General features: G+C 43.5%; 3 protein-coding genes across 3 annotated transcripts in view; 2 read left to right on the top strand and 1 right to left on the bottom strand.

Annotated features, from left to right (window-relative positions):
• Positions 1–21,017: 21,017 nt before the first annotated feature.
• Positions 21,018–31,907, top strand: ccdc97 (coiled-coil domain containing 97). The gene is made up of 7 exons (XM_084329806.1): positions 21,018–21,643; positions 22,648–22,812; positions 23,352–23,511; positions 23,645–23,733; positions 26,555–26,723; positions 27,481–27,604; positions 31,268–31,907. The coding sequence occupies exons 1-7, from the start codon at positions 21,440–21,442 to the stop codon at positions 31,710–31,712; spliced, it is 1,356 nt and encodes a 451-aa protein (XP_084185932.1). The 5' UTR covers positions 21,018–21,439; the 3' UTR covers positions 31,713–31,907.
• Positions 31,908–36,487: 4,580 nt separating this feature from the next.
• On the top strand, positions 36,488–100,740 carry znf598 (zinc finger protein 598). Its single transcript, XM_084329642.1, has 15 exons — positions 36,488–36,814; positions 39,435–39,547; positions 40,879–41,011; positions 43,208–43,419; positions 55,790–56,004; positions 60,096–60,198; positions 60,887–61,215; positions 64,037–64,121; positions 67,795–68,744; positions 68,930–69,100; positions 72,210–72,392; positions 73,088–73,258; positions 74,376–74,547; positions 96,183–96,321; positions 97,195–100,740. Exons 1-15 carry the CDS (start codon positions 36,560–36,562, stop codon positions 97,567–97,569), a joined length of 3,606 nt encoding a protein of 1,201 aa, XP_084185768.1. The 5' UTR covers positions 36,488–36,559; the 3' UTR covers positions 97,570–100,740.
• A 17,450-nt stretch (positions 100,741–118,190) lies between these two features.
• The window catches only part of syngr3a (synaptogyrin 3a), a gene marked incomplete at its 3' end in the record, with an annotated part of 21,818 nt that continues 14,640 nt past the window's right edge, over positions 118,191–125,368 (bottom strand). Inside the window, exons 3-4 of the mRNA XM_084328975.1 lie at positions 120,578–120,723; positions 118,191–118,409 (exon numbers count right to left, since the gene is read on the bottom strand). Coding sequence (XP_084185101.1) covers positions 118,191–118,409; positions 120,578–120,723 — 365 coding nt within the window. The remainder of the gene's footprint in view (positions 118,410–120,577; positions 120,724–125,368) is intronic.

The following is a 125,368-nucleotide window of genomic DNA, read 5'->3' as shown; positions in this document are numbered from 1 at the left end:
GACTGCAATTCAAAACTGGCCCCTACAAATGTCCTAACCCAGTTGTACAATAAAGACCAAGCATGGCTTTGTCAGTATTCCAATGTACAGCCCCACCCAACCCCACCCCACCTACCCAACCTCCTACAATGTACAGTTTCCATGTCAAATGTATGTCAGTATTCCAATGTACAGTGTCCCCCCCCCTACCCAACCCCCCCCCCCCCCCCCCCCCCACCTCCAATGTACAGCCCCACCCCACCTACCCAACCTCCCCCAATGCACAGTTTCTATGTCAAATGTATATACTCTTCTTCTGGATTTTTTTAGTATCACAAACAGTACTGTATTTGAAAATCTGGTATGTCATAAATGTATAGATGTAGCAGTACTGTCTATCTGTATGTCATGTGTGTCATATGATGAATTGAAAATGGGGGACCCTGATGGAAACAAGACGAAAGTCTTTCTCAGGTCTGCATCCTCTTAACAATTGTATGTATTGAGCTGTACTGTACTGTACCCATTCTGCAATCTGTTAATAAACTTTTCAATCAATCAATCAAATTAAACTATCTTCCATTAGTGGCCTCTGCAAGGTTGTGTGCAGCCATTTGTTTTTGTAACATCTGCTACATCTGTCCCACGTGTTCTTTGCAGCTCAGTTGTTAGTTCTGCCCTTCTTGACTGTGACAAAAAGGTTTTGAACAAACTTAATGTCATAGCTTGTATTTGATGATATTCTTCTTTGTTATTTACTTGAATGGTTTGATCATTGATTGATGGAGTAATATGGGGTTCTGATAAACTAAAATTATTTGTTAAAATAACATAAGCTAACATATATTTCTACATCTATGCAAATGCATATGCAATATGTATAACTTGAATAAGTAATAAATACAGAAACAACATGTTTAACAATATGTAAATGAGTAGCTACATTTATTTTACATTACATTAACATTAATACGGTCTTTGGCCCTTTGAGGGCAACCATAATGCTGATGTGGCCCTCTGTGAAAATGAGTTTGACACCCCTGTAGAGAGGAACTGAGGAGGGTAGAAAGAAAGAGAAGTCACCGCTGCTCTGTGAAAATGAGTTTGACACCCCTGTAGAGAGGAACTGAGGAGGGCAGAAAGAAAGAGAAGTCACCGCTGTAGACAACAACTGACTCAATTTTGGATCTAGAATTCTTATTTCTTGTGATAATATAAATTAGATTGGGAGAGTAGCTTAATATAAGCCTAATCTACTGGGGGAAACCTTGTTTTAACCTTTGAATAGACTGCTACCTAATAAGGTATTACACTCTTATCTTATGAGCTTGTATAGCATTAGCACATCTGCAGACATATTGATCTAGTGTGTAGACTATTCTCTTATAGCCAACTTTTGTCATCACGACTTTATTGTTTTACAGGATAATATACTGTACCAATACTGTAGATCTGTCTCTGGGTACTTCTTCTCTTCTCTCATTTCTGGACTCCTTTTGTATCACAAACAGTACTGTATTTGCAAATCTGGTATGTCATAAATGTATCTGTACTGTCTATCTGTATGTCGTGTGTGTCATATATGTTATGATGAATTGAAAATGGGGGACCCTGAAGTAAACAAGTCGAAAGTCTTTCTCTGGTCTGCATTCCCTTAACAATTGTGTGTATTGAGCTGTACTGTACTGTACCCATTCTGCAATCTGTTCATTAAAGTTAATTAAACTATCTTCCATTAGTGGCCTCTGCAAGGTTGTGTGCAGCCATTTGTTTTGGTAACATCTGCTACATCTGTCCCACGTGTTCTTTGCAGCTCAGTTGTTAGTTCTGCCCTTCTTGACTGTGACAAAAAGGTTTTGAACAAACTTAATGTCATAGCTTGTATTTGATGATATTCTTCTTTGTTATTTACTTGAATGGTTTGATCATTGATTGATGGAGTAATATGGGGTTCTGATAAACTAAAATTATTTGTTAAAATAACATAAGCTAACATATATTTTTACATCTATGCAAATGCATATGCAATATGTATAACTTGAATAAGTAATAAATACAGAAACAACATGTTTAACAATATGTAAATGAGTAGCTACATTTATTTTACATTACATTAACATTAATACAGTCTTTGGCCCTTTGAGGGCAACCATAATGCTGATGTGGCCCTCTGTGAAAATGAGTTTGACACCCCTGTAGAGAGGAACTGAGGAGGGTAGAAAGAAAGAGAAGTCACCGCTGCTCTGTGAAAATGAGTTTGACACCCCTGTAGAGAGGAACTGAGGAGGGCAGAAAGAAAGAGAAGTCACCGCTGTAGACAACAACTGACTCAATTTTGGATCTAGAATTCTTATTTCTTGTGATAATATAAATTAGATTGGGAGAGTAGCTTAATATAAGCCTAATCTACTGGGGGAAACCTTGTTTTAACCTTTGAATAGACTGCTACCTAATAAGGTATTACACTCTTATCTTATGAGCTTGTATAGCACATCTGCAGACATATTGATCTAGTGTGTAGACTATTCTCTTATAGCCAACTTTTGTCATCACGACTTTATTGTTTTACAGGATAATATACTGTACCAATACTGTAGATCTGTCTCTGGGTACTTCTTCTCTTCTCTCATTTCTGGACTCCTTTTGTATCACAAACAGTACTGTATTTGCAAATCTGGTATGTCATAAATGTATCTGTACTGTCTATCTGTATGTCGTGTGTGTCATATATGTTATGATGAATTGAAAATGGGGGACCCTGAAGTAAACAAGTCGAAAGTCTTTCTCTGGTCTGCATTCCCTTAACAATTGTGTGTATTGAGCTGTACTGTACTGTACCCATTCTGCAATCTGTTCATTAAAGTTAATTAAACTATCTTCCATTAGTGGCCTCTGCAAGGTTGTGTGCAGCCATTTGTTTTGGTAACATCTGCTACATCTGTCCCACGTGTTCTTTGCAGCTCAGTTGTTAGTTCTGCCCTTCTTGACTGTGACAAAAAGGTTTTGAACAAACTTAATGTCATAGCTTGTATTTGATGATATTCTTCTTTGTTATTTACTTGAATGGTTTGATCATTGATTGATGGAGTAATATGGGGTTCTGATAAACTAAAATTATTTGTTAAAATAACATAAGCTAACATATATTTTTACATCTATGCAAATGCATATGCAATATGTATAACTTGAATAAGTAATAAATACAGAAACAACATGTTTAACAATATGTAAATGAGTAGCTACATTTATTTTACATTACATTAACATTAATACAGTCTTTGGCCCTTTGAGGGCAACCATAATGCTGATGTGGCCCTCTGTGAAAATGAGTTTGACACCCCTGGTCTAATGATTAGAATGTTGTGTGATGTCATTATTACTTAGTATTAGACTAATCCTAATGAGATATTCCTCTAAATATGACTTCGAAAACAGCCACAATTCAAGGAAAAAAAATTGTAAAAAAAGATTCAGGGGGCCCCCATAGCTCTCAGGTGATAATTCGAACCCTGGGGGAGAGTATTATGGAGCTTATGCCGCGAAGCAGTAACACAACAGTAACATAGTTAAGTACGACTGACAGATGCATTGCAACTATGTGTTCACTGTTGTGTTGTACTGCTTTTTCGGCATAAGCCCCATAATAAGACCGTCTCTGGCTTCGTCCAGCGGACACCATGGCGAGCTCAGCGATGCCGCTCGCGGCAGCATACTCTCCCCGCTGGCGAAAGCCTTATTGCAGCACGGAGGGTCGTGGACCCGCAACGCAGCCGCGAAGGCGGCGATGAAGCCTGAGTCGCGCGATTTTTTATTGGTTTGTCATGACAAACCAATTACATAATCCAAAGAAACAACATATTCCAGTTAACGGTATATTTTTTTAATGATTGCTTACGGTATAAATTAGGTTAACTGGAGCTTAGTATTGCTGCCTGGCTGAGGGCCGCGTCGCGGCTCATGCGCATGCGCGCGCTCGGCCAATCAAAGCGCAAAACGGCAACGCGGAACTGGAACAGCGTTGTAGAAGGCATACACACGTCCGAGACGCGTTATTTTTTTCCGTAGCCGCATTTCTGGCAAGACGCTCTCTGATTGGCCGACGCCTGTTTCTACACTGGTTAAGCTTAGGCACTCTTTCGAAGTTGGTTAAGGTTAGAGTTTGTCTTAGAGCGTGACGGCAAGTTCTTTCGACGGTTAAGCTTAGGCACTCTTTCGAAGTTGGTTAAGGTTAGAGTTTGTCTTAGAGCATGGCGATAGAACGCCAGGTAGTTTGCAGGCTGTTCGACGCGGAAATGGGCAAAGACACAGCTCGTCACGCGATTGGGCAAACATGTCAGTGGCCAATCAGAGAGTGTCAGTCAGTGGCCAATCAGAGAGCGTCTGCCAGAAATGCGGCTACGGAAAAAAATTACGCGGAAATGGGCAAAGACACAGCTCGGAGTCGTCACACGATTGGGCAAACATGTCAGTGGCCAATCAGAGAGCGTCAGTCAGTGGCCAATCAGTGAGCGTCTGCCAGAAATGCGGTTACGGAAAAAAATAACGTGTCAGAGACATTAGGAGACTTTTTTTGTACTTTATTAACAACATTATTACAATAGAATACAAATAACAGTATATGGAATAATTGGATACAAAATTAAATAAAAACACAAGCAGAAATCAAATTGTACAGTGTAAAAATACAATCAAAAGAAATGAACAAGCTAAATTGCAAACATCTGGCAATGCTGTCACTATGTTTCTCAAGAGATGAGATGTCTATAAAGTTTTATTTTGTTTTTAGATATGTTACACTGTGTAGACTAGTGTACATGCAGTGAAGTTCAACATAAAAACATTGTTGTTAGGATGAAACTGAATAAATCGGAATATGATGTTTGCCCAAAAGACAGCAATGTAATCAAGGTTTATTTTCCTTGGAACGTTGGAAGTCGTCATGTGAAATGGGTCCAGTGGAACAAGAAACGCACGTTGCTGGCTTGAGCTCCAGCTGGAGGTGGAGCGTGCCGGCGGGAACGATAGAGAGAGGTCGAACTGGTTGCTGCGAAATCAATTGAGATTTGTTTGGAGAGGAAAATTGAGTATGGTCGTTGATGGAGACTCGTAGCAAGATGCCTAAGAAGAAGAAGAAGTCTTTAGTGGAGATAGAGGCAGAGTCATTTAGAAAATTGATTGATGGCTCGAAGGGGAGTGAGCAGTGGTGGGAGGCGTACAGGTCAGTTTTTGAGACGTGTAGTTTTCGTGGTTGGCCCCGGCCCATGGAAGAGAATCCGGGGTTTTGGGTGGACGAGGATTTGAACAAGTTCAGTGAGGACTTGATACACAAATGGAGTTGCAAGGAGTGGGAATTGCTCATGGATAGATATCTCGAGGAGGAGAGGAACGCCAGCGATGGGGGTGAGAATAGCCAGGGCAAGGGTAAGGGGTCGGGTGGTGACGGTATGGAGTGTAGTGGGGAGGAGAGTGGGGGAGAAGAGTGGACAAGGGTGGAGAAGAAGAGTGAGGGGAAGGGGTGTAAGAGGAAGAAAGAGAGGGGAGATAGCTCTAGTGAGTCAGAGGATGAGGGTAGAGGAAAGGGTTTTGTAGGGTTGAATGTAGTGGTGCGATTTGAGGGAAAAAACGGAGTTGGGGATATAGAGCAGAGACAGCTGTCGAAACTCATTAAAGCGCAGTTAGGAGAAGTAAGGTACGGAAAGTTGTTGGGGGATGGGAACTTGTTTATAGGGTGTGTAAGTGTAGTGCAGGTAGAGAGGGCAAGGGAAATGAAGAGCATTGGCAAAGTGGTTATCTGTAGAGTAGCGATAGTAGGGGAGAAAATGGATGGTGGTTGCAAGGGGGTGATTAGTGGAATTCCAATTAAGGTTAGTATGGATCAGCTGTTAGGAGATTTGAGGAGTGATGAACGTAATGGGAAAGTTAAGAGTGTAGAAAGGATGAAGAGAGGGGCAGAGAAGGAGGAGACAGGGACGATAGTCATTCAGTTTGAGGGTGAGGTTCAGGGTTCGAATTATCATCTGAGAGCTATGGGGGCCCCCTGAATTTTTTTTTTTACTATTATTTTCCTGAAATTGTGGCTGTTTTCGAAGTCATATTTAGAGGAATATCTCATTAGAATTTGTCTAATACTAAGTAATAATGACATCACACAACAGTCTAATCATTAGACTATTGTGTGATGTCATTATTCAGTCTCATTCTTAACCATCAATATTTGTTCATTTTCTTACTCACCTCTGATATATAATGCCATATTTACTTATTTGCATTTTGCATCTGATAAAATACAACAATTTAATTTGAAAAAATGAGACAAAATGTATGAACTTGAATTAACATTTATTTGTCTCTGCACTTATAAATCAAAAACTAACAAAATAATCGAATGGGAAAAAACAGCAGCATTCATCAGGATACAGTAAGTAACATTATCATCTGATAATAAAATGAACATAAAAGCTGCCCTCTAGTGGCCGGCGATAAACTCTTCATACTTGTATAAATCAAAATAAATAATGTTATAAAAAATGTGCACAGGTAATCAAGCAACTCTGCATCTGTGCCCTTATCAAGTTCAACAAGGTCAAGAAAAACATTGTCCACATCTCCATCCCCAGTGACATCACATCTGACAAAAATTATCATGTAAGCTTTTCCATGAATTGTGCTTTCATCCAGTGTTATACTGATACGTGAATCCTGCGATTTGACATGAGAAACAATTTCTTTTTCATCTCTGTGGCAATGTGCTCTATGATCTGTGCACAAGAATGATCGGATTGGTGAGCTGGCCCGACTGTCGCACCGTTCAACTCATTAAGTGTCATAAGGGGGTTCAATTTGGTATAAGGCAACCTTTCTTTAGCGACAGTATATGCTGCCCTGAATGAACTGGCTGTCTCCTTGAGCAAAGCAGATGTGATTTCGCTCACTTTTCTTGGAAGCACTTCCTTCTGGGTTTGACATTCTATAGCTTGCTTATGAGCAACGCTATCACTGTGCAAGTATATTTTCTTCCTCAACTTCTTGCTCTGAGAGCTAGTCACAGTCCCATTCATCCACTGCTCTGCCAAATGGGCTCCAAATGATTTATTTAACATGGAAGGCAGCCAATGCATCCCTCCTTGGCAAATAACCAGCTATATTTATTTTTCCAAAAGTTCCACTGACTCGGACGCCAGCATTGTGGTGGTTGAGTAGCAGCGCAGTCCAGGTCTAGTGGTGGAGACTCGGGTCTGGCAGTGACAAACGGCGCGGTAACAATAACGGGTGCACTGCGCACAGGAGCAGCAGAGCTAACACTAATACTAGCACTAGCAGTGTCAACTTCAGTGACAGTAGCGCTGCTAGCTGCTGCACTAACAGCGTCAGACTTTGGCCTTTTTATAAAACCAAAGCTGTCCAGCTTTGTACAGCCTTGCGGCGGGTTGAGCCTTTTTTTTGGCGGCATGTGGCGTACTGTTTAGTGTTTATGTTTTCAGTTGCAGCCTGCAGGACACAGACGGACCGGCAGCCTTCTGTTTACATCAGCTGCTTCTTCTTCACTAGGTTGGAGTAGCGTTAAACTTATGGGGCGACGCTCATGGGCGACACATAGCGGCTTGGAGGTGAAATGCAGCCTATTCCACAACATTAATTACTCTGTTCTTTTAAAAACTGAAAAGAAAAATATGATCTATTAACAATTTATTTAGGTAGCATAAATAATACTAATTCGTACATAAAAAAAAAAAAAAAAAAAAAAAAGATTATATAATTTTTTTGAGACCCCCACAGGGGGTCTTGACTATGGGGGCTCAGACTATAGCTATGGGGGCTGAGCCCCCATTGGTCCCCTCATAATTCTAACACTGGTGAGGTTAGTCCGAAAGTGGTATTTTTAGGGTTTATGGCATATGGGGTTAGGGAGTTTGTGCCGAATCCGTTGAGGTGTTATAGGTGCCAGGAGTTTGGACATATAGCTAAGTTGTGTAGGAAGGGACAGAGATGTGGTAGATGTAGTGGGGAGCATAAGTATGGGGAGTGTGAACAGGGAGTGGAGCCGAAGTGTTGTAGTTGTGGTGGGAAGCATAGTGTAGGGCAGGGGTGTCAAACTCATTTTCACAGAGGGCCACATCAGCATTATGGTTGCCCTCAAAGGGCCAAAGACCGTATAAATGTTAATGTAATGTAAAATAAATGTAGCTACACATTTACATATTGTTAAACATGGTGTTTCTGTATTTATTACTTATTCAAGTTATACATATTGCATATTCATTTGCATAAATGTAAAAATATATGTTAGCTTATGTTATTTTAACAAATAATTTTAGTTGATCAGAACCCCATATTACTCCACCAATCAATGATCAAACCATTCAAGTAAATAACAAAGAAGAATATCATCAAATACAAGCTATGACATTAAGTTTGTTCAAAACCTTTTTGTCACAGTCAAGAGGGGCAGAACTAACAACTGTGAGCTGCAAAGAACACGTGGGACAGATGTAGCAGATGTTACAAAAACAAATGGCTGCACACAACCTTGCAGAGGCCATACATCCAACTAATGGAAGATAGTTTAATTAACTTTAATTAACAGATTGCAGAATGGGTACAGTACAGTACAGCTCAATACACACAATTGTTAAGGGGATGCAGACCAGAGAAAGACTTTCGACTTGTTTACATCAGGGTCCCCCATTTTCAATTCGTAATGAAATTGCTATTATGTGTCTGCATGAACACACAACTGTAACTGTACTCAAAAATAACAAAATAAGGGTTGTCTCAGTTCACAACTATATTGGTCAAGTTTTGGGTGGGACTTGTTTGCGTCCCTACAGCTTCTTATTCAATTGAGCGAGATGCTCGGTTATGTCACACAGCCAGTTTGCATCTGACAGTTCAGACAATATTTCTTCAACCCTTTGTTACCTATTCCGCCTGGATCTTTTTTGTATTTTGGGCTTTAAAATTGTCAAAGAATGTCTGAGGAGTAAGTGCTTTTGGCTTTTTTCCTTTGTTACCTCAGATGTTCAACATACATGTATGTGTAAGAATGTGTAATAACTAAGTCTGTCAAAGTTAAAGCTTTATTAACGCATTAACCCACAATTATTTTAACACTGCTATTTTTTAACCCAATATTAATGTAAAAAAAAAAAAAAAATGTACCTGAGCTCTTGGGGGGCCACATCAAATGACGTGGCGGGCCGGATTTGGCCCGCGGGCCGTGAGTTTGACACCTATGGTGTAGGGTATTGGGGTTGTGAGGCGGTGAAACGAGAGGTAGTGGTCCAGCAGGTGAGAAGGGAAGGTAGGATTTCTTATGCAGAGGCAGCTAGGAAGGTAGGACAGGGACAGCAAGGCAAGGGTCAGGGGTTTAGAGAAGGGGAGTTGGCAGTGAGGATAGTGCAGGAGGATCAGGGAAAGCAAGATGGGGATCAGGGTTTTAGAAGAGGGCATCTGACAGTAGAGGAAGTTCAGGAGGAGAAAAGGAGGGTGTGGGGGGAGAAGTTGGATTTAGTGGCCTTTGTGGCAGGAGTAGTGATTACAACAGCGAGTATTAGTAGTAGGACAGTTAGGACCAAGTTCAAGCAGCAGTGGGACACTTGGGTATGAAGGGGTTGACAGTGGAGGACGTTATAAGGGAGTTAAATAGGGTGAGTGATCAAGTAGAGTTGGAGAAGGGGGTGGTGAGTGTTCAAGGAGGCCAGAGTCAGCCCACAGGAGGCAAGGAGGGACTCATAGATTAGGTTTGGATAGTGTTACCTTTTTCTGTGTTAACTCGAACCTTAGTAAGAGTACAGGAGTGTTATCTTCACTCTAGGGCCGAAGTGGTCATGTACAGTCACGTAATTATTAACGTACTGTCCGGACTCCGGGGTAATTCCCTCTTGATGTGTGGTGGTGACAATAAACCACTGGAAACCGTTATCTTCAGGACTGTGCATTTATTTCCATTATATTCTTCATATCATGCTGTTGACTAACGTTACATATCTCACAACAAGCTACCTGCTTCTGTTGTTCTTCCTGTGTACACACTGTCTCATCACATATTCGCTCCTTGCGTAGCTGACCTGTATGCGTGGGTGCCTCCCTCTTAAAGGAACAGACCATAATCTTATAACACTACCCCCACTCTGGATGGCAATTAACAATTAAATATAATAACATTCCAGCACCCCTATGACTACACACAAAATATCCTAAACAGATTACATAGACTTTTTTTCTTTTTGAACACCCCTTGAGTCTCTGGAGTCCTTTAGGGTCACAATGCCCAAGAACATCTCCCCTTGATGGAGTAACAGTCCATAAGAAACAGTCCATAGGAAACAGTCCATTATAATCCTTAGGATAGTTGTTTCCCTTGAGAACAGGGTGAAATTGTGGAAGGTAGTGCAGTGTTAGGAATTTAAACAGTCCACCTCCTTTCAGTGCTTCTGAGGTTCCAACACACTCTGAAAAAGAAGCATGAAACACACCTACAACGCAACGAATACAGCCCCAATATAACCACAGCTCTAACTCAATATTAAAGGCAACCTCCCAGTATCCTCTCTAGCTTCTAACTGAGTAAAACACCTGCTTCACCTGTTCACCCCAAAATAATTGTATGGTCTCACTTTTCTCACCGTAAACAAGATCACCACCAAAGTAAACTTACTCATGATGCCACAGTGCCTCAAGTGTTTTTCTTTAACCAAAACAATACAAAGTCTTTCAAACAACAAACTCCTTTCAACTATTTTTTTCTTTAAACAGGAGTAATATAACCCTTTTTTTTTTTAGTAAGTCACCCACTCTCCATATTTATCTGGAGGTCTCCTGGTCCTGCTAGACCTGCCCCTGGATGTTTGGCACTGAGTGGAGTCCATAACCGTTGCTTTTTGAGTACGTTGCACTGCACTACCCCCACTAGCATGAACCTCCTCTGTACTCGAGGAGACTTGGGCTGTGTGTGGCGAAGAGGGGAAAGCAACAGGGCTCAAGGGAATGTCTGTAGATGACTCTGCTTCCTGTCCACTATCACTCCCCGCCGCCGTATCCGGAAACAGATTAGCCAGGAACAGATCAGAGTCGATGAGGCTGGTATCTGGAATGGGTGGTAGAACCTCAGCAGGGTTCCAGACTTGTGCTTGTTCGATGACCCAGACATTATCCAACAGGGTACGGGAGTGGTATGGTTTGAGTTTGTCATGGTGCACTACTTTGACTTTTGCCTTAGGCCCCTTTTTGATGCGGTACACCAAGTCGTCCAGTTGGCCTAGGACAAAGTATGGCCCCTCGTATGATGGCAAGAATTTCCTCACCTTATCTCTTACTCTCTTGGTGCCTTTTACTAGGTGCCAGACAGCATCACCTGTGTGGTACAGAGTGCGGCAAACGTTCTTGTCATATTGCTTTTTGGCCCGTTCCACAGACTGACCTAGGGCATCTCTGGCGATCTGGTGAGCAAGCTCCAGCCTTTCACGGAGCTGAATGACATACTGTGGAGGAGTCTGGGCACTTTCATGGCCGGGTGGCAGACCAGCCACCAGGTCAATTGGCTCAGTCACTTCCCGCCCAAACAACATCATGTTGGGGGTAAACCCAGTGGAGCTGTGCTTTGTTGCCCTATAGGCCATTACAGCATAGGGAATCATGATATCCCAATCCCAGTGGCAGCGTTCAGCTGTTGTGGCTAAGATATTTTGCAGAGTGGCATTGAAACGTTCAACCTGCCCATCAGACTGTGGCCTGAAAGAAGTGGTGCGCGTCTTCTCTATTCCAAGTAGTTCACACATTTTCTGAAACACTTGTGATTCAAAATTGGTGCCCTTGTCACTGTGCAAAGTCTGAGGTGCTCCAAAACGACATACCCATTCAGAGGTGAATACTTCAGCGACAGTTACAGCCTGCTCATCTGGTAGGGGATAGGCTTCCACCCATTTGCTGAAGTAGTCTTGAACTACTAACACATAGCGACTATGACGATCAGTCTCGTTGAGGGGGCCCATTATATCCAGAGCCACTCGCTCCATAGGTGCTCCAACGCGGACAGTGCCCATGGGGGCCTGGGGTGTCTTAGAGGGCCTGGCTCTGGCAGCACAGCTAGCGCATGTGCGGCACCACAGCGTGACATCTTCTCTCATACGATACCAGTAGTATCTTGTCTGCAGACGGGTGAGAGTCCGATCCACTCCAAAGTGACCCCCCACAGGACCATCATGCATTTGTCTCAGGACATCTGACTGGTACATACGAGGTAGTATTATCTGAGGGTAGAATATGGTTTCCTCTGCACAATAGAAGCGTCGCACCAGAATACCTTCTTTGAAATACAGTCTTTTCCACTGACTCCAATATGTTTTGGTGGCCGGGCTATGAGGTGAGATCTCCGCCCATGAGGGACGTTCTGTTCCCTGTTCCAGCGCTTTCCTGATGGGAGTGATATCAGGGTCAGCTATCTGAGCCTCCCTCAGCTGCTCAACGGTCCAACCGTGGAATAATTGCGCCTCTGTAGTCTCTGTGAGAAGAATCCTTTCTTCAGTTTGTGAATTTCCATCAGACCTTAAGTCCTCCACACCTGTGCTTCCCATTCCAGGGGATGGGGAGTCCACTACCCCCACTAAGCTCAACTCTATGGGATGAGCTTCAGTAGTTCCTGCTGTCACACTACCGCCCAGGTCACACTGCACAGCCTGATGTCTTGACTTTTCCATGTTCAACAACGGGTCTGGCACTTTGCAAGGGCAGAACTGACGACAAGGCCTTCTAGACAGAACATCGGCATTGCAGTGCTGCCGTCCTGGGCGATGGATCACCTTGAAGTTGTATTCACCAAGCTTCTCAAGCCATCTGGCTAACTGTCCCTCAGGCTCCTTCATCCGTATTAGCCAGCGGAGGCTACTATGATCCGTGCGGACGGTGAAAGATCTTCCCAGCAGGTACTGGCGGAAGTGTGATGTGAATTCCACCACGGCTAGCAACTCCCTCTGTGTGGTACAGTAGTTTTGTTCAGTCTGGGAGAGTCTTCTACTGCCATATGCCAGCACACGCTCCTCACCGTCCTGCATCTGAGAAAGGACAGCTCCGATTCCAGTGTCACAAGCATCTGTGTCTAGAATGAGGTCCCCGGTATCAAGGGGGTAGCCAAGGACAGGTGCAGTGGTAAGTAGTTGCTTTAGTTTATCAAATGCCTCCTGGCATTCCTGTGTCCAGTGGAAACGGGCATACTTTTTGGTCAGGGCATGTAGAGGTTGAGCGACAGCAGCAAAGTCTTTTACAAAACGTCTGTAGTATGACGCGAGGCCTACAAACTGGCGGACCTCACTGACGTCGGATGGTGTAGGCCACTCTCTGACTTTCTGGACTTTCTGTGAGTCGGTAGCGACCCCCTGCTCGGAGACGATGTGCCCGAGGTAGGCTACTTGCCGTTGGAACAGGCAACACTTTGCTGGTTTCAATTTCAACTTGGCTTGGCGCAGTCGGTCAAACACCTGGGATAGCCGCTGCAGCATTTCTGGTACATCTTTTCCCAGTGTAATGATGTCATCTAAGTATACTAAGCAGGTCTCCCATTGCATGCCAGCAAGGACGCGGTCCATTAGACGTTGAAACGTTGCTGGGGCGTTACATAGCCCAAACGGCATGACATTCCACTCAAAGAGCCCCTTCCTGCTGCAGAATGCTGAGGCCTTGCGTGCTCTGGGGGTTAGTTCCACCTGCCAATAGCCAGATGCAAGGTCCAGAGTGCTGAACCATTTGGCGCTGGATAAGGTGTCCAGAGTATCTTGAATACGAGGTAATGGGTACGCATCTTTAATGGTACAGTCATTCAAAGCCCTGTAGTCCACACAGAGACGATAAGTATCGTCCTTTTTGCGTACCATGACAATGGGCGCGGCCCAACTGCTGTGGCTGTTACGGGCGAGTCCAGTCTCGAGGCTCTGCTGTATCTGCTGGTCAGCATTCAGTTGTTTTTCCTGGGCCATGCGGCGGGGGTGTTGTTTCACTGGGACACCTGGCAGGGTTTGAATGTCATGTTGCACTAGGTTAGTACGGCCTAGGTCAGTGGGTCCTGTAGAGAAGATGTCGCCGTAGTCTTGCAGGAGCTTCGCTAGACTGCACTTTTCCCCGGTAGTTAGCTCAATGGAACTCTGGGCGTACAGAGTGGTGAGATGTTTTGGCACGGTGGGGAAGGCACGGTCGGACTGTTGGGATTCAGTGATGATGGTAGGGGGCTCCATTATCTCAACAGACTGGAGAAACCCTGCTACAGCTCCTTTCTTGATGGTAACATCAGTGGTTCCTGGGTTAAATACTCTGATTGGTATACTCTTACTGGGCTGGGCTCCTACTAAGACCCGGGCCACCAGCAATCGGTGCTTCTCAACAAAGCCTTTTGTAGGGCATAGCATCACCTCTCCTTTCACAGGGGTCCGGAAATGAGCATTTCCCGGTATAATGTACTCACGTCCTGGTGCTAGAACTGTGGTGCGAGCTACTCTTACTGCATGTGCTCTCGGCCTGTTGTCCGGATGGAAGTATTGTATTTGTTCACCGAACAACACAATCTTTCGGTTGCCAAAGTCCAGATGTGCTCTTGACTGCTCTAAGAATGGATGGCCCAGGATGGCCTCAGCACTGCCTGGCAGGTCGGCAAGTATGAAATCTACACCCACAGTCTGGCTGCCAATCTGAACAGGTAAGTGAACTTCACCCAAAGCAGGGACATTCCCAGGACCAATGCCATGCAGGGACTGTACAGTTGATGGCTGGATAGGTGGTCTGACCTCCGGGTGGATAGAATTATAGTATCGCAAAGGCAGCACATTTCTCCCTGCCCCAGAGTCTAAGATGGCACAAATCTCCATGTCATACATCAGCAGGTGGATACACATTTCTGGGCTCTCACCTTTACCACTGGACCCTCTGCGTGCATTTTGGTTTTTGGAGACATTCAAAACTGTGTCCGCCTGCAGCTTAGTTGGGTTTGTTAGAGAGTGGCAATTACGCCACATGTGTCCAATACCCGAGCAGTTGTGACAGCGGATGCTATCCCAATTTGTATCTTTTTGTCTCCTTTGTTTGTATTGCGCGGGGTGGTTCTGGTTGCCTGTACGTTAATGCCAAGCAAGCAGTGCAAAAATGCTTCCGCATTCGTCACCGCACGCTAGTGCGGTAAAGCGCCCTTCTTTTCAGACAAATGCTACCGTGCGTGCACCGGCGGCGGCGTGCTCGCTCAGGTGCGTGCGTGCGCCGGCGTGCTCGCGCGAGGTGCCCGCGCATGCGCATGAGATCCGACACGAGCGGAGCTCAATATATATAAGTCACCGCCCCAAATTTCGGTATCTAGCAATAGCTCAATTGGCAAGGACACATGGCTGTGGATCCTATGGCTTGTTTGCTGGCGAGTTCGAATCCCATCGAAAATATTTTTTAACGTGATTTTTTTTTAACGTGTATTCTTTCGGTTAAGGTTAAGGTTAAGGTTAGGCATTGTTTCGGAGTTGGTTAAGGTTAGAACGGTTAAGTTTAGGCGCTGTTAAGGAGCTGGTTAAGGTTAGAGTTTGTCAAAGAGAATGGCAATATTAAGGTTAAGGGCATTGTTTCGGAGTTGGTTAAGGTTAGAACGGTTAAGTTTAGGCGTTGTTAAGGAGCTGGTTAAGGTTAGAGTTTGTCAAAGAGAATGGCAATAGACAGCCTATTTCCGCGCGACCTGGGCGCTGGGCGGCGGAAAATGAAAGGCGCATTACTGCATGCCACTATGGTAAATTTTTGCACTGCTTGCTTGGCATAAAGCTACACGCGTTCTGGTTCTGCTTTGTGGGTGCTGGTGCTGCACCATTATTTCCCTCAGCTTCATCAGAGTGGGCATAATCGCGCACCATAGCCATTCTGGTTCTCCGCTCAGCTACATTCCGTGCTCCAGTCTGCATGAGCTGTGCAACGCTGGTAGCTGCTCTCCTGGTAGTTTCATAACGACGAGCAATGTCGTAAGCTTGGGCTAATGTGCGAGGTCGGTCTTCTAGGAGCTTCTGAATAATGTTGGCGTCCCCCATAGCATTAGTGAACACCTCAACACTGATTGCATCCTGCTCCTTTTCAGAACGGTCAGCGTATGCAATAGACACTTTCTCATATATGTCGTCCCTCAAGATGTGTAGTGCCTCACCTGGCAGGCGGATTCGTTGCCTTAACTCGATGGCAACAGCCACTGCATACTCTGATGATGGGCCATAAGCAACCTCCACCTCCTCAACAATGTCTCTGTAGTCCCAGCGTGCTGACCTTGGGTTGCGGTGGACCACTGCTCCTGCTGCACCTATGAGACAGAACCTCAACTGGACAGCCATAGTGTTCTCTGACCAGCGATTAGCCTCAGCACAGCTCTCAAAGCGCTGCAAGAAGTCCTTCCATGGTGTGGTGCCATCATACTGACCCGGTTGTAGTGTAGGAATCCTCTCTCGCTGAACACTGTCGTCCTCGCTGTCTGAAGACGGGTTGTACTGCACACGCCGGGGCAGCCGGCCACTTGGATGGAAGCCTGCTCGCCTGCGATGGGACTGATCATAGCCATAAGTCACAGCTTCATTACCTCCATGGACCGGTGTACTCTGCCTGTGGTGTACAGCGCCCTCTGGCTGCACCTGACGGGAACACACACCCGGTGTCACAGGGGTGGAAAGCAGGGTTGCAGGTTCAATATGTGGGGAATAGACTGTCACATTGTTCATAGGTGTGCTCTCCATAAAGGCTGCTGGTTTAGCAGCAATGCAGGGGTTAATGTTATGGGTAGCTGCATCTCCTATGGTCATTGAATGCATTTGTCCATACAACATATTCATATGGGGAGGCTCAGTTCCATAATGACTTTGCTGCATTTCAATGCCACTGTCTCTCATACTTTGATCATTCATATGAGCAAAGGGGTTTGTGCTTGACAACGACAGATGAGCATGTGGGTAATTGTCACTGGCCATTATCAATGGCTTATTACGTGCAGTAAATGGGTTTGACATTGCACCAGTAGGGGGCAGCTGATCCTCTGTTATGAACGGGTTGAGGCTTTGTCCATGTTGGTACTTCATTTCACGTCTCAGGTTAGCGACATCAGACTGAGAGTACATGGTTGTAGTTGTGGGGGTTAACATGAATGGGTTAGAGTAGTTGATCACTTGCTCTTCATAGTTGGTCATTTCCCCGTCAACGTTACTTCCATGGGCCGTCATCTTCTCAACTCAGTTCATTGACTGACGAAATTGCCTCGTGCGTCTATTAGCATGAGCTAACTATACGTGTCCATAGTTTACAACTCATTGATGAAATCAGGATTTTTCATATCCCGGACTCGAGCCCCCAATGTTACCTTTTTCTGTGTTAACTCGAACCTTAGTAAGAGTACAGGAGAGTGTTATCTTCACTCTAGGGCCGAAGTGGTCATGTACAGTCACGTAATTATTAACGTACTGTCCGGACTCCGGGGTAATTCCCTCTTGATGTGTGGTGGTGACAATAAACCACTAGAAACCGTTATCTTCAGGACTGTGCATTTATTTCCATTATATTCTTCATATCATGCTGTTGACTAACGTTACATATCTCACAACAAGCTACCTGCTTCTGTTGTTCTTCCTGTGTACACACTGTCTCATCACATATTCGCTCCTTGCGTAGCTGACCTGTATGCGTGGGTGCCTCCCTCTTAAAGGAACAGACCATAATCTTATAACAATAGGGTGGTGATGTTAGGAGTAGGGGGTATCTGCAGAGCCGCAGAGCCAGGCTGGACGGGTTGGAGGCGGGGCTTCGTGGTCTGGATAAGTATTAGTGGTCTGGACAAGTATTGCGGATGAGGGGGGGGGGGGCTCTCTCGCTATGTGTTGGCGTGCGCAATGTGTATGCGCATGCGTGTGGACTGGAGCACGTGAGAGTATAAAGAGTCAATTTTTTGAAACCCGTCCAATCTTTCGCCGTCGACTAAAGACTCACTACTTCAACCATTATCTAAATAAAAAAAATCTAACCCTAACTAACCTTACTGTCATGCACTTGTCCTAATAAACTAACCTACACTGTAGCACTCAACACTTTATGAACATTGTTACTCAGCTGATAGAGTTGTGCCCTTCCTGATGGCTTGTCGTACAGAACTTGTAAGTCGCTTTGGATAAAAGCGTCGGCTAATCATAAATGTCTAGATGTAACATTACTGTCTATGTACCTATGTAAACGAGATGAAAGTTAAGTTTACTCTATTATTTCGCCGTCGACTAAAGACTCACTTCTTCAACCATTATCTGAATAAAAAAAATCTAACTCTAACTAACCTTACTGTCATGCACTTGTCCTAATAAACTAACCTACACTGTAGCACTCAACACTTTATGAACATTGTTACTGAGACGAAAGTTAAGTTTACTCTATTATTACTAGATCTGGTATGTCATAAATGTCTAGATGTAGCAGTACTGTCTATGTACAAGTTTACTCTATTATTACTAGATCTGGTATGTCATAAATGTCTAGATGTAACATTACTGTCTATGTACCTATGTAAACGAGACGAAAGTTAAGTTGAAAATGGGGGAAGGTAAGTTGAAAATGGGGGATCTATGTAAACTAGCATGGCTTTGTCATTATTCCAATGTACCCAACCCCCCCCCCCCCCACCTCCAATGTACAGCCCCACCCAACCCCACCCCACCTACCCAACATCCTCCAATGTACAGTTTCTATGTCAAATGTATGTCAGTATTCCAATGTACAGTGTGTGTCCCCCCTACCCAACCCCCCCCCCCCACCTCCAATGTACAGCCCCACCCCACCTACCCAACCTCCTCCAATGCACAGTTTCTATGTCAACTGTATATACACTCTTTTTCTGGATTTTTTTAGTATCACAAACAGTACTGTATATTTGAAAATCTGGTATGTCATAAATGTATAGATGTAGCAGTACTGTCTATCTGTATGTCGTGTGTGTCATATGATGAATTGAAAATGGGGGACCCTGATGGAAACAAGACGAAAGTCTTTCTCAGGTCTGCATCCTCTTAAAGGGGAACTCCAACATTTTGGGAAATTAGCTTATTTAACATCTTCCCTGGAGTTAGACAAGAAGATACATAAATTTTTTGTCTCTGTGCGTGCATTTAGCTTTGGGAATAGACGCTCCGTTAGCATAGCTTAGCTTCATCACTGGAAGTGAGGCAGATCCGTAGCCTTACAGTGCCTTACAGTGTATTGCAAGGTCTGACATTGACCAAACTTGATATGCATGACCTTGGTGGGCTCTAGGTCAACTCCTGAAAAGGGGGTCAATGTCAGACCTTGCAATCAAAAGTTAGGGGGCGCACTGAAATTATGGCAAGGGTTATTAGCCCCCTAACTTTTGATTGCAAAGTCTGACATTGACCCCCTTTTCAGGAGTTGACCTAGAGCCCACCAAGGTCATGCATATCAAGTTTGGTCAATGTCAGACCTTGCAATACACTGTAAGGCACTGTAAGGCTACGGATCTGCCTCACTTCCAGTGATGAAGCTAAGCTATGCTAACGGAGCGTCTATTCCCAAAGCTAAATGCACGCACAGAGACAAAAAAGGTATGTATCTTCTTGTCTAACTCCAGGGAAGATGTTAAATAAGCTAATTTCCCAAAATGTTGGAGTTCCCCTTTAACAAGCTGTAAAGGAATGTGAATCCCTGCCCACATTCAAAACCGCTCTTAAAGAGCACCTACGGGAGGCTGCAATTCTAAACTGGCCACCGTAAATGCCCAAAACCCCCACCACCTCCTAATAGACAGTCTCCTCCCCACCGCATGTATATATTCCCTCCCCGCCATATGTATATTTCCCTCCCACCCACCCACCCCCTCCTAATGTACAGTCCCCCCTCCCCATCATATGTATATACTCTGTCAGGATCTAGGGGTAACAGTACTGTATATTTGAATACCGCTTATGTCACAAATGTATCAGTACTAAATACCTATATGTCCCTATGCCATAAATGTCATGTATGTTGTGTATGTCATAAATGTCTATATGAATTGAAAATGGGGGACCCTGATGGAAACAAGACAAACGTCTTTCTCAGGTCTGCATCCCCTTAACAATTGTATGTATTGAGCCGTACTGTATTGTACCCATTCTGCAATCTGTTAAATAAAGTTTTCATTCATTCATTCATTCAACAATTGTATGTATTGAGCTGTACTGTACTGTACCCATTCTGCAATCTGTTAATAAACTTTTCAATCAATCAATCAATCAACGAGACGAAAGTGAAGTTGAAAATGGTGCGCAGTAGTGCAAATACTTGTCCAGACCACTAATACTTGTCCAGACCACGAAGCCCCGCCTCCAACCCGTCCAGCCTGGCTCTGCGGCTCTGCAGATACCCCCTATTGGAGTTTAGGGATGGGTTTGTTGTTTTGTGTGTTATGGGGTTGAATGGATTGTACAGTAGGTGGCGGTATGCAGCTTTTGTGGTCGCAATCTGCCACTATAACCAGTGAAGAAGAAGGTTATTGTGGAATGGTGTGTGCAGTAGGTGGCGGTGTGCGGCTTTTGTAGTCGCGACCCGCCATAATTTTTTTTCTACAGTGATCTCATCTGTGGAGGGCGGCAATACCATAGATATATATAGAACACTAGATAGCTTAAGGCGGAGTCACCAGCGTCACTGAGCCGCCGCCATCTTGCGGAGGTCAGCCTTGAGGGAGAGTGAGTGAGCTGCACAGACAAAAATACTCATAACTCGCTGAAATATTGACGGATTTACAAACGGGTTGGTTTGCTATAAACATCAAAGATGTAGTTATGATACTGCATACTTATAAAAAAATATTTTTTTTTAAGATGCTTTTTTTTTTTTACAAACCGCTTGAATCATAGCCACGTTAATAATGCTTGTAATAAACCAAACCGTTTGTAAATCCGTCAATATTTCAGCGAGTTATGAGTATTTTTGTCTGTGCAGCTCACTCACTCAAGGCTGACCTCCGCAAGATGGCGGCGGCTCAGTGACGTCGCTCTCCATTGGCCGGCAGCGCATGGGCAGCGCGGGCCAGCTATCTAGTGTTTTATATATATATCTATGGGCAATACGCCTAGATGCGTAGTCCGCCGGAAATGTACACGAAGAAGAAGAAGAAGTCGTCATGTCGACGGAACGTTTTGTCTTCACCACGGCCAGAACTAATGTCTCCGGAGAACAAACAAGGGGACCAATAACAAGGACGGACCAATATGGCCTCCCGGTTTAGAGCTGCATCGTTTTGAAAATTGGTTGATGTATGACACATTTTAAATGCAACCTATTTTTCGATAGCCACAATAATAATCTTAGGTAGCCAAATGCAGCATAATGTGTCCAATTCACTAATGTTACAGGTGTGACCTCTAGTTAATTTAGCTAGTTACGATTCTAAAGCACCTATCGTCACATATATTTACGTTCTTTGGCCAGTTAGCGAGTCATGTGGGGTGAGTTCGAGACCCCTGCTAAAACACAACTAGTGTTGTGTGGTGACAGCTCCAAAACCCCAGTGGAGTCGGAGGAGGAGACACGGTCACCACCAGGATGCGAGCAGAACAGCTATACAAACCTAACGCTAGCTCTGTTAGATTTGAGCGCCAACAGAGCTAATAATACAACGAACAAAGATCAACAACAAGACCAGGTAAGATGGGAAATCTCCCCTCTCTCTCCCTCTCCATGTATCTTATCTGATCTCAGTGGGTTCTCTAGACTAAACATGAATGTGCATTACTAGACCACGGTCCCCTGTTCCATTCGATTTTTGTCCCAGGGAGCGGAGCCTCATCTGAGAAGATATTTGTTGTTAGATATTATTTAGTCCAGAATTCCATAATTTGTCTATACTATACTGTAGGTGGGGAGATAACAGTGGATAGAGTGAAACGAAACCTGACCAGAATAGTCATTATTTCTGTTGTGGAATATTTCAAATGAGCCAGACAGTGAACTGTAGAAATTCAGATGAGTCAAATTGTATAAAAATAGAACATAGTTTATTTCTGTTTCTGTGGCCACAGAAAAAGTATCCTCAGTTTACAATCGGAGACAAGTGTACTGTACACACGAGCGTCTGACTAGAAAGTGAGAAAGAGCTTTGGTCAGACTTACAATTAAGTACCAGCTTGGAATGACAAATGAAAATAAAAATGAGAAAATGAAAACAAAGATGGGTTTAGGGGGTTTGTCGTGTCTCACACAAGACTGATATGAAGACAACAACAAAAAATAACAAGATGTGATTTACATGGACATGTCATATCTAAATGAAGCTGTCCTGGGCCTTGGTCGTTGTTTTAAGAACACTGTTAAGACTGTCGCCCTAGTGTCTGAGCTGTATACTAGTTAACTATTAACTAGTCAAAGCTGTACAGAGAATGTATTTAAACAGAAATTATAATATTTTTGACCACATTGCTTATACAGTACATTCTGTTATTATGCTAACATATAACACATGGAATTATAGTGATAGTAAACCATTCCTCTTTTTGTTGGGGACCTCCTCGAACCACCCCCAAGAACCTCTGGGGGTCCCCAGAACAGAACAGAGGCTCAGGGACGCTAACTTGACTCACTACTCCACTTCTATGTCTCCTTTCACCCTGTTGTTACCTATGTTTTTTGTATCACCCATGCCATCCCTAGCCTGTGTCCAGCTATGTGAGTGCCATGGTGGAGGCGGTGGCCCAGAGCGGTAGCCTGGTAAAGAGCCAGCAGATGGGAGAGGCTGAGTTGACCCTGGAGCAACGCAGAGGAGAGCTGCTACTGCAGTACAGGAGCAAGCCACTGGTCTTCCTAGAGAGATACCAGGTACAGGAGCATGCCACTGGTCTTCCTAATGAGATACCAGGTACAGGAACAAGCCACTGGTCTTCGTAGAAAGATACCAGGTATAGGAGAAAGCCACTGGTCTTCCTAGTGAGATGCAAGGTACAGGAGCAAGCCAATGGTCTTCTTAGAGAGATACCAGGTATAGGAGCAAGCCACTGGTCTTCCTAGTGAGATACCAGGTACAGGAGTAAGCCACTGGTACCAGATACCACTACCAGGTATAGGGCTGAGTTGGTTACAGGCTACTATTTAGTATTTTATTTGTGTAATGTAAATTAGGATGGATAGAGACAGAGCCGCAACCCAGAATCGTAGTATTCCGGGAAAAACATTAACATTCCAAAAGATTTACACCTGAAAGGGTTAAACACCAAGCCATATCATTCAGCATGAACTACATAAAAAAAACACTACAGAATAAAAAGTAAACTATTGGATTAGATTAGACTATAATTAGTAATAGTTAATTATTTATCTATGAACGAACACAACAGTCTTACCCCTCCCCCCATCCCCAGGCCCACCTGAAGCCTCAGCACCTGGCGTCATTCTCCCACCTGCGCTCCGACCCGCGGAGCCAGCACTACTGCAGAGTGATACAGAAACGGGCTACCGGCCACGCAGACAGAACCCGGGTCCGCAACCAGCGCTATGCTGCCCTCAGGGCCCTGCAGAAGGGTACTGTTCTACTGTTAATTTTTATGGGTCAACAATAATCCACAATAACAATAATATATAACGATTGGAAGTGCTTTGACCCCTAAAGTATCTCTCTCTCTCTTTCTTTCTCTCCCCCCCCCCCCCCCCCCAGACGGTCAGTACTTCAGTGAAGAGCAGATGCGTGTGAGGGAGCCCCTGCTGTATGAGCAGTACGTCGGCCAGTACTTGAGCGACGAGGAGGTGGGATTAAACGAGATGAGACGTTGTAGGGCCAGGAAAAGATATTTGAAAAATCTGTATCCAATCGTTCCATTTGAATTTAATGGATTCCTCAAATCCCAAGACCAGGGTTGCATTGGTGATTTCAAAGCTGGTTGCACTACGTTTTATTGACATCACGTGCACGCGCACGCATGTGCGCATGCGCATAAATGTTCCCTCGCGTGCGCACAAGATGTAGCCTTCAATATATAAAGAAATTATATTGTCAACAGATATGGTGGGAAAACAAACAATGTTTTAAATGTAATTGTAGTTACATTGTTAATTTAGTTTGTATTTACTTTTCTAGTTTAAGTTGTCACGTATGTTGTTGGATCCTAGAACCTTCGAGGTGGCCCATTTATTTTAATGAACATCAAAGATGCTACCAGTGAAACCATTAACCAACCGTGAGCGGGTTGGGGCGATCATTTGATTCATGGTGCTGAATCCCCTTTCACATTCTGCAGTGCTGCATGGAATGACTTTTGTGCATAAGTATTTTACGGTGTAGTGTAGTGGATGGTTGGATACGATAGAATAGACACAGAGCTCCCTCCCCCCTCCCCTCGGGTTTGGTGTGAACGATGGTCTGACTCAGGCAGTGCACCGTTCACACCAAACCTGTGAATGTGATTGCCATGAAATGGGTTGCATTCCATGCGCTATTGTTATGCTTATGGGGGTAGCCAGGTACACGCGACGAGTCGAGTGCAGCTCGTTCTTGCGTGCACGCGCTTCTGCTCACAAAAGCTGGTTGCGCGGCGTGCAACCCCGTCCCATGAGCAACGCACCACTGCCCAAGACCCATCTTTTAATCTGTGCCTTTTCTCAGTGGATTTGTGACTGTTTTATCTAAACGTTATTTGCAGGTGCCTAGCCCTAAGATGTAGTACTAGATATTTTACTGTCAATTTACACAAGGAAATTGAAAAGTCTTTCCTCATACACTTCCTACAGTAGTTACACATACACACTGTCCCTCCCAGTTGAGTGAGGGTAGGGGATGGGTTTCTATTACCAAGAGTGGTCTAATTTACTAAACCCCAAACAGACCAAAAACAAAAAAGTAAACAAAGTGTAGTATCAAGTGGGTCTCTTTTGCCTAGAGGTCGCTGTTTGACAGCATTACAGAGTGTACATTTTAAAAGATAAATATGTAGCACATTTGAACTCATTCCCCGCCAACAACGAGTTTACTCGTTATTGGGCGCCAATCGTTTTATTAGATATTTTTATTCATTATTCATCCAGGCACCTTGGTGTTAACACATAGGGAATAAGTCTGAGGTCGCCAAAGTGCAATACCGGCCGCATCCATCTAGACGGCGGTATCGAGCACCCTTTGTAACCTTGTATCTTGGCCTGTGGAATGGCCAAATGTCTCCGGTTTAACTTTTCCTTGTCGGGCGAGGCGAGCGGTTCTCCCGGTTCCATTGAAGCGCGTCAAATATCCCCGACCCATATGTTGTGGTGGATTATGCCGTGGACCAAATGGACATTGGATGTACCAGATGGCGATCAAACAACTGGAATATTATTTTTTGAATACTCCCGATCACAGGTAAGGACGATCTGATGTCAATTTTAGCTTGATCCTGCAATGCTTTTATACCGATTGGGCTGATAAGCTTTTTTAGTGTTCAATACGAATGCCGTTACTGACAATCAAATAATCAGAAACAACCCCCCCCCCCCCCCCCCCTTTCATGCATTCATGATGGAACATAATACCTATGATATAGATTTGATTTCGGAATAATAGCGTGTACAGGCAAGAAACTGCAACGTCTATAGTGGAATTGACGTATACGGCTATAACTCAGCATTTCGGGAATTACCCTAGACCGCTCTAAAACCATACTTATATTCACCACAGTATAACACAGTATGGATGGAAAAATTCATTATTTTTCACATATTGAACGATAGATAGGTGATGTCAAATGGGCCATAGTATTGTATCCAAACTATCCATAGCTATAATATAGAATATAGTTATAGCTCTACAAACAAGGTGATGGACTCCTATCTTTTAAAGTGTGGCAGTGCTAGAGTAATAATTCCGGCAGTCAATGAGTTAAGGAGTCTTCTGACCACCCAAAGCACTTGACAACATATGCCTCACATTCACCCATTCACTCGCACATACACACACTGATGGCAAAGGCAGCCATGCAAGAAGGCGCCTACCAGCTAGTCTGGAGCAGCTGGGGGTTGAGTGTCTGGCTCAAGGACACTTGGACATGAAGTTGGTCGGAGCCGGAATCAAACAGGGAACTTTGAGATTTCCAGTTTCTAACATCTGAGCCACTGCTGTCCCAGTTATTAACTTAAACAACCCTTTTAAGTTATTTACAAATGTATACCATAAGATGGAACTTAACTGGGAAAACTTGAATTGTTGTCTAAAGCACCACGCAGCAATAACTAGGACAGAAATGTAGAAGAAGTTCAAGTTTGTTTTTATTTGTCAGAACAAAATACAGAATACTTTATAATGAAATGCTTGTTTCTTATGAGCCCCTGAGAGTGTGCTGCATACAGTAAAGAGAAAGTAAGTAAAGAAATAAATAAAATAAAAAGTGAAGTAAAAAGTAGGTAAAGTCAATATATATACAATACAGAGTAAAATGAATAACAGTGAGGTAGAATGCAGAGGTACAAAACTTGGGGTAGGGTGCAAATGAGGTAAACAAGATAATAATAATAATAATAATAATAATAATAATAATAATAATAATAATAATAATAATAATAATAATAATAATAATAATAATAATAATAATCATAATCATAGGTACTGGAGCGTTCCCAGGCGGCCATGCAGGGAGGTGCAGAAGAATGCACAGGAGCAGGAGGGCTGGCCCACCTCCTCCTCGACTCCTACCAGGAGCGGCTGATACAGAACCGACTGCAAGATGAGCATGAGAGAGAGGAGTGTGCGCAGGAGGAGGATGAGGATGAAGGTAAGAAAATAGCCAGTTTTAGAGAAGTGGAGTCCCCATGGAGAAGTTCTGCAAATCCAGGATTAAAACAACAGGATTCAGAAAACACATTACATACATGTGCAGTAGATAATGATTGAGGGTGTTTTGTATTTTATTTGTGGACCCAGATAAGGGAGGCAGATAACTTCCTCACCTCACAATTTCTCTCTCATCATCTCATATCTCTCATCTCATTTTCCTTTTATCATCTCATTTCTCTCATCTAATTTCTCTCTCATCTCATATCTCATCATCTCATATCTCATCTCATATCTCTCATCTCATTTATCTCCCATCATCTCATAACTCATCTCGCATCATCTCATTTCTCTCCCATCTCATATCTCATCTCAGTGTTTCATCTCTCATGTCATATCTCACATCTCATCTCTCATCTTATATCTCATCTCTCATCTTATCTCATTTTATATCTCATCTTTCATCGTCCCATCTCATCTCATCGTCTCATCTCTCTCATCATGTCATATCTCTTCTTAACATATATCTATCTCTGTCATAATCTCACATCTCTCTCATCCTCCAACCCTCTCACAATTCATAACACAGCATTTTTTTTTATAAATCTTTTTGTACAGATGGTGGGATCAGGGAGTCAGTACGGGAGCCCAACCCAGGAAAAAACTTACCATCTCTCTCTCTCTCCCTCTCCCCCTCCCCACCACCCTCTATCGCCGTATCTGTAACAATGGGCATGTGTCTCTCTCTGTATTCCCAGATAGTGGTGTTAAGGACGATGAGTGGCAACCAACCCCACAGGACAAGGCTCAGCTCAGGGAGGAGTTCAACAGTCAGATGCACCAGCGCTTCCTGGAGGGCAAAGACAAGGACTTCAACTACAGGTCAGCCACACGACCACTGGCCATCATCTCACACTATCTACACACTACACACTATCTACACACGACAGTGACACACTATCTACACACTATGTATCTACACACTCTACACACGACACACTATCTACACACGACACACTATCTACACACTACACACTATCTACACACGACACACTATCTACACACTACACACTATACATCTATCTATTCATCAACCGTACTGACCTTAACCATGACAAAATTGAAACTGTTTGGATTGAAATCGTATTCGAAAGGGCGAAATCAGTACTAGTAGGCACAATCTATAGACCGCCAGAACAGAGTGGCTTCTATGACACACTTGATGGGTGTTTAGCTGGGGTGGAGGGTGTAGAAAAGATTCTTATTGGGGACTGGAACACGGATATGCTACGTAAAGCAGCACCCGTCTTCAAGGCCTTCAGTAGGTTTTGTGATTTGCACGGTTTCAGCCAGCTAATCACCCAAACCACAAGGGTATGTGATTCAACACAAACCACCATTGACCTCATTTTGACCTCTGACAAGTCCATGATCTCTAATAAAGGGGTGATAGCATGCAGGTTAAGTGATCATTATATGATTTTCTGTACCCGCAAAAAGCTAAAACAAAAGGCCGGCTGTCACAAAACAGTCACATCTAGGGACCTCAAAACCTACTCTAGAGAGGCCTTTAACCAAGAACTGGAGAGCATGGACTGGTCAGATGAACTCAGTGGTACACAGGTTGAAGAAACATGGCTTGGATTCAAAACCAAATTCACAACAATACTTAACACCCCTAATACCCCTAAGAACCACCAGGGTTAAAAATCACGCTGAGCCATGGATGCACACTGAAATACTGACCGCTATGAAAACCAGAGACAAAAAATGCTCTGAACTTCATAAAAGTCAGACAAAAGCTTTCCAAAAGCTCAAACAGTGAACTCCAAGCCCACATGGTTGAACAGAAAATTCAAAGAAACAGACTAAGAAATGACGTAAACACCATGATCAAAACCGCAAAAAAACAAACTACGTGAACTTTGGAAATTACTCAATAATCAACTAGGCTGCAGTAAAAAACTTAAAACCAGATTCTCAAACATAAACATAAAGACGGACAACACGCTCATCACAGACCAGCTGGATGTAGCCAATTACTTAAACATTTTCTTCACAAACATAGCCACAACACTGGTAAACAAACTACCCTCCTACTCAGGGCATTATGGGGTAGAACACATAGTAGCATACTACAAAAACCTAGGGGTCCGCAAAGACGACTTCAAACTGGAAATGGTAACAACAGATGAGGTTCTCAAAAAACTGAGCGCCCTTCAACCTAACAAGGCCACTGGCCATGACAACATCCCCTCCAAATTCCTCAGAGACTCAGCAGCCGCCATCACCCCAGTCATCACACACATAATAAACCTCTCCATAAAACAGGGACACGTCCCCAAGGACTTCAAAATTGTGAGAGTGACCCCTCTGCACAAAAAGGGCAGCAAATTAGACCCAGGCAACTACCGCCCTGTTTCTATTCTTACCTCCATCTCGAAAGTCATGGAGAAAATAGTCTATGAACAGGTCGAAAAGTACCTTGCGGAAAAAAATCTAATCTACGAATTCCAATCTGGCTTCAGAACATACCACTCCACTGACACATGCCTTCTCTATTTGAACGACCACATCAAACAAGAGGTGGACGCGGGCAAATACTGTGGCATGGTCATGCTGGACCTACAAAAGGCCTTCGACACTGTCATCACTCCATTCTGATCGCTAAAAACAATTGGTTTCCAATAGTTTACTTTTTATTCTGTAGTGTTTTTTTTATGTAGTTCATGCTGAATGATATGGCTTGGTGTTTAACCCTTTCAGGTGTAAATCTTTTGGAACTTGTTCTTGTTCGCGGACGACTCAGCCCTGCTGGTCTCTGACAAGAACAAGTTACAGGTTGAAAAAACCCTCAGCTCAAAACTCGGCAGAATCTGCACCTGGCTCGCTGATAACAAACTATCGTTACACCTGGGTAAAACAGAGTCCATTCTCTTCGGATCAAATAACAAATTCAGCAAGACCGACGGCTTCTCAGTTACAGTGGGTGACAATATTGTCACAAGGAAAGATGAAATTACATACCTAGGTTCCATCCTAGAGGCAAATCTTTCCTGTGACAAAATGGCATCCAAAGTAATAAAAAAAGTCAACCAACGAACTAGATTCTTGTACCGGATCTCCTCTCTGGTAAACAAGAATACCCTGAAGACCGTGGCAGGAGCACTCATTCAAGGGTACTACGACTATGCTTGCACCTCATGATACCAAAGCACCTCAAAGGCGCTAAAAACAAGATTACAAACATCACAAAACAAACTTGTCAGACTACTACTTGACCTTACCCCTAGAACCCACCTCACCCCTGCCCACTTTGACTACCTAGGATGGCTTAGAGTAGATGACAAGAGTACAGCAACTTGCAATGGGCCTGGTCTACAAGATACACTATACGACTATGGTACCCATGTACATATCAAAATACTTCCCAAAGGTCAGTGAATACCACGACCACAACACCAGAGGGAGCTCAACAAATCATGTCAAACCCAGATTCGGCTCAAACAAGGGACTGAACACGTTTCGCAATTATGCCACATCAATGTGGAACGCCCTACCCAAAGCTGTAAAGGAATGTGAATCCCTACCCACATTCGAAACCGCTCTTAAAGAGCACCTACGGGAGGCTGCAATTCGAAACTGGCCACCGGAAATGTCTAAACCCCCCCCACCCCCTCCTAATAGACAGTCTCCTCCCCACTGTATGTATATATTCTCTCCCCACCGTATGTATATTTCTCTCCCACCCACCCACCCCCTCCTAATGTACAGTCCCCTCCCCATCATATGTATCTACTCTCTGTCAGGATCTATGGGTAACAGTACTGTATATTTGCATATCGTATATGTCACAAATGTAACAGTACTATATACCTGTATGTCATGTATGTCCCTATGCCATAAATGTCATGATGTCATATATGTTGTGTATGTCATAAATTTCACTATGAATTGAAAATGGGGCACCCTGATGTAAACAAGACAAACGTCTTTCTCTGGTCTGCATCCCCTTAACAATTGTGTGTATTGAGCCGTACTGTATTGTACCCATTCTGCAATCTGTTAAATAAAGTTTTCATTCATTCACACACAATTATACATCTGGACGATATTGGCCTCTTGTTAAATATCAGATATCAGTCTCTCATAAACTGAACACCGTCCTGTCTGTTGTCTATCCGAAAGGGCACGCCAATCTCAAACTCCACCCTCTTATTCTTGATCCTCCAATCACAACTGTTACTTTCAATAACAGTCGTGATTTGGAGGACCAAGAGAAGAAGGCAGGGGGGTGCTCATCTTTCTTTACACATATCCCCCCAGATTGAAATTCTTAGACCAACCTGAACCTACTATTCAAGCAAATGATCACCCCCTCCCTAATGTATATATTTGCATATTTAATTTGTATTTCATTTATTTTTTACAATTGGTCCTGCTGGGTGTATCGTTTTCTCTGTCAATACCTTTTACTGCCTACATACAAGTCTTAATTTGTCATTTGTGTGTGCGTTGATTTCTCTGTTTGTGTATATGTTGCAGTGAGGTGGACGAAAACCCAGATTATGATAATTTGGACATAGTGAACAGAGACGCTGAGGAAAAGTACTTTGATGATGACAACGATGAGGAGGAGGAAGAGGAGGAGGAGCAGGAGGAGGAGGAGGATGTGCACGAGCAGGAGGATACAAGCCAGATGGAGGAGGAGAAGGAGGAGCAGGAGAAGCAGAAGGAGGATGTGCACGAGCAGGAGGATACAAGCCAGATGGAGGAGAAGCAGAAGGAGGAGAAGGAGGATGTGCACGAGCAGGAGGATACAAGCCAGATGGAGGAGGAGAAGGAGGAGCAGGAGAAGCAGGAGGATGTGCACGAGCAGGAGGATACAAGCCAGATGGAGGAGGAGAAGCAGAAGCAGGAGAAGGAGAAGGAGGATGTGCACGAGCAGGAGGATACAAGCCAGATGGAGGAGGATACGATGATGGAATAGAGTAGAGTCGACCATGTTGTGTAGTGTGTACACACTTGTTGTTGAACTGTAAATACAAAGGAATGTATAGACAAAGTAAGGACATGCTTTCTTTCCCACCTTGTAGCCTAAACATGGGCGTGGCTGTTAATAAGACTGTTTGCCTTTGTAATTTGTATTGAGTATTAATCTTCTGTGGTAAAAATGTTTACTCAACTACTCGACTTGCATTACCCTCGTGTGTTTGACGGGAAGCAATTACTTGCAATTTATATTTTTTGGTCCACAGTTAATCACACTATTCCACAAAGCATGACATTGTTACTCAAGATTATCCGATTTTTGGAGCTGTCTTCCTTCGGTCCCTTGCATTCTCCCTGGTTATGTTATAACTAAGATCCCTTATGTTCCCTCAAGCGTACTGATTTATATTGATCCCAGCAGTTGTCCCAACTAACATGAAACTGTGCACCTTTGCTGCCCCCTAGTGACCGCCAAAGAGTTCTATGGGGTCTGGCAGACGAGAAGCATGGAGCTGCAGAGCCGCAGAGCCGGCGGCGCTCTGACGGCCGCTCAGCAGCGCCACCCACCCAATGGCTGAATTGGAGTATTGCACTGTGCGGCCAGAGGATGTACATACTGTATGAGCAGTGTTGCGTTCATTAGCGTTGCATGCACGCTAATGACGCCACGTGCACGCGCGCTCCCACACATGCGCATAAATGTTCCCTCGCTTAACACTTTCAATGCCGGCCGTGTTTTCCTTTTTACCCCCTTGAATGCCGCCACCCACTTCAATGTTAGCGTTAAAAACGCATAATCTATGTTTTAAATTATGGCTATGTGTCTAATCTGCCCGTCGCTTATCAATGACTTGTTTGCAGTCAACATTGTCGAAACGGATTGTTTTTTAATCGGTTCATATCCTTTTTATAGCATTTCGGAAAGCTATCGTTCTCTCGAAAATTTCCGGAAAATAGAAAGATTCCCTCATAAACGGCATTTATTGGAATATTCTCGAATACACTAGACACGTTTTCATTTGTCTGCCTATTTATGAATCGTTTTCAAATAAACGCTAGATTATCGATAGTATATGTGTACTTATCAGGCCACGTGAGCGGATCGGCGCGGCCGAGAAATCCGCTCTTCGCTCTTTAAAGCTTGGTCCGCTCCGCTAATCGCTCATGTTGACCCCGCCCCCAAGTCGCTCTCCGCTCCCTCACCGCTCACCTTGAATCGAGTGCTCCCCGCGCCAGATCGCTCGGCTTTTTTTTATTTTTTTTTTGGAGCATGGTGTAAATTAGCTCAAACTACAACAGTCTACACCCCCTGGGCCCCTTAACAATTGTTTGTATTGAGCAGCATTGTAATTGTACCCATTCTGCAATGTTAAATAACGTTGTTTATCCATTCACTAGCTCTATTAAGCGATGATAGTTAGCCAAGCCACAATGCTATGGTCGCTGCCATTAACGTTAGCATGTAAGCTAACGACAACAACAATGGCGTCGATACTTTTCTAACAGGAGTGAGTGAAGGAGGAGGAGTGAAGCCTGAACAGGATATCACAGGTTCACCCTTCTCAATTCTCATTGGTTGAAAATGGCCTTCATGTTTGTACATCGCCATCTGTTGCTTTGGCATTGTACTACATGTATATTATTACATCAGTGTTAAACCACTGTGTGAGCGTCCCGGAGTGGATTGGAGCGGAGGAGAACTCTCGCTCCGGACGTCGCGCCGACCCATTTTAAAACCCACTCCTTGCTCACGTCAAAACCGCCCGCTCCGCTCCCCGCGCCGCTCACGCTCCGATCCGCTCACATGGCCTGGTACTTATGCACGCTATAGAAGCGAGCTGAGAAATCGATTCTCATTTCCTCAACATCACACACACACACATATACACATTAGAGCTGCCGCGATTACCGCATTACCGCGGTATCGCTGTTACATCACGGCCACCGCAGAGTAGGCTGAATACCGCGTCACCGCTGTTTTTTATAATAATAATAATAAATTACCCTCCTCTCGTTGGGCTTGCGGCTCTGCAGATATACCCTACTTCTCTATCGAGGTTCCAAGCGACCCTATTGGGTACCAGAAAAGTCACGTGAAACATTGCAGACCACTGATTGGTCAGACGTTTTTTACGTCAAACGTCACACGTTTTTTACGTCCTGAATGTCAGCTCATCACAACACTGCTAATAACGTTAGCTTTAACTCTCCGCCGGAGTGGACTACCACCGCTCTTCAGGAGTACTAAACGAGACATAATGATTTTACTGTCTGCAACGAATGTTATAATAAAAGCCCTTCGTTCTATACACTTGTCTGATTGAAAACTTTATTAATAGACCGCAGAATGGGACAACTCAGCACGCTCTGAGCAAAGAAAGGAACTGAGATATGAATAGAGTATTGCTTGCCTTGCTATCGTCCGGTAAATACGCTGATGTTATTGAACGTATAACTATATAATGTTAATGCCACAAAACTAATGCCTTTATTATAAAGTAGTAACTTTATAGTAATAATAATAAGAAAGGGTCGGGGGGTAACCAGCCCTGCCCGCGACACCGAGTGAACTGCGCACGACCAGAGTTTCACTTTCAATAACTAATGCGTGCTTGCCGAATCCCAAACAATATTCATGCTGCAAAGTCATCCTCTAAAGATAGACATTTAGACTAGAGGCAGGCTATATGCTATAAAGAGTAGACTACTACTAAAAAAAAATGCATTCAAACTTTTTTTTTTAAATTTTTTGTGTGCGTGCGGTAATAACCGCGCGGTAGCAAATATTTTGCAAATTTGTGCGGTAAGGAAAACAGCAATACCGCGGCAGCTCTAATACACATACGCTGTTATCTCAGTGAATACAGCTCTGATTATCCTAAAACTGGTAACATAGACTCCTTACGTTAGATCAGATGTTCTCCAAAAAGATTATTCCAATTCCTGATCGCCATTCCAAATATCGATCGCGTTTATTGATTGATTATTGGCTGCTGTAAATATATATTCCACGCTGCTTTCCAACTCGCGATCACTTCCCTCATCATCAGATCCCTCGCCAGCATAATGGAGCCAGTTGGCTCCCCCCACACAGATCCACCAGTCTAATCGAATGGCCTGCAGTTATACAGGGATAGACGATAGGGGGCGGTATTTTCCCATCTGAGCTCCTAGAGGGGCTGCTGTACCAACAGGAGACTCTGTTGATGAAATATGAATTCAGATCGCTAATAAATAACAATTCACGTCGTCGGCACTCAACGGGGGGCATGATAAGACAACATAACACGTCGCTGGCACTCAAAGTGTTAAGCACAGACTAAAAGACAATGTCTAATTGCCTCTACGAATGGAATGTAACACATTTCATTCACAAGTTTTGTGTGAATGTATCTGAGAACGTATTTAACACACCTGACAATCGGCGCTATTGATATGCAAAGTAGCCCAGGTGGGTACTTATAGCGAGTTGGCGAGTGCAGCGCATTCCTGTGTGCATGCGCGTGCCGTGCACATCCGTGCGTGTGCGTGCACGTGCTTCTGCTCACAACTTTGGCTGCACTGCTTGCAACCCTGTCCCATGAAGAACGCATCAGTGTATGAGTAAATTAACTATACTTTTGCTCACACAATATCTTGAATGAATGCGTTTATTTATTTTGAACATAAATTGAAAATAAATAATAATAAAAAACAAGTAATAAACAGATTAAAAAACAAACAAGCAGGAGTAGGAGGATGAAGTGAATTGAATATCGATATGAATTGAAAATGGGGGACCCTGATGTAAACAAGACAAACGTCTTTCTCTGGTCTGCATCCCCTTAACAATTGTGTGTATTGAGCCGTACTGTATTGTACCCATTCTGCAATCTGTTAAATAAAGTGGGTATGATGGTAATTAAGGAATGGTGAATATTATGTTGAATGTAAATGTGTATACTGGATATGAACAGCAGTATTATAGGCCTACAGCAGTATTGTACAGCCAGCAATATTATACATGACTATTCTATGCAAGTAGGCTATGACAAGCTATTTTACAATATTATACATGAACTATGTGCAATTATGCATAAGACTACATAAGACACTATATGTGGGTATGTCTTGTGGTCAAAGTTATGTCTGTGGAATCATATATTTATTTAAAATTTGTTGGACTTTATGGTGTTCTTGTTTTGTTCTTGACGTATTTACTTGTCATAATAGAACATTTGTGATGTCACAGTATGATGTCATAATCAAACATTCTAGAATATTTGTGTATCTATTCAACAATTATCTCAGAAGATCTCATTGTGCATCTTGAAACAGTACTGAGCAGATAGACTAAACAACATAGATTGAAGCCTGCATTTCTCAACCAAGGTGCCTTGCCTACCGTTTTGCTGTGGAAAGGGACAATACAGACCCTCTCCCGTTGGCCGGCGGTGCACTGCACATATTTTTTTATTATTATTTATTTTCAATTTATGTTCGAAATAAATAAACGCATTCATTCAAGATATCTATCCGCGCGCGGATCTCACAGCTGTGCCCGCACAGGGCAATACTCCAATTCAGCCATTGGGTGGGTGGCGCTGCTGAGCGGCTTGTCCCCCAACCATATATATATAACTAACATGAAACTGTGCACCTTTGCTGCCCCCTAGTGACCGTCAAAGGAGCACTGGCCAAAGAGTTCTATGGGGTCTGGCAGACAGGCACGTGGAGATGTAAGGAGCGCCTGCGCAAAGGGAACACTGTAGTGATAGGCATAATCAGCAGACGGGTCATCATTACTGCAGTCAGACAGTGATCGGTCCATCCACATGCCATACAGGGCACTTATTCTCGACACTCATGAACGTGAGTAGCTTGGGACTTTCAGATTACGTAAGCATCTCGATTGTACCAGAACTCCCGAGTGTCAACAGATTTGTGCCTTTTTCCACTGCCATGGATTCAACGGAGGGCACCTGCGTACTGTGCTGCCAAGAGCTCGAGATCTTCGCCCTGGGGAAATGCGACCACCCGGTGTGCTACCGCTGCTCCACCAAGATGCGGGTGATGTGCGAGCAGAAGTACTGCGCCGTCTGCCGGGTGGAGCTCGACAAGGTGCGGGCTCCTCCACTACTCTAGCTCGGTGATGCAATGTGGCGGCGTAGGCCGCGTCGGTTTGGCAGCTCGTTATAAGTCACGTTTGCAACAAGCTTTTTCTTATAGCTGACCTGCATACATACACGACCCGATGTACAGTGTTGACCAACTAAATGTTGCTAGCCAGGTTATATATCTAGCTTACCCAGCTACCGTCTACGTTGTCCTTATTAGCCACGTTAGCGAGTGATGCTAACTGACTAGCATCCACTGAAGGAATTTGTCTCACATAACGTCAAGTTAAGTTAGAAGTTCCATACCCGGTAGCATGCTGACCGACCTTAGCATGCCAGCTAGCTAGTGGTTGGTTGTTATGTAACTAGTAATAATAATAACGTTGGCCGGCAGCATGTCTGCCTGTCAGTAAAGTCACCTCCCAGTGTGCAGATCAACGTGTCCCAGTCAGGTAACGGTAGCTTATATCAACATACACAAAGTCTTAACGTTACAATGCCATGTTTGCCTGCATCACATTTCTAAAGGAGTCTGTCGAATGAATCGGCTCAAACAAGGGGTTTCGTTTCGCAATTATGCCACATCAATGTGGAACGCACTACCCACAGCTGTAAAGGAATGTGAATCCCTACCCACTTTCAAAACCACTCAAAGAGCACCTACGGGAGACTGCAATTCGAAACTGGCCCCTGCAAATGTCCTAACTCAACCCCCTCCAATGTACAGTAAATGACCCAAGTATGGCTTTGTCAATATTCCAATGTACAGTTTTGCTTGTACAGTGGCAATATTGACCAAAAGCATTTTAATTCCATCATGCATCTATTAGCAACATTGTCTTATCTTTGTTGTCTGAGAACAAAAACTGGAAAGGTATACTGAATATGAAGGTATGGATTGATTGATTGAACATTTTATTAACAGATTGCAGAATGGGTACAATACAGTACGGATCACACAATTGTTAAGGGGATGCAGACCAGAGAAAGACTTTCGTCTTGTTTACATAAGGGTCCCCCATTTTCAATTAATCATAACATATATGACAATACATGACATACAGATAGACACTACTGTTACATCCAGACATTTATGACATACCAGATCTACAAATATACAGTACTGTTTTAAGAGTACAACGCCTGTCATATAGACCCTCGTGTTGGAAACTCTGATTAATAGACAGAGTTTCTAAAAAGAGTATATACATGATATACATTTGAGGGGGAAGAAACTACATTGTACGGAAAGGTATGGATTTTTACTATACCATCATCCACAATATAAATAATATACATATTGTAAATACAATAATATTGATAAAATGGCATACCACATTGTAATTTGTGCTATACCGTCAAATCAATAAGATAAGATATGTTTGGCATATCGCCCTGCCCTAATTGGCTGCATGTCCACTGCTGCTCAGCTGTTATCTTGCCCACCCTGCTCTTCTGCCACCACAAATAACCTAAGACCCTGATCAGGTGTGTGAAAAACGCCACTGTGTCCACACACTTTCACAATCTTAAGTTACCCCACCCTCCCCACCCAACCACCTCCAATGTACAGTTTCCCAACCCCACCCAACCTCCAATGTACAGTTTCTTCCCCCTCAAATGTATATACTCTCTTTTTTTAGACTCTTTTGTTTTGTATCACAAACGGTACTGTATTTGTAGATCTGGTATGTCATAAATGTCTAGATGTAGCAGTACTGTCTATCTGTATGTCATGTATGTCATATGTTACGATGAATTGGAAATGGGGGACCCTGATGTAAACAAGACCAAAGTCTTTCTCTGGTCTGCATCCTCTTAACAATTGTGTGTATTGAGCCGTACTGTATTGTACCCATTCTGCAATCTGTTAATAGACTAATTGTACCTTACCTGCACTATTCTTCTTACCCTACCTACTTTCATACACTTCCAATCAAATTCATATGTCGGTTGACTCGGTTCTATGCAAATTATATCTCACTACCTCCTATTCACTGTCATTTAAGAGTACTGCTCTGTTGTAATTAAAAACCGTAATTAAAAACTTTGTAAAGAAACTCAAAGTTAAGAGATTTGTCGTGTAAGTAAGCGTAAGTTAGAGTGACGGACTGCTCTGTTGTATGTTAGAGCGACAGACTGCTCTGTTGTATGTTAGAGCGACGGACTGCTCTGTTGTATGTTAGAGCGACGGACTAACTTGTATGTTAGAACTTTGTAAAGAAACTCAAAGTACTAAGAGCGATACACTGCTCTGTTGTTATATATTTTTTATTGAACAATCTTATCACACTTTTTTTTACTGTCTATTCTATTTTATTATTTTAGCCTATTTTAAACTGCACTTTTTAATCTAATCTATTCTATTTTATTATTTGTATTACTGAAGAACTGTGATTTGCCTTACCTTGCTCGCTTATGCCTGTATTTTTTACTGTTGTGAAGCACTTTGAACTGCAACCTCTGTATGAAAAGTGCTATACAAATAAAGTTATTATTTTTATTATTAATAGCATTTTCAAATTTCAATCAATCAATCAAAAGGTCTGTTTGAGTTGCATCACCAGCCGGGGCTGCGGTGAGGCGGAGTTATCTGATGTTCTGGTCGTCATCCTGTTTTCAAGGTGGTGTTCGTGAATACACTGCAGGCCTTCTCCTCTCTGCCCTACCAGCAGTTTGAGTGCGAGAAGAAATATGACATCTACTTGGCCGATGGAAGGATCGCCACCGAGTTCAGGTACACCCTCGCCTGGGCTCCGTTGTCAAAGACCATAGTCTTACGGTGTTTCATGGAAAACAAACTGAGGCAATACAGTGGGGCTATTGATGCAAATTATCATGAAAATGGTACCTTTTCATCACATTTTTGTTCATTATGCCACATTCTTGGTTTTGTCCCAGGTCCACCTAAGTGGAATGTTGCTAATGTAACATTGACCTTAAACGCTTGTAAATACTGCACATCGTTTATGCTATCGGGTCTCTGTCATCTCAATGTTACCTCGTGATGAATTCACCTGCTAACTAAGGGAAGACACACACAGACACACAGACAGACGGACACACACACCAGGGATTCACTGATGCCAAGGGGATCAATAAAGGAATATCTTATCTTATACCGTAATTGGATATCGGTATGATGGGACTAGGGTTTGATGCATGCTAAAATCGGACACCGAAACGTGTAATGGACGTACTAGAAATCAAAGCAAAGTGACTTGATTTGCTTAATTTCTAAGACACAGAAGCACGTTGGATCTCTCTGATGGAGAAAAGGTGACTATATCTCAATCATCTTTGTCCAATGACCCCAAACTGCTGGTCTTAAGTCTGTACTGCTCTTTAAAAGCGATGGATCTGATCCGTACTTGGTATTGGGATGATACTGTTGGCGTGCATTTGATCTAACCCATTCCTGTGTGTGTGAGCGTTCCTCTCATTGTTGTGTTGGTTCTAACTCACTCCTCTCCCTGTCTGTGTATTTTGGTGTGTACATTCTAGGGCTGTCCCCGACTAAGGATTTGGATGGTCGACTATGATTGGCCAAAATTTGCCGTTAGTAGACTATTGGTTGACAAAAAAATAAAAATAATAATAATTTAATTTATCATTCCATTTGGGCTGTGGGGGTGCTTAATGTCTGAAGGAGTCGACTGAAGGCTTCTTGTCCTCTGCAAAAGCATGCAATTGGTCCACTGGTGATGGCTACATCTTGATATTTGTCTAGTAGGTGTTCATTAGATGGGTGAAATCCTCTTTCAGTGTCTCTGTGCCTGTTTTCGTAGGCAGTTAGCCGCTGGTATGCGTGCCATTAGCGTTAGCCACGCTTCTAGGCCTCTTTTCTTTTGGAAAGAATGAAAAAAAATATATATATAAATATTTGTATACATTTTTAATTATATTTGACTAAGAGGTTGGCCAGTCGACTACGGCTCCTTTCGACCGATTAGTCTACTAATCGACTAATAGGGGTCAGCCCTAGTACATTCTAACCTGCTCCTCACCTTCGTGTGTGTGTGTTCTAACTCTCCTCGCCCCTCTGTCTGTTAACTGTTTTTTATCCAGGAGGCTGCTGTTGTCGGAGTGCCCCATTTGCCCTGAGTCTTCTAAAGTCTTCTCTAAGTTTGAGGAGCTGGAACAACACATGAGGAAGCAGCATGAGCTCTTCTGCTGCAAGCTCTGCACCAAGCACCTCAAGGTAGGCTCAACCCTGTCAGTTGATGTATATTCTATAACGCTCTGCACCTCAAGGTAAGCTCAACCCTGTCAGTTGATGTATATTCTATAACGCTCTGCACCAAGCACCTGAAGGTAGGCTCAACCCTGTCAGTTGATGTATATTCTATAACGCTCTGCACCTCAAGGTAGGCTCAACCCTGTCAGTTGATGTATATTTTATAACGCTCTGCACCTGAAGGTAGACTCAACCCTGTCAGTTGATGTATATTCTATAACGCTCTGCACCTGAAGGTAGACTCAACCCTGTCAGTTGATGTATATTCTATAGCGCTCTGCACCTGAAGGTAGACTCAACCCTGTCAGTTGATGTATATTCTATAACGCTCTGCACCTGAAGGTAGACTCAACCCTGTCAGTTGATGTATATTAACGCTCTGCACCTGAAGGTAGACTCAACCCTGTCAGTTGATGTATATTAACGCTCTGCACCTGAAGGTAAGCTCAACCCTGTCAGTTGATGTATATTCTATAGCGCTCTACACCTCAAGGTAGACTCAACCCTGTCAGTTGATGTATATTAACGCTCTGCACCTGAAGGTAGACTCAACCCTGTCAGTTGATGTATATTAACGCTCTGCACCTGAAGGTAGACTCAACCCTGTCAGTTGATATTATATGTATATATATTCTATAACCACTGTGTTCTGTGCAGGGCTCTGCACAGGAAGGCAGTTGGTGGAGGTGCTCTGCCTCAGGGAGGTGCGTGCCTGTAGCTGATCATGGTGTATCATTGGTCCATTGAAGGAGATGCAATAGTGTACTGTAAACTATGGCTGGGCGATATGGACAAAACCCTACGTGTGTGTGTGTGGGGTCCTCAGTCACACACACTGATTCATCCTACACACACACACACACACACACACACACACACACACTCACTCAACAACTCTACACCCTTCCAGGCACCTCTAATAAAGTGCTAGCTCACTTGCTAATGATCAGTGCAACGATGCATGACATCTGTGACGATGTCAACGCATCACGTCTTGCTCCTCGCTCTCTCCAGCCCACCCTTTGACCCGTAGTGGAACGTTTTGAGTGTTATAATCTCAACTGTTGTTCAGATGACTGTTATAATAGCAACACTGAATAGGCTTGTGGCATTTTCTCTTTTACCAATTCCTTTTATTATAGCTGTAAGGCAGTTAAATCCAGTCAAAACTGCTGGATAAACAAATATACCCCAAATAGTGTTAAAATATAGTGTACAAATATTAACATCTATTGCAGCATGAAGTGTAAGCATTACCAAAGCATGACTTACTTACAGTGGAAAAAAAAAAACTCGGAGCGTGTTTTTATAGTCACATATTTGTCATGTGTAGGTGGGTTTTCCAGCAAACTCACCACTCTTGCTGCCGTTGAATTCGTAAGGGCTGCTACCACATAGTAGTACTTGGTGGCATCCGCGGTAATATTCCTGAGAGCGAATTGGGCTTCGGCTTGCGCGAACCAAGCGTTGGCACTCTGCGCAGCTTGAGTGAAACTGCGTTCAAAGTTCTGCGATCTGCGTTCTGTTGTTCAGTTGACATGTTCGATATAATCTCCGAAATACGTCCAAGGGTCACAAATGTAGGAATGCAGTAATGATAGCGTAGACGGAGTCGTGTTCCGATGCAAAAACGCTAGTTTATTACGCACAAACAACACTTCCATTCAACTTTCACTGTCTCTCTTTAACTACGTCATCCCCCGCTAAGGGTCATGGGAGATGTAGTAAACACCACAAAAGGCTAGAATGCCGTGAATTATGTCCCAGTAAGTAGCCACTACACGCAAATCATTAATCATACATCCAAAATAGCATACGTTTATTATTATACACGATGATGATACAGCTCCCAGGGGAGCTTTAGAGACCCCCAGGGGAGCTGATGTCTGATCTAGGGGAGCTATAGCGGACCTAGCTCCCCCCGTGGATCGCACCCTGGTCTCTACATGACATGGTATTGCTATTCTTTCATCTACATAATTTCATGGAGCTGTAATTCACACAACGCAAGGATGATGACATCATCACCAGTGGGCACATTCAAACTCATTCATTCTCGATCACTGTTAAACTAACTGAATGTGTGCAGAACAGAAAACAAGGTTCTGTCAGCCGTATCAGCCCACCTTCCTGACTCTTGGTATCCCCCTCTCCCTCCAGATCTTCTCCTACGAGTGCAAATGGTACAACCGCAGGGACCTGGCGCGTCATCGCACGCACGGCGACCCCGACGACACCAGCCACCGCGGACACCCGCTCTGCAAGTTCTGTGACGACCGTTACCTCGACAACGACGAGCTTCTGAAGCACCTGCGCAGGGACCACTACTTCTGCCACTTCTGCGACGCGGACGGGGCGCAGGAGTACTACAGGTGTGCGCACGCACATACACACAGGCACACACACACACACACACTTGTATACATTACATTCGCTCATGATTTATTGACCCGTCTCAAACCCTGCCCTTTTTTCCTTGATCCTCCAATCACAACCGTTGCTTCCCTCGTGGACAAACCTTCGATTGGAGGATCAAGAAAAGAGGGCCTGGTTTGAGATGGGTCCATGGTTGGAATTTGTCTTGGTGAGCTCACTTAGACAAAAATAAGTAGAACCGCTCTCACTCATGAAGCACATAATACATTAAACAACGCATAACATTGATTGATTGAAAATTGTATTAACAGATTGCAGAATGGGTACAATACAGTACAGCTCAATACACACAATTGTTAAGGGGATGCAGACCAGAGAAAGACTTTCGTCTTGTTTACATCAGGGTCCCCCATTTTCAATTCATCATAACATATTATGACATACATGACATACAGATAGTCAGTACTGCTACATCTATACATTTATGACATACCAGATTTACAAATACAGTACTGTTTGTGATACAAAAAGAGTCTAAAAAAGAGCGTATATTAGGGATGCCCCGATCACGTTTTTTGCCACCGATACCGATCGTCTTGAGCCATATCGGCCGATACCGATCCGATACCGATCGTTTTTGATTAAAAAATTATAATTAAAAATTATTTTATATACATTTTTTATTTTTTTTAATAAAATATATATATTATATAATTAGACTTGTACTTGTATTATCTGCGAGACATCGCCACCACGCAACAAGTCAAAATGCTCACTATCTGCAAACAGCTCCACTGTCTGTGTGTACTCGAGTAGCCTCCAGCTCAGGGTTTCCGTTAGCCGGTAATTACCGGTATTTGACTGGCAAAATCTGTTGAAGTCCGAATATTTAAATCTCTCCGGTCATAATGTCTGGTGAAAATAATTCCCTCTAAGCACAATTTGATTATTTGAATTGTATTAAAATAGGCTAAAATTAAATAGCCTATGCGATGAACGAAACAATCATTACATTTGTTTCATTGATGCTTCACCAAGCAGGTCTAATAATGACAACGATGTTGTCAGCGGGAGCTTGGTGCTGGATTTGCGAGAGCATGCAGCTGCAGAGCCGCAGAACCCACAGAGCTGTGCCCGCACAGTGCAGTACTCCAATTCAGCCATTGGCAATTCAGCTGTTGGGTGGGGGGTGCTGCTGAGCGGTCCCCAGACCGGATCTGAAAACACAGCTGGCTCTGCGGCTCTGCAGCTGCATGCTCTCGCAAATCCAGCACTGAAGTCGTTGGGAGGTGGAGATAGTCATCACGCAAACCCACGATAATGTTGCCGTCTCTCTCTGCCAAATTTCTCAGTTCTTTGCTTGATATAATTAATACAAATGTCCAATATAACGGAATTCGTTAGCTCATAAAAATGTGATTATAACAGACTGCTGTTTATTAATGTCGGGCAGACTGCCCACCGACACCTCAAGTCGGCAGCAGCACGAAGTCTCGAGGGACTTATTTTATTTGGAATATATTAATGACTGTATATACGCAAAAGTAGCCTAGTTTTAAGTTAAAATATTATAAATGCCTTGATGATGTCATTCTTTATATAGCCTGCCTATCAATTGTTTTTAAGCTCAATAAACTCTGACCGGAATTGATCCCATTTGTCCGGTAGATTGAAATCTACCGGACACTGAGACAGACAAAAAAAAAATTCTAACGGAAACCCTGCTCCAGCTACGGCCAGGATTCTCCGGCGCTGCAGCTGGACCCTATTGCTTGGTATAAATCACATTCAGCAAGCCCTCAGCTCGAATACGCATCGAATCAATGTTATAAGACATTGATATCAGGAGCTATCTGTAGCTACTGCTAGCCGGCTAGATAACGTTAAGACAACGCCTCAGTGAACTATTTAGTTTAGAGCTAACGTGAGCTACCGAGTCAACGGAGGTAACTTATCATGCACTCGACTATTGCTGGAGCATTTGTTTATCAGCAGCTATCAGTAGCTAGCCAGCTAGATAACGTTAGACAATGCCTCATGTAGTCACTGGGTCATTTAGTTTAAACAGTAACGTTATCTCGGTAGGTAGCCAACGTTGGCTCACGTCGCATGCACCAGACTATAGCAGACTGCGAGGCTCTTGTTTACACGAGTGCGGGAGGGGCTGGGGAGGAGGAGGCGCCGTACGCTGCAAGCAGCTCTGTCTGAGAGAGAGTCGGCAGTGAGATCTCCGCTAAGAATTGGATCATGTTTTTCGATCGGTCTAACAGTTGAAACACACAGCCTGCGGAAGCACCCGATGCACTGCCAAGCACCGGGACCAGCAGACGGTTTCCTTTTGGCGTCCATGTTAACAGATTGGACTGTTCATACCAGCCATGTTAACAGATTGGACTGTTCATACCAGCCATGTTAACAGATTGGACTGTTCATACCAGCCATGTGAACAGATTGGACCGTAAATACCAGCCATGTTAACAGATTGGACCGTAAATACCAGCCATGTTAACAGATTGGACCGTAAATACCAGCCATGTTAACGGATTGGACCGTTCATACCAGCCATGTTAACAGATTGGATCGTTCATACCAGCCATGTTAACAGATTGGACTCTTCATACCAGCCATGTTAACAGATTGGATTGTTCATACCAGCCATGTTAACAGATTGGACTCTTCATACCAGCCATGTTAACAGATTGGACTACCAGCCATGTTAACGGATTGGATCGTTCATACCAGCCATGTTAACGGATTGGACCGTTCATACCAGTCCGGAATCGCGGAGCAATGGTTTCGGCGTCTGGTCTATTTTCTCCGCAAGAGAATCGGACATATACCAGTTTAAAGAACAACAGAGAGAGATTTTTTTCTCATCCTGGCTGTCCGAGACGGGTACAAATAGAGACGCAATGGTTTAAAATCATTGATTTAAAAGGATTATGGATTTAAAAGGAGTTACCAAGCTCTTTATTTTTAACCCATGATAAAGATCAGCTCTACCTGTGATTTATAAAAGAGCAGCGGAGCAGACAGGAGAGAAACACTGCTGGTGTGAACATCCAGACTACTGCTGGTGTGAACATCCAGACTACTGCTCTACTGCTGGTGTGAACAACCAGGCTACTGCTCTACTGCTGGTGTGAACATCCAGACTACTGCTCTACTGCTGGTGTGAACAACCAGGCTACTGCTCTACTGCTGGTGTGAACATCCAGACTACTGCTCTACTGCTGGTGTGAACAACCAGGCTACTGCTCTACTGCTGGTGTGAACAACCAGGCTACTGCTCTACTGCTGGTGTGAACATCCAGACTACTGCTCTATAGGGATGGGAATTGATAGGATTTTATCGATACGATTCCATTATCGATTCTGCTTATCGATTCCCTTATCGATACCTGATCAATTTATAATTTAAATAAATTTAAAACGGAACTACATTTAGTCATTTAGCTGACGCTTTTATCCAAAGCGACTTACAAGTTCTGTACGACAAGCCATCAGGAAGGGCACAACTCTATCAGCTGAGCAACAATGTTCATCAAAGTGTTGAGTGCTACAGTGTAGGTTAGTTTATTAGGACAAGTGCATGACAGTACGGTTAGTTAGGGTTAGATTTTTTTTTTTTTTATTCAGATAATGGTTGAAGAAGTGCGTCTTTAGTCGACGGCGAAAGATTGGACGTGATTCGGCTGTCCTAACTGGGGTGGGTAGTTCATTCCACCATTGTGGGGCAAGGACTGAGAATAGGCGACTTCTCTTTGATGACCCTCCCGGAGCTCGGATAGGAGTAGGTCTGAGGCGGCCAGAAGATGCAGAGCGTAGGGGTCTAAGCTGGTTTGAATAACAACATGCAACTTGACATTTCTGATTGTCATTTATTGTTGAGCCCCCATGTCAGAAAAATACAAAAACTGTAAAAAATAAAACATTAACTATAGCCTACACTTAAATAAAATAATGTATTTGAGATTCTCTTAAAATGTATTCATTTTTTTATTCTTAAACTAATTTAATCTATTGAATAACAGGTCGTTATTCCTCTGACTTCTGTTTCTCACTCACACTCTCTCTCACACACACTCTCTCTCACACACACACACACGCACACGCACGCACAGAGAGAGAGAGAGCGCTCCCTCCCCGGGCCCCTGTCCTATAAGGTATTGGCTTGTGTTGCTACACGGACACATTTGTATGTTGCACCACTGTACTTCCTGGCTTACAGACTTGTAAACAAACATTCCGTCTCTCATTATATGTGAACTAAAGAGTACAAGGTTTACACAACAGCCCCCACCTGCTGTTGTATTGTATTTGTACCTGTACTATCCGCTGTCAGCTGTTTATCTCTCTTTGTGAGCTTGATTAAATAGCGTTAGCTCACGTTAGCTCCGCGGCTAATTTTAGCTCACCCTGATCTAAATCAATGACTAGGTTCTAAAGCATTCAAGTAGTTTTCACTGCACATAGAAGTAGCCAAACAGCGGGAGCATTTCGGGAGCATATTACCAAAACCCAGGCAATTTCGAGCCATTAAGGAATCAAATAGTCTGCCATGGCTACATGCTAACGGCTAACATTATTGCGCAACTGTAGGCAGCGATAAGGGAATCGAAAGTCACGGGAGCCACACGGTTCCAGGCATCGGCCAACGGGAACCGGTTTTCGATTCCCATCCCTACTGCTCTACTGCTGGTGTGAACAACCAGGCTACTGCTCTACTGCTGGTGTGAACAACCAGACTACTGCTCTATGCTGGTGTGAACAACCAGACTACTGCTCTACTGCTGGTGTGAACAACCAGACTACTGCTCTACTGCTGGTGTGAACATCCAGACTACTGCTCTACTGCTGGTGTGAACAACCAGACTACTGCTGGTGTGAACAACCAGGCTACTGCTCTACTGCTGGTGTGAACAACCAGACTACTGCTGGTGTGAACAACCAGGCTACTGCTCTACTGCTGGTGTGAACAACCAGGCTACTGCTCTACTGCTGGTGTGAACAACCAGGGTATAAGAGGATGATGTAGGATAGTTGAGCAACAGGTAGAGTTGTGTCTCCAGGGCTCTACAGTGCGACCATTTTACTCTCATTTGCCCCTAAGAATACGTGTGTGCAAACCGGAAAAATCAATTACTCGCACAGTGTGCGAGTGAATATTACAACCTCAGTCGTGCATTGCACTCAGTCCCACATTGCACTCAAGCCAACGGTCCAATCACAGTAGAGTGACGTGGCTGGTTTCAAGGGAAAGAAAGGACCAATCGGAAGCTCATTTGCTTTTTTAACTTCCGGAACGTCTGCCATTGCGCTACGCGAGTCTTTTCCGAGACAGCAACATTAAGTTAATTTAACTTATTCTAGTCTTACCAATAGCAATAGATTTTAGAACACCTAGATTTATCGATAGCAATAGTAATATAACGTTAATTCAACAAAACGAATGCCTTGCTTTGTTAATCATAACGTTGATGCAGTAGCGTATGTCGTTGTGTTGGCTGTAACGGACATGAGAATAACATAACACTGTGTACACATTAAAATTGCGATTATAATCGATTCTAACATTTTAAAATCGATGCAGTTGAATTTTCCCCTTAGGATTGATTCATTGCGATGCATTGTTACACCCCTACACCAAAGTAAAGCGGTGTGACGTAATTGGCAGAATAGACTGTCAATCAATGGTCTACCTGACACGCAAACTCATAAACAATGTTTCTGTACTGGAGGTGTACAGTATTTCAATAGGCAACCCTGAAAGGATTATTTTTCTAGAAGAGCAACACTAGCCAAAACATAGGCATTGTATGCATAAAAGGGGCAAAAGCTAAAGTTAAGTGACTGTTACTTTTGTAGCAGTAGTTCAATGTCACTGCCTTTTTTATTAGGCCTAGTTGTTGGCTACAACTTTGCCACAGTAGGCATTAATCACTTAATAGTTCAAATGTCTGTGTCCCATTCCCGTTTGCACACGCAGATACACACACACGCACACAGTGGGCCAGTGACTTTGGTGGTATGTGCTATTGCACAGATGTGTGTCCCGTTCCCGTTTGCACATTTATTAAAAAAAAATCTTGTTACTTGAAATATTTTCACTGTGCTCCTAAATATTTTTGTGTGCTCCTAAATTTCTTTGTGTGCTCCTAAATTTTTTCATTTAGGAGCACATGTGCTCCTTGGGAAAAAGGTTAGCGTAGAGCCCTGGGCCCTCATTTATCAACGTTGCGTACGCACGGATATGTGTGTAACCCGTGCGTACGATCATTTCTAAGCAAAGTGTGGGACTTATCAATTTGAACTTGTGCTTGACTTTGTGCGTATATTTACGCACAGCTCGGAGCATGCGTACCTGGCGCCCGGTGGTAGAATATGAATATTGCAACGTGGAAATAAGCTTCTGTGCATTAGTTTCAACACTGGCGTGTTCTGTATGGCCCGTAATTCATTATAGTTCATTGTAAAATAGCAACAGTAGTGTAATTATGGTCAAAACCCTATAAATAGCATTTGGAATAATAGGTATTTCTCTCTGAATGAATGCAGCATGGTTTATATATAGCATTAACGGAATATACAGGGTGTACTGACTGCGCTCCGCTTAACTCAACTTGTTATTATTTTGCGCACAGACCGCAGAAACACGGGAACGTTTTGATTATATTTAAAAGGCTTTGCCATAACGTTAAACGAAACAAGTGGAACCCCGAAGCTGTAAGCAGAATACAAGTCATATGAACACACACAATATAGTGTTCTTCCCCCTTCCTACTGTATAAGAAAGAATTAAAAACGCATTGCAACGAGAACAGAGGTTATTTGTTGAGTTTGTGTATTACAAAACCCTTGCAATAAATGTGTCTTAAATGAATGAAAAGCATACATGCTCTGGATACAGGTAGCATATATCGTGTGGGTGATATGACTTGTATTCTGCTTACATAACTTCGAAACTCCACCCACCCCGTCCCACAATGTCAAAGCCTTCCAAACATAAATCAAAACGTTCCCGCACTTCTGCAATCCATGCGTAAAACAATAACGAGTTGAGTTCTAACAAAGAACGTATTACATGCTGGGTAGGCTGATAGTCGTAAACTGTAAATAAAATAGCCTATAACATTATAAAGGATAATGGCTATAGCAGGGGTTCCCAACCTTTATTCCCCAGAGCCCCACGGTTCCTGGGAGACATAGCCTATAGCAGGGGTGGCCAACCCGCAGCTTGCGAGCAGCATGCGGCTCTTTGCCTGTCAATGTGCGGCTCTTCCATCCAAAAAAATATATATATATATTATTATTAATTTTTTTTTACTTTTTTTTTTTTTTTTATGTCACTCATTCCACAAATACGTAGAATAAACATTTAATTTCTTTTTTAAATGGTCCATTTGCATGTTCTTGGTATCTGAATCTAGGGAATTTCTCAACCATTTTTCATCATATTGCAACACCGTTTTTTGCAAGACGTTCACAGAAAGGTAGAGAAACTAACTGCGTTCTGTTTTATGGCAATAATGTTCAGGTTTGTGGGAGATAATCCCAAAAAATAAGAGAAATAAAAAAGTTAATCCAGAAGTCAGATGATTGACAGGGGCTGGTGTGAGCTGGGTAGGGTCGTTTTTCAAAATTTGAAAGCCCTGAGTCTCTTCCTTCAAAAGACTACACTCACTTTTGGATGTGCCACTTCCTCCTGTCAATATGCGCCGGTTTCCGACTCAATGCCCTGAGATTTCTATAATCTTATATTTCACTAACAGTTAAAATAATTGGTAAACAAACGTAATGCTGAAAATATACACTTTTACTGTATATCTCGGGCATAAGAGGTTAACCCTGTGAGGCCCAAATTAAAAAGACATTAGCAACTTCAGAGGCCAGAGGGTGGGACATATAAACACATTTACTATCAAATAGCATTGTGAGGCTGAACAACAGGACCAATTGACTATACATGTGCTTAAATGGGAACTATCTTATAAATGGCCTTTTTCAGTGTTTACCATTGTTTCTTAGCTATGTGGATTTATATTAATAGGATCTATGTCTCTAATTCTCATATTGGCGCATTCTTCCAATTCTCCTCTCACAATATTCACCCTCACTGAACTGAGTCATCTGAAAATTTGCATATCTGTGATGTCAGAGATTTCTCAGCTGCATAATAATGTGGCAGTTGATGTGGCAGTTGGCACCAGGCCACACAGTGGTTGGAGCCCAGCCTCAAAACGGCTTAAGATCTTGAGATAGAAAAATGCGGTTTTTTAGTACTTGATTAGAAATACAAACCGTACGTTAAATCTAGAGGAAGGAAGGACGTGGTACTTACCTCACCATTTGAAAAAAAACCTAGGTGTTCCATAGACTCACAGGAATTGTGTCAAAGTGCCCAAATAGTGAAAGAAATTGTAAAATAGTTCCCCTTTAAAAAAAATTAAATAAGCATTCTTTTCTTAAATGGCTAAAAGTGATTTTGTAATTTTGCAACCGTGGGTCTCACAGGGTACTTTTAACCCTGTGAGGCCCAAATAAAAAAGACATTAGCAACTTCAGAGGCCAGAGGGTGAGACCTATAAACACATGAAGGGTGCCGTGACTGAAAAAAAAGGTTGAGAAACGCTGGTATATGGTGTGGCTCTTTGTGGTACCACAGTAATTTTTGTGGCTCTTAGTCTCTGACTGGTTGGCCACCCCTGGCCTATAGGAATATGATATGATATATTATATATGCGCAAGTTACTGTTGCATAATGTAGGCTATGGCTGCTATTATATGTAATTCATATAGGCTACCTAATACCGACAACAAAATAGATTGTATGCCTCTAGTACAAATCATATTAATCGAACAAAACTAATACAGTTATACAGGCATTCATATTCCAGCATGGTTAGAATGACACACCAACGCCAAACAGTGGTTAACGAACGGTCTTTATTAGTATTTTGAGCTGTCCAGGCAGAATTGCAGCAATGGTCTTAGGGAGTCGTTGATATCTGACAGGGCTGGGCGATATAACGATAACTATAAATATCGCAATATATTTTAATAATCGATATCGGGGGGGGGGGGGGGGGGGGGATTCCGGAAAAATAAATCAGATTTTTTTTTGTGTGATCTGCAACAGGGCAGTTTTAAAACCAGAGACAGTGGACAGACTTGTCTTTCTTGCCTGTAACTTAAAGTAATGGCTTTGCTTGTCCAAATGACAATACTGACCAAATTGAGATTTATTTTTCTCTTGTCCATTTATTTTGTTTGCTTTCTAATTTAAAATACAGTTTGAAACCGTCTGTACACAGTAGGCTATGTGTGCTAGCAGAGCTAGACTCCAGTCACGAGTCACGGTGCACATGTGCTGTGGTTTGTCCACCAAAAAAGCGCCAAAAGATAGAAAAGAAACTAGCAGAGCCAGAACTGTTCAACTCCCCTGGAGCCACAGCCAGCAGAGAAGCCGGTTTACTTTAGCTTTTAAACCAGCTGCAGCCTGAGAACTGGAGTGTGAGGGGATGTAACACTAAAGATGGCGGCAACGACAAAGAATTGCTGCAAAATAAACATACATCTGTTGTTTAATTTTTTTTTTCCTTTTTTTTTTTTATACTTATAACAATTTCGATAATTATCGATATCGAGTGATATGATAACATTATCATATCGTTATTGCGATATGATTTTTTGCTAGGGATGTCCGATATTATCGGCCGACCGATATTATCGGCCGATATCGGCAGTAAAATGTGATATCGGAAAATATCGGTATCGGTTTAAAAACCAAAAAAAACAATAACAATATTTGTTATATATATATCCAGTGAAATTATTAGTTACCTGAAATTATTCAGTTTTTTGGACGGGGAAACCCTGCATATATCGGTTGATATCGGTTGATATCGGTATCGGAAATTAAGAGTTGGACAATATCGGAATATCGGTATCGGTAAAAAAGCCAATATCGAGCATCCCTATTTTTTGCCATATCGCCCAGCCCTATCTGACGTCACCTTGTACAAGTCCGCCAGCCTTTTATTTATCCCATAATACGGGTTGTGTCTTCTTGGTTCGACAGCGCCTCCGTAAACAATCTCGCTCGTGGAGTTTCTCATAGTTCGCTCGGGTCAGTCCATTATTTCACATCCCATGGGGGGTGTTTCATTACCATATATGGATAATCATGCACGAGCATTGACGGTAAGAATAAATGGTATTTATCAACACAGAGGAGCGTAGGACCCGTGTACGCACGGTTGATAAATCCCAATATTTCTGTGCGTACACGCATTCTAAATTCTGTGCTTAAGTACGAAAATAGAACACTTTCTAAGAATTGTTGATAAATGAGGGCCCTGGTCTCTCTAGGCTCAGTGTGTAGTCCATGATTTTCAATGAGATTCTCATCAGCAAGTCGGCCAACTGATTCCCAATAATCCACTCAAAGGGGATCTGGGTGTAAACACCTCTTTAAGTCGGGGTCCCTGGAGAGGCGGGCGGTCGGCCAGCCTAGGACCAGGGTATCGGACGCCCCCTTTAACCAATTAGGCACAAAAAACACATTTTGGCCATAACGTCTTTTCAGAGCACTATGGGTTCAAGTGGTTTGTGGCATATTTCCTGTTATAAAATCGTATATAACGTTTACATAAACACCTAACATGGCTATATTTTATGAATGAATAAACTGAGGATGCAGCAGATATCCTATTTAGACTCATTCAAAGCATGTAACACCCACCAATATATAAATGACTTTACGTTTCAGGATATTTTACATGTTTCAGGAAGTGTGTGAACATTGTGTTTTCACTTAAAACATGACCAATGTATTGTTTGTCTCTCTTCTTTGTCTCGTTCTTGGTGTTGAGCGTCATAAACCAGCTTAAATCCAACCTTAACATTGGGATGCCCTCCTATCTGGAGGAGAGTTGAGTGGCTTCTGTTAATGAGAGGTTCAGGACGGTGGAGTTGATTCCATCAGTGCTGACAAAGAGTTCCTGTGTTAAGTAGGGGTGTAAGAAAATATTGATATACTTGAGTGTGGAGACACTGTATAGATCTGCTGGAGTGTCTCCAATCTCTGCCACCATTGCTGTCTTTCAGAGGCGGTGGCGACGTGTGGCATGCTCATCTCTTAAGCTAGCACCAAGGTGCTAGGAAACTAGACAAGCTAGGCTTTCCATTGGTACCAACCATGTCATGCTAGCTTGTCTGTAAGGGGGTTAAATAACACTCCAAAGTTAGGCTACAATTTGGAGAGGGGAAAAATGGCATGGCTATTTTAAAAGGGGTCCCCAGACCTCTCGGATGTCTGAATGAACATGGGTTCTATGGGTAGTAGCCACACGTCTTTCCTTTACACCGTTATGCTAATTCCATGTCATCTTTGTGCAAAATACCATGCAGCCTTTTACATGCCCTGCAAATCTGTAGCATCTGTGCAACGCTCCTCTCAGCAGAGGTTAGAAAGAGTTAAAAGGATGTCTTCACACTGTGCCAGGCTGACTCACAATGAAGGACGTCACCGTGGTGATGTCAGAGGAGAGAGCATGCCCAGTCTGTCTATCATAACACCACTTCATGCACACATTTTATGCATATCTCATTATCTCTATATGCATAAAATGTGTGCATGAAGTGGTGTTATGATAGCAGGTGTGTTCTTTATACTATGATTCTTTTAGGATTTATTTTTATGTAAGATATCTCATTATGTTGCCTTGCTTATAGTATTTTAATATATTGAATCATATTGAGCTCCTGTATTGTGATACTTATTGTATCACCAGATTCTTGCTAATACACAGCCCTAGTGTTATGTCTTTTGGGAGGTTGATAGTAGACTGAGAGAGAGAGATATCAATCAGGGCACAGGCTTGTGCTGTTGTCTTGGGTTTACACAACAAGTTCCTTTGATAGTTTGATATTCGGAGAACAAAAGGCCTTACTATGTATGCAGACATGATGAGACACACAGCCATGTGATGGTTGCTTGTTGTTGTTCTCTCTCACTTTCACACGGTTTTCCTTTTTTCACTTACTCTCTCTTGTCACTTTCACTCCATCTAACACCAATCAATATCATGATAATCATGATATATATACAGTATATCACGATATCTGCTCACATGTGAAATAACAGGTTATGTAATCCAGTTGATAACGTAAAAGTGTGACGTAAAATCAAAACGGCCATTTTTCAAATGACATTCCTTCAAATATTTCACAACTTTGTGAGAAATTGGAAGTTGATTTGTGCCCGTTAGCACAAGTATCTTTCGTTTTATTATAAATTCCTCTGAAAGACGGCCTGTGATATTGAACTCTCCGTGTGTGTGTGTTTGTGTGTGTGGTGGACAGTGACTACCTGTACCTGAGCGAGCACTTCAGAGAGAGCCACTACCTGTGTGAGGAGGGCCGCTGTGCCACGGAGCAGTTCACCCACGCCTTCCGCACGGAGATCGACTACAAGGCCCACAAGGCCGGGGAGCACAGCAAGAACCGGGCAGAGGCCCGACAGAACCGCCAGATCGACCTGCAGTTCACCTACGCTCGGGGACCGCAGAGGAGGGACGGTTAGTGTGTGTGACTGTGACCGAGACTGTTTTGCTCCTCATGACTTTAGGATTTCTTTCAGAACCAGTGTTGGTAGAGGCTGTTCCTATCAGTTGGGATGACACACACACACACACACACACACACACACAGAGCACTATTCTGCATGTACTTGTGTGTGTTGGTGTGAATGTTGGGACGACACACACACACTAGGCTTGCCGCGGTAGTCGCTGATACTGGTGTTACTCGGTGTTCAGGCATCCACCAAGTACATTACTTGCCCAGCGGTGTGTGCTTTTTCTTTTTCTAATGGAAATAAACCCATTTAGTTCATTTTCTCAGTGCCCACATAAAAAAAAAAAAAATACTAAACGTGTTATCAGTGTAAATCAAACATTATAAACTGAACATGCGGACAGCAGCTATTTCTAGGTTTCACTTTAACTTCACGTGAATAATAATAATTCATTACATTTATATAGCGCTTTTCTAGACATTCAAAGTGCTCCCCACAATGTAGGGTGGAAATGGCCTCCTTCACCACCACTGGTAGCACCCAACCTTGGGCTACGCAGGTTCAATGGCTGCCATACACTGGCACCAGGCACACGTCACACTACGTTAAAGATCAAAGTAAGCGCTCTACTGATATTGAGCGGAATTGTCAAATGTCTGCTGTCACCAGTGGTGACAAACTGGTGTTTTCATGAGTTTATTAGTCATGGGAAATTCCACATCACTGTGGCAACCTAACACACACAGAGCACCATTCTGTATGTACTTGTGTGTGTGTGTTGGTGTGAATGCACGCACTCAGTTGGGATGACACACTAGGCTTTCCGCGGTAGTCGCTGATACTGGTGTTCCTCAGTGTTCAGGCATCCACCAAGTACATTACTTGCCCAGCGGTGTGTGCTTTTTCTTTTTCTAATAGAAATGTAAAAAAAAAAAAAATCATTTTCGCACATCAGTGCCCACTGCCCACATAAAAAATAAAAAAAGTATTTGTAAAATACTAAACGTGTAAATCAGACAACTTTATAAACTGAACATGCAGCTATTTTTAGGTTTCACATTCACTTAGTTTTAACTTCAGTGAAGGAGAGAGAGAAGCTTTAGAGAGACATGACACGTTACACAACGATGGCAGAGGATTTGAAAATGCTTCGGTGTTGATGTGATTAGGGCTGTCTTAAATGCTTCGAAGCTTCGAACGTTCGATTCGATGGCACAAGCTTCGAACATTAAAAAAAAAATCGAAGTTTAAAAAAAAATAAAAAAAATATTAATTTTTTTTTTTCAAAAAAGTTTTTTTTCAATTTTTTTTTTTTTACTTCGATTTGTGTGTGTGTGGTGTGTGTGTGTGTGTGTGTGAACTACCCATCCCAGTTAGGACAGCCGAATCCCGTCCAATTTTTCGCCGTCGACTAAAGACTCACTTCTTCAACCTCGGGGACATCATTCGAGACCACAATGTATGCTTCCATAGTTATGCTGATGATACACAACTATATATCTCCGCAGAACCAAATAACACTACAGCCATACAGTCCATTACAAATTGTCTGTTAGCAATAAACAAGTGGATGAACAATAACTTCCTAAAATTAAACGAAAGCAAGACCGAAATCCTATTGATCGGCCCAAAAGCGAAAAGGGAAGTGCTCTGTAAAAACCTGGGGAGTCTGTCATCCTATGTAAAGACTGAGGTTACAAGCCTAGGTGTCATCTTGGACTCAGACCTGACCTTTAAGTCTCATATAAATAAGGCCATGAAAACGTCATTCTTCCACCTAAGAAACATAGCGAAAGTAAGACCTTTCGTAAATAAAAAGGATGCAGAGAAACTTATTCATGCTTTTGTATCAAGTCGGCTTGACTATTGTAATGCACTGTTCACTGGTCTTCCCAAAGCAACCATTGGGAAGCTTCAGCTTATCCAAAACTCTGCAGCTCGATTACTAACTCATACAAGGAGAAGAGAACATATCACTCCAGTCCTGGCCACTCTGCACTGGCTTCCAATAACTCATAGAATTGATTTTAAGGTCCTTTTCCTAACATATAAAGCTCTTAATGAGCAAGGCCCAAAATACATAGCAAATTCCCTAGTTAGTTATCTGCCCTCAAGAACGCTACGGTCATCCACTACAGGTTTACTAGACATGCCCAGAAACCAAAAAAGGATAGGAAGTATGGCTTTTGCCAACTATGCCCCAAAACTATGGAACACACTACCAACACACATCAGAAACGCCAGCTCTATACACATTTTTAAAGGAAAATTAAAAACGTACCTATACAGTCTAGCTTACAAATAGTTATGGCTTGGAAAAACCTGATGGATCCATGAGGCTAGGATAAGCAAGTGTTTTTGCGGACCTCCCAAACTTTCAAACTTTTTAGATGAAGGAATGGGTACAATAGGAGACACGCCTCCAGTTTTTCAAAAGTTTTTGACACGCCTCAGCTTCTGAGCTGAAGGCGTGTTTTTGCGGACCTCCCAAACTTTCAAACTTTTTAGATGAAGGAATGGGTACAATAGGAGACACGCCTCCAGTTTTCAAAAGTTTTTGACACGCCTCAGCTTCTGAGCTGAAGGCGTGTTTTTGCGGACCTCCCAAACTTTAAAACTTTAGACTGTTTTCTTTATACGTTTTTCTTTTTCTTTCTTTCTACCACAATACACGGCCACTGATGGATCCATGGGACTTGGTAAAGCACTATGGACCCAACTATGACCACTGATAAAAACGTAACTACACTAGCGTTATAAGAGCTAAACATTGCTACCTACAATACAAGTGCATTGGTTTAGTGCACTTCCGGTTGCCACTGAGCGGAAATGTTTGTGTGGACCTGTTCTCCCAAACTGGTAAGCAAATGACTGTTTTTACGTTATTTTCATTTTTACGTTACTATTATTATTATTATTTTTTTTTTTTAAACATTGATCTTAACTGATCACTATGACTTTATTGCTTTTATCGTTATATATGCCTATAATTGTGTACAGCACTTTGAGCTACATGACATGTATGAAAGGTGCTTTATAAATACTTACTTACTTACTTACTTACATTATCTGAAATGATAAAAAAAAAATAAAAATCTAACCGTGACTAACCTTACTGTCATGCACTTGTCCTAATAAACTAACCTACACTGTAACACGCAACACTTTGATGAACATTGTTACTCAGCTGATAGAGTTGTACCCTTCTTGCTGTCTTGTCGTACAGAACTTGTAAGTCGCTTTGGATAAAAGCGTCAGCTAAATGACTAAATGTAAGTGTGTGTGTGTGTGTGTGTGTGTGTGTGTGTGTGTGTGTGTGTGTGTGCGCGCGCGCCTTGTAGAATTCCACACATAAGAAAGAAAGATACTGGGATGAATAAACAAAATAGGAAATAAAATGTAGAAATGCATGCAATACATAAATAAATATGAATCTCCATATATGAAATATAACATTTAGATAAGGTGCTACTGAGATGTTTTGGTGAGTTCTTTGTTTTTTTGTGGAAGTTGCCCTTCTTAAAAATGCATGAACATTCACTGATAATTGGTCTGTAGTAGAGTCTACAAGGTCTACATTGCCGGACCATGTAGAATCCGGACCTTGTAGACTGACATAATTCTGTGCATAGTTTAGTCTACACAGGCCATATTTCAAATAATCTAAATCTTACTTCATTCATCTTAAACATTCTTGATTTGGGGGATTGGTAGTTCCCATGAAATCTGAAGTTGTTCAAACGACAACAGCGATCCACCTTGAATTAAATCACACAGCCGAGTGAAACCTTGTTGGATGCGTCAGTCACGAAAGGGGCTACTTAATTAATTAATCCAACCCACTTTATTTATAGAGCACATTTAAAAACAACAAAGTTTACGAAAGTGCTGTACAAGTCCCACAACATAAAATAAAAAAAAATAAAAAAATATTAAAAAAAAATATTTTTTTTTATTTTTTTTTTATTTTTTTTCGAAGCTTCGAATTAAAATCGAAGCTCGGCCCCGAAGCTTCGATTGCCAAAAAAAGCTTCGAAGGTCAGCCCTAGATGTGATGCACCCACGTGTTTTGAGTGTGGACCTCTCTCTCAGGTATGGGTATGGTGACCGGGGACGACTACGAGGACACGAGGCACGGCCGAGGAGGACGAGGGAGGGTCCAGGCAGGACCGCAGAAGAGCTGGAGATACAACCGGTGAGTTGTTGTGGTATAGCTTGGGTTGGTTGTACTCGGGTTGTTGTTGTATAGCTTGGGTTGGTTGTACTTGGGGTTGTTGTGGTATAGCTTGGGTTTGTTGTACTTGGGGTTGTTGTGGTATAGCTTGGGTTGGTTGTACTTGGGGTTGTTGTGGTATAGCTTGGGTTTGTTGTACTTGGGGTTGTTGTGGTATAGCTTGGGTTGGTTGTACTTGTTGTTGCACTTGTCACCATCACGCTTGAGGAGGAGCAGTAATAGTCATAGCAGTAGTAGTTGTCGTCAGGTTGTAATATGGCCCGCCTGCGGTGGTCGTAGTGCTAGTAGTTATGTCAGTTGTAGATGTAGCAGAGTCTTGCTAGGTTATATACTATTGGCATATATTGCTTACGGAGGACAACGTTAAGTAGAAGTGCTGCATAAGGAAATCCTTCTTGCCACAAAACTGCGACCTGTGAATCTAATTTTGCAGTACTTGCAATCGTTTATTTTAGATACATTTAAATGTAGAAGATGCCAGTTATCTGTATGCTCTGTGAATACTACTAATATGTGTGTTTTGTCCATTTGCACCATGTGTGTGTGTCTGCGTGCCTGCATGCATTTATGTATGTATTGTGTATTTGTGTTCATACGCGTTTCTACTTATTTGCACGTTGTTAACATGTGTTTCTTGCTCTGTGTGCAGTGAGGAGGAGGATAGGGACGTGGCGGCTGCTATGAGGGCCTCCATGGTGGTCCGTAGGCAGGAGGACAGAGGAGCCATGCAGGACAGGAGCGCACCCAAACACCGCAAGGAGGAGAGGATGGAGAGACCGGACAGGATGGAGAGACCGGACAGGATGGAGAGACCGGACAGGATGGAGAGACCGGACCGGATGGAGAGACCGGACCGGATGGAGAGACCGGACAGGATGGAGAGAACTGACCGGATGGAGAGAATGGACAGGATGGAGAGAATGGACCGGACCGAAGCGGAGGACTCTAGACACAGGACTGGACCACCAGAACCTCCAGGTAAATATAGCACAGTCCACGGCCTGAAAGGGGAAATTACATTGTGCCATTCTAATGCTCTAAGACAGTTCAGTCAATATATAAAAACAAATATATATATATATAATATCAAGACGTCTGATCAACAAGTGACACCTTTAGGAGTTGTTAAATTAATTGTCGACCAACCTTGTGGGCTCACTGAATATTTATTTACATCCAAAATAGTTTTATTTAAATGTTGGTCTTATAGCTCTGAATCTGAAAATGTTCCCATATCCCAGTAAGATCACTATAGTTGCTGTCATAGTGTCCTGTTGTTCCACTATTCACTGCCTATGGAGCAGCTCTTAAATGTGTCTCTTTTAAAAATGTATGTATATATATATATATATATATATATATATATATATATATTATTGGGCTTTCTGTATTTTTCACCCATCCCAATTTAGTCATTATGCTAATTCCCTTCCTGGTCGTTGCGCGCATTACCCCACTGTCGGCCTGGGGAGGGTGTAGAATTACCACATGCCTCCTCCGATACATGTGGAGTCGCCAGCCGCTTCTTTTCACCTGACAGCGAGGAGTTTCACTGGGCGAACGTAACGTGTGTGTAGGTTCACACCATTTCCCCCAGATCCCCTCCCTGCTGAACAGGCACCCCGATCGACCAGTAGGAGTCGCACATACCCGACACATACACCACCGGCTTCCCACCCGCTAACGCTGCCAATTGTGTTGGTAGGGATGACTGACCAAGCCGTAGGTACCGCTGACAGCTAGATTCAAACCCAGAGTCTCTGCGGTGGTAGGCGAGTGCTAAGTCCACTGCGCTACCCAGCCGCACCATTTGAATTGGTCTCTTTTTTTATTTTATTTAAATTGTTTTTATTGGTTTTTTAAACATTCAACAACATTATATACATACGTACAAACATACATACAATACATGACTACATTTATTTAGGCACAATACCTAAAATAAATGAAAAATAAAGTAGACAAAAATAAAATAAAAATAGTAAAAATAATCAAAGAAAATTGCATTGTTCCCATAGAGGTTGTCACTTGCCATATAGAAATTGCCTATCCTATGCCTAAGCATCCTCTGCCGGGAATTTTAGATTGAAATAATCCAGAAATGGCTGCCAAACTTGGAAGAATTTCTGGGTAGAGCCCCTGGTGGAGTATTTAAGTCTCAAGTTTTAGGTGTGCCATCACATCTTCGACCCAGCGTCGATGTGATTGAGGGATGGCTGACTTCCAATTAAGCAAAATAAGGCGTCTAGCCAACAAAGAGGAGAAGGCCACAGCATCTGTTTGAGCGACAGATACCCTGATTTCGCCAGGGAGCACTCCAAAAACTGCAACCAAGTGGTTGGGGCTGATCTCCCTGTCACACATGAATGAAAATGTTTCAAAAACAGAAAGCCAGAATCGGGATAGTGATGGGCATGACCAGAACATATGGCAGAGAGTGGCTGGAGCCTGATGGCACCTGGGGCAGGTCGGATCCACATCCGGGTAGATCTCGGCAAGTCTGCTCTTAGAGAGGTGTAGTCTATGAAATACCTTAAATTGGAGTAATCCATGTCTGATGCAGACAGATGATGAATTTATTCTTTTAATTGCCAATTGCCAAGAATCTTCCGGGATTTCAAGTCCCATATCCTTACCCCATGACTCCCTAATACGGTCCAGTGATGGGGATGCCATCTCTTGGATATCCCTGTATATTGAATTGGTCTCTTAACACTTTCAGTGCCCGGCCATTAACATGGGAAATATGGTTAAATGCCACCACCCACTTCAATGATAGCGTTGTGAACGCATAAGTCTTAAATTATGGCTATGTGTCTAATCTGCCTGTCGCTTATCAATGACTTGTTTGCAGTCAACATTGTCTAAACGGATTGTTTTTTAATCGGTTCATTTTCGTTTTATAGCATTTTGAAAAGCCCTTGTTTTTCAGGAAAATATATAGATTCCGTGATAAAAGGCATTTACTGGAATATTCTAGCATACACAAAAACGTTGTAATTGTTCTGCCTATTTATGAATCGTTTTCAAATAAACGCTAGATTATCGATAGTATATGTGTACTTATGCACGCTATAGAGGCGGGCTGAAAAATCGATTCTCTCATTTCCTCATCAGCGATCACAGCCACACACACGTCATATCCTAAGATTGGTAAAATAAATTCCTTACCTGAGATCAGATTATTATTAAAAAGATTATTCCAATTCCTGATCGCCATTCCAAATATCGATCATGCTTATTGATTACAGTGTTGGGTCCTGTAAATACATAATCCACGCGTTTTCCGGGCCGGCGAGCACAATCGATCCTTCAGTTGGCTTGAGGGAAAAGAAAAATTAGCAAACTGGCCACCCCCCCTTCAGCAGTGTAAAGTAATGGGGTGCAGTACCACAGGGAGAGACAATAGGGGGCGGCATCTTTCCAATTGACCTCAGAGAGACTCTGCTTGATGAAATATGAATTCAAATCGCCAATAATAAAAAAAAAACTACAAACAAACGCTATATAGCGTCGGGGGCACTCAAAGGTCGGCATGAACTAACGACAAAACGCGTCCGTGGCACTCTGTGTTAATGACATCATCACTAGGGATGTCGGGATTAACCGGTTTTGCTGCCGACTAACATGTTCCAACACCTTCAAGATAACCATTTATCCCTGTATGACCAGGTCAAGGTAAAAAAGCTAACCAGCTAAGCCCAAACAGTTGAAACTCCCCTGGAGCACAGAGAGCAGGTAGCGGTCCCTGAAGCTCAGCAGCCTGAATGTATGATTTGTTGTTCTGACCCTCTGATAGTGAGGACCATGAAGAGTAGCAATCCACTGGGCGAAGATGACGATTTCCCAGCTTTGGGTGCTATCGCTGCCACGCCAATGCCAAGGTACACACACAATTATACACACACACACACACTAGAGTTCCCGTGAGTAATGTGACATTTTTCATGAGTTTTCCATAATACCGGTGACACCTAATATTTGACATAGCGACACTCAACATCTGTGGAGCACTTATTTTTATCTTTAACGTTATGCAATTACACTGATCCACTGTGTCTGTCCGTCTAAGTCAGTTTTTAATACATTTTCAATGACTAGTATTAATTAGTTGGACAGACAAGAGTTGATGTGTTCAAATTTAAAAATAAACCAACGGTAATACCTTTCCTTACATTTTGTATGGTTGATCAATGTAGCTGCAGCCTTAACGCAAACATACTGTCGCTGGTCTGGACTGGTCCTCTGTCACTGGTCTGGACTGGTCCTCTGAGCTCCTCTCCAGTCAAACATACTGTCGCTGGTCTGGACTGGTCCTCTGAGCTCCCTTCTGGTCGAGCTTTCGCTGCTGCAAATCTGAACGATTGCCATCATTGTTTAACATGTCGTGGCGTCTCTAGAGCCTTCCTTTTCTCCTTCACGTGAAAGGCATTAAAGCGTTCCGTCTTGAGACGGATTTCCGTCAATTTGATTCGGAGTCGTGACGGATTAATATGATTTGTAGACTGAACAACATAAGCAAGCGCCAATGGCGGGCAGGTTTTAGGTTTGGCGAGTGACATTTGCGAGGTCTGTCCGCCACATGGCGGGTAACAAAATACTCATGTAAAATAATTAAAACTGCGGTGTGTTTTGGTCTTACGACAGTCGCCTTTTTTGCAGCCTCACGCGTCAATCTCTCCTTGTTTACCGACGTCACATCCACCACGTGCTTATGTACCTGCTTGCACTGTAACGTTACGCACGCCTGCTATACCGATTAGCTAACGCTAGCTTAATAGTGTTAAATGGAAGGAGTAAGCCGGCCACTAAAAAGAAAACCCACCGCGGTTTTCTCAGACGAAAAGGATGAGAGCGGGACCACCTAACAAAAAGTTTCGAGCGGAATGGAAGTTTGAAGATAGCGGTGTTTCAAGAGACTGCTCTGATCATCACCCTGAAATTCGTCTTGGCTGAATGACAGGCTAAACAAAATAGCCATGTGAGCATCAACTTTTCGAATTGAAACGATAAATAAGCACATCGTCTCATACTGGTTTCATAATACAACGTTTCCGAATGGACGTTTGGATTAAACAAAGTGATGCTTTCCCAGCGAAACACAAGCTGCTTAACATTACAGGTATGTGTCATGCACGTTAATGCAGCTAATGTTAAGGTAGCAGGAGCCGGCCTGTCGGCCAACAAAGTTGTTTCAACAAATGTATTCACAAAATGGATTATCATTCAAACGTTATTGAAGCCTCCTGTGACCAGTAAGTAGGTACTACTACTCAACCGCAGCAATGTTCACTATGAATTGAAAATGGGCGACCCTGATGTAAACAAGACAAACGTCTTTCTCTGGTCTGCATTCCCTTAACAATTGTGTGTATTGAGCCGTACTGTATGGCAATACCATTCTGCAATCTGTTAAATAAAGTCTTCATTCAATCGCTATGTGCCTAAAGTCAAGACTCTACACAGTACTGAACTAGAAAAAACCTGTGAGTAAGTAAAGTATGCTGGAGTGAGGCGCAGACGGAAGTGGCCATAAAATACCAGAGGGAGGTGATGAATGAAAACTTTATTTAAAGGAAAACTCCAACATTTTGGGAAATTAGCTTACCGTATTTAACATCTTCCCTGGAGTTAGACAAGAAGATACATACCTTTTTTGTCTCTGTGCATGCATTAGGCTTAGGGAACAGCCGCTCCGTTAGCGTAGCTTAGCTTCATCACTGGAAGTGGGTCAGACTTGTACCCTGACGTTCCCTACATTTACATCATTTACATTTAGTCATTTAGCTGACGCTTTTATCCAAAGCGACTTACAAGTTCTGTACGACAAGCCATCAGGAAGGGCACAACTCTATCAGCTGAGCAACAATGTTCATCAAAGTGTTGAGTGCTACAGTGTAGGTTAGTTTATTAGGACAAGTGCATGACAGTACGGTTAGTTAGGGTTAGATTTTTTATTTTTTTTTAATTCAGATAATGGTTGAAGAAGTGCGTCTTTAGTCGACGGCGAAAGATTGGACGTGATTCGGCTGTCCTAACTGGGGTGGGTAGTTCATTCCACCATTGTGGGGCAAGGACTGAGAATAGGCGACTTCTCTTTGATGACCCTCCCGGAGCTTGGATAGGAGTAGGTCTGAGGCGGCCAGAAGATGCAGAGCGTAGGGGTCTTGAGGGTGTGTAGTTAGAGTGCCCTACAGTCACGAAATACACTCCAAATACAACTCCAAAACGTTCCTGTAAACATGTTGTGACCTGGCTGTGTATTTACCACGTGGAGAAATAAAAAATAATTGAATTCGACAATTACGTTTTCTAAGCAAATATACTCTGAACTATTTTTTGCCTAACCATTCCTCTCTGGGCGCAGTGATTTCAGTGCTACTTTCTAACGTGACGCCGTGTTTGTTTACATTCTCATTTCATTCAAATGATCCGAACCGATTGAAGTTTATGGATACCATGACTTAAAATCCTCTTACCTTGATGATTAAAAGCCTCCCCAATTTAGAAAACAGTATTCCCATGGCTGGTCTTGATATACTGCACGCTAACGGAGCTAACCAGCAACCGGACACTAAAGCAGATAACTAGGCTAACTTCCGGTCGGGGGGTTCCAAAATAAAAGAGCGACGTCTATAGCAGCGGAAATAAGTTTATTTTGTACATTATCACAATACATCATTTGAACTATACACAATACATAATTTGAACTATAGACAACACATCATTTGAACTATACACAATACTGAATTTGAACTATAGACAATACATAATTTGAACTATACACAATACTGAAAAGTTACAGTATGTAGATTTGTTTATTTGTATGACAAAGTCAGTCAACCCTCGCAATCAGTTTCATTTAATGAATTGAAAACAGCATTGATATTACGTAAAAGCAAACTGGCAATAGAAAAGATGTTCAAAATGATCTAGTTCCCTTAAAACGCTAACGCTATTAAATAAAAAATATATATAGTGGAGGTTAAAATAAATATGACTTGGCCTGAAAAAAAGTTCAGTCAGGAGATTTGTTTTGCTTTAATCCCTGAGTTAAAACTACTGTGAAAGTGAACTTAATCTACTCCAAGTATTGTAATATACTGTACCTTTACTGTAAGTGCTTGAATGTAGTTTATTGTATAGTCCAGTTTTTACCACCAGCTTCTCAACTCAAAAACCCATCTGCTTACCTGCTGTCTGCACTGTTTACATACAGATTCTACATCAACCATGACTGCTGCTGTTGAACCTAGACTGCTTACATACCCAATGTGTAATACTGTTGTTTACACTTGTTGTCACCTTTACTTTCACACACGAATCCTAATTTTATTATATGTATATAGTATTATATCTTTTACTTGTGTCATTCCATGTTTATTTACTTTTTTTTCTTACTTTATTTCGCCTTTTTATATATCTAGTGCTCCTACTGCTGAGTTGACCTGTTTCTCTCGTCCAACACATTTATTTGTCATGTATGTTGACACAAGATCAACGGTACAATGAAAAGAAACTTGAAACATGTATTTGTGTGGCCTGTTGCCCCTGCAGTATGAAGCCAGCTCCTGCCCTGGCCTTGGCCCCTGTTGCTCTGAAGGAGGATGACTTCCCCAGTCTGTCAGCTACCAAGGTTTCCAGCCCCATGACCCCGGCTTACTCCGCCCAGCCCAGGAAGACCTCCTCCTTCCAGGAGGAAGATTTCCCCGCCCTCGTCACCAAGATCCGCCCTCCCAACCCCTCGGCGGGCGGCAGGTCTGCCTGGTCCACCCACGCTGCTGGGCCTAAACCTTCCTCCCAGCCCCCTCCTCCCTCCTCTAAAGCCCCCCCCCTATCCAACCACCACCCTCCACCCACATTCTTGTCCTCCGGCCCCCAGCTCCTCTCTTCCTCCTCCTCCTCTTTGACCTCTCGGAGGAAAAAGAAGGGAGTGGAGAACGCCAGGCCCAGACCGGCCCATTCTCCGGCCTCGTCGGACGAGGAGTCTCGGGGGGTGACCCAGCAGGTGTTCAGGACTGTTCCCACCATGCGGGACATCTCCTCTCTGCTCACTGTTAAAGGAAACGGCAGCAGCAGCCAACCTTCAACTTTGACCTCTAACGGTTCAACCACAGCCCCTATCTCCAACGCCAACATCAACACAAACGCCAACGCTGCTGCCTCTAAAGCCGGCAAGAAGAAGAAACAGCAGCAGCAGCAATGGAACACGGAAACCCCTCCTCCGTCGTCCTCGGCGGCGATGAGCATAGCGGCTGCTTCCATGGAAACGGTGGTGCAGAAGGACAACGGAAGGACCCAGAACAAACCCTCTCCCGCAGTGGCGGCGACGGCATCCGAGGTGTCGGGAGGCGTGCCGGGTGGATTGGCCAACGGGTATGCAGAGAAACCGTCGCAGCCCGTAGCCTTGACGACTGTTGCCTCGGTAACCCTGCAGCCTAACCCAGACCCCCCACTTGAAGATGAGGAAGAGTTCCCTGCCCTAGTCTCCAAGAAACCACCGCCAGGTACACAAGCGCGCACACACACACATCCCCAGACTTGTGTATCAGTTTTGTATCATTAGGTTTCATTCCATTTGCTTAGGTTTTCATTTTGTTAGGTTTAGTTTTGTTAGGTTTTGTTTTGTTAGATTTAGTTTTATTAGGTTTCTAAATCCCGGTATTGACCCCACTGTTTGGTTTCCTCTCAGTTGCCGCCTTCCTCCAGCATGTTCACACGTCTTCAAAACGGTATGCAGAGAAACCGTCACAGCCCGTAGCCTTGACGACTGTTGCCTCGGCAACCCTGCAGCCTAACCCAGACCCCCCACTTGAAAAGGAGGAAGAGTTCCCTGCCCTCATCTCCAAGAAACCACCGCCAGGTACACAAGCGCACACACACACACACACACACACATCCCCAGACTTGTGTATCAGTTTTGTATCATTAGGTTTTATTCCATTTGGTTAGGTTTTCATTTTGTTAGGTTTTCATTTTTAGGTTTTCATTTAGTTGGGTTTTCATTTAGTTAGTTTTAGTTTTGTTAGGTTTTCATTTAGTTAGGTTTAGTTTAGTTTAGTTTATTTGCCAATTATTAAAATACATTACATGTTACAACAAGTCATGCATCCTAAAATTATCAAGGATAGCACAAAAAAGTCAGACTTATTTCCATTGTGGTCCTTGGTCTCAGCAGCACATGGTATTTACATAAACATGTATTACACATATTACCATCAGCCTACAGTATATTGCTAAAAATAGAATTAAAAAGTAAAATACAACATTATTAATAAAATATACAAATACAATATAAAAAATTTACAGACACACTAAAACTACACTACATTAAAAACTAGAACCTTCCTTAGTTTCAAGTTCAAGTTTCTTTAATAGTTGTCATACAGAAGTACAGAATACTTTCATACAAAATGCTTCTTACTGTTACGCTCCAGAGACTGTGCTAGACAAGATAGTATCAAATAACATAGTATAGCATGTAATTTAGAAGAAGAAAATGAGGTCACAGTGTTCGGTATAGACATATGTACAATGTTCTGAGTTACCATATAATATACAATACTATGCAGTGTACTAATGTACAGTACTATATAGTGCAAAGCAGAAATGGGATGAGGTACAATTTAGGTACAATTTACAGTAAGGTGTACGAGTTGTAGTGCAATCCTTCATCAATAAATATAAAGTGTGGGGAGTGGGTGCTACAGTGTGTTTGTTTAAAGTGGGTGTGTGCTATAAAGTGTGTGGAGTGGGTGCTACAGTGTGTTTGTTTAAAGTGAGTGTGTGCGTGTGGATGTGTGTGCTATGTGCGTTTGGTGGTTGTTGTTGTGTAGTGTTCATTGTTCGTTTAGCAGCCTGATGGCCTGGGGATAGAAGCTTCTTCTGAGTCTTTCTGTGCTCGCCTTGAGACTCCGGTATCGCTTGCCTGACCGCAGCAGTTCAAAGAGGCAGTTGTTCGGGTGACTGGAGTCTTTAATGATTCTCTTAGCCTTGCCCTTGCAATGCTTGTTGTAAATGTTCTGGAGGGTGGGGAGCCCCCCTCCAATTGTGCGTTCGGCTGAACGTGTCACTCTTTGTAGTCTGCTTCGGTCTTGTGCAGTGCTATTCCCAAACCAGGAGGTGATGTTGCCGGTCAAGATGCTCTCTATTGTACATGAGTAGAAGTTCTTAAGGATCTTCTGACTGACTTGGAACTTCCTTAGGCGCCTGAGGAAGTAGAGGCGTTGTCGTGCCTTCTTCACAACACTGTCAATGTGTGTGGTCCATGTCAAGTCCTCGGATATGTAGGCTCCGAGGTACTTAAAGCTGTTGACTCTCTCAACCGGTGCCCCGTCGATGCTGAGGGGGCTGTAGTCCTTGACCCCCGACCTCCTGAAGTCCACAATCATCTCCTTTGTTTTGCTGACGTTCAGGGAGAGGCTGTTTTCCTGGCACCATCCCGCCAGGACCTTGACCTCTTCCAGGTAGGCCCTCTCGTCGTTGGCAGAGATCAGGCCCACCACCACTGTGTCGTCAGCAAATTTGATGATTGTATTGCTACTCCGCTGAGCCACACAGTCGTGTGTGTACAGGGAGTAGAGGAGGGGACTCAGAACACAGCCCTGGGGGGCCCCTATGTTGAGGGTGATGGATGAGGAGGTGCAGTTGCCTGCTCTCACCACCTGGGGTCTGCCAGTCAGGAAGTCCAAGACCCACTGGCAGAGGTCATAGTTCAAGCCCAGGTCCCTGACCTTGGCTATGAGTATGGAGGGGACTATGGTATTGAATGCCGAGCTGTAGTCGATGAATAGCATTCTCACATAGTTCCCCTGCCTCTTGTCCAGGTGTGATGCTGCTGTGTGCAGCACATGGGCTATGGCGTCCTCCGTGGACCTGTTGGGGCGGTATGCAAATTGCAGGGGGTCCATGTTGATGGGGAGGGAGGAGCAGATGTAGCCCTTTACTAGCTTCTCAAAGCACTTCATGGCTATGGAGGTGAGAGCTACAGGGCGGTAGTCGTTGAGGCAAGCAGGCTTGGATTTTTTGGGTACAGGGATAATAGTGGACTTCTTCAGGCAGGTGGGGATGACAGCCTGTTCTAAGGACAGGTTAAATATGTCAGTGAATACTGGGGCCAGTTGGTCGGCACAGACTTTTAGGACGCGGCCGGGGATGCCGTCCGGACCTGCTGCCTTCCTGATATTCACTTTTTTAAAGGTCCGCCTCACCTCATGCTCTGTTACCCTGAACACTGCGCCTCCATCAGCAGCCGACCCCCCCCCCCATTGCCGTGGCTTGTGAGCTGGTGTTGTTATTACCAGCATCAAACCTCGCATAGAAGGTATTGAGGTCATTTGCTAAGGAGATGTCACTGTTCAGTTTGAGGGAGGCGCCTTTGTAGTCTGTCATCGTTTTGAGCCCCTGCCACATAGCTCTAGAGTCAGCTTGTTCAAACTGGAGTTCAATTTTATCCCTGTAGCGCCGTTTGGCCTCTGACACTGTCCTCCTTACGTTGTATCGCGCCACCTTGTGGTCATTCATGTTGCCTGCCACTAGGCCGTCGTTGTATGCTTTGGTGCGCTCTCTCAGAGCTTCACGGACGGATTTGTCTACCCAGGGTTTTTGATTTGGGTAAACTCTCATTTTGGTAGTGGGGATTGTTTCTTCCACCAAAGTACAAACATAGTCCAGCACTGTCTCCGTGTTACTCTGGGACATTTTCTAGGAGCCATTTCCTAACGTTCACCTTGAAACTATACAGGTTCACGATCTGTTTGGTGATCAACGGCAACTCATTCCACTGTGCTCTGTGAGCAAAAGGTTTTGTTTTGTTAGGTTTCGTTTAGTTTAGTTAGGTTTAGTTTTGTTAGGTTTTGTTTAGTTTTGTTAGGTTAGGTTTTGTTTAGTTTTGTTAGGTTTAGTTTTCTTAGGTTTAGTTTTATTAGGTTTCTAAATCCCGGTATTGACCCCACTGTTTGGTTTCCTCTCAGTTGCCGCCTTCCTCCAGCATTGTACACACAATGTTCACACGTCTTCAAAACGGTATGCAGAGAAACCGTCACAGCCCGTAGCCTTGACGACTGTTGCCTCGGCAACCCTGCAGCCTAACCCAGACCCCCCACTTGAAAAGGTGGAAGAGTTCCCTGCCCTCATCTCCAAGAAACCACCGGCAGGTACACAAGCGCACACACACACACACACACACACACATCCCCAGACTTGTGTATCAGTTTTGTATAATTAGGTTTAATTCCATTTGGTTAGGTTTTCATTTTGTTAGGTTTTGTTTTGTTAGGTTTAGTTTGGTTAGGTTTTGTTTGGTTAGGTTTTGTTAGGTTTTGTTAGGTTTTGTTTTGTTAGGTTTTGTTTTAGGTTTTGTTTCGTTTAGTTTTGTTAGGTTTTGTTAGGTTTTGTTTAGTTTTGTTAGGTTTTGTTTTATTAGGTTTTGTTAGGTTTTGTTTAGTTTTGTTAGGTTTTGTTAGGTTTTGTTTAGTTTTGTTAGGTTTTATTTAGGTTTTGTTTAGTTTAGTTTTGTTAGGTTTCGTTTAGTTTTGTTAGGTTTTGTTAGGTTTTGTTTTGTTAGATTTTGTTTAGTTTAGTTTGGTTTTGTTTAGTTAGGTTTTGTTTAGTTTTGTTAGGTTAGGTTTCGTTAGGTCTCGTTTTGTTTAGTTGGGTTTCGTTTAGTTTTGTCAGGTTTTGTTTTATTAGGTTTTGTTTAGTTTTGTTAGGTTTTGTTTTGTTAGGTTTTGTTTAGTTTTGTTAGGTTAGGTTTCGTTTAGTTTTGTTAGGTTTAGTTTAGATTTGTTAGGTTTCGTTTTGTTAGGTTTCTAAATCCCGATATTGACCCCACTGTTTGGTTTCCTCTCAGTTGCCGCCTTCCTCCAGCATGTTCACACATCTTCAAAACGGTATGCAGAGAAACCGTCGCAGCCCGTAGCCTTGACGACTGTTGCCTCGGCAACCCTGCAGCCTAACCCAGACCCCCCACTTGAAAAGGAGGAAGAGTTCCCTGCCCTCATCTCCAAGAAACCACCGCCAGGTACACAAGCACACACACACACACGCACACACACACACACACAGTCCCGATACCGATCCGATACCCATTGTCCAATTTCTTCTCTCCAAAAAAGTTAAAAAAAAAAACAATGTATCCGCGTTTTTTATTTTTATATATATATATATATATATATATATATATATATATATATATATATATATTACAATTTATTTTGTTTTTAAGAATTGTAAAGGATCACAAGTGTGTTTTTGATTTGTTGTAAACAAAGACAGAAAATAAACTTCATTCAATTAATAAACTGTATGCCTCACCGTCACTGTGTGGAAGAGACTGGGATCATTCTTTTGTGCAAGGCAACATCAGGCTTGACCTAAAACATGACTTTCCTAACTTAGTGAAACTAAATGTAACAAATTAACACATAGATATAAATGTACTGAATGGTTTTCTTATTTTATTTATAAAAAAATATAAAAAATCCTATATATATATATATATATATATATATTTTTTTTTTACCGATACCCGATCCAGCTATTTTACTGATATCGGCGGCCGATACCAATATCGGATCGGTGCATCCCTATCCTCCTGCATTGTACACACATTGTTCACACATCTTCAAAACACATTTTTGACTGGTCCTAATCTTATGTTGTTGGATGAACCGGAGAACATTGGCTGAAAGTCATCCCAACAACACACCCACAGGTGCTTCTCTTGTTTCTTTGTCTAGCTGGGGGAGTTGGTTCTTTTTCTCACATTGTTTCTGCCAATGTCCATTTCTATAAAACTATAGAAAGTGTCTATTACAGATTTCTTGATTTTTAAAAAGACACAGTTGGGTCAAATCTCTATTTGGACACAATAAGAGCAGACTAAGGGAAGTTAGGCCTGTTTATTTCTTGTTATTGATTTACCTACATAGGCTGTATAAATAGTAGTATACTATATAAATAGATAGTTAAGTTGTTGAGGCACATTTCCTAAATTGAACATGGCAACATTTGAAGAAAAAAAAGAGAGATAAATAAATAATTATATATATATAAAAATAAACTAGCCTGTTCTAAATCCATTCCCTGCGCCACTATGTCTCTGTTTAATCATCTCTCTGCTGTGTGTTATATGTTAGGCTTGGGCTTCAAGAGTTCCTTCCCTCTGAAAGCCCAGACAGCGGCCCCCTCCGCCACCACGCCCCCTGTTCCACCTGGCCTGGGCAGCCTGTCCAATAAGCCCCCTCCTGGTTTCACTGGCGTCCCTCTCAACAGCAACGTGGTAGAGCCCGCTCCCCCCGCTCCTGACAGGTGAGCCACTCCGCCCTCATTAGGTGACTCAGATCTCAGGTCGCATTCACACCAGAGCTGCTATTAAACGCACCAGAGTTTGGATAGTCCGCTTGGTTTGGGGTAGTGTGAACGCTCATTCAAACTCTGGTGCGGACCAAAAAAGAGAACTCTGGTCCGCCTGAAAACGTAGGTCTCGGTTCGCTTCCAAGTGAACCCTGGTGCGTACTTTTGTGGTGTGAATGCTCATCGGACCAAACGCAAGACCAAATATAGGAAGTGACCCGATAAACTGTGCATCTTGAGTAGAAGGAAACAAAACAAACACTGCGGCGCGCACTGCAAAACAAGCACGCGTGGAACATGTCTCGTGGACAGACGTGGGCGAATGAGGAGGTAAAAGCCCTGATAGAAATATGGTCAGACGAGCTAATTAAACAGCTGCTTGTGGCCACTCACAAAAACAACGAGGTGTCAGGTGTGTACAAGTTGTTTAGCGACAGAATGATGGCAATGAGCTTCAATCGAACAATCGACCAATGTCACATCAAAGTAAAAAAAAAAACTGCGGCAGCATTTCAGCAATATGAGAATAATGTGTGTGCGCTGGGCTGCTTCGCAGAATAATGTGGTGTGTGTGTGCGCTGGGCTGCTTCGCAGAATAATGTGTTGTCTGTGTATGTGTGTGCGCTGGGCTGCTTCGCAGAATAATGTGGTGTGTGTGCGCATGTGTGTGCGCTGGGCTGCTTCGCAGAATAATGTGGTGTATGTGTGTGCGCTGGGCTGCTTCACAGAATAATGTGGTATGTATGTGCGCTGGGCTGGGCTGCTTCACAGAATAATGTGGTGTATGTGTGTGCGCAGGGCTGGGCTGCTTCGCAGAATAATGTGGTGTATGTGTGTGCGCTGGGCTGCTTCGCAGAATAATGTGGTGTGTGTATGTGTGTGCTGGGCTGCTTCGCAGAATAATGTGGTGTGTGTGTGCGCTGTAGAGCTGTCCCCGAAGCCTGTTTTTTGGATTCTATATATCCACAATAGACAAGCGCCCTTTTCGATCGTGTGACATTGTTCAGAAAGTTTGGTGCACTTGACAAATTGCAGTGTGAAAGCAAACCGAACCAAATGAAGAGTCCACCAAACTATATGTGAAAGCGACCTCAGCTTGTCACTGTAGGTTCAACATGTCTTTCTGGGTCACAAGCAGGGCTTGACATTAACACTTTGATTATTTACAGGATAAAGCATGGTTAAATGCCACCACCCACTTCAATGATAGCGCTGTGAACACATAATCTCTGTCTTAAATTATGGCTATGTGTCTAATCTGCCTGGCGCTTATCAATGACTTGTTTGCAGTCAACATTGTCGAAACGGATTGTTTTTTAATCTGTCCATTTCCGTTTTATAGCATTTTGAAAAGCCCTCGTTTTCAAGGAAAATATATAGATTCCGTGATAAAAGGCATTTACTGGAATATTCTAGCATACACAAACACGTAATTTTTCTGCCTATTTATGAATCGTTTTCAAATAAACGCTAGATTATCGATAGTATATGTGTACTTATGCACGCTATAGAGGCGGGCTGAAATATCTAGGGATGCACCGAAAGTTTTCGGCCGAAAATGGCAAAAAATGGCCTTTCGGCTTTCGGCCGAGAGTTTTTTCACCGAAAATATATCACCGAAACAGAAACAACCCAACAACCTTGCGTGTTGTTGTGATGATGTCGCGCTGTCGGGAGTCGCGCTGTTTCTATGTAAACTCTGCGCGCAACGCGTCCAATAAATGCGTCTTTAACATGCTTTATATCCTTATTTACTATATGCCGCGGTTAATAAATGAGTGATCTAATATGCATATTATTCAGAGCGAGAGGGGGGGGGATTGTGTTTCTCACATTGACGCTGTCGGTCTGTCGCGCGTCTACTGTGCCGAGTCAAGCGAGCACATTCAGCTGGGGACTCGAAAGGTGCGCTCAGTAGAGCACAGACCCATAATAGTGATTATTTATTATTTAAGTTAAGTTTTGCCATAATCATATATTTTTCCATAATCATAATATTCCACAACATTGGTAAAAAAAATCTATTCTATGAATCATTTTCGGCTTTCGGTTTTCGGCCAACTGTTTTCTATTTTCGGTATCTGTTTCGGCCAAGAATTTCCCATTCGGTGCATCCCTAGAAATATCGATTCTCATTTCCTGATCGCGCACACACAGACACACACGCATAGGGCAAACGCTTATATCTCTGTGAAAACGGCTCTGATTATCCTAAGACTGGTCAAATAAATTCCTTACCCGAGATCAGATGTTATCCAAAAAGATTATTCGAATTCCTGATCGCCATTCCAAATATCGATCACGCTTATTGATTAGTGTTGGATACTGTAAATACATAATCCACACGTTTTCCGGGCCGGCGAGCACAATGGATTCTTCAGTTGGCTTGAGGGAAAAGTTAACTGAGGAAACTGGCCACCCCCCCCCCCCCCCCCTTCGTCAGTGTAAAGTAATAGGGTGCAGTTACACAGGGAGAGACGATAGGGGGCAGTATCTTCCCAATTGAGCTCAGAGAGACTGCAGCACTAACCCGAGGCTCGATTGATGAAATATGAATTAAAATTGGCAATAAAAAAAAACTACAAACAAACGCTATATAGCGTCGGGGGCACTCAAAGGTCGGCATGATTAAGTCAATCCAGGTGATACTATATAATACTACAACTCTCATGAGCAGGGCCGCCTGGGAGAAATGCGAGGCCCTGTGCGAGATTTAAACGCGAGCCCCCCCCCCCTAAAAGGTAAAAAAATATATATATATATATATATATATATAATTATTATTTTTTTTCATTCATACAGTCAACATATTCTTAAATAATAGCGCTGCCCGAGGCTGGGCATGATACAGTCAACATATAGCAAGAGAGAGAGCGAGTGTGTGATGACGTCACGTGACTGAGAGGAATGGCGTGCTGAGTGCTCTGCACAGCTCTGTCCTTAGAATATAGTATTTTGCTTCTAAATGATCATCTATTTAAACTGAAGAACTGGATTATTTTGTTCAAACATAGTTGCCTGTCTGCATGTCTATTTCTGGCTCTTGCCGAGAAACCCGAACCCAGACAAAGAAAGGTGAACGGCGTGCAGCAATCAAACAAATCATGTCAAGCGAGGACACACCTGCCTGGGCGCAGCTACTCCTAACGGAGGTGAGCGACCTTAAATTATCGGTTGAAAGAAGACTGGATGAACTTGGCAATTCAATGAAAGACCTAAAAAAAGAGACACGGGCTATTCTGAACAGAGTCTCTAATGCAGAAGGAAGAATCGGAGATCTAGAAGACCAGTGTGCGGCCAATAGTAAAACCCTGCAGGTCCAAGCCAAAGAACTGAACACGCTACAAACAAAGTGTAGTAACTTGGAAGCACAAAATCGGAGAAATAATCTGATCTTTGTTGGCCTGGCAGAAGGACTGGAGACAGGCAACCCAGACAAGATGATGGGCGACATATTAAAATATATTCTGGATGGTAAAGACGACGAGCCAACACCAGAAATTGAAAGTCAGCACCGTAGCCCACGTCCCCGCCCGGCTCCAGGTGAGCCACCGCGGCCGTATCTGGTGCGCATACGGAGATGGAGCGACAGACAGAGGATCCTCCAGGCCGTGGCGGAGAAAAGGCAACTATCCTGGCTAGGACAACCACTGAGAGTCTTCCAGGATCTACCAACGGAGATTAAAAAAAAGCGCGCAGAATATGATGACATCAGAGCGAAACTCCGCAAAGAAACGTCCCTGCGCTATGGAATACTTTACCCAGCGAGGCTCGTTATCACCATTGATGAGGTGAAATATATCTACAACAACGCATCGGAGGCTGTTGAAGATTTGAAGAAACGATTACCCAAGATCTTTGGTTGACATGAGTGAGAGGACCAGAGGCATAACTGCACCAGCGTCACTGTAAGCCCCCCTGCTTTATTTTTTATTTTTTCTTCTATACCTTCATTCATTATGCTTTACGGCTGGGAGTGGGACTGATGGAATTATTGAGATATTACTTATGTTACACAATGAACAAGTGGAAAATGAACTAATCACACTCTCTCCCTCATAAACATAACGCTGGTGCCCGCATCGCGTATTTTTATTTTTTATTTGCGCAAGTTGATTGAACCTTGAGAACGGAGCTGTGTAGGATGCAGCACGGCCGCGCCTGCTCTGCTCGCGGACAAGGGATGGACATTAAGTCTATCTCTGTTTTGTTTACTGTTTTTCCTTTGCCTAATGGCTTACTTTATGTATGTGTATGTCTTGTACTTTTTATTTTTGTCTATCCATACATGTTGTTGCATAGTTTACAAGGAGGAAGCTGTAAAGTTGCTTGATAAAAATAATGGGACCTAATCATGTAAATCTGATTAGCTGGAATGTGAAAGGTATTTCAAACAAAACGAAAAGATATAAAATTATTACATATTTGAAATCCCTATCATGTGATTTGGCAATGCTCCAGGAGACCCATCTGAATGAAATAGAATCAGTTAAATTGAAACAAAGATGGGTAGGTCAAGTGTTCTCAGCACCAGGCAGTGGAGCCTCTAGAGGGGTAAGCATCCTGATTTCAAAGAAAATATCATTTAAACTTTCAAAACAAATAGTTGATAAAGATGGAAGATATATAATTTTGTCAGGTATTTTACTAAATGAAAAATGTACCTTAGTAAATGTATATGCTCCTAATACGGGACAGAATACTTTTTTGTCAAAGCTGAATCTGGTGCTGGCAGAATTTGCAGATTATCCCATTCTGATGGGTGGGGACCTAAATTTGGTTAGCAATGCCTCGATTGATAGGTCTGGGCGTCCCCTCCCACTAGACGGAGCATTGTCAAGTGCACTTAAAGAAATGCAAAACTCACTTGCATTAACCGATATTTGGCGTGTTGTCAACCCTGACACACGTGAATATACTTTTTACTCCCACGCTCATAATTCATATTCCAGGATTGACTATTTTCTCTTCTCACAATCCTTGGTGGGTAATGTAATTGATTGCAAAATTCATAACATACTTTTATCAGACCATGCGCCCCTGTCAGTCCTTTTTACTCCTGCTGTAATTAACAATAAAACCAAACAATGGAGATTTAATAACTCCTTATTGAAAGATCAAGTTTTTGTGTCTATGATTGAGGAGAAAACACAGGAGTACATTAGTATTAATCTTACATCAGTCCAGTCAGTGCAGACTGTATGGGAGGCTTATAAGGCAACCTGTAGGGGCTGGATTATAAGCTACTCAACAGCTAAGAAAAAGGAAAAAATGGCAAGGAAACATGGTCTGATTACTGAACTTAAGTCCTTGGAAACTAGTCATATGTTGGACCCTGACAATTTAGAACTGAAAAAAGCAGTGTTGGTTATAAAAACAGAATTACAAGCAATTCTACATGAGGAAAATGCATTTGCCCTCTTTCAGTTGCGTCGAAAATATTATGAATCTGGCGATAAGGCTGGTAAAATGCTTGCTCTCAGACTGAAGCAGCAAGAAAATCGTCAATCAATCTCTAGCATATATGATGAAGATGGCTCTCTGATTTGTGAACAACTTCAAATCAATAAAGCATTCACTAAATTTTATAGCACACTGTATAAATCAGAATGTTGTACGAGTGAAGAGGAAATGGAAAACATTTTCAGAGATATAAATCTCCCAACCCTCTCTGAAGAAGAAAGGGAATCACTAGATACACCTATCACGGAAAATGAAATTAAATCAGCTATCAAATCCCTCTCAACCGGTAAAACACCGGGTGATGATGGTTATACAAGTGAATTTCTTAAGTGTTTCCAAGTCACTCTTACACCACTTCTAATATTGCTGTTTAATGATATAGTGGCCAATCAATCCATGCCGCTAACCATGCGGCAAGCTACTATTTCATTGATTCCAAAACCTGGCAAGGATCACTTGCAAATGTGTAATTTCAGACCTTTGAGTATTTTAAATAATGATTATAAGTTGTTTGCGAAGGTCCTTGCAGGGCGATTGGAAAATGTTATAGCCTCATTGATTCATATTGATCAGGCTGGCTTTGTAAAGGGTCGTTTAGCTTCAAATAACATGAGGAGGCTAATGCATGTCATGTCAAGGGCGGGGGCCTCCCATCATCCAGCGATGGCAATATCGCTGGATGCTGAGAAAGCCTTTGATCGAGTGGAGTGGAAATATCTGTTTTATGTACTACCTAAATACGGATTTGGTCCGGTTCTCATGAACTGGATAAAGGCACTTTACCATGAACCGGTTACGTCAGTCAGAACAAATGGTATAAGGTCTGATCCATTCCATCTCTATCGATCTACCCGCCAAGGATGTCCGGTTTCACCGCACATTTTTATTCTTTCCCTCGAACCACTTGCCTGTGCTATACGTGCTCATAAAGAAATCAGTGGTATTCGTATTGGTAGTTGTGAGTATAAGGCCAGCCTGTTTGCTGATGACATATTATTAACACTAACAAATCCTAGCCATTCCATCTCTCAAGTGCTAAAGCTTATAGATACATTTGGTAAATGTTCGGGCTATAAAGTGAATTATAGTAAAAGTGAAGCTATTCCACTTAACAACCTAACTTTTCAATCACATCTGGGTTCTGCTCCTTTCAATTGGAAGCCAAAAGGAATTAAATACCTGGGAATTAAAATCCGATCTCCCATTGAAAAAATGGTTGAGTTAAATACATCTGACCTTTTAAAGAATATAAAGGAGGACATCAAAAGATGGACAGTCTTGCCTTTATCCCTTTGGGGCAGATCTGATATTATAAAAATGAATTTGTTACCAAGGCTAGCTTTTTTGATGTCCTCTATACCTTTAAAGTTCCCTCCTAGTTGGTTCAAAGAAATAAACAAATTATTTTCTGGCTTCCTATGGAACAACAGAAAACCTAGAATCAGCCATAAAAAACTTATAAAACCAAGAAATAGTGGAGGAATAGGACTACCAGATATCCACCAATATTACATAGCATATAACTCAAGATACCCCTTGCAGTGGGCTTACAATAGTGTGAGACAGATTGGCAGCTGGGAATGGCTTGAAGAACAAATTATAGAAGAACATAACAAAGATCTATCTCTTTCAATGTTGTGGTATAACCCAAAAATCACTCCCAGACTGGACAATCCGCTTTTAGAATTTTCATGTGAGATAGTGAAAATCTTACATAAACGCCTGACCTTTAGTGGATATTCCTTACCATCATGTCCATTATGGAAAAACCCTTTGCTCTCTGCAGGAGGTAAACTCCTTAAAAATAATGTATGGCAACAACATAATATAACACAGGTGGGCCAAGTGATCAAAAGGGGAAATATGATACCTTTTAATGAACTTAAAACACAGTTTGGGCTGAAAGACACAGAATTTTTATCTTATTTACAAATACAATCAGTTATTAAATCATTGTTGTCTAAAGGCATAGCTATAGGAACAAACGGAGTCATGGAAGAGACATTAAGGGGAATTACAGGCAGGAAAGGCATTGTTTCTGCAATGTATAAACTATCATGTTCAACCACCCCTGATACCAATGCCCAAACTAAAGTCCAATGGGAGCGAGACATGGGTATATCCATATCTGAAACACAATGGGAAGCAGCACTTAGGAATAGTACAAAAATATCAAAATGTGTTAGATATAAAATTATACAATTAAAGATACTACACAGGGCCTATATAACACCCTGTACATTGAATAAAATGAATCACACCCTACCCAAATTGTGCTGGCATGGGTGTGGAGTAGAGGGTACGCTCATGCACTTGCTGTGGCACTGCCCACTTGTTAGGACATTTTGGTTGGACATTGCTGAGGACCTGTCAGTTACTCTCCAAATTGACATTAATCCTTGCCCTATAATGTGTATATTGGGTGTAAAAATGGACACTGCTCAAGCAAAGATTGTAAATAATACTGTAGCACTGGCTTTTCTAGCATGCAAACGGATTATTTTAATGAACTGGAAAGAACGCAAACCGAACTGCTTCAGTATGGAGAACTGGCGCAAGGACTTCATGGACTTGCTATCGATGGAACAGGCTGCTCTGTCTCTTCAAGAGAGTGATAGGCCCGATGGCCTTCAAGGTCCCCTGAACTTTATTAGATCACTATCTGGAATAAGTTTGTCTACTGAACCTTTGTAACGCTCTGCAACCCCCCCCCCCCCCCTCGCCCCTTGTTGTTATTGTTATTATTATCATTTCTTGTCTTGTTTTGTTGTGTATGTATTGTCTTGTTTGAGAAAAATAAAAAAACTTTAAATATCAAAAAAAGAGAGAGAGCGAGAGAGAGCTCCCGTTCTACAGTCAATATACAGTGTTATCGCTGCACAGACCCGGCAATGCCCCTGACCCTCCACCAGAGCAAGGCCAGATAGAGAGAGAGCATGTCTGTTTGTGTGTGTGTTAGAGAGAGAGCATGTATATGTGTGTTAGAAAGAGAGAGAAATATATAGAGAGAGAGAGCATGTCATTTTGTGTGTTAGAGAGAGATATAGAGCATGTCTGTGTGTTAGAAAGAGAGAGAGCATGTCTGTGTGTGTGTGTGTTAGAGAGAGAGCATGTATGAGAGAGATAAGCAAAGATGAGCCCCTAAAGGATATTCAACTTTTAATGGAAGAACAAAACGGAAGGAAAAGATAACTTCACAAAGGCAACATGAATATACATAGATCCAAAAGGACAAAGATCAACACTTAAATCCAAAGAGAAGAGGGTCTATACCAGAGAAAACAAAGTAGCAAGGAGCCAATGGCCGACATCAGCTAAATAGGCTAACTGCAAATAGAGTAGCCAGGTACTGACACCAGGCCACACACAGCTTTGGCCAACGCTACCCAAGCTACACAAACGACCCAAGACAATTCAGACAGCACATGTCGTATCTCCAAATGTTGTGAAGTAACATATGTTTTGCCTGGAAAAAAACATCGTTATTAACAAAACATTTGGGAGGGGAAGGAAGGAAGAGTGGGGTAATGTCCAATGGACATCTTACCTGCACCAAGGAACGCAGGGCGAAAGGCCGCAACACAGGTCTCCACGTTGACGAAAGGCCTCTCGCTGGCGGGACAAAAAGAAGCTATGGCCGGAGCCTTGTCATGGTGCAGGCCCGACTACATCTTCTGTCAAAGATGATGTCGTAGTCAGAGTGCCAGGGCCTGCTATTCTCACGGCTAATGTCAATGATCGTAGCACAAGCTAACAGCTAACTCTAGGCTAACTGATAGCATCAAGCTAACGTTCCCAGCCGAGCGAAAACGAGCAGCTAACGTCGTAGCTAAACAGCTAACTGGCTAACAGTTAGCTCAACCCGGCTATCGCTAACCACTAGCTAACGCAGAAGCAAGCTATGCGGCTACCACTGAAAAACTGTACAACGTGAGAAAAGCAATACAGGCCAACACTTCAGACAGCCGCTGTGTTTTCCTCTTCTCATCCGAAGAGGGAAGGGAAAAAGAAGGCAATACATGTCCCACTACAGAGTGGTGTTTACCATAGCGGTGCCGGCAACAAGTCCCTCGCGGACTATAGCCGACTTGAGCATGGAGATATTCTCATAATGAAACACCAAGCTCACCTCCCTCGCACCAGGTGCTGACACCAGGCCACACACCGTTAGCTACTACAACAGCTAGCCGGCCCGTTTGGCTCCCGAGAGAGAGAGAGAGATATATCCATGGCGGGAATAGAATAGAGTGCATTAAAAACTCACCAAACGTCCAAGAGGATGGAGACAACCGCGTGGAGTTGACTAAGTTCATCTGCCGAATGACCGTCCTCTTCATCTTGGCATAACAATGCTGCACACGCTCTCTCTAGGTTAGCTTAACAATGCTGCACACGCTCTCTCTAGGTTAGCTAACGCTAGTTAGCCTTTAGCTAAGCTAGCTACTAGCCGACATCATCATGGCTATCCCGACTGAACCACACGTTAGCACTCAATATTATAACGTAGCTAAAGCTAACTAGCTGTCCCTGCCTTTAGCCGGGATGGCTAGCCTGACTGAACTGTCTAACATGCAACAACTTTCATCTTCAGTCCATCTGCCGAATGACCGTCCTCTTCGTTTTGGCTGGCATAACTAAGCATAACCTCCAAAGCTGCACGCGCGAAATAGTCAAATGCAGCTGACTCACGCCGGCATACACATGATGTAACCCCTCCCTTCTTGAAACCAATCTGCAGAGCCCCAGAGCTCCAATAGAGAATAGTGCAGAGCCGCAGAGCCAGGAACATTCTACAAAGTGTCTAATGTGAAATATATAAGCATATAAGCGAAACTAGATTTTAGGTCTGTGATGAAAAAGGGCCTCGCGGGAAGGGGGGCCTCGCAAAAAAAAATAAAATAAAAAAAATAATAAATAAAAAATATATTTTCTTTAATTTTTTTTGTGTGCGAGGCCCCCCTTCCCGCGAGGCCCTGTGCGACCGCACTGCTCGCACACCCCCTGAGGCGGCCCTGCCCACGAGGACTGGGTGCGCACAGTGTGCTCATTCATTGGCCCATCCACTTCGCCCTATTGTGCGCGCCGTGTTGCCTCCATGTGTGACAGCTGAACGAACGCTGTAATAGCTCAACTGGTTAGTGCGACCGACTCATCCATAGTTTACTTTACAGACAGTTAGCTAACTTAACGTTACAATGTGGCGGCATATTGTGGGTGTGAAAAGACCGGGTGAACCAAACCATCAACAAACAAAAAATGGAAAAGAGTGAGACCAAGACCGAAAACACGAACAAAGTACGAAAGGAGCCAAAAAAAAGAAAAACGTTTGTTCATTGAAAAGTGGCACTCGGGTCGCGAGTGGCTATGATCCATAACAGAAGTTCATGTTCTGCATTGATTGTCGTATGTATGGCACTGACAAGTCCAAAAGCTTGTCGTTTGTTATCGGCACAACCAATTTCAAATTAGAAACAAAGGATCATGAAATATCAAACAGCCACATACATACTCTAGCTACCTAGCTAAAGGCAGACCATTCACCGACTATTTGTGGATGTATGTGCGAGTAAGTATTAAACAAACTAACATGTATTATGTAACGTATTATTAAACTAATATTACGGTGTTTGTTAGCTAGCTAGCCACATTAATTTAACATTAAGAAGCATAACACCGGTTCCTGACAGGGAGCGAGCGAGCGAACTGGAGACAAAATCGCACGCGACACTCTCCTGATATGAGACGGCGTGTGTCTGAGTGTGTCTGTGTGTGTGTTACCTGGAAGCACAGGGGGCAAAGCAGCCTGCGATTCTCGACCAATAAAAAGTGTTTAGGTGCGGGACTTGGCCGCGTAATCGCTCAACTAGAGACACAGCGAGCGAATATTTGAGGGGTGAGCGACATCGCCGCTCAGTTCACTGTCGCTCGCGGCAGGTCAGGATAGTCTGATTGAAACTAATACATTTTTATTTTTTATTTTTTTTCTCCTTTTTCCTCCGATTTTTCTGCCATCCCAATGTTAGTCGTTATGCCAATTCCCAATCCCCTTCCTGGTCGCTGCGCACTTACCCCCCACAGTCGGTCTGGGAGAGTGGAGGCTACCACGTGTTTCCTCCGACACACGTCCAGCCAATCAACCTCTTCTTTTCACCTGGCAGCGCGGATTCTCACTGAGAGGGCGTAGCGTGTGGAAGGATCACACTATCCCACTTAGATCCTATCCACGCTTAGCAGGCGCCCCGACCGAACTGTAGGAGTCGCTGTTTACAACGACCCGGACCCACCCCGCCAGCTTCTCCCACCCTCTAATACTGCCAATTGTATTAGTGTGAACGGCCAGCCAAGCTGGTGACAACCCCGGAGCTGTGAGCTGGATTCGAACAGGCGAGAAACTAATACATTTTAATCATTTTCGCAATCACGCTCGCGTCGCTGCCTGTCAGGAAGGGGTGTAAGGGCTCGAGACTAACAGTCCCGTCGCAAATATTCAGCACCATGGACAGCTGCCCCAGATCTCTCTCTCTCTCTCATTCAAAAGTTAGTCTGGAGCCCATTTTCACATGACTATTTTAATAATCACATTATTACCATTGTTGGGTTATGATCGGCGTATAGTGTGCATGTAAACGCACTGTGTTAACGTTATATGAAAAATACATAGCTAAGTTATACTGTTTTTTCTTCAGTGTAGATGAGCAGAAAGGCTTGCATGTTGGCAATACATACCGAAACATAAACAGAGCCATGGAATTTATGTTCTACATTGCTGAGGCTGAAAGGAATAAACTTAAACAAACTATTGCCAGCACAAAGTTCCTCTGTCATGAGTGATGGCTCTACAGACAGTGCTGTGATGGAGGAGGAGCTGGTGTATGTGAGATGTGCAAGAGCAGGGAAGGTGGAAGTGTGCTTTGCTGGGATCCAGTCAGTTGACAAAGCAGATGCCACCCACATCGCCGAAGCCATATGTCTGCTGATGGAGACAGTGTCGGGGAGCAGTGAGGAGGATGCTACAGGGCAGTGGGAGAAGAAATTGGCATGTCCAAACAAATGCTTGCAGTTACATTGTCCAATTACCTATATTTATTACTTTTTGGGTTGGGGCGCGGGTGTGGGGATTTTTGGCTAATGAAAATGCTGAGTGGCTAGTGAGCCAAAAAGTTAATGGCAAGCCCTGGTCACAAGGGATTTAATCCAAAGAGATACATTTTTGCTAAAAAAAAATGTATTTCCTCTTCCCACTATTTTCCTAGTTAAGCCCATTTTTAATGCTTTCATAAGTAGAAGGCACACGTGGCTTTACTAGGTAACCACCTAGCGACCACCACCTAGCGACCACCTAGTGACCACCCAGCAACCACCTAGCGACCACCTAGTGACCACCCAGCAACCACCTAGGGACCACCTAGCAATCGCAAAGCGACCACCTAGCAACCACATACCAACTACCTTGCAACCACCAAGTACACACAAAACCAAACGAAAATAATCATGCACTGCAGAGTCATTTGTCTATGGCCTGAATGAGGTGTTTCTTTTCCAAAGAAGTCTTGATGTTTAAAATTTTGTTTCCAGTTCTACTCCTGTAGCCCTGTGTTGGAGCAGGACAGCATTACTAGTTGCTACGACTAGGATTAATTCATTGATTGAAAACTTTATTAACACATTCTGTGTCAAAAACGGCTTATTACGTTTCTGGGCCCCGACCGCAGAGTGCCAAAAACGCCTTTTTATGTTTCTGTGTCGTTTTTCCTTTTTTTCAATATTTTTATTCATTATCCATCCAGGGAGCCTGGTGTTACCATAGGGAATGAGTCTGAGATTGCCAAAGTGCAATACCGGCCGTATCGAGCACCCTTTGAAACCTTGTATCTTGGCCTGTGCGTCGGATCTAATGTCTCCGGGGATGGCTTTTTTTTGGGGCAAGGGGAGCGGTTATAACGGTCGGATTGAGAAGAATCAAATGCTCCCGATGCATGATGTGTGGTGGATTATGTTGGCGACACGATGGACATCAATACTTGGAATCGCGATCAGATAATTGGAATATTCTTTTTTCATGTCTTCACCTCGATCCGAACGTGTGTGTGTAACGTTAGTCCACAACGTATGCCGTTGGTGACTATCAAAGCATTCATGATGAAACATAATACCATAATACCTGATTTGAGAATAATAGCGGGTCCAGGCAAGAAACGGCAACGGTTATAGTATAATACACGCATGAGGCTATTCCTCAGCATTTCGGGAATTATTCCAGACCGATCTAAAAACACTTATATTCACCACGGTATAACGCGCGAATGTATGCATGGAAAAATTATCTATTTTTTTGCATCTTGACCGGAAGAAAGTCACTGTCAAATGACCATAGTATTGTATCCATAGCTATAATATAGAATATAGTTATAGCTCTACAAACAAGGTGACATACTCCTATCTTTTAAAGCATAGCAGTGCATAGATGGGGCCCGAAAACAGCGTGGCAGTCAATGTGTTAACGGATTGCAGAATGGGTACAATACAGTACGGCTCAATACAAACAATTGTTAACACTTTGAGTGCTAGCGACGAGATTTCTCGTTAGTTCATGCCAACCGTTGAGTGCCAGCCGACAAGTTTTTAGTCGTTTTTTTTTATTATCGATTTCCATTCTTTTTCCATTCATTTTTCATCAATCTAGCCTCACGTTACCAGTGGGGATCTGTCTGAACTCGAAGAGGGAAAATACCACCCCCTATCGTCTCCGGATGGTACTGCACCCCTTTGGATTGGATTGAATGAAACGCATGGAGGAAAAAAAGTCCTGCTTCCACATTTTACTTGTCAGGCATGTAACCGGAGAAGATCGAAGTCATCGTCCACCACCAGAACAGCGGAGAATGTGCGTTTCCAGTACCCAGCGTTGGATCAATAAACGCGATCGATATTTGGAATGGCGATCAGGAATTGGAATAATCTTTTTGGAGAACATCTGTGGCCCGACGTGACCAAACCCGACTTAGTCCGGCGAGATACAAGCTTCAGAAAATGTCTTGCACTTAAGAAAATCAAAAAAATGTATCTTGCTTTTTTGACTGCTTTGAAATGTCATTGCTCTGTTCCCTTATTTGCAAACTTAAATACAACTTGTAAATGAGTTAATTATTGTTAGATAGTTCGACAGTATTGTCTCTCATACTGTGGCAAAAACTACAAGCGAGGGCTTTACGCTGGGTGTGGTCTGTCTGCGTGTGCTTCATGCATTAATCTTCACAGGTACTTAACGAGGTGTTAAAACACACACAAGGACACACGCTCTCCTTTCTTAGCAGAGAGAAGGAAAAAATACACTTATCTTAACGTTATAAGTTATAGCAACTTAACTTGTGACAAACGCAGTCTATATTAAAAAGACCTTCATCATAAAACGCGAGTCGGGACTCTGGTGTATTGTCATTAAACAACATTAAAACACATTTAGAATGTCACAAATTTTATGAGCGAACGAATTTTGTTCGAGTGAATTTATTGCAACCTAATGGCATAAGAAAGTATTCATTCAATAGGGAAACTCAAAGAAAATAACAAACAACTTACCCGTAATTCCTCTAATAGTAACCCCGGCTTGTATTTGTTTCAACTGTAGCGGATACCAGGCTTGTATTAGGAGGAGGCATGTATAAGAGAGAGGCCTATATTTCTAATTTTCAAACCGATCATAATGAATAAATCAACATTTTGTGTCAGTTTGAACCCAGTAAAATGTACTGGGTTCATTTATTGAAACCAAGTACTGTATGAAATACGGTAGTAAACAGTGCAATTACAGGTGGTCAAAAAAAGTAAAGTAAAATAGTGCAATCACAATACTGGTATAATAATAATAACTTCGTTTTATAAAATTCTGAGGTAGGCTTACTCTCTTGGTAAACATTAACACCATACCATGGTATTTACTGCACAGCCAGGCCAGCATATAACAACAATAACAAAATATACCCGGCTTGTATTAGGAGGCCGGCTTATAATTGCTTAGCTCAACAGCGCACCCAGTCATTAATAGAGACCCGGTTTTTAATTGAATACCGGTTACTATTAGAGGAATTACGGTATGTATTATATTTCGTCACCATTTTCCATACAGGCGCCTCTCAAGATGCACGATTGGTCAGGACAGGTTGCGGAGTGATACCAATGCATTCCGTTTCATTCAGAGCGAGAGAGGGGGAGGGATGGTGTGTGTGTGCGAGCAGCGAGCTGTGCTCCTGATGCATGCTGAATGAAAACAGACATAATTCTTTCACTATTTAACCCCTAATCTCTCAATATGTATGTATGTTGTGTCTGTCCACTGTCAGTTACTTTGTTATCCCCCCCCCCCCTATGTAAAGCGACCTTGGGTCCCTTGAAAGGCGCTATATAAAATGAAGTTATTATTATTATCACACTACAGAAGGTTAACTCTTTCACTACCACACTACAGAAGGTTACCCCTTTCACTACCACACTACAGAAGGTTAACTCTTTCACTACCACACTACAGAAGGTTAACCCTTTCACTGCCACACTACAGAAGGTTAACCCTTTCACTACCACACTACAGAAGGTTAACTCTTTCACTACCACACTACAGAAGGTTAACTCTTTCACTACCACACTACAGAAGGTTACCCCTTTCACTACCACACTACAGAAGGTTAACTCTTTCACTACCACACTACAGAAGGTTAACCTTTCACTACCACACTACAGGTTAACCCTTTCACTACCACACTACAGACGACGGTCTATCATGACTTTTCCTTCTATGGGTAGATAGATAGTTTTACTGTTTATTCAAGATGCGCTATTGGTCAGGACATTAAGGCTGAGGTTACACCTTTCGTATCATCTTCGTATTGTTTTCTTATACGTATCGCCGCGTATCGCCGCGACGTCATGCGCCTCGAGTCACACTTTCGTTTTTTTTCCGTTTTTGTCACCAGAGCACACTGATGTAGTACACTGCCAAAGCAGTAGGTGGCAGTAGGTGGCAAACATGAAGGCAATTTCAACCAATCAGAACGAATGTGCCAATACACTTCCTGGTGGAAGCTCCAGCAAAGAAAATGTCAATAAGGCAGGCGCCTATGCCGCGCCACCATCTTGCTTTACTCAATGCAGCAATAATTTTTCAGCAAAGCCTAATAAAAGTGCAATAAACAAAACGGATACATTCACTGTGTGTTCTGCCTGTCATTTGTTGATGAAACAAAACTAACATCAACACAAGTGACCACCAAGAGCGGATAGTTTAGGCTAAAAAACGATCGGTAGCATTGTAGCATTGTTAGCTGCATGCTAACGTCAATGGAGTATGCCATTATAACAATATAGCATTGTGGCTAGAAGCTAACGTTAGCTCACGCTACTTAGCCAGCATCAAAACTGATGATATCGCGAGCTATCAGTAGTTAGATAACATTAGAGACAACGCTGTGTGTATTAAACAAAGGTGAATAGATGACTGGGCCATTTTGTTTAATGCTTCTTAAGTTGAAAGAGGAACTCTGAGCTAACAGGGTCTGAATCCTGATAGCTCACGTTAGCCAGCTGCTCATGCAATCGGTAATGCTAGCAGAATGAATGGATGTAAACTTTATTTAACATATTGCATATGGGTACAATACAATACGGCTCAATACAAACAATTGTTAAGGGAATGCAGACTGTTGTAGCTTGGACTGGGGTCCTTATAACAATAACTTGACAACACATGGTAGCTGAAGCTATTTGGGACACGGAGCTCTGTCCCAAACACACACACTGTACACAGGAAGGGCACGCAGATGGTATCTACTGCGCATGGGCGTTTTCGCAACAACTGCTCCGTGCTGACTACACGCTGTATTCCTGGCGTTTTTTTTGCGTATCTCCAAACGCAAACACAATTTTGCGTTTCAGCCGTATCCACAAAAAAACGCCAAAAAACGCATTTCTGTGTAGATAGGACATGAAACGTTGTCAAAAACGTATAAAAAAACGCCAGGAATACACTAGTCTAACCATAGCCTAAAACACATCCTGCTCTCTCTCTCTCCTCTCTCTCTCCCCCTCCCGTGTTATTCACGCATTATGCATGGATGGCTTTTAAAACAATTGAATAGCCTAAACTTCGTTGTAACTTATTTAATTCACATGTTGGTGAATTCGGTGGACACTGCACCGAGGACAATAACGCGCTGGCGACATTCTGTGATGATGATGATGATTATTAGACATCACATCACAATAAAAACGTGAGTTATACTATTAGCAGGAGAAACTGCTCATTAGCAGGGGAAGCTGCTCTTTTTGCAGCACAACCAGGTTACAAAAGATACAAGGTTTATTGGTTAAAACACATGACCATGACCCCCAGAATATGACTGGGTTAGCAGAAACAGAGAATAACAGCGGGTACAGTAAGGCGTCCCTTAGGTAAATTAGCACACATCACAGCACTAAATTACATAAACTATCATGATTTGTGTGTGTTTGCAGTGCCACAAGACAGAGTCGTTGTCATAACAAAAGTGTCTGCACTAGAACGAGGTGTTAATTGCACCCAGAGAGAGAGAGAGAGAGGGGGGCCATGCAGGATTACAATGCATTCTGTTTAGGGTTGTAGTTGTTTAACACTTAAGTGTGAAACTTTCAAGGCCATTTTCTCTGAATACGTTTTGTGATATCACCATGATTCATAGGAAGTAGCTTGAAAAGTATCCCACCAAAATGTTCAAGTGATGGAGGTATGAATCTGTACTTTTATAATATGTAAAAACAAACAAAAACGTTGCCTCAACAAGTCCCTACTATCCACGGCTAGTCACATCTGATCTGAGGTAAGTAATCTATTTTACCAGTCTTGGGATAATTAGAGCTATTTTCACCTATATATCAGCGTGTGCCATATGTATGTATGTGTGTGCGATCAGGAAATAAGATAATCGATTTTTCAGCCCGCTTCTATAGCGTGCATAAGTACACATATACTATCGATAATCTAGCGTTTATTTGAAAACGATTCATAAATAGGCCGAAAAATGACAATGTGTTTTGTGTATTCCAGTGTACTCCAGTAAAGGGCGATTATCACAGAATCTTCAAAAATGTTCTGAAACTTTCAAAAAAACGAGCGTTTTTCAAAATGGTATAAAACGAAAATGAACCGATTTATATTAAAAAAAAATCTGTTTCGACAATGTTGACTGCAAACAAGTCATTGATAAGCGACGGCCATATTAGACACATAGCCATAATTCAAGATATAGTTTATGCGTTCGCAAATATGAGAGCTCTGTCATTGAAGTGGGTGGTGGCACGCAACGGGGTTCCGGGGCACCGGACCCGTGGCACTCAAAGTGTTAAGAGGATGCAGACTAGAAAAAGACTTTCGTCTTGTTTACATCAGGGTCCCCCATTTTCAATTCATCAGAACATTTATGACATACACATGACATACAGATATACAGTACTGTTACATCCAGACATTTATGACATACAAGATATACAAATATACAGTACTGTCGAAGGGGAAGAAACTACATTGGAGGCGGTTGGGTGGGAGTGTTGGACATTTACCGGGGCCAGTTTCTAATTGCAGCCACCCGTAGGTACTCTTTGAGAGCGGTTTTGAAGGCGGGTAGGGATTCACATAATTTTACGGCTGTGGGTAGGGCGTTCCACATTGTTGTGGCATAATTGTGAAACATGTTTAGTCCCTTGTTTGAGCCGAATCTTGGTTGAACACGATTTGTGGAACTCCATCTGGTGTTGTGGTCATGGAATTCACTGCCCTTTGGGAAGTATTTCGACATGTACATGGGTATCTTAGTGGTGTAGTGTATCTTGTAGACCAGGCCCATTGCAAGTTGCTGTACTCTGTGGGAAGGGTAAGGTGGGTTTTAGGAGTAAGGTCAAGCAGTAGTCTGACCAGTTTTTTTTTGTAGTCTTGTTTTTAGGGCCTTTGAGGTGATTTGGTACCATGAGGTGCAGGCATAGTCGTAGTACCCTTGAATGAGTGCTCCTGCCAGAGTCTTCAATGTATTCTTGTTTACCAGAGAGGAGATCCGGTACAAAAATCGTGTTTGTTGGTTGACTTTTTTGATTACATTGATTGCCATTTTGTCACATGAAAGATTTGCCTCTAGGATGGAACCCAGGTAGGTAATTTCATCTTTCCTTGTGACAATATTGTCACCCACTGTAATGGAGAAGCCGTTGGCCTTGCTGAGTTTGTTATTTGATCCAAAGAGAGTGGACTCTGTTTTACCCAGGTGTAATGATAGTTTGTTATCAGCGAGCCAGGTGCAGATTCTGCTGAGTTCAGAGCTGAGGGCTTTTTCAACCTGCAACTTGGCCCTGTCAGAGACTAGCAGGGCTGAGTCGTCCGCGAACAGGAACAAGTTGCAGTCACAAGCTGATGACATGTCATTTGCATAAATTAGGAACAGTAACGGTCCTAGTATGCTTCCTTGTGGAACACCACAGCTCACTGGGAAGGGGGGGGGGGGGGGGGGGGGGGGGGCAGTGTACCGTTCACCTCCACCATCTGTTCTCTCCCCTCCAGGTAGGGTTGCATCCAGCTCACTGGTGAACTATCAAAACCAATTGCTTTTAGCTTGTCAATCAGAATGGAGTGATTGACAGTGTCGAAAGCTTTTTGGAGGTCCAGCATGACCATGCCGCAGTATTTGCCCGCGTCCACCTCTTGTTTGGAGGTCCAGCATGACCATGCCGCAGTATTTGCCCGCGTCCACCTCTTGTTTGATGTGGTCGTTCAAATAGAGAAGGCATGTGTCCGTGGAATGGGAGGCAGTGTATGCTAATGGTCTAGTGAATGGAGTTATCAAAGGTTCAGACAAAAACATTGCTTTGTTTTGTTATAATAAGATAAATTAAAACGTATGTAGCGAAAAGTTATGTAGATTATTTGAAAAGAGTAAAAACCAAGACAAGCTTTGCACGAGAAGACAAAGTATCCGTTTCATTTCATAGATTGAAAATGGCAACAGAAATAGAATGGCAACAGAAAATCTGCTCAAGAGAATCTAATTCTCATTAACCCTTTCACTACCACACTACAGATGGCGCGTGCTGGAAAAGTCTTATCAGCTCTGTGGGTTGTCTCTCTGGAATTTGTTTAGTTTAGTTTGTTTTGGCTGGCAGGCAGGCATTCTCAGAAGAGACGTATGCCTTCTGAGTAGGCATTTCTTCTAGGAAAAATGCCACGTTGATTTGATTTTGAGTAGAGTGAATTTTAACTATTGATTTTGAGTAGAGTGAATTTTAACTATTGATTTTGAGTAGAGTGAATTCTAACCACTTCGTCCAAAATGACTGAATGCAGTCATTGGTCCTCTGCGTGGAACGCAGCAAGTGTCTTAGTCAGTTCATTGAGGCAGGTCCTGTGCGCGGTAAACAGATCCAAAATCTTCTTATTGCAATCCAAAGTGCTCCAAATGTCTTCCACCTCTTCAATTGACGGGGAATATGCATGAACTCCGCCACGCGCCCCAGCTGTCAATTTGGTAGCCCGATTGAAATGTCCCAAGTGGGCAGAGAGGGTCAGCCTCATTCTGCTTTCTTGAAGAAAATATGTGATCCACTATGAAAGTGACCAGCTAATTAGATCCATATCGAGTAGAGTTGAGTAGAGTCCGACAAACGGCACGAAGCACAGAGGAGGAAGCGACTGGTCTCGAGGAGAGGGAGGGTGTCTGTAGTGTGGTAGTGAACGGGTTAACCGTCTGTAGTGTGGTAGTGAAAGGGTTAACCTTCTGTAGTGTGGTAGTGAAAGGGTTAACCATTTGTCGAGTGGCAGTGAAAGGGTTAACCTGCTGTATTGTCGCAGCAAAAGGGTAAACCATTTTGGTAGTGTGGTAGTGGAAGGGTTAAAACACTGTTGGTCTTAGTGTTTAAACTTGACGTCTGCATTAGAGAACAGCAGCAATGATTATTATGCTGCTGAAAAATCTCATGATTTTACATTCATGAAATTACATTTTACATGGAAATAACTAACCAAAAATTACTAACATTTATTCTAACATTTTAGTAAAAAAAAAAAACTCTCTCTCTCTCTATATATATAAATGTATTCCTGCTGTGTGTGTGTTCCCCAGGCCCACCCAGTTCTCTAGTGCTTACCTGGTGCCAGAGAACTTTCAGCAGAGGAACATGGAACTGATCCAGTCCATCAGGAACTACCTCCACAACGAAGAGTTCAACCAGTTCAAAAACTACTCTGGACAGTTCAGACAGGTAAAACTACTCACTCCACACAGGTCAGACAGGTAAAACTACTCACTCCACACAGGTCAGACCAGACCGGTAAAACTACTCACTCCACACAGTTCAGACAGGTAAAACTACTCACTCCACACAGGTCAGACCAGACCGGTAAAACTACTCACTCCACACAGGTCAGACAGGTAAAACTACTCACTCCACACAGTTCAGACCGGTAAAACGACTCACTCCACACAGTTCAGACAGGTAAAACTACTCACTCCACACAGTTCAGACAGGTAAAACTACTCACTCCACACAGGTCAGACAGGTAAAACTACTCACTCCACACAGGTCAGACAGGTAAAACTACTCACTCCACACAGTTCAGACAGGTAAAACTACTCACTCCACACAGTTCAGACAGGTAAAACTACTCACTCCACACAGTTCAGACAGGTAAAACTACTCACTCCACACAGTTCAGACAGGTAAAACTACTCACTCCACACAGTTCAGACAGGTAAAACTACTCACTCCACACAGTTCAGACAGGTAAAACTACTCACTCCACACAGTTCAGACAGGTAAAACTACTCTGGACAGTTCAGACCGGTAACACAACTTTATTAATTTTTTGCAAATAATTACATTTGTTGATATTTTAAATCTGTTTTACTTGTATTTTATCATTGTATGATTTGTAATCTCTGCAACATTGAAAATGAGGGCCCACCCTCAATTGTATCTCCGAGACTTAGAATAAAGGATGATGATGATGATGATGACAGCAGGTGTAGGTGTGTTTTATGATTTGTGAAATGAGACTTAAAATTGTTAGCGACAGAAATACTGCTCTCTCTCGTACGCGTCTCGACCGACCCTGACCCTCGCTCTCTCCTCCAGGGCGTGATGTCGGCGGCCCAGTACCACCGGAGCTGCAAGGAGCTCCTGGGAGACGACTTCAGCCGCATCTTCAACGAGCTGCTGGTGCTGTTGCCCGACACCGGCAAGCAGCAGGAGCTCCTGAACGCCCACGGAGACTTCCGGGCCTCGGAGAAGCAGGCAGGAGGAGGAGGAGGGAAGAAGAGCAAGAACAAGAAGAGCGTCTGGCAGACGCCCACCCCCTCAGCCAACGCAGCGGCCGAGCTGGACTGCCGGGTCTGCCCCACCTGCAGACAGGTGCTGTCCCCCAAAGACTTCAACTCCCACAAGACGTCGCACGTCGCGGAGACCGACGAGTTCCCCTCCTTGCAGTCGATCAGCCGGATCATCAGCTAGCCCCGCCCTCTCACGTCCTCCCCCCTCTTCTCAGCGCTCGTCACGCCTAATGCCCCTCACTGCCCTAAAGCTCCAGCACTAGCCAGTGCGGGGAGGAGGAGGAGCCCGTTGCCCGGGGCGACTGCGCGCCAAGAGAGGATTCTCCCGGGCTGCGGTTCAGTACCCCCAGACGGCTCAAAGAGGGTTGTGTTTTTAACGAGGTTCTGGCGAGGGATCGGGATCAATCTGTTGTAAGTGTGAAGGGTTGGACCACGGAGGCCCAGCTGTTAGTGGGAATCAAAGCGGTCGCTGTGTCTCGACTCGCCCTTTATTTTAACTCTGGCCGGCAGGTACTGAACCGGCAGCCCCAGAACAAGTAAGATCAAGAAAAATAATAAACAGACTAACGCTTTACTTGAAGTGGAGAACGACGCCACGTTAGTCGATGAAAATAATTATGCATATGATTCCTTTTTATTTTAAAATGTATTTTCTTTTCAACTTTTCACACTTCCATGCGATTTCAAAAGCTTGTTATTTTTTTTATTTTATTTTTTATGCAAAAAAAAAATAAGATATCCGCTGCTGATTGAAGACCCTGTGGTTTTGGTTGAGAGTATTTTATAGCAACAAAAAAAACACTGCTTAGACTCACGATCATTCACGACAGTGAGACAGGTAGACACGGTCATAGTCGAGACACTAGTCTGTCGGAAGGGAATATCAAACTCGACGCCGATGGTAGAGGCCTCTCACGGAATGTTTAGAATGCCCATTTGTCCTCCATGTTGGAAGAACAACTATTACTATGTGCAATTACAATAACGGTTGCCATGTGTTGATATTTGAGAAATATATCAACAAAAAATTTACATTTTGGTGTCTTATTACTGGATCTTGTAAACAAGTCGCAGTGGAAAAGTAATCCGTTTTACTTACTCTACCACTGCAAAGAAATGAGGCATTTTCTTTTTCAAAAGTGGTTACCAACGATTGCAGGCCATGTTGGAAGAAAGAAAGGGACACGAACATTCCGTGCAAGGCCTCCATTAGACACGCAAACAACACGTGCTGTCCGATGCAGGCGACTGCCAAACCCCTCCCAACAGCCTGACGCAGACGCCATTTTGACCCATTATCGGTGGCAGTCTGGCCAGTGTGTTTTCTGCTTTACACACTCTGTAAATGGGTGAATGAATAATTGTGGGGAAATTATTAATAATTAAATTAAGAGGAGAGAGAAACTGAGATGGGAATTGGGACTGATTTTGATCACTAATATTTTAGTCCTTTTGAATGTAATGGAATGTTTTTTTCCCCCATCTCCATCAGCATTAGATTTGGTTGGTTGGTTGGTTGGTTGATGGACGGATGGAATGGTTGGTGGTTGATTAATCATATTTGTTTGAGTGATCCAGGGCCAATTGGAGAAGATTGAGGACTATTTCCTTTTATTGTTTCTAATTCATTTTCACTCCTTAAATTGGAAACCGAAAGATTTATTTATATGTGCCCCAAACTGATTAAATGGCTGTTTGCCTGCTCTCCCACCTGCTTCTTCAGTTATGTTCCAATTGTCTAGACCATGATTTCTTAAACTTGTCACCTGAGACCCAATTTGTATTTTTAATCTTCCCTCGTTGTGGGATCCAGGCTCACTGAAACATATCCCAAACATATTACTGCTGTTGTCATGTGGGGATCCACCAGGAGATGGCCTGTTTCCTATTTCGGGTCCCGACCATAGTTTCTGTTATCAATGACCAAGCCTTTGATTTGCAGTGTTGTCAGGGCTGGTGGTTGGCGACACTACATTTTCAAAGCCTTTCTATCGGAGGACCTCTTGCATCACAAGTTCCTACCATTTGATGGCAAATATACAATAGAAAACGAGCTCTCAGTAGGATTGTCCTGAGACACAAGACTGAAGGAGATGTCTTGCTTGAATTGTGTTTCTCACTCACCTCACCAGTAGCTTTGATTCATTCACATTGTTTTATATACGACGATTCGTCTCACATTGATGAATTAATGGAACTTCGCACATCACTGACGCTAGCAGCACACAGACGTAAGGAACGCATGCCACTCTCATTCCTGAACAGAGATGGCTGTCTGTATCCTACATGAGCTGTCTGCTCAGGCCCACTGGTTAACACCAATCAGATAATGTCAAAATGAATGCTTGGGTAAAACTATGTATATTTCTTTTACATTGCTTTTTTAATATTTATTTACAACATTTACACCTGTGCTTTTAAGAGCAGATGTGAGGAAGATGATACTACTGCTGTTTTTATGATCAAATATGATGTGTAAACACACTATGTAGACGGTGGACGGTTCGTTCTCCCTTTTAACAAGGGGGGCGGGGTGGCGAAGCAATTCTGTTTGGGAAAGCAGGAGCCCTCCTCTGACCAGTTAAGATGCTAAATTAACATTGGATTATGTTCATATCTAGTGTAGTCATTCCTGCACATCCCCTTCTGTGGTGCAGAGCCAAACCGTGCAACACACGTTGTCTTCACGGCACAGATTGTGTCAAATGAAATCAAAAACATTTCTTGTCCTTTTCCACTTCCCCTCAGCATCACACTTACAATTTGAGGAAAAAAAAGCTACAAGGAAAGGATTTTTGGCAATTCGAACAAAGACGGAATAATCAAAACCAGCCTCTGATCTGGTTGGACACCAGAAACCTTGGGGTTTGTTCAGAAGGCAGAAGATTGTAGACGTAGACGGAACCCTCTAGATCCAGAGTTCTAATACATTCCGCTTTTAGACTGGGGATGAAAACACAAGTTTCCTACAAGTCATGTAGGCAGTGCCAGTGACTCATTCTGGGTGAAGTACCTTTATGTGAAATCTTCTCCCTACCGAACACACTCCCTTCAGACTCGGACGTGCTTTAAAGATTGGGACTGGTCATTTCTGCTTGCGACACATCGGGCATGTCGATTTTGTTTACGTACGTTTGTTTGTTTGGGGGACTGGTTGCATCCATGTATCGAGTACACAAGCTGTTCATCTCCTCTCTCAGGACCGTTGGCGTGCACTGCTGCCCTCCTGGGGGTGTGTATTTGTATGTGTGCGACTGGGTGTTACGTGTGTTTATGTATGTATGTATGTACAGAATTTGCGTGTATTATGCAGCGGCTTCCTCTGTATTTTTTATCGACCTCCAATAAAGCTGCTTCTCTCAGCACTTCTGTTTGTGTATATATGTATATATAGATATATTTATGTTGTGTTACGCGCCTGATCTAGGGAAACCTGGACATGAAGGATGGTGCTAAATAGCAATCAACACGTTCAAAGTTTAACCTTCTGTAGTGAAAGGGTTAACCCTAACTCTCCTAACAAAGTTAACCTAACTCCTATGATATAATTACCTTAATCTTGGGTGATAATAGAATAGGGTAGACTTAAATGTGCTTTACAATTATTTACAAGCTATGAGCAACTACCCGATCAGACTTCGATTTGCATCTCTCAATTAACCCTTTCACTGCCGCACTACCAAACGGTTAACCCTTTCAATGCGACAATACACAGAAGGTTAACCCTTTCACTGCAACACGACAGCTGGTTATCCCGGCGATGGTCCGTCGGTTGTGTGATAGTAAAGGGTTAACCTGTCGTGTGGCAGTGAAAGGGTTAAACACAAGTCACATTCTAGGAGCACCGCCTCAGTGGTTGGAAGTGGGGGGGAGAGGAGGCTGGCATCAGCTGGTTTAAATCATTCATGGTAGCCAATCAGCCAACAGCAATCCCATCACCTGACCCAATCAGGGAAAACGCCACCTGCAGCTCATCACACGCACACTAACCTCGTTCCCAGTTTTATCTCCTCCGTGAGATAAAGTCTGGTAAAGCACTACGATCAAAAGTGTGAATTTCTGGTGTATGTACTATGTACTTCCCCTGGAAGCTGCCTCCGAACAAGCTAGAACGTCCCGGTCGCGTATGTAATAAATTCTTCAGGCAAAGACGTTGCAGTGGCTTAAACGAGGAAATATTGTGCACTTCACACTTTTCTATAATTGTTTTGTCGAAAGCCTGTAGCCGGTACTTCCTGTACTTCCGTTTTCACACTTTAGGAGGCATAGCCAGCCTACACGCACACACACACACTGAAGGAACATACTGGGGAGGAGAGTGGTTAGAGAGACGTCATAACAGTTGTGTGTGTACATTTTGTTTTATAATATTTTTATGTGAGTATGTACTCTGTATTATTGGCCGATATTGACATTAAAATGTAATATCAGAAATGATCGGTATCGGTTTTAATAAAATAAACATTTATTTAACCTTTATTTACCCAGGCAAGCAAGTAAGAACAAATTCTTATATACAAAAGCAGCCTGACCAAAAAGCAAAAGCCTTTTGAGGGAAGGGGGGGGGGGGGGGGGCTGCAACAAAAACAAGGTTATGTACATGCATACAAGTACATTTACAACTTGATTCAGATGATGATGGAGATGGAAGCAATAGATTTGCTTCCCTGGATTTCATGAAATGTGCCTGATTATGAATCAGAGTGATGAGGAAGAGTCTCTGGTTGTGTTAGACCACAGGCCACGAAGGTCAATAATGAAACCTGAAAGAAATAGAGGCTCTTGATAGGAAGAGAAACATCTATTGCTTATATCACAGAAGGGAGGTGCCAGAGCCACGGAGGGGAGAATATCTCTGTGGTCAGAAGGAACGTTGTATCTCTCTGTGGACAAGGAGATACAAATATTGAGTGGGTTAATAGTTGGGTCTTTGTGGTGATGGACAATGGACAGCGATTGAGGGTGAAGATGTCGTTCAGCCAGGAATGGTCTGATCTCGAGACAAGATGGATATTTCATCTTTCATTTCATCATTTATTTATCCATACAGGAATTACCACAGTCCAACAGTACATATTAATATGATCCACCAAATTCCATGGCCGAAAGGAACAGGAAGAAGAAAAATTCGTATTTGTACCTGCCCCTACACACATACAACACACTGATAGACTTATTGCAATGTCCACCAAACCAAACAGAATGTACATACCCATTTTGGAAACATCAACACAACTAAATTAAATCAACATAAATAAACACATTTTGTGTATCAGTCAAACTACATATTTAGGTTCATTCATTTATACACACATCTACACGTGTATCTATACATTTATATAATGTATTATTCTATATTATACTTCTATATACTATATAATTTTATTATTTTTATTTTATTATAATATAACAAAATCATACTATTTATACTACACCATATTGGTATACAGTATTATACAATATTTTAATATATTATTATTATATGTTACTCTGCTATATACTATATTACTATACTCTACTAGCCTATACTGTAATGCTATGTTATCCTGTTATGCTAAACTGCAATATTATACTAAACTGCTATACACTGTCTATATTTTCTTTGTACAACCTTTTGAAGTGAAATATATTAGTAGAACTCTTCATCATTCTGCAAAGAGTTCCATAGTTTGATACCTATAACTGAGGTGCACCTTTGTTTTAAGGTGGTTTGTGCAAATTGGTGTCATGGTTTTTGCTTTATTTCACCTTTCTGTGAGGGACAGCTGTCTATTTCGTCTCCGGTGAGGGATAGCTGTCAATCACTGGTCTCTGTGGTTAATTGCCTCATGGGTCGGCAGGTGTGTGGGCTTGATTGCACCTGATTCAGTGCAGCTGTGCCTATGGTAAAGCTGAGTCTATTTAAGTTTGAATCTCGCAGTGTTAGCTGCTTTTTCATTTCCTAGTGTTGGCTATCCTTCTGGTCTCGCACAATATCCCAATAGTACCTGTTACGAAGGATCAGATTAAACCGAATATATGTATTTATTGATTGATATATATTGCATAATATTTGTATATCGTTTGATATCCCTTGTGTATTCCTTGTACATATACACGGAATATCCCTTTAACCTAGTACAGACCATAATATTTCGTTCTCCTATTGGACAGCGGTCCCTTAGGCGCCATTGCCATACCCCCAGGGTCTAGTTCAAAGTCACCGTCAAAGACATGCCTGGGCATGAACGGCTCTGCGCAAGGATACGAGACAGGAATAGGGCTGGTACTAGTTTGTTCACCTAACGTATAAATACGGCGCAGGTGAATACAGAAGTATGTTACCCAAGTGAAGCCTCACCCACGATACAACGTGCGGTGAAGTACGGCCTGTTTGGCCCCAAATAGAGCATTGAGACCGCGTGCGAATTGATAACTGAAGTATCAGAGTTTAACGCTGTACCGTCGAGTTCGACCTATTCTATTAATTCAGTAATAGTCTATTTATGTATAGTGTATCGTGCGGCTACCGTTCTACAGTGACCAGCATCACCAACGCTTCCTCGCACCAGCTAGTGTGCTTATCCAGGCTGGGCAGCTTAACCTGGCGCTTTCACCCGAGGAGCCCTAGACGAGGACCGTGTGGACATGTACACTGGATAATCTACCCGACGACTACATAGCCCTTTTCGGCTGGATTATATTTGCTTTGGTCCTGTAATTGATGGAGCGGAGAATTGCCTACACCCACAATTGTGTGGGATTTACCCTGTGAGGAGCAACGTCGAGCCCGCCTCTCAGAAGCCTGAGGCTGGCTAGCTTTCTTCCATGCGGAGCTGCATGCCACGGAGAACAGCTGTTATTCGTCTGCGGATCAAGAGATTATTGCACCGTCTCCTGTACTTGGAGTCTCTCTATTCATCGTTGACCCAGACTCTACTACCGACAAATCCTCTCCCCTTGCTGGCCTACAACCGGAGGGACCCTACTATTATCTCCCGCTGCCTTACTAGTGTACCATAGATATAATTCCTAAGATACAGGTGGTATTCATTATCTCCTGCGTAATATGCCAATGGACTTACGTTATTGATTTACTCACGCACATTCCTTTGCCTTATAAGCGCAACCCTACGTAAAGTATTATTATATACTATCATTGCTGCTAATAAATATTCTTAAACCCAGTTTTGTGTGGAACCGTGTCATTGTGGAGGTGTTCTCATCATATACCTGTGTACTGTATGGCCAGTAGTAATGTACATAAGACAGTAGTGGTTTAATGATACCATACTTATATAATACAGTCAGGGAATTGTACCCCTCAGTTACAATTGGTCCTTCGAGCCGGAGAGTAATTAGCGTAATATTAATATAATATTAATATTAACATGGCCGATGATGAACACTCCACAAACTGTTCTCCTAAGCTAGATCGCCCGGAGCGCAGACGGCAGCCACCTCTTCACCTAGAGGACTAAGTTGTCAGTCCAATACCTAGCTTTAAAAAGAAGTTAAATACGGATAAAGTAACTAAAGCGGATAGTAAAAGTATGCCAAACCCTAACGACCAGGCGACCCCGCCAGTAGAGACCCTAGTGGGTTCTAACGTAACTGACCAAGCTCACGGGGGGGACCAGGAGGGACATGACATGACTTTACCCCCCGCCAACGCCAACGGGACAGTCCCCGGAGAGCTCCAGGATAAAGAAAGCGCTCCAGGGACGGAACCCGACCCACTACCAGAAGAGACGCACACCCAGGAGATGGATCTCCTCGGAGCGCGACAGGAGAACGGATCTCCAACGAGCACTGCCAGAAGCCGATCACCTCCGCCTGTGTCTTCCCCCAGCGAAGCGGACAAGATGCTGGCGCAGGCACTCATCGCCACCCTGGCAGCCTCCACCGAACGCGATCGACTTCAGGGTGAACGCGATCGACTCCAAGCGCAACAGACGAGCGAGCGCGAACAAGCTGCAGACGAACGAGAGCGCCTTCACGCGCAACTCCAAGCGCAAGCCCTCAGTGAACGCGAACATTCTGCAACCGAGCGAGAGCGCTTCCAGGCGCAACAAAGGAGTGAAGACGACCGCATAAGACTGGAGACCAGACGCCTTCAGACGGAAGAGAACATTGAAAGAAGCCGCGCCGATGCGCAGCACGCCGCCGCCAACGCGCAGCGCGACGCCGCCAATGCCCAGCGCGAAGCAGCGCGCGACGCCGCCCATGCCCAGCGCGAGGCAGAGCGCGACCGGCTGCAGGCGCAGCTGATGGACAAATTGATTACCATAGCGACACCCCCTCACTCCGCACGGAGCTCCCGGAGATCGTCACGACAAGGGTCTAGGGCACATTCCCCTACCCGACCAAGCAACCCGGGACCCCGCCAACAGGAGGATCCTGTCCACGTCTCCGAACCCCCTCCCCGGCCGGTCCATACGAGACCCAGCAACCGGGAAGAACCGGACCACGCCGAGAGACTGAACAGAAGACTCCAGGACCTAGCAGAGGAAGAGGAAGAGGAGGAATGTCAAGCCGACCAGCAGCAACGTACTCTGGACCAGGAGGCCCAGTACAGCCCCGACCAGCAGCAACGTACTCTGGACCAGGAGGCCCAGTACAGCCCCGACCAGCAGCAACATACTCTGGACCAGGAGGTCCAGTACAGCCCAGACGTCAGCCCCGAGGCACTGCGCTACAAACCCCCGACTCAACTCACGGGTGAGTTTGACGCACCGTCAGCACCGAGGAACAGCACCTGGGTACCCGACCTTCGGTACCCACCAAGTACCAGCCCAAGACGACACGCACAGGGAGACTCGCCCAGGAGGCCTCTCCCCCAACGCTCACCGATGTGCCAGCCATCCATGGCATCGTACCTTGGCACACCGACGTTCCCGGACTTCACACACGAGAACAGAGCACAGTACACAGAGCTACGAATGTGCTTAGAGACAATGATGTCCGATGTACCGGATGAAACGTACAAGTATGCTATCCTACTCAAGCACCTGAAGGTGCCCAGAGCGCACAATATAGCGCTGGCATATTCCAACTCCACTACCCCATACACCGCGGCTCTAGTAGCCCTCGACCAACGTTATGGACGCATATGGGACTACGTGATACAGGAGATAAGAGACATTGACCGTCTCCCCCCAGCCAGAGACAACAGAGCATTGGATGACCTCTCTATCAAGGTACAGTCCCTGGTAGGGATGCTGGGGGCCCAAAAGGAAAAGGGGATATACGAACTGTACGCTAACTCTAATGTAGAGAGAATATTAGAGAAGCTCCCTCCCGCCCGACAAGAGCGTTTTCGGCGGCAGAGAGACCACCGCGACCCCAACGGTCCAGAGGCATCCCTCCTAGACTTGTCTGATTTCCTCGCCAGGGAGGTCAGCAGCCTACGACTGGACACGTTCGTATGGAGTGGACCAAGCCCAAGACCAGGACCTCGGGGATCAAATGATAACCGCCGGTCGGTGACCGTTATGCACCAAGCCGAATCAGTACCGCAGCACAAGAACCACAACACCCCCTTGACGAAAGAGGAGTGGAAGATTGAATGCCAGTACTGTGAAGGAGAACATCGGCTGTATCAATGCGACACTTTCGGGAAGCTGACCACGGATGAGGTGAGTCAGTGGATCAAGGACCACCGCCGCTGCTTCCGCTGCGCGCGCAGCCACCTGGCAGCTGAGTGCCGCTTGAAGAAGTGTGGCAGGTGCGGCGGCACCCACTTGGAGGTCCTGCATGACATCAACAAGCGTCCGCCAGGACAACAAAGTGGGCCCGTCACGGTAATGTACCAGGCCGAGGCGGTGGCACCAGTACCAAAGATCCACCAGACCGCTCCCTACTGTCCCGACTGCTACAGCAAACACTGGGAGTCACGGTGCTACTCGGACGACCGCAAGTCGGCACCACTCCAGAAGATCCAAAGCAACCGACTAACAGGAGTGCTCCACATTGACCAGCATAGCGGGACCCCCCGAGTGCTCATCAAAGTGGTCAGAGTGCTCCTGAGCTACGAGGACAAGGTCCTGGACACTTACGCCGTCCTGGACGATGGGTCTGAAAAGACTCTCCTCCTCGCTTCCGCAGCAGCCCAGTTGGGCCTGCGGGGTGCCAAAGGTACCATGACAATACGCACCATCAGAAGGGACCAGAAGACCATAAAAGGTGAAAAGGTCTCCTTCAAGATAGCAGCGGTGGACCAGCCCGAGAAGCAGTATAGTATAACCAACGTCTTCACCAGCCACGACATAGGCCTGTCTCAGTACACCTACCCCATCCCACAGCTGATGGCGAAGTATGTGCACCTACGTCAACTACCTATACCGCTTATCGACGGCGCCACACCGACCCTGCTCATCGGCTCCGACCACGCGGACCTCATTCTCCCAATTGAGGCGGCCCACATCGGACCCAAAGGATGCCCAGTCGCGGTTCAGACCCGACTGGGGTGGACGCTCCAGGGCCCCCTCTACGGACTTGACAGTCAACCCACGTCTACACGCTGCCTACACACAAAGGCGAGCGACACCGGCCACTCCCTCGTACAGCCCGTTGAGAGACTATTGACATTAAGCGAGAGGCCTGTGAGAGAACCGTGGGCACAAGAGGGAGTTCGGAACTCCACCCCCCTCAGCTGCGCTCCAGACGTAGCTGACCTCGAACCCAGCACCCCAAGCGACTCCTTGACGGCGCGGCCGGAACCGGCCCCTCCTCAGACGGGGTACAGAGCAAACAAGAGAAACAGACGGAGGAGGAGGAGGCACAGCCAAGCACAGATCAAAGCAGTCTCAGGCCCGCTTCCTCCTAAGCCCCCCTTCATCCCGTCCAGTCGTCATGATCATAGACCAGTCACTACCCCGAGCTGCGTGGCCGGCCGGCCGCGTAAGCAAAGTGACCACTGGTGCCGACGGAAAGGTCAGAGCGGCAGAAGTGCTCGTCCAAGGGCGGACATACACCCGGCCCGTGGCGAGGCTGATAGAGTTGCCAAGGCTCCCCGACACTATTGATGACGACCATGACCCCCTGACTTTGTGAACTGCCCTACCCTCACAACAGACATTGAGTAGTGGACAGTGCGGTTAATCTGTCTCTGCTTATCTAATTAGGTGGGACTAATTAGGAGGCGGCTGTTACGAAGGATCAGATTAAACCGAATATATGTATTTATTGATTGATATATATTGCATAATATTTGTATATCGTTTGATATCCCTTGTGTATTCCTTGTACATATACACGGAATATCCCTTTAACCTAGTACAGACCATAATATTTCATTCTCCTATTGGACAGCGGGACCAGGGTCTAGTTCAAAGTCACCGTCAAAGACATGCCTGGGCATGAACGGCTCTGCGCAAGGATACGAGACAGGAATAGGGCTGGTACTAGTTTGTTCACCTAACGTATAAATACGGCGCAGGTGAATACAGAAGTATGTTACCCAAGTGAAGCCTCACCCACGATACAACGTGCGGTGAAGTACGGCCTGTTTGGCCCCAAATAGAACATTGAGACCGCGTGCGAATTGATAACTGAAGTATCAGAGTTTAACGCTGTACCGTCGAGTTCGACCTATTCTATTAATTCAGTAATAGTCTATTTATGTATAGTGTATCGTGCGGCTACCGTTCTACAGTGACCAGCATCACCAATGCTTCCTCGCACCAGCTAGTGTGCTTATCCAGGCTGGGCAGCTTAACCTGGCGCTTTCACCCGAGGAGCCCTAGACGAGGACCGTGTGGACATGTACACTGGATAATCTACCCGACGACTACATAGCCCTTTTCGGCTGGATTATATTTGCTTTGGTCCTGTAATTGATGGAGCGGAGAATCGCCTACACCCACAATTGTGTGGGATTTACCCTGTGAGGAGCAACGTCGAGCCCGCCTCTCAGAAGCCTGAGGCTGGCTAGCTTTCTTCCATGCGGAGCTGCATGCCACGGAGAACAGCTGTTATTCGTCTGCGGATCAAGAGATTATTGCACCGTCTCCTGTACTTGGAGTCTCTCTATTCATCGTTGACCCAGACTCTACTACCGACAAATCCTCTCCCCTTGCTGGCCTACAACCGGAGGGACCCTACTATTATCTCCCGCTGCCTTACTAGTGTACCATAGATATAATTCCTAAGATACAGGTGGTATTCATTATCTCCTGCGTAATATGCCAATGGACTTACGTTATTGATTTACTCACGCACATTCCTTTGCCTTATAAGCGCAACCCTACGTAAAGTATTATTATATACTATCATTGCTGCTAATAAATATTCTTAAACGCAGTTTTGTGTGGAACCGTGTCATTGTGGAGGTGTTCTCATCATATACCTGTGTACTGTATGGCCAGTAGTAATGTACATAAGACAGTAGTGGTTTAATGATACCATACTTATATAATACAGTCAGGGAATTGTACCCCTCAGTTACAGTACCCAACCCGCACCTAACAATATCCCAATAGTACCCAACCCCCACCTAACAATATCCCAATAGTACCCAACCTCCACTTAACACTATCCCAATAGTACCCTACCCAACCCCCACCTAACAATATCCCAATAGTACCCAACTCCCACCTAACAATATCCCAATAGTACCCAACTCCCACCTAACAATATCCCAATAGTACCCAACTCCAACCTAACAATATCCCAATAGTACCCAACCCCCACCTAACAATATCCCAATAGTACCCAACCTCCACTTAACAATATCCCAATAGTACCCTACCCAACCCCCACATAACGATATCCCAATAGTACCCAACTCCCACCTAACAATATCCCAATAGTACCCAACTCCCACCTAACAATATCCCAATAGTACCCAACTCCCACCTAACAATATCCCAATAGTACCCAACTCCAACCTAACAATATCCCAATAGTACCTAAGAGCCGCCTAACGATATCCCAATAGTACCCAACCTCCACTTAATATCCCAATAGTACCCAACTCCCACCTACCAATATCCCAATAGTACCCAACTCCCATCTAACGATATCCCAATAGTACCCAACCTCCACTTAACGATATCCCAATAGTACCCAACCTCCACTTAACGATATCCCAATAGTACCCAACCCCCATCTAACGATATCCCAATAGTACCCAACCTCCACTTAACGATATCCCAATAGTACCCAACCCCCATCTAACGATATCCCAATAGTACCCAACCTCCACTTAACGATATCCCAATAATACCCAACCCCCACCTAACAATATCCCAATAGTACCCAGCCTGAGCCGTTATCTGAGCCATTCATAAACCCTTCTGGTATTGTGTGCTCTGTTCCAGTGGAATGAATGCTCTTTATTTTAATTGGAGTATAAAATTGCATATGAATATCAATGACTGACAGGAAATCAAATTGAGTCTAGAATACTGGTTTATGTTTGTTTTTGTTGTCAAATTGAAACCGTGTTTCACCAGAATTCTGTTACTATGGGAACTATTTTGGGCCAAATGTGTTTCCTGTCAACTATTGCATTAGAAAACATTGCAACAGGAAATAAATGTGGGTCCTTTTAGAATGTCTAGACCAAAGTCATCACTTCAAGTCAAGTACAATGTTAGTTCAGTCAGAGAAAGCTTATTGTGGAATAATGTGTATTTTTTTCTGCTTCAGGTGTAGCCTATCATTGATTTGTTATAAGTGTTTTAGGTCACCCTCTTTGAGCACAGCCAACTCTCAGTATGATGAGGGGGCATGGCCTTCTGTTCACTGAAAGGAGATGTCAAGTTAGTATCTTCTTAATACATGACGCTTTCAAATGTAAATATAATTCATGGGACCAGTGTGATTGGCTGCTATGGGAGTTTAACATGGTTAACCTGTGCTAGCAGGTGATACATTGTCACAGATGCTGTGGATGTTTTTGAACAATTAAAATGAGCTCAATTGTAGCAAACTAGTTTCATTACTTGTTTGTGGACTAGCTATCTGATATCCTTTACAACTGACTGAGGGCCAATCAGAGTAACAAGAGTAGATTATGTAATCTCTCCAGGGAAGCAGATTGGATCATATCTAGCCCTCCTCTCTCTAACCACAGATATTATCTGAAATGGTTTGATTCTGTTGATATCCAGAGGGATAGTGATCAAAGAGCTTTAGTCATAATTTTCACAACAACAAGTTCAATTTTACATCAATATACCCTGTTTAAAAAAATGCAATGCGATTTAAATACAGGATTTTCATTGTAGTGATTCACTCTAGTGCGGGAAACACATGGAGAAGAGAAACAGATGGTCCAAAAATGTCTGCATTTTATTAGTGACGATCAGACTGTGGCCCAGAGACATTCAGATATTAGACAGTGATCTCTGTACACAGCCTTTATACACTGAGGTCAAACACCTTCAGAACAGGAAGAAACAACTCAGAAAAACGACAACGGTTAAAGGGGCAGTACGCTACAAAATCCTTTGTTTATTATTTGATTAGTTTGCTTCGATGGTGTGTTCATCGTCGACATTCCAGAAATAGAAATGTGATATCCATGCGGTTTCTCTCACAGATCCCCTGGATCCCTGTGACAGACGCAGCTCATTTGACTGCATCATGAAACATGACCTCTATGTTTTCAATCTCGCAATCCTAACAAAATAGTAGCAACAAGTTGCATGGTTACACAAAACATTGATTTTGCCACATACCGCCCCCTTAAGGTTGGTTCAATGAAGCATTTCCAAAGAAGACTGCATTATCACCATTAATTGTTTCATTAATCATTATTAGTAATAATAATTATTATCATTAGTAGTACATGACAAATCAGACCCTGGACAGCATCACACACAGGTTCCATTTACTTCAATAACGTACTGAATTTTACAATCAACCAATACCACGGTAGTCTACATGGGCCCATAGGACCAGAGAGCACAAAACACAGAGAGAATGTATTTATTATTATTTTCATCTACCACACTGACTGAAGAGACTGAAGCACTGAGAACAGTTATACGACCGGACCAATCGATAGTACCCAACCCCCACCTAACATTACCCCAATAGTACCCAACCCCCACCTATCATTGCCCCAATAGTACCTAATATTACCCCAATAGTACCCAACCCCCACCTATAATTGCCCCAATAGTACCCCACCCCACCTAACATTACCCCAATAGTACCCAACCCCCACCTATCATTTCCCCAATAGTACCCAACCCCCACCTAACATTACCCCAATAGTACCCAACCCCCACCTAACGATATCCCAATAATACCCAACCTCACCTAATAATACTTCAATAGTACCCAACTCCAACTACATAGTGCCTGATGTAATGCCACCTCACAAGTACCCAATGCCGGCCTTATAGTACCCCAGTAATACCTAACCTGACCAATAGTACCCAACCCCAACACACCAAACAGTAACCTAAAGTACCCAACAAGACCTAACAGTACCCCATGGTACCACAAAAGTACCTGGGAGTATTTTGACCCAACAGTACCCAAAAGTACCCAACCCTGCCCACCCAACAACACCGCCCAATGCTACACCTCCCAACCACACCCAACAGTACTGGACCCTTCCCAACCCACAAAAACGTTGAAGGAAAAATACATACAATTGCGTTGAACTTTAGTTTGAAGTTTAGTTCAAACAAATATCCATTTAACTAACCCGCTCACTAATATATCTGTCACTGTAGTAGAAGTCTGAAAAAAAGATAATAATGATGATGTGTGGTGAGCAGTGTTTATAGGATACTCTCTGCTTTCCCTCTAGCCCCTCCTCTCTCTAACCACACCCATCACCAGCCAACACTACCTGTCCTATAACCACCTTAGCATGGTTGCCTAGAGACGGATAGTGTCCTGTTCCTCACCACGCGGGCAGCGTGAATATTTTAGGCAACCAACTTGCGTCTAGCCACGCCCCCGCGGCGACGTGGCATAGCTCCGCTCTGCCGCGGAGCCCTGCTGCGGCAGCATTATGCAGCCGTAATTCCCCCTGTTTTAACATCGACGACTAGCTCAACTGGTTCGCCGCCTTGCTGTGGATCCTGCGGTGCGTTGGTAACAAGTTCGAATCCTTAATTTTTTTTTAACGTGCGTTCTTTCGCCGGTTAAGTTTAGGCATTGTTTCGGAGTTGGTTAAGGTTAGGCGCTGTTTCGGAGTTGGTTAAGGTTAGAGTTTGTCTTAGAGCATGGCAATATTCTTTCAGAGTGGGTTAAGGTTATGGTTAAGTTTAGGCATTGTTTCGGAGTTGGTTAAGGTTAGGGTTAAGGTTAGGCATTGTTTCGGAGTTGGTTAAGGTTAGAAGGGTTAAGTTTAGGCGCTGTTTCGGAGTTGGTTAAGGTTAGAGTTTGTCGCAGAGAATGGCAATAGAATGCAGCCTATTTCCGCACTGTCGCTCTCTCGCGCTGCCGCGGTCACATGGGCGTAGTGGCCAATCAGAGAAACGCTGAACACAAGTTGGTTGCCTAAAATATTCACGCCACGGGGCCATTTGAGTCAGATGACCCTTCTTCTACAACATGCGTAGGGGAAATTGACTGTTATACCGCCACCTAGAGGCTCCAGATTTATTCTGTGATGAGGTTACTGATTCCTTTTTTCAATAAGTGGCAGTAATGTGTACATTTCAGTGTTCAACTTCCAACCACCACCAATGAGGAAGAAGCAGTGTGGTTTCCTGGGTAGAAAACAGGTGGGAGTTTTCTGAATTTGCCTCTAATGGTGTGGTCGGTGTGAGAACGCTTTGGCTGCACTGGTGTAGATGGGAGCTATACCCCCTTTGACTTTTTAAACGCTTTGATTGTAGCAAGGTGACCATTATAATATCAAAGTATAATATCAAACACCTGTAAGTGAAAGATAAAAGTAGTAAACACCTATGCCACTTCTTCATATTCAGTTACAGGTTGTTGTTTTTATTTGATATTGACTCCATACACAAGAAAAAAATATATAGAATTGGGATAGAGCCTCGAGTCATCATCTACAGTGTTTCACATAACAGACACACTTGTAACACCAGTACGTTTTCTAAGCTAAAATGTTCCATCTGAAAGCCTCCTGTATTGTATCACTGTCCTCTCTCCATCCAGGCCCTGCTGGCATGAGCAGGTGGATCTAGTTTTGAGATTTCTTCACCTATAGGGTTAAAGTCAGGCTTGAATGCGGAAAACCTGATCCCTAGTCACCGTGCAGAGGTGATTCCAGCCCTGGGCTACTTGACTGATGTCCCCACTACACCACACAGTAGTAGTGTGACCATGATCGCTTTATTAGGCTGAGATGATGTCATTGCACAAACCAGGAAGTGTTCAGGCATTTGAGCACACATTTGTCAATAAGGTTCAAGAGTTAATTTGCAAAAAACTATAAATGGCATCCTTTTCATGAGTTACTGTTAAGACATAGTCCATTCTGAACCCTGAACGAGTTTTGTTACAAAAGTGCAGCCATTGTTAAACACCAGTGCTGTTCTTTTACAGAGCCAGATAAATCTGCTCACAGCAAATCAGTGCACAGTATTCAGGTCAGGTGATGCAATATGGCTGCTACCTGGAACTGTGCTGTCTGAAAGCAAATTGCAATGTAACTTTGGCTCAAAGTCATCTTTAAATAATTGGCAGAGCCAAGGAGAGAAAAGATTAAACTCATTCAGGCAATGTAGTGAAAACGTGGCACAACGTGGTTAATTTGCAATCTTCTTGGTGACAATTGTATTGAAAAAAAAAGTTTTTAAATAAAGTTTGATTTAGTAAGTTACCTGTATTTTGTTATTGTTATTTTGACTTGATCAAAACAAACCAACTACAGTTTGATTGACCAGGAATACACAATAAAAGAAAACGTGATTTGTGAAAAAAAATATATAGGTTTTAGCAAATTAACTCTTTAACTCATTAAACACTTGAAGGCAGATTTTCTGTCTACATTGGTGACTAAAACTATCCATAAATCTAACTAATCTCAAAATAATCTCAAAATGAGCTCTGTAAATATCCGAAAATGAAAGCACATGTTTGGATTAACTAAAGAATGACATAGTATTCAACATGTAACAGCTCCATACAATAACGTCATGCATTATCGTCAGTACATCTTTGTTATTAAAAGCCCACCAGTCCCCCTGCAGCACCACCTTTACTCACATGCAGGGGCGCTGTTTACATGGTGGGATCAGATATGAGAGCAGGCAAGGCATTCTGGAGGTCAATTATATCAATCTAATATCAGTTACATATAATTTTTGGCTCTGTTCACCGAGACAAAACCTTGTTTTGTTTTTTCTGTATACGTTTCTGTTGAAAGTGACATTACGTAGGTAATACTAAGTTTAGTTGACACTGATGACAGCCTGTACTGCTGATGAGGGAGGAATGTTGGTTAAGATTCTAGAATTCTCACACACAACAGAACACGTCCTCCTCACTACACCCTCTATACAGACACACATGTCCAAGAAAATAACTTTATACACCTCAACATGTCATTTATGTCTTTTCCTTTTCTTCTAGATTTCCAGAAATAAACAATAATTACATACATACTGTCACGCAAATGGGCAAACAGTAAAACACTGAACTCTGTCATACACGCAAATGCATACATGCACACACACGCACACACGCACACACACACACACGCACACACAAACTCACGCACCAAGACAGCCGATTCACCGTTGGCGAGTGAGTGTATATAAACGACAGCACAGAGACACTGTTTCACACTGAAATGGTTGTCATGGTTACTATCTACATCAGGGCCCTCAACGACCCCTCCCGCCCCTCAACCCTGTCCCTGTCACCATGGTAGTGAACTCTGACCCCCGATCTTTAAGAGGCAGGATGACTCACAATGCAGGATCAATGGATAGGCCACCGATCCATCCATAACATTGCTGAATGGTTTCTTGGACACCAATTAGGTCTAGGATTTAAAAAAATAACCTAGATAACCATATTGGGAACCATCAACTGCTTTCTTCTTCTTCCTCTTCTTCCTCTTCTTCTTCTTCTTCTTCTTCTTCTTCTTCTTCTTCTTCTTCTTCTTCTTCTTCTTCTTCTTCTTCTTCTTCTTCTTCTTCTTCTTCTTCTTCTTCTTCTTCTTCTTCTTCTTCTTCTTCTTCTTCTTCTTCTTCTTCTTCTTCTTTTTCTTTTAGACTACACAACATCTGCATACAGGAAGCCACCACTGACGATTCATATTGTATCTTCTTCATTACATAAACCTTATCCACTGTCCCTGATTTGTGATTAAAAAAAGAATCATATGGTTTTTTTTAACGACATAGCACTAACATGGCAATAACAACACAGGGCAGTTTGGCAGCTTCTAGAACGTAAACATAAAGACACCTGATTAACCCAGAAACCCCCATTCTCTCTTCAGACACATGAGCCATGACAGAGAAATGTCTCAAATAACAGCCTGTAGACTTAGGCTTTAGATTAAACCTAATCGGAGACTAAATTAATTAAGGGATCATGTCCTTGATTTATTTGGTCAGAGGAAAACCACCCATAGCCCATTACCTTTTGCCAGAAATACAGGGTTAGCTTTGGCAATCAGGAGAGTGTTTTACGACAAGTGTTTAGAATCCTTTTCGGCAGCTGCGTTTGACACCGGTTCCCTTTAAAACATACAGGCACTAAAACACAGACTTGAGTATCCTGATGGATCTCAAGTACTGTTTTGTCAGTGATGGACCTACATTGCCTGGCGAGCTAGACCTGACCCCCAACAGCTAAGCTGTAAGGCGGGTGTCAATCTTGCAAACTAGAATTATAGCTACCATTTGGCCCAAATGGATTGCACTCTAAATCTGAGATCTAGTGATTGGACTTAAACGCAAATAAAAAATGGTGTGTTCTGATAATAATTCAGCGACATTAGCAAAGCTCAGGGCTACGGGCGTCTGGACAGAAGTAGCCTACTACAAAGAAGGGGGTAGGATGTGATTTGAGACGTGGCCTATGGTCAGTCTAATCTGACACTGGCTACCCTGCCCAACCTACCTATCTATCTACAGAATGTGATATATTGCACTTGGTCACAAAAATGTCATCATTGTTTGTTTTTTGTTGTTGTTGTTTGTTTGTTTTACAGCATGTGGAAATGTAGTTTAAGTCACTGTCTGAAACACACGGTACAGTACATTATGGCACTTAGCTCATCTCTAAGTTCAGAAACATGCAACATCTTTACTGCGCTTGGGGGGAGAGGGATGAGTTGCGGCAGCTGAGCCGTATTTAAAACACCCTCCCGTTTTGATTGGCGTGAAAGTACTGTATGTGAGTGTGACAGTTCTAACTATATTTCATAACCTCATGTCGATTTTAGGTGGAAGCACTACCGTGTGGATAGCTCTCCCCCTCCTTTTCCCAAACATGAACCGCACGTGTGTGTGTGTGTGCGGGGGGGGGGGGGGGGGTTCGATACTGCAAAGTGACCTCCTCTCCTCTTCTTCCTCCTCTCTTTAACACTCCCTCTCTCTCGTTTTCTCTCACACACACACTCGTCTACACTGATTTGAAAACGGCGGATGTTATAACTATATATTATTATTATTATACTATATATTATACTATAAGTATTAATTACACTGTTGTACAGATCAGACAAGCGTTGAAAGTGACGAAGAGGAGCCAAAAGGAGGAAGCTACTCCTACGATCGAGACTCACCCTCCCTTCCCCCCAGATGAACAACAACAGCATGTATGACATCACAGAGAGCAGTATTTCCTCCGCTCTCTCTCCTCGCATTCCATCCCCTCCCCCCCCCCCCCCCCCTCTCTCTCCCTCCATCTCTCCAGGTCTCTCTAGTAGATGGGGACCTGGTATGTGGGGGCGCCGTTGTTCTCGGTGAAGGGCGGGCTCTGGTAGGTCTCTGTGATCTCGCCGGTAGTGGTGGGGGCGCCCCCTGGTGAGGTGGAGGGGAACGGCTGGGCGGGCGCGACGCCGTCTGTGTGGTCGGTGGTGAAGAGGGTCATGTCAGTGCCGAGCAGGTACTTCTGGGTGGCGCGCACCGTCAGGCCAGCCTGGTGAGAGGAGGGGGGGGGGCATGAGACAGAGAGAGAGAAAGAGAAAGAGAGGGGGGCATGAGACAGAGAGAGAAAGAGAGGGGGGAATGAGACAGAGAGAGAAAGGGAGGGGGCATGAGACAGAAAGAAAGAGAGGGGGCACGAGACAGAGCAAGAAAGAGAGGGGGCATGAGACAGAGAGAGAAAGGGAGGGGGCATGAGACAGAGAGAGGGAGGGGGCATGAGACAGAGAGAGGGATGGAGGGGGACATGAGACAGAGAGAGGGATGGGGCATGAGACAGAGAGAGGGAGGGGACATGAGACAGAGAGAGGGATGGGGCATGAGACAGAGAGAGGGATGGGGCATGAGACAGAGAGAGGGAGGGGACATGAGACAGAGAGAGAAAGGGGGCATGAGACAGAGAGAAGGAGGGAGGGTGCATGAGACAGAGAGAGGGGGCATGAGACAGAGAGAGGGATGGGGCATGAGACAGAGAGAGGGAGGGGACATGAGACAGAGCGAGGGATGGGGCATGAGACAGAGAGAGGGAGGGGACATGAGACAGAGAGAGGGATGGGGCATGAGACAGAGAGAGGGATGGGGCATGAGACAGAGAGAGGGAGGGGACATGAGACAGAGAGAGGGATGGGGCATGAGACAGAGAGAGGGAGGGAGGGGGCATGAGACAGAGAGAGAAAGAGAGGGGGCATGATACAGAGAGAGAAAGGGGGCATGAGACAGAGAGAGGGAGGGAGGGTGCATGAGACAGAGAGAGGGGGGGAGGGGGCATGAGAGAGAAAGAGTGGGAGAGGCATGAGACAATGAGAGAGAGAGATAGATAGATATAGAGAGGGAGGGGGCATGAGACAGAGAGAGAAAGAGAGGGGGCATGAGACAGAGAGAGGGAGGGGACATGAGACAGAGAGAGAAAGGGGACATGAGACAGAGAGAGAAAGAGAGGGGGGGCATGAGACAGAGAGAGAAAGGGGGCATGAGACAGAGAGAGAAAGGGGGCATGAGACAGAGAGAGGGTGCATGAGACAGAGAGAGGGATGGGGCATGAGACAGAGAGAGGGATGGGGCATGAGACAGAGAGAGGGATGGGGCATGAGACAGAGAGAGGGATGGGGCATGAGACAGAGAGAGGGATGGGGCATGAGATAGAGAGAGGGATGGGGCATGAAACAGAGAGAGGGATGGAGGGTGCATGAGACAGAGAGAGGGGAGGGGGCATGAGACAGAGAGAGGGATGGGGCATGAGACAGAGAGAGGGATGGAGGGTGCATGAGACAGAGAGAGAGGAGGGGGGCATGAGACAGAGAGAAGGAGGGGGCATGAGACAGAGAGAGAGAGGGAGGGGGCATGAGACAGAGAGAGAGAGGGAGGGGGCATGAGACAGGGAGAGAAAGAGTGGGAGAGGCATGAGACAATGAAAGAGAGAGAGAGATAGATAGAGAGAGACAGAGAGAGAAACAGATTAAGTAAGTAGTCCAAGTCAGTAAGTAAGTAAGTAAGTAAGTAAGTAAGTAAGTAAGTAAGTAAGTAAGTAAGTAAGTAAAGTAAGTAAGTGAGTGAGTGAGTGAGTGAGTGAGTGAGTGAGTGAGTGAGTAAGTGAGTGAGTGAGTGAGTGAGTAAGTCCTAAGTAAGTAAGTAAGTAAGTAAGTAAGTAAGTAAGTAAGTAAGTAAGTAAGTAAGTAAGTAAGTATGCAAGCAGAGTGCAGTTAATAGTGGAGATATGGGGGCCTTAGTCCCCCTGAATGACCTTTGAGCCCCACTGAAATAAGCAAACATCTATAGTCGTTAATGAAATTAAACTGTCATCATCCTATGTGTATGTGTAACTTTGATTGCAATTGGGAATGTAACAGAATAACCCACAATGTCCAATTGCACTGATAATATTTGTGTCCTTTAGACATTGTAAATGTGTGTGTGTGTGTGTGTGTGTGTGTGTGTGTGTGTGTGTGTGTGTGTGTGTGTGTGTGTGTGTGTGTGTGTGTGTGTGTGTGTGTGTGTGTGTGTGTGTGTGTGTGTGTGTGTGTGTGTGTGTGTGTGTGTGTGTGTGTGTGTGTGTGTGTGTGTGTGTGTGTGTGTGTGTGTGTGTGTGTGTGTGTGTGTGTGTGTGTGTGTGTGTGTGTGTGTGTGTGTGTGTGTGTGTGTGTGTGTGTGTGTGTGTGTGCTCACCCAGGTGATAATGGAGAAGAAGGAGAAGGCAATGGCAGCCCCGGCAGCGTCCGCACCCTGGTTGAGTGGCAGCTCGTCAGCAGTGGTCTGAGACCACTGACTGGCCAGAAAGCAGAAGCTCACGAAATATAGGAAGGTCCAGAGACCTGCCAGGAACAAGCATGTAATGACATGTAACGAGACTGAAGTCAAAACAAACAAACAAGCAGTGCTTCTTCTTCTTCTTTAGTATACAGTCATTTTATTTGAATTAGAATCTCTTTATTTGCCAAGTAAATGTTTACCAGGAATTTGTCCGCTACATTTAACCCATCCTATCTATTTAGGAGCAGTTTACAGTAGGATCAGCCACAACCCTGCACCTGGGGAGCAGTTGGGGGTTAAGTGTAAGTGTATTTTACTACAACTCTGTACAACTCTGATGAATTGAAAATGGGGGACCCTGATGTAAACAAGACGAAAGTCTTTCTCTGGTCTGCATCCCCTTAACAATTGTGTGTATTGAGCCGTACTGTATTGTACCCATTCTGCAATCTGTAAATAAAGTTTTCAATCAATCAATCAATACATCTGACTAGCACTACACTCAGTAGTACTCATTTGTATATTTTGTACCCAGTTCAATCACATTGTATATTGCTGTTGCACTTTACTGTTACATTTGCACTCTGGTTGGATGCCAAACTTATTTTCATTGTACTGTACTTGTGCTGTATAATGACAATAACCTTTAATCTAATCTAATATAATCTAGATTAGGGTATGGAGGGAGAGGAGAGCATTGTTCATTCACTTCCTCCACCCAGATTCTTCCTGCTGGCGACAACCCTGCTTCTCCAACCATTAGACCAATGCTTTTAGCTACATACTCATGTAAATAGTTCCTCACAACAATATCTGTGGAGAAACTGTTTGTGTGTGTATACAGGGTTTAGGAACAGGGAACCGAGAAACTGTTCGTGTGTAGGTATTAAAGGTCATTGTATGTAAAGTTTCACTTGAAAAGGGACGCCTTTGTTAGAGCGATGCTCTGTTGTATGTTAGAACTTTGTAAAGAAACTCAAAGTATTAAGAGCGATACACTGCTCTGCTGTTATATATTTTTTATTGAACAATTTTATCACACTTTTTACTGTCCGTTCCATTTGATTATTTTTAGCCTATTTTAAACTGAATCAAACCGCACTTTTTTACTCTATCTATTCTATTTTATTATTTGTATTACTGAAGAACTGTGATTTACCTTACCTTGCTACCTCTCTATCTTTTTGTATTTCATTTTTTATGCTCGCTTATGCCTGTATTGTTTACTGTTGTGAAGCACTTTGAACTGCAATTTATGTATGAAAAGTGCTATACAAATAAAGTTATTATTATTATTATTATTATTATTATTATTATTATTATTATTATTATTATTATTATTATTATTATTATTATTATTATTATTATTATTATTATTATTATTATTATTATTATCTTGAGTAACCTGATCATTATTTCTGGAAAGAGACGGGCCTCATTCAACAATACTCTCTTATTATTTTTCTTATATTCTTGCTTACCTGTCTGTTAAGAGAACAATAAGAAAAGCCACCGCCACTGTTGTAAATTCCCCACTATTTGTTATGCTGTGTATTGTTATTTCCATTCAGGCACTTCTTTGATGGCCCGGGGGTCCTATTATTTATAGTCTGGCATCTCTCTGGACAGCCCAGGGGTCCTAATGGGTTTAAATACAGCGGCCATCTTGCCGCCCATGTGTTCCATTGCTGTCTGCTTTCCCAGTGAGAGAGTGCGTTCATGAAAATAAATACCACTCACTCAATCACTCACTCACTCAATCTTTCATTGTTCCATCCAGCCTTACAACCTGGATGGAAAGCACTCTGAGATATCACTCTCCTTCCATCATGTGATCCTAATTAAACTACAAAGGACTGTTCTCTGTGTCTGTGTCTGCTCTCTGACCGGGGTGTGCCGTTCTGGATGAAGTGGCTCCAGCAAACATTGCAAACAAACATTATATCTTCAATATTGGTCCTTCGAGCCGGAGAATTTCACCCACGACGGGGCCATGGACACACAGAGAACAGCAGCAGATGAAAATGGAAGACAAGGAGGAGGAAGGCTGCGACAGCTTCCAGCACACCTGCAAGGCTATAACTTCCCACCGTCCGTCATGCCTAATACTGCGCCTCTACAAGACGACTGCGAAGGTACCAGCGCACAGCAGCTGCGGTCACTCAGCCTGCAGACCGAGTTTGCAACTACAGATGACCAGCTCCACACTGCGCTCGGGCCCCCTCCCTGCCTCTCACTACCAGGAGCAGTCGATAAGGCGAGACAATGGGACCGCTCTCTGACCGGGGTGTGCCATTCTGGATGAAGTGGCTCCAGCAAACATTGCAAACAAACATTATATCTTCAATAGCCACATTCATCAAGCCGTTCTTAAAGTCCAAATCTGTTCTTACCCAGGTTTTTTTAATGGTGAATCCCACTCATTCTAAACTGGAAGCGCGTTCTCGCGCAAGTCATTTGCATACAGAGACACGCCTCGTGGGCTCATTATAATACGAGAGCCATGGGTCTGCATTGTATATGAGCGGATCCCCCGGCCGTATTCAAGCGCTGGAGCGCTTTGCGATGGATCAAAATTAGATAGGAATCAAATGTATTGTCATCATACAGCACCTATAGCTATATAGTGGAATAGACTGTATTAATATAGTAGTAATATAATAGTAGTTGGCTAGTTGCGCACTTCTGGCCACCTCCCGCAGTGCACGCATACACACGTACTGTATACAGTACGTGCAAAATGAATCATTCCAGCAAAATACTGTAGGCTTTGTCAATACTGAACGACTGTGCGTTGTCAAGAGCCAATCGCACAGGTTGCCACTCATCTGGCTCTGCAAATAGATCTAGAGTCTGAATATCTCTGCATATATAGCCTGATGACTGGCAGTGCGCATAGTTAGTATAATGCGTGCTCCAAGTCAGACTGGATGACACATCTCTCTCAAATCCATTCTGAGAACGGAACGCAGTTTTGATTGATTGATTGATTGAAAAGTTTATTAACAGATTGCAGAATGGGTACAGTACAGTACAGCTCAATACATACAATTGTTAAGGGGATGCAGACCAGAGAAAGACTTTCGTCTTGTTTACATCAGGGTCCCCCATTTTCAATTCATCATAACATATATGGCATACATGACATACAGATAGACAGTACTGCTACATCTATACATTTATGACATATCAGATTTGCAAATACAGTACTGTTTGTGATACAAAAGTGTCCAGAAAAGGAGTGTATATACATTTGGCGTAGAAACTGTACATTGGAGGAGGTTGGTTGGGTGGGGTGGGGTTGGGTGGGTTGGGTGAGGGCTGTACATTGGAGGTGGGGGGGGGGGGGGGGGGTTAGGTAGGGGACACACACACATTTTACACTGTACATTGGAATATTGACAGAGCCTTACTTGGTCATTTACTGTACAACTAGGTTAGGACATTTGTAGGGGCCAGTTTCGAATTGCAGTCTCACGTAGGTGTTTTTTGAGAGTGTTTTTGAAAGTGGGTAGTGATTCACATTCCTTTACAGCTTTAGGCAGGGCGTTCCACATTGATGTGGCATAATTGCGAAACGTGTTTAGTCCCTTGTTTGAGCCGAATCTGGGTTTTACATGATTTGTGGAGCTCCCTCTGGTGTTGTGATCGTGGTATTCACTGACCTTTGGGAAGTATTTTGACATGTACATGGGTACCTTGGTCGCGTAGTGTATCTTGTAGACCAGGCCCATTGCAAGTTGCTGTACTCTGTCCTCTACTCTAAGCCATCCTAGGTTGTCAAAGTGGGCAGGGGTGAGGTGGGTTCTAGGAGTCAGGTCAAGTAGTAGTCTGACTAGCTTGTTTTGAGATGTTTGTAATTAGTTTTTTAGTGCCTTTGAGGTGCTTTGGTACCATGAGGTGCAAGCATAGTCGTAGTAGTCGTAGTACCCTTGAATGAGTGCTCCTGCTAGAGTCTTCAGGGTATTCTTGTTTACCAGAGAGGAGATCCGGTACAAGAATCGCGTTCGTTGGTTGACTTTTTTTATTACATTGGATGCCATTTTGTCACAGGAAAGATTAGCCTCTAGGATGGAACCCAGGTAGGTAATTTCATCTTTCCTTGTGATAATATTGTCATCCACTGTAACCGAGAAGCCGTCGGTCTTGCTGAGTTTGTTATTTGAACCGAAGAGAATGGACTCTGTTTTGCCCATGTGTAATGATAGTTTGTTGTCGGCAAGCCATATGCAGATTTTGCCTAGTTCCGAGCTGAGGGCTTTTTCAACCTGTAACTTGTTCTTGTCAGAGACCAGCAGGGCTGAGTCGTCCGCAAACAGGAACAAGTTGCAGTCACAAGCTGACGACATGTCATTTGCATAAATTAGGAATAGTAGCGGTCCTAGTATGCTTCCTTGTGGAACACCACAGCGACGCAGGTCAAAGTCAGTTGTTTATTTATTTATGTTTTACTGTTTGCATACGAGGTGGTCCGCAAATGTTCTTGATAACAATCTAGTGGTCCGCATAAAACAGAAGTTTGGGAACCACTGATATAGACGATCTCTAAATATGCGTTCTATGCTACGTATACAGTACTGCATATCTGTATGTCATGTCATAAATGTCATGATATATATCTGTATATCTGTATGTTGTGTATGTCATTACATTATGAATTGAAAATGGGGGACCCTGATGTAAACAAGACGAAAGACTTTCTCTGGG

Source organism: Notolepis coatsorum (genome assembly GCF_963971535.1).
Source record: "Notolepis coatsorum genome assembly, chromosome: 14".
NCBI classification, from domain to species: domain Eukaryota; kingdom Metazoa; phylum Chordata; class Actinopteri; order Aulopiformes; family Paralepididae; genus Notolepis; species Notolepis coatsorum.
Note: the sequence above shows the minus strand (reverse complement) of the source record. Positions and strands in the feature narration are given on the sequence as shown.

Excerpts from the sequence above, each read along its gene's own strand:
- ccdc97 (XM_084329806.1), top strand. The coding sequence starts at position 21,440 with ATGTGGGGTGAGTTCGAGACCCCTGCTAAAACACAACTAGTGTTGTGT. Across the intron at positions 23,512-23,644 it reads CCTCAGGGCCCTGCAGAAGG|ACGGTCAGTACTTCAGTGAA; the intron begins GTACTGTTCTAC and ends CCCCCCCCCCAG. Across the intron at positions 26,724-27,480 it reads GGAGGAGGATGAGGATGAAG|ATAGTGGTGTTAAGGACGAT; the intron begins GTAAGAAAATAG and ends CTGTATTCCCAG.
- znf598 (XM_084329642.1), top strand. The coding sequence starts at position 36,560 with ATGAACGTGAGTAGCTTGGGACTTTCAGATTACGTAAGCATCTCGATT. Across the intron at positions 68,745-68,929 it reads CTCCAAGAAACCACCGCCAG|TTGCCGCCTTCCTCCAGCAT; the intron begins GTACACAAGCGC and ends GTTTCCTCTCAG. Across the intron at positions 96,322-97,194 it reads ACTCTGGACAGTTCAGACAG|GGCGTGATGTCGGCGGCCCA; the intron begins GTAAAACTACTC and ends TCTCTCCTCCAG.